This window comes from Lutjanus erythropterus, chromosome 24, assembly GCF_056507025.1.
Source record: "Lutjanus erythropterus isolate fLutEry1 chromosome 24, fLutEry1.hap2, whole genome shotgun sequence".
In the NCBI taxonomy this organism is placed as follows: Eukaryota; Metazoa; Chordata; class Actinopteri; order Lutjaniformes; family Lutjanidae; genus Lutjanus; species Lutjanus erythropterus.
This window is the reverse complement of record NC_139340.1, coordinates 719,978-841,824: the sequence shown is the minus strand read 5'-3', so window position 1 is coordinate 841,824 and position 121,847 is coordinate 719,978. Positions and strand designations below refer to the sequence as shown.

Here is a 121,847-nt window from a genome sequence, read left to right as displayed (position 1 = left end):
TACATAGACACCAGGCCTTTTCTCTATATTTCAGGATTATCCGGCGAAAGTGAAAACCAGAGCCAGTGCAAGCCGCATGCCCCAGCAAGGCAATAGGACTGCCACAAACCAGGTGAAACAACACAATAGCAGCAGGCATAAAGACATTTTTTTCTTTATTTATGTATTTATTTTTTTCTTAATTCTGTGAGCCATATGGCTCCAACATTCAAATTATCTGGACTAATTTCATCTTTTCTGACTCTCTTTTCCCCGATAACCCCTCCGGGGCCGGGGGTGGCCTACCAAGTTACGCGGCAGACACCCGCCGTGTGACCCAGCCCGGAGTAGCCCACCAAATGACGGCTTTGTTGTCGGGGAGGCGGCGGCGGCGGCGGCGGCGGCGGCGGCGGCGGCGGCCCAGCAGAATGGCCGACCACATCATCACTATGGACTTTTGCGACGGCCTACCCTGGCCAGAGCCCGCCTGGACCGGCTCATACGGTGGCCACCATATGTTATATGTAACACTTCAAGCTGTTTTGTTGACAATAAAGCTTTGACAATGGCCAGAATACCAGATTTTGGAGAGGTACTACCAGAAGTATGAATGAATGGCCTGAAGTAATAGTAAAACATGAGATATAATTCTTTGTCCGCACATGTAACAGGCAGTCTTTGGTCTCGGAAACTGTTGTATTATTTGTTAGGGGGAAAAGTGGTTTGGCTTAGGGCCAAATCAAATCAAAGATTAATATTTTTTATATTTTTTATTTAACTATAACGTTGTACCAGAGCACTATCTTTGTGGTTTCGACCAAATGTTTGTTTGCTTGTCCATTTACCATGCTGCACAAACGTACTATATTTGTTATAATAGCTGTCATTGTGCATTTTAGGTAACATTAGCAATATTTCAATCGAGGAACAACTGAGGAAACCCGGGCCCTCATACAGTGGCGGGCGGCAAACGAGGCCCTTTTCACCGGCTGACGAAACTCGGCCAAGTCAGGATGGGAGTGAGTATTGCTTTTGGGTGCTCGTATCATTGCTGGGCAAGTATTAGAGCCAGATTATTGCAGTCTTCATCCATAATGGTTAGTATTTTATTGAAGTAGCGTGTCACCTCACTTATTCCTGTATTTGTTTTTCCCAGGGACTTTGTTGCCACTTTGGGCATGGCCATAACGGCCAAGCAGGCGAAGAAGAAGTGGAACAATTTAAAGGACAAATATGAGGTAATATGCCTGTTTCTCTGCTTGGTATTATCCTGAGAGCCTTTCTTAGCATACTTTTAAATTAATTACATAGCTTTTGTTTGCAAGGCCAATCAGTTTTACAGTGTAATATTTAATAACCTATTTTCAGGAGCTAAGAGACCCCACAACAGTCAAAGGGGTAGAGGCCGGGAGTGTGACCGCTGCCACCTGGCAGTGGTACAGTGAGATGGATGCTGCACTCCAGGGGCAGCACTCAATCAGTCCGCCCCTGGTAGTTGCAGCAAATCTCACTGCCACTACAGGTGGTGTTGTGAGCACCTCAGCCTCTACCTCTTCTGCAGGAGAGGGCAGGGCCAGGCAGAGCAGGAAGAGGCCAAGGGAGAGTGAGCTGCTGGACTTTTTAAAAGAACGGGCAGAGAAGGAAGAACAGAGGGAGAGAGAGGCACTGGCCAGAGAGGAGGAGAGAGAGAGGGCAGCAACATCCAGAGCAGAGCGCTATTTGTCTCTGTTTGAAAAACTTGTAGACAAATTTTAAATAGTTACTGTTTTAAAATGTTTGTTAATGTTGTTATTAAATTTTGTTATGTTTAATATTGAATCCAGGGAATTCATTTTTGAAAGCAGTGGTGTATTGTGTATATTACAACAAAACATACATATTTTTTTTACAGTGATATACACTTATTAATAGTGCAGTGCAGTTGAATTTAACGTAGCCAAAACCAGAAAAAGAACATTGCAACAAATGAATATACAACATATTTACAATTATTTACAGTCATGCAGCTGAATTTAAATTAGCCAGAAAAAGAACATTCAACACATTCAACATATATACACACACATCAATCTCATCTTTTATATATCTAATCTATACAGTATATATAATAGCATCTAAATTATGTTTTAAACCCAGCTGGTGGTTACAAGTCCTGGTGGTACATCGGGGATCTGCGGAGGACAAGTGCATCATGCACCGATCCTAGTTGGCCAACAAAAACATCCAGAAATTTGCCTTTGGCATCACAAATGCCGTGCAGGATGACAGAGGGGAAAAGCTTTCTGTTTATGTAGCTTCTCTTCTGTGGCTCTGCAGGAGGAAGAATCCTCACATGGCACCCATCAATGGCACCAGCAGCATACTGAAAAGTATCATGGCCAGCAAGGTGAGCAAAGCCAGCCCCCACCTCCTCCATCTGCTCTGCTGTGGGGAAATGGACCACCCTATGGAGGATGGTCATCATGTCCTCGATGACTTTGTGCACAATCCTGCACAAAGTGGCGAGTGGCATGGCAAAGATGTCTGCCGTTACCCTGTAGGAGGTTCCACAGGCAAGCCAGTAGAGCGTGACGAGCACCTCAACTTCATGGCTCCATCCATGTGCTTTTCCCCTGGGCAGTATCTGGAGCAGCATGGTGATGCCGTCCCTGGATAGCCTGAAGGCCGGTTTCAGCTCTGCTCCAGAGAAGAATGTGGCCAGGATAGGCACATTATAATTCATTTGTGCATACCTCTGCAAGGGACTTTGGTCCTGTTAAAAAAGAATTGTTTATTAATAAACAAAATTAATTGTTGTTGTATTTGTGTTTTTAGTATTTAATATTTATTCAATATTTATTTTATATGTATTAAACTTTGTTCTAAATATGAATTGTCTTTTTAAATTTGAAGTGTCTGATATGAACTGTTAAGAATTACAATTACGTTTCCCTCTAACATATGACCTGTTTGTTCAGGTGCTTGAGAACGTTTCTAGTTCTTTCATAACTTGATAGGCTGTGTAAAGTTCTGAGACAAGAAGTTACTGTAGCCTACATGATTACTGTATCACAGACATCAAAATACATCTTTAAAAAAAAAAGTTTGGGAAACAGTGGGCTAAACCATTTCAATATTAGTAACTTTGTGTTACAGCTCTACAGTGTCAGTCTCAGTAATGTTATAGCCAGGGGTGGAAGTAATTAGTTACAAATAGTGAAAGTTTAGTATATATACATATGTATACATACATACATATAGTATAGTTTCAACGTTGGCACATTTGCAATGTCCATTATTTATAAATCAATTGTTGTGGCACTAACTGCACTTCATCTAGCTTTGTTTTGTCTGCTGGAAACATTTGCTGAATAAGGAAATAAAAACTTGAAATGAGAGGAAAAAAAAGATCCAGTCAAAATGAGGGAAAAAACACTTGTTTTGTATCAAATCAATTATTAATGATTAATTGATTGTTAGTGTTTTAACTATTGGTAAAGCAAAATACAGAAAATTTAGAGCCTCTGGAGAGGTGATGGTGACATCATCAGTTAAGTTACTAATAGTCTGAGTAGTTTTTTTTTTTTTTTTGACAAATACTTTGTACTTTTACTTAAGTATTTTTCTAACACCAGTACTTTTACTTGTAATTGAGTAATATTTTTGCAATGTAATAGTAATAATTGTTTTTTTTTAATGTAATCTGTTTTTGAAAGGTATTTGTCCAGCCAGTATAACCCAGTACATTTCAACATCACCACAAACCACAGTTGATAAAATATTAATCAACATCTCTAAATAAAATGTTTAATGTAAGAGTACCAAGTAAACTGTCAAGTTCTATGTAAATTGGTAGACAGCCTGACAAAAAAGCTCAATGAATAGACAAATGTACTGTGCCAGAGAGACATGCCAATAAAGCACGCCTCCTCTCCATCCTCCTCTGCATCGTAGCTCGTCTCATACGGATCCGCCTCCTCAGTTCAGAAGCCTCCTCTTCAGCTGCTCGGTACAACGACCCGATGGTGATAGCTGTCAGAATCTGATCCATATTATATCATTTTTCACCGTCTTAAATCTCAATTTAGCGCCACTACTGCAATCACGACCCTCCACAAACGGTTTTCCCGCCACTGGCTCTTTATATATAGGCCACAAGTCAGTGAAAATAAATATTAATATTTTATTATATAACGAAAACCAAAAGATACGGGGTTGTTTCATATCATATTTCGCTTTATTTCAAATATGTAGCTCAGCGTAAGTTCAATCAGGAAGACCTTCTATTACGCTGCCTTCATTCACAACTTTCCTTTACTCCGTCTCTCTCCTCCTATTCCCTCTAATCAGCTGTTTGTGGGCGTTCACCTTCGTCTTTTCTATCCAATCAGATTTTGCCACGGTCGCAATAGCCAGTCAATTTGCTGCTGCCAAACTTTAAATGGTCTCTGTCTTTGCTCCATCAGTTGTCATTAAGTCAATCGCGCGACCCTCCTCCACCCCTCTCTCCTCCAGTCATTGGACCCAGGTAGCCACAGATGTTCACCTCGATCCTCCTCCTCCTCTCTCCTCCAGTCTTCAGGTCCAGGCAGCAGGAGTCTGGAGCCACTTCACCTCATCAGTCTCTGCTTTGCACCTCTTCACCACCACCACCAGTGTCTAGACCCCGGGGGGTTCTCTTCACTACAGCTTCATCACCCCCATTTATATATACATATTGTGTCACCTCAATGGGGTCTAACCGCCAAAGTCTGTTCATGTTTCATTTATCATGCACGTGCCAATAAACCATTTCTCTTTTACTCTTAGTCTCTCCTGATTGAAATACATTAATGGTGAAAATAACCGGAAGTGGCTAAGCCAAGCCGAGCTGAGATGATGACGTCATCAAGTATGCTGCTGTCCCAATTGCAGAATGACTGTCCTGCGTCCTCCCATCCTCGAGAGACTGTACTCCCAGGTCAAACTTGCTAAGTCCGAATTGCCAAGTCCATAAGTCCGAACTTGGCGTAATTGGTATTGAGAAACAACCACTGTCTCGGGCACACTTTTGGGCTGTGACACTTAGTCAAATTTTCTATCTCCCATTGACTTATAAGGGGAAATGTTTGGGCTCATAACTTGGGAACCGTGCCTCATAGAGACTAGGGAGTGGGTGGTGGACATAATAATTACTGGTGGGACCAAGACCAGCGTTGAACACGCGTTGAACACGCTGGTCTTGGTCCCATGTCTCTACGACTTACCGTTCTGGAGATACGTTAAAAATAAAATTTTGGACGCAAGTAACACAGATTTCCCGATATCGCACAAGATCGAGGGTGACACCGTTGGAAAGCCCATCATTGATATAGTGGGGGTAGAGCCTGGTTCCAGGCCTCTAGCACCTTCCTAATCAGAGTTCCAAAATTTGCCCAATCTCCTGACCCTAATCCAGCCACCTGAAATTGAGCTCCTGACTGCTCAGAAGCAGGAAGAGAAGCATTTTTCAACCATCATATCTCAGGAACAATAAGTCGTAGAGACTCAAGGATGGTATCGTTGGATTTGGAAGGGCCACAAATTAGGGGGCAGGTCGCATAAGATCGAGGTTGACACCGTCGGAAAGCCCATCATCGATATAGTGAGGGTAGAGCCTGGTTCCAGGCCTCTTACACCTTCCTATCCAGAATTCCAAAATTTGCCCATCCCCCGACACTTACCCAGGTATGTCCAATTGGTTCATCTCTCTGGAACCATAAGTCATAGAGACTCAAGGGTGGTATCGTTGGATTTGGAAGGGCCACAAATGGAGGGGGGTGGGGGTAGGTCAAGGTCTCATACCTCTATCTGGCTTCCTTCAGGAGTCAGAGGTGGTATCAGTGTTACAAAATGCACTCGCAGAAGCATGCCCAATCGACAATCCAAATACCCTGAAACGTGATCCTAACCCCTTACTGTGGGACACTTTTGGGGTCTGAGATAAGGTCCCATGCCTCTAGCTGGCTTCCTTCAGAAGTTGACTGAAAAAATGTCACACAGAACCATTTCCAGTTGGTGGAGAAGTTTAATTTAATTGTTGTTTTTATATGTGATGCATTTTTAGCCATACAATGAGATAGAGACTTGAAACCACCCGTGGCTTAAACCTGCCATCCTACTCATGTAGGATGTCAATTTTGGTCCTGCTGGCCCCACTGGAAGGACTGCAAAAGACTGATATATTAACTATATTAATTTATCACATTAACATTTAGAAGCCCTTGCTTAGCTGAAATCTTTTTGGGCCCTATGTGGAGAGCCCGGAGAAGCCAGTCTTCGTTGTTGGGGAGGCGGCTGCCCGGCAGAATGGCCGGGACTTTTGCGACGGCCTCCCTTGGCCAGAGCCCACCTGGACCGGCTCCTACGGGGCCCACCAGAGACTCCCCTGGTCCTGGCAAGCTGTACTGCCAGCTGGCAAAGACCAGTCCAATTGAAGTCCTAGTGAGCAAGGAGCCTCCACTGAGGTCCGACGTGGACCTCGGTCCCACCACCGCCGCTCTGCCCCAGGGAACATACGGCTAAAGTTCCCTGGGGCGACCCCACCCACCTACCTCCGCTCCCGGGCCCACAGCTCACCAGGGCCGGAGCAGTACGGGCTACGCCACCCATAGCTGCGGGGTGGGGTCCCATCAGGATACAGAGACCTCACCCCGGGCCAAACGCTGACAGGGGCCGGGCAACACCTGCCCACCATGCCTGGCCCCTACTGTGCCCTCCAGGGCCTTCCCTGGAACTACCTCCCCGGGCGCACAGCTCACCTGGCCCGGTCAACGTCAGCCAGATCCCCGGCCACCACCAGGGACTCCCCTGGACCTCCAGTGGGACTGCACAGGGACTCCAGTAGGACTCCCCTGTCCCTTCCACACGAGACCAGCGGCATTTTGCACGGGCAACCTCCAACCACCGGGCACAACACTCATCTTGTACGGGCAACGCCGGCCTCTCATGTCGGCTACTGGTGTGCTCCGCATGGCCTACCAAGTTACGCGGCAGACACCCACCGTATGAATGCCCCCAAGAGACCTCCATCGTGAGGCTAACGCCCAGGGATGCCTATTTATATTTCTAAAAATAAATTGCTTCCTTTTGGATGGACAGTTTGGATTATTTGTTGTGGGGTTGTAGTGGATGCTTATTCATAGTCAGTGCCTTAATTACCCGGACCTGCATCCCCGGAGCCGAGTCTACTGCCGGGTACCAACAGGAGACCGGCACACCGAGCCGCGGGCCTTCATGACCCAGCCCGGAGAAGCCCACCAAACGACGGCTACGTTGTCAGGGAGGTGGCGGCGATGGTGGCAGCCCGGCAGAATGGCTGACCATATAATCACTATGGACATGTGCAACGGCCTCACCTGGCCAGAGTCTGCCTGGTGACCACCAGAGACTCCCCTGGCCCTGCACACCGGGGACCAGAGTCCAATGTGTGCGGTCCCCACGGTGCCCACCAGAGACTCAACTGGCCGAGAACGGCGGGGGGCATCTCTCACCCACGGGCAAAGCCAGCCCGTGGCTACGGGGGCAGTGGCGGCGATGGTCTCCATCAGGAGACCCACACCCTCTCCCAATGCTGACGGGGGCCGGACAGCACCAACGACAACACCTATGTTGCACACCAGGGACTCGAGTCCCCGCCCAAATCCCCACACCCCCCCGACCCCCGGGCCTACGCCCAGGAGCCCACACGTTCAGCATGGACGGTCGATGCCGGCCGTACCCGGCAGGACTAGACCGAGGTCCCCAGTATACCTCGGTCCCAACACCAGCACCACCGCACCGCTCTGCCCCCAGGGAACGTATTGCCAAAAGTCCCCGGGGCATCCCCCACACCTCCCTCCACTCCCGGGGCCCAAAAGTCACAGGGCCCAGCCAACGCCAGCCAGGCAAGGCACCGCCTCCTGGGACGGCGGGACCAGACTCCTCCTCCTCCCTCACTTCCCTGAGTTCGGCAACATCTTGCCATCCCTGCTTTCACCCCCTTAGTCCTGTCTCCTAACCACTTTCTGGAAGACACTTGATGCATGTGACACTTGACACAAATCACCACTCTCCCATTCACTTGTATGGGAATATTATTTTGGCCCCAACTCCGGAACCGGACATCCTAGACACTTGTGGATGGTGCCGTTGGAGTCGGGGTACACACAAATGGGGGGTGAGTCCAGGTCCCATCGCTCTATCTGGCTCGGTCGTGGTTATTACCCCCTATCCCTGTCTCTGTCAGAACCTGCTATAACAGGCAGATTATAGCAACTTCTGACAGGGGCCCCTAACTCCAGAATGCAGGGTCCCAGAGGGCCGGGGGGGGGGCTCTGCGGATTCGGAGCGGGCCAAAATGGGGGGGCCCGGCCTGCTTTCGAGTCTCTAGCGCCTTCCTTTCAAAACTTATTCCCCGATAACCCCTCCCGTGGCGCTTCTCATCCCTCTGGCCCTGGCCCTGCCTCTATCTGCCTGTCTTCAGGAGTGGCAGGTGGTACGAGATTTGAAAACCTGGCCTCCAGTAGCATGTTCAGTCCACTCCAAATGGTCTGAATCGTAACGTGTATTTTTGATACCCACAATGCTTTGCGCTAAAAAAGTGGACGTGTTGGTTTACATTTCTTCAAATAACTTTTGTTCCGTACGTGCTAGAGACTTGGAACCAGCCCATTATCGAGGACGGGCTTTCCAACGGTGCCAGGCCCGACGCCGTGCGACGTCGGGAAATGCGCGAAAATTGCGATTTATTTATTTTATAAATTTTATTTTTTCGTCGTCGAATTAGTGTACACGCCACCCACTGGCGAGTCTCTAGAATGCACGGTTCCCGAATTATAGGGCAAAATATAAGTAAATGTGTGATATCAAAGTATGAAAATCTGACTAAGTCTCATTGGCCTGGGGTAGGTCATGGTCCCAGGTCTCTAACACTTATGGATCAAAAGTTATTTTGATAAATATAAATGGATACGCCCACTTCTCAGCTGCACTGCATTGTGGGACTCAAAAAACATTGGATCTTCATAAAAAAAAGTACATTTTTGGATTCCTGGGGACCATCCGGACACGGTAATGTACATATCTCAAATTTTTTTCTGGCACCCTGACCCAAAAACAGGTTCCCACAAAGCAGATCGCCGCATATTAAAAGCTCACTTTATACGGGCAGCGCCGGCCAAGGCGGCTATTGATGTGTCATTTGAGTCTGATCATATTATGGCACAGATGTGGTGAGAAAGCTGCTGGTTGTTGACCCAGGACATGCTGGAGGGAATCCAGTAGGACTCCTCTGGTCAAGACAAGAGACAAGCAGCATCTTGCACGGGCAACCTCAAACCACGAGGCCCTTTTATATCCAGGCACAACACTCATTTTGTATGGGTTAAGCTGCCCGGAGTCCAATGTGTGCAGTCCCCACGGTGCCCACCAGAGACTCAACTGGCCGGGGCCAGCCCGTGGCTACGGCGGCAGTGGTGGCGATGGTCTCTATCAGGAGACCCACACCCTCTCCCAATGCTGACGGGGGCCAGAGGGCACCTACGACAACACCTATGGTGCCCACCAGGGACTTGAATCCCCGCCCAAATCCTCACACCCCCCCGACCCCCGGGCCTATGCCCAGGAGCCCACACGTTCAGCATGGACGGTCGATGCCGGCCGTAACTTAAACTCGAGCCTCTCATCAAAGCTGGAGGAGGGATGCTGTGCAACGTCCAGCAGCCAGGGGCGATCCTAAAAAATATTCCCTAGACCTAACTAGCCAGTGCCTCAGAGGAGCCAGTATCTCGTTGGACTTAGGAGTTATGGGCGGTAAAATGTCCAAAAAACTCCCATTGATTTACATGGCTTCCAGAATTGTATCTATGTAACCCACGTGCATAGATACATTTCTTGAACCTGCTCTTCACTCCCGTGTCTCTACGACCTTCTGTTCCCGAGATACAACCAAAAAAAAAAAAAAATCACAAGTTACGCCCACTTCCTGACGTCATACGGTGATGCTAGAGGTACCGTTGGAAAGCCCGTCCCGGATAATGGGGGGGGTAGGAGTTGGTTTCAAGTCTCTAACACTTATGGATCAAAAGTTATTTTGATAAATGTAAATTGATAAGCCCACTTCTCAGCCGCAATGCATTGTGGGACTCAAAAAACATGGTTTTCCCTTAATAACTCAGCTCAGGAACGTCGGATCTTCGTAAAAAAGTACATTTTTGGATTCCTGGGGACCGTCCGGACACGGTAATGTACATATCTAATTTTTTTTTTCTGGCACCCTGACCCAAAAACAGGTTCCCGCAAAGCACATCGCCGCATATTAAAAGCTCACTTTATACGGGCAGTGCTGGCCCTTCGTGGTGGTCACGTTCTCCATCTGGAGAAGGACACCCACGCATGGTGCTGATGGTGGCCGCAGCACCTACGGTGGCCACCAGGGACGTGCCGGACCCTGCCCACGAGGGCACAGAGTCTGACATGTTCCTATAGTACCCACCACCGACAGCCAAAGCAACTCTGCCAGTGCTGTCGGTGCCAACATCTACGGTCCCAACCAGAGACTCTTCTCTCTGGCCAAGGACCCGAATAGATGGGGGGGTAGGTCTTGGTCCCATCAGGAGACCGACACCCACGCAAGGTGCTGATGGTGGCCGCAATACCTACGGTGGCCACCAGGGATGCCCCTGCCCCCGCATGCGGGGGCACAGAGGCCGACATGTTCGTACAGTACCCACCACTGACTCCACCAACTGTTTCAGCCAAAACAGCTTGCAAAATGCTCTCGGTGCCAACATCAACGGTGCCAACCAGTCCAGATCCACAAGTCATGGACATCTCTCTGAATTCCCACTCCTGCACTGTAAAAAAGGATTTGATCAATAAGTCATAGTCACTTCTTCCTGTAATTTACTTCTACTTAACATAATGATTTATGCAATTTCAACTGAATTTCTTAATTTATCAAGTTTCAAACTCAGGTTTGTAAGTCAGTTCAATTATATAAAAATTGCATGGTGTCAACATAACTTAACAGCGTGAGTTGCACTTGTAGCCGGGAAATTCCCATGACTTCTTAACGTCGCATTACGTGGTAGAGTTACATTAATGCACGATGCAAATAGTCCTGGACAGTTGGTCTTAAAGCGCCGTCATTTGATACAAGACTAATAACAAGGATATAGGATTTTGTTAAACTGAAACAAGTGATGCACCCAGCTGCTATTGGCCATTAACAGAAGAACACCATCCGAGCATAACTACGACAGTGAAAAGTCAATCGGCGGATGGATACGGTTTGAAAGTGACTTGACGATGGACATGACTTAACCGCGCTTCGACAGTTACGGTTGAGCGCAGACATGATATACAGACGAAGTAAGGTAAGTGATTGAAATTGTTAACGTTAACTGTTCATTTCATTTTCATTAACTCTCACAGAAGCACATTCATGGCGTCTTGTTTAAGTTTTGTATGGTACCGGTGTTGTTTGTTGCGGAGTTGGAAGCTTTGAGAGAGGGCGTGTGTTTGTGTCGATGTGTCAGTAATTAGCCATGGCCCTGCTAACATGTGTCTGTGAGTGTGTGTGTGGGGTTTAATTTGCCAGCATTTAGCTGCTCCCCTGCTATGTTGCTGCTGGGTTGAATGGAGAGGATTTGAGGATATTCTACCTTATAAAGTGAACTGCGTGTATTTTTTCCCCTTTCAGGCAACGCTATCCATGCAGATGTTGGTTTGTGTTCGGCTCGGACTAAACATGCCGAGATGAAAGACAGCAGGATTAAGTGAGTAGCGCCATCTTGGCTGCTTTATTAACGTTGCTCACCTTAACCTTAAACTAATGTTAATATGGTGTTTCTCACTGTGACAAATGCAATTTTACAGTAAAAATTGTAGAGCTATCGGTTTAGTGGTGTTTGTAGCGGAATTAAGGTAGTGTTGGTGCTCCTTGCAAGACATTGCAGTGACGGTTAAATTAAAAAAAAAAAAAAAAAGCGATTTCAGCCGCTAATGTTCGCTAACCACAGTGTGCTGCTAGAAGGAAGGAACTATGGTGGGCGCCTCGTTTTATATATGTTGGTAACTTTCTCTTGTCATGAGCGAATTTTAAGTTATTTCTGTTGTTGTTTGAGATGTAGTATACATCACTATCAAGTGGTGTTAAAGCTAGCTGGCGGCTAATTTAGTTCATTCCACTTAATGCCGTTGACTATTTAATGGCATCCTGTTGGCGCTTTAGACCCCTACTCTGTGCTCCAGTTCAATTCAGTATGCTTTACTGGCATAAATGTAAATGACATGATACTGTTGTAAAATAATTAGTAAATAAATAGATAAATAAACCAAAAAAATAATGAATAAATTACGTTTATACAATACAGAAAGCGTTTTTTTCTTTGTATTTGTGAAAGGCTATGGAAGTGTGTGACGTTGTGGGTGTGTGAGTATGTTGGTGCTGTTGGGTGTGGGTATTAACACCTGGACAGTGGAGGGGCTGGATGGTTCAATAATGTTAATGGAAAATTTTCTCTTAAGAGTTACTGATGATTTTCTAAATTTAATCATAGTGAAAAGTCAGCTAGGGCAGTGTAAACAAACATGGTTGCTCAGATCATTAATCAAATTGAAGTTCATTGTTGTATGATTACTGTTGCCATTGTGTAAAGTGTATCCTCTTTATCATGTTTTCAATTCATATGACAGATTAAAAGTTTGCTATAGCATGTTATGTGACTATGTTCTGTCTTCCAGGTGCAGACATTTCATTCGTTGAAGTTTGGTGGATGAAGTGGAGTTGTAAGTTTTGCAGTTTTGCCTCTTACAATGAGAAAACAATTGTGAATCATTACAAAGACAGTCATGGACGTGGAAGACGGGGTTTCAGCTGTATTTACCCAAACTGTCTAACAGTTTTCCAATCCCATGTGGAATTTGCACAACATCTAAAGGAGCACAAAAAAGGATCCAATCCAGTTGCTAAAATTCGCTGTGAACTTTGTGCTTTTTCAGCACCAACCAACATCAAACAATACTTTCTTCATTTAAAGAGACATTTAAGAAATAGAGAGACTGTGAATTGCCCATTTGCTGGGTGCTCTTTTAAGTCTAGGGTATTCTCAACTTTTACTGCCCACAAAAGTCGGTATCATCATGTATCTAAATTTCAGGATTTTAGACCTGACCTTGTTATTAACTGTCACAGTCACGCCTCTGTAAACGATGAACAGGATGATTTGAATGATTCAGTGTCACAAGATTTATTGTTGCCTGAACCTGAATTTCAGCCTTTACAGAAATCTGTTCAGAGGCGAATTGGATCACTTTTACTTCGGCTTCAAGCAGTCCTTCATGTGTCACAGTCAGCTATTCAAGAAATTGTAGACGATTTATTTGATATTGGTGTATGTGCTGGACAAACAACTAGACAGGTAATTGAAAGTATTTTGAAGGGGCATAATTGCACATCTGAGGAATTGACATCATCATTGACTGAAGCAATACAGAATGCAAACGCACTTAATTTTCTTTCAAGAGAAGGACCTCTAGGCACAGAGCATAAAAGGCAGTTACTTTACAGACAAAATTTTACTGTCATTGAACCTGTTGAATATGTTTTGAGCACACAAGAAAGGACTCATACTGTTGTTTATGTCCCTATTCTAAAATTACTATCTGAAGTTCTGAAAAGAGAGGAGGTTCTGCAAGTATTAGGGGTAAGCAAACCAGTTGAACAGTCTGGCCACTACGGGTCATTTCGGGATGGTGACTATTTTAAAGAAAATCAAATTCTCTCTGGTAAAGATGTTAGTTTATCCATAACCTTGTACATCGATGATTTCGAAATTTGTAATCCTTTAGGCACATCGCGAAAAAAACACAAAGTCTGTGGTGTGTATTGGATCCTTGCCAATTTGCCAGCAAGATACAAGTCATCACTGTCATCAATCTACCTAGCTTTATTGTGCAAGACTGAACATATCAAGATTTACGGGTATAATAGGGTTTTGGAGCCACTGATTAAAGATATTCAATATCTAGAAACAATTGGTGTGTTTGTAGAAAAACTAGCTTGTAATGTAAAAGGCACCGTCTTGCATGTGGCTGCTGACAACTTGGCTGCACACTCATTAGGTGGATTCCAAGAGTCCTTTAATGTGGAGAAGTTTTGTAGGTTTTGTATGGTCAGTCGTGAAGACATACAGACTTGTGATGTGAGAAGTGGAAACTTTGTTTTACGGACACCAGAATTGTATGATAAAGCCGTAAATTTGTTGAAGCAGAGTGAGCTTTTGTCTGTTGATGGTGTGAAACAAGAATGTCCTCTTAACAGATTGAAAGGTTTTCATGCATGTAAAGGCTTGCCACCTGACTTCTTACATGATGTGCTGGAAGGCATTGTACCCGTAGAACTCAGTCTGTGCCTTGACTATTTCATTTCTAAGAAATATTTTACGTTAGAAGAGCTTAATAGTGCAATACAAGGCTTTCCTTTTAAGTTCTCTGACAAGACAAACCGCCCTAAGAAAGTTCCATCAACTTTTCAACGGAATAAGACTCTAGGCGGTAATGGACATGAAAATTGGAGTCCTGTGCGTTTCTTTCCTCTAATTATCGGCCATCGTGTTCCAGAAGGTGACCAAACGTGGGAATTGGTCCTTGAGCTCAAAGACTTGGTTGAGTTATTGTCGACCCCACATTTCACTTCAGACTCCCTTTGTTATTTACAATCAAAAATATCAGACCACAGACAGTTGCTGCTGACAGTTTTCCCACAAAACAAGTTGCGTCCCAAACATCACTTTATTGAACATGATCCATACCTCATTCAAAAGTTTGGACCCCTGATTGAATGTTGGACAATCCGGTTTGAGGCAAAACATTCTTTCTTTAAAAAGGTTGTACGGGATGCCAACAATTTTAAAAACATTCTGCTAACCCTGGCCTCACGACATCAGCTCACGTTGGCACATTATTTTGACATGCCAAGCATTTTCAAGCCTGAGATTGAGACTGCAAAGGTGTCTGATGTGTGCCTTGAAGTCTTGGATAGTGGTGTCAGACAAGCCATCTTGAACAGATTCAGTGATGTTGACACAGTTGGACTGACCCCTCACACCTTCCTAAATGGAACTAAGTATTCAAAGGGAATGATTCTTTCTGCTGGGAGTACGAGTGGACTACCAGACTTTGGAAGAATTTTGGAAATATGCATTGTGCATACTAGTCATGTTTGCTTCATCATTGAACCTTTTATGACATACTATGTGGAGCATCTGCGGAGTTACCATCTTGTGAAGAAAAGCCCTACTGAATGTTTGTTGGTGAAACTAGAGGATCTCAATGACTATGTGCCACTTGTGTCATACCTCATCCAGGGGCGCCTCTTGCTTACTCCCAGGACGTTCTTGCTGAAATAAACCTGCTGTAAGTAATTGTACACTCAAATTAGGGCTGAGCAACTTTGAAAAGTAATATGTAATTGCAACTAGAAAACTGCATTTCCTGCTGAAAATGCAGTGTACAACAGCTTTGTCATGGATTCTGCTTGTGAGTGATGTAAAGGTGCATGAATCCAATTTGACTGTTCAGACATTAGGACCACATATGAAAGTAACTTTCAGAATTGAAATGATCAGATTTCATGCCATTTCTGCTGTACACGCTGTTATTGAAAAACCTGAGTCAAAATCTGATTTGGGCCACTCTCTGGGTTACGAAAGGTTTGGGTGAATCCTATTTTGTGATTTAAGTGTTTAGGGACAGATGTATGAGGGAGAAGGCTATAAATAGTTTTATATACTGAATATTTATACTTACAAGTGCATTTTTTGCTCTCTTTCAGGTAAAAGTGTTATACAATGCTGCTGCGTGTCATCATATCGGAAAAAGAAATCAGACGGCTTTCAATTGAAAACGTCCCCGCAAGTGTTGAGGAGCTGAATCAGGTGTTACGAACAAACCTTGGCCTGAGAGGTGAATTCATTTTACAGTTTGAGGATCCTGATTTTAATAATCAGTTGTGCAACCTGACTGACATCAAAGACCTTCCTGTGGAGCGAGCAACATTGAAAGTGTTGTTCACTGCTGATGAAGTCGTCTCAGATTCTACATTGGACACATGCAGCCTCTCGTCTCCCAGTAGTGGTGATTCTTTCGACTGGCCTAACCCCTTCCCAATCCCACAGTTCTCACATGATGTGGAGCTTCAGCTGAAAGATGCAAATTATAGGTATGCTAAGGATGGATCTGTGATGGTGATTCCCAAAGGTTTAAAGACTGATATTCTTGACACACTTGCAGACAGTATGTCAAAGATTAGTGCTTATCCTGAGAGGCAGCACTATGAGAGTGTCGCCAAAGCGCTGGTGGAGAAGCATCCCAGTCTGAAGGAGCCAGGGTCTGACAAGGGATGGTACTCATGGTTTCACAGTCTGAAATTTAAGCTCGGAAACTATCGGCAGAAGTTAGGTGCCCTGAAGTGGTAATCAACAAAAGAAAAGGAGGAGAAGTGAAGGGAAAACGTGTAAAAAAGTCAAAAAAGGGTGAGGTCAACTACTGCCCGGATCCACCTGAAGGACAGAGTCCCGAAAGCGCGGAGGAAAAGCGCAAGATGATGGAGATGGAAATGCTGAAAAAAGACCCTGATCAACAACTCATAGAAGATCTGATGACCTCTACATTTTCCCAGCGCAGAAGAGAGATCATTGGAGATGAGCCACTCATCACAGAAGTCATTTCCAGATGGCCAGCTCTGTTCCATGAGAGACAGGTAATAAGTCCTACTATTGTACATCAATTCTACAAAAGGATAGAAAGCATGTTGTGTGTCAGATATTCTATACATTTTCATTGAAAAACATTCAAATGATTATGGTGTGATTTACAAAGATGTTTTCTTAAATATCTTAGTATATAACAGGACAAGACAACTCTAGCACAGTATTTGAATTAAACTGTATTTCAAAACACATATTTCTCCTAGAACAAATACTGTGCCCTCTGCATTTTAAAAATTACAGTTGTCCATGTTGTGATTTCAATTAAATTTCGATTAATTGTGCAGCCCTAGTTTGACTAGTATTTTCTATCTGTCTGTGTCTCCTTAGATAAGGGCGGAACTCAAACGGATCGTTATCACAGACCTTCTGGAATCTTTTCTTGACGGACTTGATGGCCTAGTCCCAAGACTGCTGGAGATGTACAAAGCAACAGCCAGATCTGGAAAGAAGCAGGCACTCAAAGACATTTTGGACTGTCTGGAGAAAGATGTAAGTGGAGGAGCTGATGACCATAAAATTAGGGACCATTTGTTATGCAAATTTATATAGCATATTTCTTTGTCTTGTAGGATACTAATGAGAGGAGGAGGACTGCTGCAGTGCTTGGTCTACCACACTACATATCCGGGGAAGATCCGTCAGATGTCATCAGGATGTGCGATGTAAGACCATAACGACTTCTTCAGTTCACAACTGTGCATGTGTATTCTGTACATTTTAACGTAAATATTGTCAGATATGCTGTAAATATGATATACTAAGGAATCTGTTTTTATCTTTTTTTTTTTTTCTTTTTTTTTTTTTATTTCTACTTTTAAAGGCCCATAATGAGCACCTGGATGAAGCCATGAAGGGGATGCAAGTTGGCCTACTGATAGGCTATGAAAGTGCTCAACAGGATGCCTTTCCAAGCGAGATCTTCAATGTGGCAGTTGTAGTTGAGGAGACCATTGTGCTACACAACCTGAAAGATGTGACATGCAGCTTTGCCATGCTTATGGGAATCATCTACTGTCTGAATCTTGAGTATCCACAAGCCATGAAGTACTCCTTTGAGTTTTTTCAGAAAGTGGTGATGAAAATCAAACCAGAACAAGCCTCTGTGCGAGTACATGGATTAAGAAAGAAACTCTTGAGGTACAGACTGTAAAACTAACACCTGTGTTCCTGGTTTTCTACTTTCTTCTGTGGAAAGAGTTTAGAACTTGGCTCAAATATTTTGTTCATACACAACCTTATGCATTGTACTGTATTGTACTTGTGTAGATATCTGTCTTAGAATTTTAAAGCAGTTCGTTTGGAAGTTGTTAAAGGAAAATCACTGATACTGCCCTTTTATGTTGTTGGGCAGATTAAAATGTTAAAGACTGTTCTCTACTTAGCCAAATGATTTTCTATAACAGGTTTTATGAATATTAAATGCACCTATGCAAACCTGTTTGTGACGCTGTTCAGCACAGCCTTGTGATGTTAGAAGTGGACACTGTTTTAAAGGGATACGCCAAGCAGAGCCAGTGTTTGAGCTAACCTAACTAGTGGTGGGCGAGCTCTGCCCGTCTCTTCCTTGTTACTGCACTTAGAATCGAAAGAATGGTGTCTGTCTGCTTGTCTTGAACTCGGGAGTGAGACGAATAACAAAGAAAAAACATGTTGGCGTATCCCTTTAATGTTCTTACCTCAGACAGTCTCAGGATTTAAAGCACTGATATTCACCCACTTTATTTTGTTGGACTGATTATGAGAGCTGATGGTCTTTGCTGTTGTCTGCTTAGGCAGATTATTTTCTGTAACATGTTTTATGAAGTTAAATGCACTACTGCAATGCAACCTTTGGCACAGTCTCAGGATTTAAAGCAGCAACTTTTGTTTTAGAGATTACAAGAGCTGATGAAGTCGACTTTTCTATGCTCAGGGCATATGTTTCTCAATATACTGTTTAAAATTTCTTGTTGGATGTCCATGAGTCTGACTTTGACGCATCCATTTACTTCTGAAGGTCTTGAAGATGTTTCAATGTATGCTGGCTTTTGTTGTATCCATTGAGACAGTCATTCAAATAAATGTTTTATATTTGAACAGATGAGTTGATTATGTGAAGTTGAAGGAAACTGGTAAACTTGCTGTTATTAGTTTAGATAAGGGATGCCTATTAAAAACAAGTCTTTTTAATGTGAAAACTTAAGTTCAGTTGCTGCCTTAAAAACATAAGTGAACATAACTTGAAATGTCAATTGGTATTAATATGGTCAAAATAATCTGAACTTACTATTCTAAGTATAAATAGTGTAGAACTGTATGTTTCTTTAACAAGATAAAGCAAGTTTTCTTGAATGGAAAATGTAACAGTAAGTTGCTTAAACTCAGAGTATCAAGTTTAAATAACAAATGACAATTGCTTAAACAACTTCTGTAACTTAACTTCGTGAGTTAAAACAAAGGGTACCTTGATATTGAGTTAACTCATGGTTTTAAGGCAGCAATTGAACTTAAGTTTTTAAGTTAAACCAAATTAATTCTTTTTACAGTGTGTGAATTAGCAGGCATAAAGAAAATTTTTTACAGGTCGTGGTCCCATCAGGAGACCGACACCCACGCAAGGTGCTGAAAATGACCGCAACTCCTACGGGAGGCCACCAGGGACGCCCCTGCCCCTGCTTGCGGGGACACAGAGGCCAACATGTCCCTATAGTACCCACCACCGACTCCACCGACTAAGTGAGCCAAAACAGCTCGCCAAATGCTCACGGTGCCAACACCTACGGTCCCAACCAGCGACTCTTCTCTCTGGCCAAGGACCCCAACAAATGGCTTCGGATGGTGGGACGAGCTTTCTCCTCATCAGCAAGTTCTTGAGAAGCACTTGAAAATTCTCAATTACGTCATTGAGCAGCTCTCCCGCCATCCTTGCTTGAGTGTGTCTGAACAACAATGAAAAGGTAAGGCTGCTTGCTGTCACTGCTGCACACAAAACACTGACAAAATAAACTGCTGCTCACACTATGCACTGGCAGTTGTATTGACTGGACAACACAAGAAAATGAGACACTACACTACTACAGGGGCTTTTTACAGAGTTGTACTTTTTCTGACTGATGCAAACCACTAACTGAATGTATAAATGGAAAGTCACTCTATTTATACACTTGGAATTAACAAAATAAGATTTTATTTATGTAGTAATAGCATGTGCACTTTTTTCTTGCATTAAACTATTAACACTATGAAATAAAACAACAATATTATGTATTTATGTAGGACTAGTGTGTGCTCAGTGACATTTTGGCTTTGACCTATATGGTAACACGTTTCGGTTAATGAATCAGGAACCGTATGTCGCAGAGACTCAGTTCTGGCACCGTTGGAATCGGGAGGGCCACCTCTAGCCATCTGGACATGACAGGTAAGTTTCCCAAGGTAAGTAACTTTTTTTCAGCTAGGTGGCGCTATCGAGACCGAGTCCGGAACGGTTGGAGGTAGGGACATTTTTTCTGGGGGCATTTGGGGACGGGCCACACCTGTCTGTAAAGGATACGACACAATTTGATGACTCGTGTCTCTATCTCACAATGTTTGGCAATAACTTTTGAATGGTAAGTGCTACAGACTCAGGGGTGGTACTGTTGGACTCGGGGTATGCACAAAGGAGGGGGTAGGTCATGGTCTTATGTCTCTATCCCATTGGACTTTGGAGTTATGGGCGGTTCAATGTCCAAAAAACTACCTGTGGAACCATGTCCAATCAACTCAGAATGGCCTGAAACGTGCTCCTAACCACTTTCTGGAAGACACTTTTTGCCTGTGACACTCAAATTTTCCCTCTCCCATTCACTTGTATGGGAATTTTTATTTTTGCCATAACTCAAGAACCGTACATCCTAGAGATTTGTGGGCACTGCCGTTGGACTCGGGGTACACACAAACGGGGGGGTCGGTCAAGGTCGCATGTCTCTATCTCGCTCGGTTGAGGATCGGGCTTTTTGATCAAAAGCCCGATCGTGGTCATTACCCCCATCCCCAAACCTAACCACAACTCCTAATGCCTAACGAACTCTTTCTTTTTTTTTTCTTTCTTTTTTTCTTTAATTTGGCACACCTTCCTTAGTTTTTTATATACAGTTTTAGTTTACAAATAACAATTTTGTTTGTTTTTTACATTTTATTTCTTGTACAGGCAACGCCGGCCCCTCATGTCAGCTACCGGTGTGCTCCGCATGGCCTACCAAGTTACGTGGCAGACACCCGCCATGTGACCCAGCCCGGAGAAGCCAGTCTTCGTTGTTGGGGAGGCGGCGGCCCGGCAGAACGGCCGGGACTTTTGCGACGGCCTCCCCTGGCCAGAGCCCACCTGGACCGGCTCCTACAGTGCCCACCAGAGACTCCCCTGGTCCTGCACACAGGTGCGCCGCTTCTCCACAAGCTGTACTGCCAGCTGGCAAAGACCAGTCCAATTGAAGTCCTAGTGAGCAAGGAGCCTCCACTGAGGTCCCACGTGGACCTCGGTCCCGCCACCGCCGCTCTGCCCCAGGGAACATACAGCTAAAGTTCCCTGGGGCGGCCCCACTCACCTACCTCCGCTCCCGGGCCCACAGCTCACCGGGGCCGGAGCAGTACGGGCTACGCCACCCATAGCTACGGGGTGGGGTCCCATCAGGACACAGAGACCTCACCGCGGGCCAAACGCTGACAGGGGCCGGGCAACACCTGCCCACCATGCCTGGCCCCTACTGTGCTCTCCAGGGCCTTCCCTGGAACTACCTCCCCGGGCGCACAGCTCACCTGGCCCGGTCAACGTCAGCCAGATCCCCGGCCACCACCAGGGACTCCCCTGGACCTCCAGTGGGACTGCACAGGGACTCCAGTAGGACTCCCCTGGCCCTTCCACACGAGACCAGCAGCATTTTGCACGGGCAACCTCCAACCACCGGGCACAACACTCATCTTGTACGGGCAACGCCGGCCTCTCATGTCGGCTACCGGTGTGCTCCGCATGGCCTACCAAGTTACGCGGCAGACACCCACCGTATGAATGCCCCCAATAGACCTCCATCGTGAGGCTAATGCCCGGGATGCCTATTTATATTTCTAAAAATAAATTGCTTCCTTTTGGATGGACAGTTTGGATTATTTGTTGTGGGGTTGTAGTGGATGCTTATTCATAGTCAGTGCCTTAATTACCCGGACCTGCATCCCCGGAGCCGAGTCTACTGCCGGGTACCAACAGGAGACCGGCACACCGAGCCGCGGGCCTTCATGACCCAGCCCGGAGAAGCCCACCAAACGACAGCTACGTTGTCAGGGAGGTGGCGGCGGTGGTGGCAGCCCGGCAGAGTGGCTGACCATATAATCACTATGGACATTTGCAACGGCCTCCCCTGGCCAGAGTCTGCCTGGTGACCACCAGAGACTCCCCTGGGCCTGCACACCTGGGACCAGAGTCCAATGTGTGCGGTCCCCACGGTGCCCACCAGAGACTCAACTGGCTGAGAACGGCGGGGGGCATCTCTCACCCACGGGCAAAGCCAGCCCGTGGCTACGGCGGCAGTGGCGGCGATGGTCTCCATCAGGAGACCCACACCCTCTCCCAATGCTGACGGGGGCCTGACGGCACCAATGACAACACCTGCCCACCAGGGACTCGAGTCCCCGCCCAAATATATTTTGGCCATAACTCTGGAACCGGACATCCTAGACACTTGTGGATGGTGCCGTTGGAGTCGGGGTACACACAAACGGGGGGTTAGGGCAAGGTTCCATGTCTGTATCTCACTTCCCTGAGTTCGGCAACAAGTTGCCGTCCCCCTTTAATCCTCTGTTCTTTTCTATTGCAGACCCTGTGGGCCGTATCTCGGGAAGCGGACGTGCTAGAGACTCGACAACGGTACCGTTGGATTCGGAAGAACCACAAATAGGTGAGTAGAGCGGGGTTCCATCTTGATGCTGCCTTCCTATCAAATGTTATACCGGCTTGTCTGCTTGGCAACTTGGCCGTCCTGTTTCTGTTCTCCTCTTTTCTACGCCTGTCCTTGTGCTTTTGCCTAAACACAACCTCACCGACCCATAGAAAGCCCGTAGACTCCATTGTCAGAACCTGCTATAACATGCAGAGTATAGCAACTTCTGACAGGGCCCGTAACTCCAGACTACTGAGTAATTTTCTTTTGTACATTTTGTCCAAGCTGCCTGAGAAAACTTTACTGTTTCTTTCCAGAAGTTTCTTTTCTGAAATTGTGCACTTTTCTATGTTTAATCCTCACTCTGACTGTCAGAACCTACTATAACACGCAGACTATAGCAACTTCTGACAGAAGTTAAATTGCAGACCCTGTGGGCCGTATCTCGGGAAGCGGACGTGCTAGAGAATCGGCAAAGGTACCCTTGGATTCGGAAGGTCCACAAATAGGTGAGTAGAGCGGGGTTCCATCTTGATCTGATGGAGACCAAGTAGTGTCGAAACGTAGTCATGACTAACCCGAGTTGAGCAGCACACCCTTTTGGTTTATCCTTTCCGTTGGAAACCGTCCTTAGTTGTTTGTTGAAAAGCTTGTTGTCTTATTCCTCATGTTTCCCCTCCCAATAAATCTGACGCTTTCCTACCATCATGTTATTTTATGCACAGTACTGCAAAAACAGAAAAACTACAATTACAAGGCAAGAATAGCCACAGAACAGGAATGGGATTGAGGCCGGGGGACGGATGGGGCATGGTCTGGATGGAGAGTACACCACCATTCCCTTGCAGGGGCGGTCTCATACCTATAACCCTTCACTTTGCATTTGGTGCTTGAGGTGAAAACAGCTCTGTCCGGGCAAGCCCTCCTTTTTCTTGACTGGCCTGATGAGAGATGGTGGAGGATTACTAGGGGAGTCCTGGGGGGGTACATCTCCACAGCCCATCAAATGGCGGCTTCGTTGTCGGGGAGGCGGTGACGGTGGCGGCCCGGCAGCACGGCCGACCATATCGTCACTGGTTGTCGGGGGGCAGCGGTGGCCAGAGGTGGCTCTAATCGCCATGGCTATAAGTGCGCCCACAAGCTCCAAGGCACATGCAGAGCAAGAGCACAGCACCACCACAACCACCGCCGGTCGGCCCCGGGGAATGGCTGGACAAACATCCCTGGGGCCCCCGGGTGATCCTCCAGGGACTCCCCTGGACCTGCACCCACAGCCCAACAGTCACCCGGGCTGGGAAAAGGTGAGACTACATCACGACACTAACACCCAGCAGGGCCCCCCCCCCCCCCCCCTTTATCCTCCCTACCTACTACTACTCCCCCCCTCCTATTGTTTATTTTATTTATTTATTTTGCTTGCTTGTTTGTCTGTTTGGTTTTTTTTAGTTTGTTTTTTGTTTTTTCCTTCCATGAACCCAAAAGCACTTATATTTATTATTATTCTTTATTCTAGTATCTTTATTGATGCCTTGATGTCTCCATCAGGAGACCGACACCCATGCCCAACCTTGACGGGGGGTCCCCTGGGTGACACCTGCCACAATACCTACGGTGTGGGACTTGCATCCTGAACTCCATCCCCGGGCTGGGAAAAGGTGAGACTACATCGCGACACTAACACCCAGCAGGGCTCTCCCCCTCCTCTTTATCCTCCGTACCTCCTCCTATTCCCCTCTATCCCTGTTCCCTGCAGGGATAGTCCTGGTACTACCCAATTTTCTCTCACCCTGCCGTTCTTTTTTTCCCCTTCCCCTTTTCCTATTACCCCCTTTTTTTCTTACCCCCCCCGATATTATTTGGGTTCATTACATAGACACCAGGCCTTTTCTCTATATTTCAGGATTGTCCGGCGAAAGTGAAAACCAGAGCCAGTGCAAGCCGCGTGCCCCAGCAAGGCAATAGGACTGCCACAAACCAGGTGAAACAACACAATAGCAGCAGGCATAAAGACATTTTTTTCTTTATTTATGTATTTATTTTTTTCTTAATTCTGTGAGCCATATGGCTCCAACATTCAAATTATCTGGACTAATTTCATCTTTTCTGACTCTCTTTTCCCCGATAACCCCTCCGGGGCCGGGGGTGGCCTACCAAGTTATGCGGCAGACACCCGCCGTGTGACCCAGCCCTGAGAAGCCCACCAAATGACGGCTTTGTTGTCGGGGAGGCGGCGGCGGCGGCGGCAGCCCAGCAGAACGGCCGACCACATCATCACTATGGACTTTTGCGACGGCCTACCCTGGCCAGAGCCTGCCTGGACCGGCTCATACGGTGGCCACCATATGTTATATGTAACACTTCAAGCTGTTTTGTTGACAATAAAGCTTTGACAATGGCCAGAATACCAGATTTTGGAGAGGTACTACCAGAAGTATGAATGAATGGCCTGAAGTAATAGTAAAACATGAGATATAATTCTTTGTCCGCACATGTAACAGGCAGTCTTTGGTCTCGGAAACTGTTGTATTATTTGTTAGGGGGAAAAGTGGTTTGGCTTAGGGCCAAATCAAATCAAAGATTAATATTTTTTATATTTTTTATTTAACTATAACGTTGTACCAGAGCACTATCTTTGTGGTTTCGACCAAATGTTTGTTTGCTTGTCCATTTACCATGCTGCACAAACGTACTATATTTGTTATAATAGCTGTCATTTTGCATTTTAAGTAACATAAGCAATATTTCAATCGAGGAACAACTGAGGAAACCCGGGCCCTCATACAGTGGCGGGCGGCAAACGAGGCCCTTTTCACCGGCTGACGAAACTCGGCCAAGTCAGGATGGGAGTGAGTATTGCTTTTGGGTGCTCGTATCATTGCTGGGCAGTGAGTTGGCTGAACAAGTATGCTGTGATTCTTCTGAAAACTCGTTCCCCAGGCAAGACTCAGCTGTCCCAGTTGGCTCTCCTTCCGCGCCTGTTCGAGGCCGTAAACGGACCAGGAAATCCGTTCGTCCTCAGCCGAAGAGAAGGAAGGCCGCTACTGCATCTGGTTCTCCCGCTCCCTCCTCTTCCTCCATCCCAGGCGCCGTGGATAGCTCCCTGGTCTCTACCCTGCAGTCTATCTCCGACTCTATTCACGCCATTGACGCACGCCTCCAAGCGCTGGAGATCGCCTCTGCCCCGGCTTTGCACAGGCCTCCATGCTTCAGTCACCCCTCGCTACGGGAACCTCTCAGCATTCCCTGACTTCAGCCCTTCCAGCCCCTCCTTTAGGTAGGCCGTACGTACCTCAAGCAGCTAATATATCTCAGCGTATGAGATCAAAAATTCTTCAGGGCAAAGACGTTAATTTAGTCAGCCTTATATTGCCATCCCCTGAGTGCGATAAAGCCATCGCTACGGGAGAAAACATCACTGCCATGTTTAAGTCTGCTGATCCCCGGCTAAACAAAGATTTATCCATCGGGCAATTTTTAGCGGCCTTTGGCATTTATCGTGATGTTATTTGTGCAGTCTACCCAGAGAGGAGGCAGGAACTCGATGCGTATTTGGCCTTAATTGGCGACCTCCATCTCAAGTATGGGAAGAACATTTTCTATTCCTATCACAAAGCCTTTGCTAGTAAAGCTGCGCTTTATATCACTCAGTTCAATCTACGCCTAGACTGGTCCGTTTTAGACTCTGAAATTCTGGTTATGATTGCTGGAGGCTCTCCAGTTATCTCCTGCAATTCCTGCGAACTTTCTGGTCACGCCGCCTCCCTGTGCCCCGCTGCGCCGTTTCGAACCTCCCATGTGCCTCCTGCGCATCCAACCCGCGGTCCGTCTGTCCTATGCGCTTCCCTGCTCAACGGAACCCTCCCCGACCAGACAATCAACGTGGTTCAAAGACATTCTAAGCACCCATCCATCTACTCCAATAAATGTTCACGCGTTAGCAGCAGAACTGTTTTCTCACCCTGATTCTGTGTTTGTGAATCACCTTCTCAGAGGCCTTTCCCAAGGGTTTCGGACCGGAGTCCTCTCTCCTCCCTCAGTTACTTATGTGGCAAAGAATCTCCAGTCAGAAGTTAAAGAAGTTTCTCAGTTGTTAGATAAAGAGGTTAACAAAGGCTACGTTATTGGCCCTTTTCAGTGCTCCCCTTTTACGATATTTCGCACAAGCCCTATTGGCGTAGCCACGAGGAAATACTCAGGGAAGAAAAGATTAATTTTTGGACTCAGTCGACATGAAGGCATCCCTCCCTCCAGAGAAATTGCAGCGCATTCGCGATATTGCAAAATCCTTCTGCGCTGCCGGAAACATCACTAAACAGCAGTTACTCTCCCTCCTCGGCCACCTCAACTTTGCCATGCGCGTCATTCCTCAGGGGTGCTCTTTCATTTCTCGGCTCCTGGACACGGCGTCCTCCGTGCCAAACCTGCACGATTTAATTGAGTTAGATGAAGGTTGCCGCTCAGACTTGCATTTTTGGTCTTTCCTGCTCGATCACTGGAATGGCGTTACTTTTTTCTATGACGAGCTCGTGCATTCATCTGACTCTCTGATGTTTTTCACAGATGCGGCTCCATCAGTAGGTTTTGGGGGGGTTTTTCAAGGAAAGTGGTTTGCAAGCCGCTGGCCTCCCTCCTTCGCCAGCCACGGTGCTTCCTCTGCGCTGTATGAGATTTATCCCATAGCTGTGGCATGCCAAGTTTGGGGCGCGCACTGGAAGCGCAAACGCATCTCAGTGCTGTGCGACAATCAAGCAGTTGTCAGCATTATAAACAAAGGGCGCTCCTCTTCTAAAGAGATCATGCCTTTCATGAGAAGTATTACGTGGTCTTCCATCACTTACAACTTTATTATCACTGCCCGTCACGTGCCCGGTCATTCTAATGTCATTGCTGACGCTCTCTCCCGTTTCAATTTCCAGATTTTCCAACGACTTTGCCCAGATGCCAGCCAAGTGCCATTTCAAGTGCCCCCACTCAAATATCTAGCTCTTTTCTAAACAATCCCCCCATGTGTAAATATTTGGAGTCTGCTAGGGTTTATATGAGGAAGGGTTTAGCTGCTTCCACCCTCAAAACATATGATTTGGCCTGGAGCACCTTTGCCATGTTTTGTGTGTCTGTCTCCACTCCTCTTAAACCTGTTTCCATTAATACTGTCTGTGCCTTTATTTGTTATTGCTTTAACGTTCGCCATTTCAAACCTCAGTACATTCGTGGGTTAATTGCCGGCATTCAGTTCAATATTCGTTGCTATGATCCTTCCTTTCCCAGTCTGTTTTCCAACTCAGCGATTAAAATGTTGTTAAAAGGCATTTCCAAAGTTTCTCCTAGCATTCCCGATCACAGACGTCCTATCACACTCTCTAATTTGCATAAGATGTTGTTAGCTCTCAGAGAAGCAAGGGCTTCTAAATGTTAATGTGATAAATTAATATAGTTAATATATCAGTCTTTTGCAGTCCTTCCAGTGGGGCCAGCAGGACCAAAATTGACATCCTACATGAGTAGGATGGCAGGTTTAAGCCACGGGTGGTTTCAAGTCTCTATCTCATTGTATGGCTAAAAATGCATCACATATAAAAACAACAATTAAATTGTTGCATATGTATTTATATATATACACACACACACACACACACACACATATATAAAACTAAAGTTTTCTAGTTTAGCACAAAAGTCACATTCTAACAGTTGATAATGCTATTGATAATGTGCAAAAAATGAAAATAGCATAATCTAACTACATTTTTGTGCCTGGACTTTTCAGTACTTGAAAATATTTTTGAGGCTTTTCAATGGCTTGTGGAGGAGAAGAAGCAGAAGTGACAGCTCAGGAGAGTGTACCAAAAATTGAGACGGATGTATGTAAAACTTGTATAGTCTTGCTTAGTCTAAACATATAATTTTCTTCATGTTGTACATATTTGCATATGCAACCGAAAGTAATGTGCTAATGATATTCTAGGTGACTTCACACAGAGAGTGTAATGAAGTTCCCTGTTTTCTGCAAAATGTGGAGCATCGATGTTCAACTCGGAGTAGACCTGGTTTGTGGGTAAGGGTTCTACAATAATAACAATTTAATGTTATTGCCAGCAAACATGCTGACAGGTTGGAGGGTTTTCCTTTTTAGTAACCAAGGGCCTGATTTACTAACATCCCAAATACAGAGTGCGAAATTGTGTTTTCATGTTTGTTTGGTGTACATTTTGCATTTTTGATTCATTTGCATCATCTCAAAATGTTGACACAAGTGGAAAAAATGCCTTCTCTATGCATTCTTTCACATTGCCTATGCCTCCTCCTTGCCACAGTGACAGCAGACAGTTGTGCACAAATGAACACCTTCCTTTCAAACATATTATTTTGCGGACGCAATCACACTGCAGTTGCTATGCTAAGTTAATGTATCTGCATTTTCTCCTCCCTGTATTTTGCACACTTGGATAAAAATACCCCATATTGCATATTTATTAAGGCAAAGGTGCTAAATCAAGAGTGTTCACTATTTTGCACATTGCAAAGACACACTCCTCCATGTTCAACCTAAATGTAAATATGTTTGCGTGTTTATTGCAGGTGATATCAAGTTCACACATGATTTTGCACTCACAAAGCATTAGTAAACCAGGCACCAAAATTATAGTTTGTAAAAAGGGTTCAATCATTTTCTACGTGACTTTACAGAGAGACTGTCCCAGTTCACAGCAAAATACGGAGAATCAACGCTTAATGTGTAGGAGACCTGATTCATGTGTAAGTGTTCTACAATATCAGCAACTTAATGTTGTTATTACCAGCAAACATGACTGATTGGTGTTCTCTCTTTTTTTTTTAGTGCGGCTGTGGATGGTGCAACATGGATGTGTGTGTTGGCATTGCTTTAACGACCACATCCTTCCTGATGGCTGCCCTGGGTTAACATAGTAAAAAAATCAATAAACTTGCTTTTAGACCCCATTCTTTGTGTTTGATTTTTAACAATGCAATGCAACTGCATCACAACTCAGTCACTGCAGTTGCTCATATATTCTTTTTTAAATAGCCACCCAAGAAATTCCAAGTTCCAAGAATGTGATCCTGTACCAACTCATAAATCCAAGTTCAAACAACATGAACAACTTTGTATTTAGACTCCAAGTTCAGAGAATGTTATCTTATTCCAATTCATGAGCTCAAGGTCCAAGAATATGATTTTGTACCAATTAATGAATACAAGTTCCAAGAACATGAACAAAGTAGTAGTTAGGATTCCAAGTTCTAAGAATATGTTCAAAATTAAATAATGAAATTAATTTGCACAAATTGTGTTAACTGTTTGTAAAATGCGTTTTTCTAGGTGACTTCAGTGTAATGGCTGCCCTTATCTGCTATGTTTTGTTTCAGCTGGCTTAACATGTTAAAAGTTCAATAAATTTGCTCATAGTCTCATTTCTCCATTTGATTTTTAAAAGTTCAAATCAACTGCATCACAACTCAGTAACTACATGTTCATAACCGTTATTTTAATGGCCACCCATTTGGCAAGTAACCACGTTTCTGACCTTTCATATTAGCACCATTCCAACAGGGAAATATGGAAAATATATCTTCATTAACTTCTGTCACAACTTTATGACTGTATTCCAAAAGAACAATCCATAAAGCTACAAACAAATCCCAAAATACAATATTTTGACCTCATTCAGGATTGGTTGCCAGTGATCCAATCACTGATGAGCTTCCACTAGGTTTGGGCATTTCTGACAGAGAGCTTTTGGAGAACACAGAACGGTAAGTGCCAATTACAAAAATTGAATACAAATGACTTATCCTTCCAATAGTTGTACGGCAGTCAGAAATTATAATTACAGGGGAAAAAAATATGTACCTAATCCTTCCAATTCTTGTATTTTAGCTATTAATTCTTCCAGGTTTAGCATTTAAAGTAATGTTTTCTCAATATGGAATTTAAATGAAAAGAAATAGTCTTTCAAAAGTTTAATATAGACTGCTAATACTTTGCAGTTAACCATTGAAAGTAATAGGTTCCAAAGATTTAATTTTGTTCACTATTATTGTCATGTGTTGATTTAATCGAACTTTCCAAATTTTATATAAAAATCACTGATGATTCCAAATTTGTTATTCAATTTAACATATTCCAAATTTTGAATATAAAGCAGTATATTTTCCAGGTATGCATCTTTAAGAGAAATTTTCCAAATGGATAATTAAATTCCTAATGTTTCTATTTGTTATTTCACGATAATCCAAAAGTAGCATATAAATGACCAAAGTTTTCAGGTTTTGGACACATTCACATTCAAACAAATGATGACGATATTAATAGAAAGAAGATAACATCCTCACAATAGTCTTTTGTGTTTGGCCCTTTCAGTATTTGAAGTTGTCTTTGAGATTTTCTGATGGAGTGCCCAGGACATAAAGAAGCAAAGGCTCAGGAGAATGTATGTAAAGATGATGTTGTGTTTAAGTGTGTTTCAATTAATTTCTTACTTTTTTCTCTTTTTTGTTGTTGTTGTTGTTGCTTAGTGGTATCACTTGACTTAAATTTATTATTTTTCATATTTTCAAATGTAGCATCGTTAAGTGCAAGTGTCATTTCTAAAATATCAAAATGTTTTTCTAGGTCTGTTCAGAGAAATCATCAGCTGCTTTTACCAGTTTTCCGGAGACCAAAGACAATCAAAGCTCAGCGGTGAGAGAACCTGATATGATGCAACCCCCTCACACACAGCGAGACAAACAGTACTTTTACAATATTACAAATATGGTCATGTTCATGTTGCATTGTTTTCATTAGTTTCCAAGAAATTTAAGTCATATTTAAGAAGTGGTGTTTTTTTATTCAAAGGTTTCTGGCAGGGAGGCTCCCACTGTTGGTTTGAATGGTATGACAAAGAAAAACATGGGTATATTATTTTCAAAGATTTGTCAGTCATAGGTTACATGTAAAAAAAAAAAAAGTGTGAACTTTTACAAGTTGTTTTGATGTTGTCAATTATGTGACCCTTTCTTTTACCTGATTCAGATCCAGAGAAAAAATATGCTACAAAACAAAAACAAGGTGGAAAGGATCCAAAATGTAAGAACTACCAACAATTGTATTTTTTGTTGAGTTGTACAGTATTTTATAATCATGTCATCAATTTTTGGAGTTGTTACTGCTCAGTGTAATGTACCTTATCACAATATGATATTTCCCCTTTATCAGGCAGAAAACTTGGGGTTCTGTAGCCACACCCATGCGTTATGTTACAAAAAGCTCATGTAAGTGTTACAACAGCTAACTTTTTTCATTTTACCATAAATTGATTAACAATTAGCATTATACTGATAATTTCCTTTCATTTTAGTGCTCCAGAAAGCCAAGGAACTTCCTCCTGTGTTTCATCATTGGATTTGCAGTGTTATCCATTGTTCTGTTCTGGTTCTGGAAGTACCTGCTGTCAAAAATGTTGAAGGAGAAATGAGAGGGTTTTTTTCACATTGCAATCATGATGTGAAATCATAGTTGAAAATTATTTTTCAATTGTGTTAGTTGTTCAAAAGTGTCTGTACTTGTCAGTAATTTGTTTATTGAAATTGACATTAAAGTTGCTGAAAAAGCACCCATGGTCAGTGTTTATTTAAAATTCCTTTATTACCTTTTCCCCCCAATAAATACCAAGGTAAAATATTATGTAGTTGCAATCTCTAAGTAATTGTAAAGATATGTTTTCAGTTTTGCAAAGTAATACAATAAGTAAATGTCAAGAGTATGAAGTAGTTCATAGTAAAGACTGAAAGTTCAATTTTTGATAATTGTTTCAATTGTATGAATTAGATCATTTGTAATTATTAATCAAGGTTAAAAGAATATGAACAAACTTTGTACGTGAGATTCCAAGTTCCGAGATTTCAATGTACTTGCAATTAATGAATTCCAGTTCCAAGTATGTGAACAAGATTGTAGTTCAGTCCAAGTTAAAATATATGATTTATTTCCCAATTATCAATCCAAGTTCCAAGAAAATGAAGAACTTCATATGACAGATTCCAGAATATGATCTATTTTGTAGTAATTAACCCAAGTTCCAAGAATGTGAACAGTGTTGTAAGTAAGATTCCAAGTCACAAGAATGTGATCCGGTACCAATTCATCAATCTAATTCCCAAGAGCATTTACAGTTTTGTATTTGAGATTCCAAGTTCCAAGAATGTGATCCTTTCCCAACTCATCAATTCCAGTTTCAATGGTATGAACATGTTTCTATGTGAAATTTCAAGTTCCAAGTATGTCATCCTGTAGCATTTAATCAATTCCATTTTAAGCAGCATTGTTTATGTATTTAGTTTATACGTAATGTTCCATTAATGTCTTCTTGTAGTAATTCATCAATTCCAGTTTCATCAGTATTAAAGTGTATTTGGCTGAGACTATAAATTCCAATAATGTTATTCTGTATGAGTTCATGAAACCAAGTCACAAAGACACTCAAGGTTTCTTCTTAGCTGTAGTACAATTTTTAATTATATAATGTAATCGTAGTTTATTTGAAAGACCTTATAGTTATCAAGGCCATCATTTTTCTTTTAGTAAAAGTATTTGGAGGCAATCAAAAGTGATTTCTTGAACATATGGTCTTCGTTGTCTAAGTAGGTTAATTTACTTTGTTTTGTTTTTTACATTTTTATGTGACATTTTTCATCACGCTTTAGCAGTGAAAGTGTCAGAAAGTGTTCAGCAAAATTCTTATGCAGATTGTCAGTCATCAAGGTCATGACATTTATACTGATGACTGTTGTATTGAGTTTTAGTTAATAGAAATACTAAAAATGTCATAGTTTTAATACAAGAAGTATTTTTTAGTCCTGCAAGGAAGCTGTTAAGAAAATTCTTTCAATAAATTTGAAATGTATTTGTGAAGTATAGCAAATTCCCTTATGTATTTTAACATTTCACACAAAGTCATGGTAATTTATATGAAAAATTTCCAAGAATATGAAACAACTGTTAGTTCCCAGGCAAAGTTTAAGAAATGTTATGTTTCACCATTTAATCAATAACAGTCACATATAAGTAAGCAAATGACAGATAGTAATTTCAATCTGTAAGATATCATTAGGTACAGTTTTATTAATTATAATTCTAAGAATCTTGAGAGCATTTAGGTAAGAATCAAAGTAGTTATACAACAGAAAGATAATAACATCAATTAAAGTCAATATTTCAAAAAGATGTAGTGAAATTACATGTGAGACCATGTAAATGTACTTTCAAGCTGTGCAAAGTAGTGTACAGTCTTTGAAAATCTAACAAAGTTACATATTCCAAATATGAAAAGAAAAATGTAGTTCTTATTACAAAATTTCTATGCAAATTATCCTGCATGATTGACAGTTCCAAAAATAATATCCCAGACAGAAAGTCAATCTCAGCAAACGCCCCCTATCTACAGAAGTGGTACTGCAATTTTCACAAGAAAATATACCAAATTCAAGTATTTTTAAATCAAATACAGTTAGTAGTATAAATGTACTGTAATGTGTTTGTGTAAGTACTAAAGGTATATTTTTATTTATGATACACCTGTAATGTTTATATGATTTGTAAATGTGTTTAAAAAAAATTGTTAAAAGTAAGAAATTGCATTCCCAAAAAACAAATCAAAATTCCAAAATAAAGATACGAACCACTAAAACTCCCTAATTAGGGGATAGGGGGTAATGACCAAAGCCCGATCCTCAACCGAGCGAGATAGAGACATGGGACCTTGACTGACCGCCCCGTTTGTGTGTACTCCGAGTCCAACGGCAGCGCCCACAAGTCTCTAGGATGTACGGTTCCTGAGTTATGGCAAAAATAAAATTTGAGTGTCACAGGCAAAAAGTGTCTTCCAGAAAGTGGTTAGGAGCACGTTTCAGGCCATTCTGAGTTGATTGGACATGGTTCCACAGGTAGTTTTTTGGACATTGAACCGCCCATAACTCCTAAGTCCAATGAGATAGAGACATAAGACCATGACCTACCCCCTTCTTTGTGCATACCCCGAGTCCAACAGTACCACCCCTGAGTCTGTAGCACTTACCATTCAAAAGTTATTGCCAAACATTGTGAGATAGAGACACGAGTCGTCAAATTGTGTCGTATCCTTTACAGACAGGTGTGACCCGTCCCCAAATGCCCCCAGAAAAAATCTCAAGTCCCTACCTCCAACCGTTCCGGACTCGGTCTCGATAGCGCCACCTAGCGGAAAAAAAGTTACTTACCTTGGGAAACTTACCTGTCATGTCCAGATGGCTAGAGGTGGCCCTCCCGATTCTAACGGTGCCAGAACTGAGTCTCTACGACATACGGTTCCTGATTCATTAACCGAAACGTGTTACCATATAGGTCAAAGCCAAAATGTCACTGAGCACACACTATTCCTACATACATACATAATATTGTTGTTTTATTTCATAGTGTTAATAGTTTAATGCAAGAAAAAAGTGCACATGCTATTACTACATAAATAAAATCTTATTTTGTTAATTCCAAGTGTATAAATAGAGTGACTTTCCATTTATACATTCAGTTAGTGGTTTGCATCAGTCAGAAAAAGTACAACTCTGTAAAAAGCCCCTGTAGTAGTGTAGTGTCTCATTTTCTTGTGTTGTCCAGTCAATACAACTGCCAGTGCATAGTGTGAGCAGCAGTTTATTTTGTCAGTGTTTTGTGTGCAGCAGTGACAGCAAGCAGCCTTACCTTTTCATTGTTGTTCAGACACACTCAAGCAAGGATGGCGGGAGAGCTGCTCAATGACATAATTGAGAATGTCCAAGTGCTTCTCAAGAACTTGCCTGATGAGGAGAAAGCTCGTCCCACCATCCGAAGCCATTTGTTGGGGTCCTTGGCCAGAGAGAAGAGTCGCTGGTTGGGACCGTAGGTGTTGGCACCGTGAGCATTTGGCGAGCTGTTTTGGCTCACTTAGTCGGTGGAGTCGGTGGTGGGTACTATAGGGACATGTCGGCCTCTGTGCCCCCGCAAGCAGGGGCAGGGGCAGGGGCGTCCCTGGTGGCCTCCCGTAGGAGGCCCCTTCAGCACCTTGCGTGGGTGTCGGTCTCCTGATGGGACCAAGACCTACCCCCCCATCTATTCGGGTCCTTGGCCGGAGAGAAGAGTCTCTGGTTGGGACCGTAGATGTTGGCACCGACAGCACTGGCAGAGTTGCTTTGGCTGTCGGTGGTGGGTACTATAGGAACATGTCAGACTCTGTGCCCTCGTGGGCAGGGTCCGGCGCGTCCCTGGTGGCCACCGTAGGTGCTGCAGCCACCATCAGCACCATGCGTGGGTGTCCGTCTCCTGATGGAGAACGTGACCACCACGAAGGGCCGGCGCTGCCCGTATAAAGTGAGCTTTTAATAATCGACGATGTGCTTTGCGGGAAACTGTTTTTGGGTCAGGGTGCCAGAAAAAAAAAATTTAGATATGTACATTACCGTGTCCGGACGGTCCCCAGGAATCCAAAAATGTATTTTTTTTTTTATGAAGATCCGACGTTCCTGAGCTGAGTTATTAAGGGAAAACCATGTTTTTTGAGTCCCACAATGCATTGCGGCTGAGAAGTGGGTTTATCAATTTACATTTATCAAAATAACTTTTGAGCCATAAGTGTTAGAGACTTGGAACCAACTCCTACCCCCCCCATTATCAGGGACGGGCTTTCCAACGGTACCTCTAGCATCACCGTATGACGTCAGGAAGTGGGCGTAACTTATGATTTTTTTTTTTTTTTTTGCTGTATCTTCATCATCTGTGACAAACATCAGAGAGTCAGATGAATGCACGAGCTCGTCATAGAAAAAAGTAACGCCATTCCAGTGATCGAGCAGGAAAGACCAAAAATGCAAGTCTGAGCGGCAACCTTCATCTAACTCAATTAAATCGTGCAGGTTTGGCACGGAGGACGCCGTGTCCAGGAGCCGAGAAATGAAAGAGCACCCCTGAGGAATGACGCGCATGGCAAAGTTGAGGTGGCCGAGGAGGGAGAGTAACTGCTGTTTAGTGATGTTTCCGGCAGCGCAGAAGGATTTTGCAATATCGCGAATGCGCTGTAATTTCTCTGGAGGGAGGGACGCCTTCATGTCGACTGAGTCCAGTATGATGCCGAGAAACTCTAGGCGTGTGGCTGGACCAAGGGTTTTCTCAGCAGACAAGGGAATGCCGAGGCTTTGAAAACAGTTTTTTAATTTGGACAAGGAAGAACCTGAGTCATCATGGGGGGGATCTATCGGAAGAAAATCGTCCAGTAAATGAAGGATGGAGGGGACTCTGACCCTGTTTAACAAAATCCAGCAAAGCGCCTCTGACACTTGGTTAAATATGCTTGGGCTGCTTCTGCAGCCGAAGGGGAGACACATGGCAAAATAATATTTGGAATCCCACTTGATGCCAAAGAGATTCCACTGGGATGGATGAATGGGGACTATTTTAAACATGTCAGTAATATCTGCTTTAGAAAGCCAAGCACCTTGCCCCGACAGCTTAATTAATTTGATGGCATTATCGACTGTGGCGTAGTGAAGAGAGAATGGCTCAGATGGGATCAGGCTGTTGACGCTAGCGACGGGGCTGGAGCGAGGTGCGGACAGATCAAAAATTAATCTTTTCTTCCCTGAGTATTTCCTCGTGGCTACGCCAATAGGGCTTGTGCGAAATATCGTAAAAGGGGAGGACTGAAAAGGGCCAATAACGTAGCCTTTGTTAACCTCTTTATCTAACAACTGAGAAACTACCCCTGGTTCTTTAACTGCTGACTGGAGATTCTTTGCCACATAAGTAACTGAGGGAGGAGAGAGGACTCCGGTCCGAAACCCTTGGGAAAGGCCTCTGAGAAGGTGATTCACAAACACAGAATCAGGGTGAGAAAACAGTTCTGCTGCTAACGCGTGAACATTTATTGGAGTAGATGGATGGGTGCTTAGAATGTCTTTGAACCACGTTGATTGTCTGGTCGGGGAGGGTTCCGTTGAGCAGGGAAGCGCATAGGACAGACGGACCGCGGGTTGGATGCGCAGGAGGCACATGGGAGGTTCGAAACGGCGCAGCGGGGCACAGGGAGGCGGCGTGACCAGAAAGTCTGCAGGAATTGCAGGAGATAACTGGAGAGCCTCCAGCAATCATAACCAGAATTTCAGAGTCTAAAACGGACCAGTCTAGGCGTAGATTGAACTGAGTGATATAAAGTGCAGCTTTACTAGCAAAGGCTTTGTGATAGGAGTAGAAAATGTTCTTCCCATACTTGAGATGGAGGTCGCCAATTAAGGCCAAATACGCATCGAGTTCCTGCCTCCTCTCTGGGTAGACTGCACAAATAACATCACGATAAATGCCAAAGGCCGCTAAAAATTGCCCGATGGATAAATCTTTGTTTAGCCGGGGATCAGCAGACTTAAACATGGCAGTGACGTTTTCTCCCGTAGCGATGGCTTTATCACACTCAGGGGATGGCAATATAAGGCTGACAATATTAACGTCTTTGCTCTGAAGAATTTTTGATCTCATACGCTGAGATATATTAGCTGCTTGAGGTACGTACAGCCTACCTAAAGGAGGGGCTGGAAGGGCTGAAGCCAGGGAATGCTGAGAGGTTCCCGTAGCGAGGGGTGACTGAAGCATGGAGGCCTGTGCGAAGCCGGGGCAGAGGCGATCTCCAGCGCTTGGAGGCGTGCGTCAATGGCATGAATAGAGTCGGAGATAGACTGCAGGGTGGAGACCAGGGAGCTATCCACGGCGCCTGGGATGGAGGAAGAGGAGGGACCGGGAGAACCAGATGCAGTAGCGGCCTTCCTTCTCTTCGGCTGAGGACGAACACATTTCCTGGTCCGTTTACGGCCTCGAACAGGCGCGGAAGGAGAGCCAACTGGGACAGCTGAGTCTTGCCTGGGGAACGAGTTTTCAGAAGACTCACAGCATACTTGTTCAGCCAACTCACGAAGTTGGGCGACGGGAAGGCCCGGTGCAGGAGAAATGCCATGATCGCGAAGCTGGGACAAGAGGAGCGCAGTCTCGTCTGGAGGAAAACTACCTCGAGACAGGCGAACGCTCCTGCGCCGGCCATCAGAAGAAAATGAGGGAAATACGCCGGAGCTAGGCCCCTCGAGGGGATCATGGTCGTGGTCTGACATCGGTTTTAAGAGCAACAAACAGCAGCAAACGGTGAGTAAGACATAAACCATACGCGCGATTGACTGAATGACAACTGATGGAGCAAAGACAGAGGCGATTTAAAGATTTGGCAGCAGCAAATTGACTGGCTATCGCGACCGTGGCAAAATCTGATTGGATAGAAAAGACGAAGGTGAACGCCCACAAACAGCTGATTAGAGGGAATAGGAGGAGAGAGACGGAGTAAAGGAAAGTTGTGAATGAAGGCAGCGTAATAGAAGGTCTTCCTGATTGAACTTACGCTGAGCTACATATTTGAAATAAAACGAAATATGATATGAAACAACCCTGTATCTTTTGGTTTTCGTTATATAATAAAATATTAATATTTATTTTCACTGACTTGTGACCTATATATAAAGAGCCAGTGGCGGGAAAACCGTTTGTGGAGGGTCGTGATTGCAGTAGTGGCGCTAAATTGAGATTTAAGACGGTGAAAAATGATATAATATGGATCAGATTCTGACAGCTATCACCATCGGGTCGTTGTACCGAGCAGCTGAAGAGGAGGCTTCTGAACTGAGGAGGCGGATCCGTATGAGACGAGCTACGATGCAGAGGAGGATGGAGAGGAGGCGTGCTTTATTGGCATGTCTCTCTGGCACAGTACATTTGTCTATTCATTGAGCTTTTTTGTCAGGCTGTCTACCAATTTACATAGAACTTGACAGTTTACTTGGTACTCTTACATTAAACATTTTATTTAGAGATGTTGATTAATATTTTATCAACTGTGGTTTGTGGTGATGTTGAAATGTACTGGGTTATACTGGCTGGACAAATACCTTTCAAAAACAGATTACATTAAAAAAAAACAATTATTACTATTACATTGCAAAAATATTACTCAATTACAAGTAAAAGTACTGGTGTTAGAAAAATACTTAAGTAAAAGTACAAAGTATTTGTCAAAAAAAAAAAAAAACTACTCAGACTATTAGTAACTTAGTACTTGATGATGTCACCATCACCTCTCCAGAGGCTCTAAATTTTCTGTATTTTGCTTTACCAATAGTTAAAACACTAACAATCAATTAATCATTAATAATTGATTTGATACAAAACAAGTGTTTTTTCCCTCATTTTGACTGGATCTTTTTTTTCCTCTCATTTCAAGTTTTTATTTCCTTATTCAGCAAATGTTTCCAGCAGACAAAACAAAGCTAGATGAAGTGCAGTTAGTGCCACAACAATTGATTTATAAATAATGGACATTGCAAATGTGCCAACGTTGAAACTATACTATATGTATGTATGTATACATATGTATATATACTAAACTTTCACTATTTGTAATTAATTACTTCCACCCCTGGCTATAACATTACTGAGACTGACACTGTAGAGCTGTAACACAAAGTTACTAATGTTGAAATGGTTTAGCCCACTGTTTCCCAAACTTTTTTTTTTTTAAAGATGTATTTTGATGTCTGTGATACAGTAATCATGTAGGCTACAGTAACTTCTTGTCTCAGAACTTTACACAGTCTATCAAGTTATGAAAGAACTAGAAACGTTCTCAAGCACCTGAACAAACAGGTCATATGTTAGAGGGAAACGTAATTGTAATTCTTAACAGTTCATATCAGACACTTCAAATTTAGAAAGACAATTCATATTTAGAACAAAGTTTAATACATATAAAATAAATATTGAATAAATATTAAATACTAAAAACACAAATACAACAACAATTAATTTTGTTTATTAATAAACAATTCTTTTTTAACAGGACCAAAGTCCCTTGCAGAGGTATGCACAAATGAATTATAATGCCTATCCTGGCCACATTCTTCTCTGGAGCAGAGCTGAAACCGGCCTTCAGGCTATCCAGGGACGGCATCACCATGCTGCTCCAGATACTGCCCCGGGGAAAAGCACATGGATGGAGCCATGAAGTTGAGGTGCTCGTCATGCTCTACTGGCTTGCCTGTGGAACCTCCTACAGGGTAACGGCAGACATCTTTGCCATGCCACTCGCCACTGTGTGCAGGATTGTGCACAAAGTCATCGAGGACATGATGACCATCCTCCATAGGGTGGTCCATTTCCCCACAGCAGAGCAGATGGAGGAGGTGGGAGCTGGCTTTGCTCACCTTGCTGGCCATGATACTTTTCAGTATGCTGCTGGTGCCATTGATGGGTGCCATGTGAGGATTCTTCCTCCTGCAGAGCCACAGAAGAGAAGCTACATAAACAGAAAGCTTTTCCCCTCTGTCATCCTGCACGGCATTTGTGATGCCAAAGGCAAATTTCTGGATGTTTTTGTTGGCCAACCAGGATCGGTGCATGATGCACTTGTCCTCCGCAGATCCCCGATGTACCACCAGGCCCTGTATCCACCAGCTGGGTACTTCTTGTTGGGAGATGGAGGATACCCATGCCTGCGTCCTGTTGCGATACTGACACCATATCGCCAGCCTGTAGCAAGTAAGAACACACTCATTCTCATTACACACACACACACACACACACACACACATGCACACATATTGTGTTGTTACATACAACAATACATTTTCTACCTGAATTCTAATTAACAGGCCAAGTTGAAGCCCGATACAACAGGCACCATGCACGGGCACGGAACATTATTGAGCGCACCTTTGGGATCCTGAAAACACGGTGGCGCTCAATATTCTTGAGGGCCCTCGAGATCCAGCCTCGATTTGCCCCAAAAGTAGTAGGTGCCTGCTGCATCCTGCACAACATCTGTGTGGCAGCAGGGGACATCCTGGAGGAGGAAGAGGAAGAAGAAGAAGAAGGCCTGGGCCCAGACGATGAGGATGACCCAGGCAACACTGAGGTGGATGAGGGGGACCTGTCAGGGAACGGTGTCCGAACAAGGCTGGCTGCCCAGTTCTCTGCTCCTTAGGAGCTGCCTGCATGTCTGGGTGAACATGACTACATCTAGAAAGTAACCCTCTCCAGATGTAGTCATGTTCACTGGAGTTAAAAATATTTAAAACATAATTTAGATGCTATTATATATACTGTATAGATTAGATATATAAGAGATGAGATTGATGTGTGTGTATATATGTTGAATGTGTTGAATGTTCTTTTTCTGGCTAATTTAAATTCAGCTGCATGACTGTAAATAATTGTAAATATGTTGTATATTCATTTGTTGCAATGTTCTTTTTCTGGTTTTGGCTACGTTAAATTCAACTGCACTGCACTATTAATAACTGTATATCACTGTAAAAAAAAATATGTATGTTTTGTTGTAATATACACAATACACCACTGCTTTCAAAAATGAATTCCCTGGATTCAATATTAAACATAACAAAATTTAATAACAACATTAACAAACATTTTAAAACAACAGTAACTATTTAAAATTTGTCTACAAGTTTTTCAAACAGAGACAAATAGCGCTCTGCTCTGGCTGTTGCTGCCCTCTCTCTCTCCTCCTCTCTGGCCAGTGCCTCTCTCTCCCTCTGTTCTTTCTTCTCTGCCCGTTCTTTTAAAAAGTCCAGCAGCTCACTCTCCCTTGGCCTCTTCCTGCTCTGCCTGGCCCTGCCCTCTCCTGCAGAAGAGGTAGAAGCTGAGGTGCTCACCACACCACCTGTAGTGGCAGTGAGATTTGCTGCAACTACCAGGGGCGGACTGATTGAGTGCTGCCCCTGGAGTGCAGCATCCATCTCACTGTACCACTGCCAGGTGGCAGCGGTCACACTCCCGGCCTCTACCCCTTTGACTGTTGTGGGGTCTCTTAGCTCCTGAAAATAGGTTATTAAATATTACACTGTAAAACTGATTGGCCTTGCAAACAAAAGCTATGTAATTAATTTAAAAGTATTCTAAGAAAGGCTCTCAGGATAATACCAAGCAGAGAAACAGGCATATTACCTCATATTTGTCCTTTAAATTGTTCCACTTCTTCTTCGCCTGCTTGGCCGTTATGGCCATGCCCAAAGTGGCAACAAAGTCCCTGGGAAAAACAAATACAGGAATAAGTGAGGTGACACGCTACTTCAATAAAATACTAACCATTATGGATGAAGACTGCAATAATCTGGCTCTAATACTTGCCCAGCAATGATACCAGCACCCAAAAGCAATACTCACTCCCATCCTGACTTGGCCGAGTTTCGTCAGCCGGTGAACAGGGCCTCGTTTGCCGCCCGCCACTGTATGAGGGCCCGGGTTTCCTCAGTTGTTCCTCGATTGAAATATTGCTTATGTTACTTAAAATGCAAAATGACAGCTATTATAACAAATATAGTACGTTTGTGCAGCATGGTAAATGGACAAGCAAACAAACATTTGGTCGAAACCACAAAGATAGTGCTCTGGTACAACGTTATAGTTAAATAAAAAATATAAAAAATATTAATCTTTGATTTGATTTGGCCCTAAGCCAAACCACTTTTCCCCCTAACAAATAATACAACAGTTTCCGAGACCAAAGACTGCCTGTTACATGTGCGGACAAAGAATTATATCTCATGTTTTACTATTACTTCAGGCCATTCATTCATACTTCTGGTAGTACCTCTCCAAAATCTGGTATTCTGGCCATTGTCAAAGCTTTATTGTCAACAAAACAGCTTGAAGTGTTACATATAACATATGGTGGCCACCGTATGAGCCGGTCCAGGCGGGCTCTGGCCAGGGTAGGCCGTCGCAAAAGTCCATAGTGATGATGTGGTCGGCCGTTCTGCTGGGCCGCCGCCGCCGCCGCCGCCGCCGCCGCCGCCTCCCCGACAACAAAGCCGTCATTTGGTGGGCTTCTCCGGGCTGGGTCACACGGCGGGTGTCTGCCGCGTAACTTGGTAGGCCACCCCCGGCCCCGGAGGGGTTATCGGGGAAAAGAGAGTCAGAAAAGATGAAATTAGTCCAGATAATTTGAATGTTGGAGCCATATGGCTCACAGAATTAAGAAAAAAATAAATACATAAATAAAGAAAAAAATGTCTTTATGCCTGCTGCTATTGTGTTGTTTCACCTGGTTTGTGGCAGTCCTATTGCCTTGCTGGGGCACGCGGCTTGCACTGGCTCTGGTTTTCACTTACGCCGGACAATCCTGAAATAAAGAGAAAAGGCCTGGTGTCTATGTAATGAACCCAAATAATATGGGGGGGGTAAAAAAAAAAAGGGGGTAATAGGAAAAGGGGAAGGGGAAAAAAAGAACGGCAGGGTGAGAGAAAATTGGGTAGTACCAGGACTATCCCTGCAGGGAACAGGGATAGAGGGGAATAGGAGGAGGTACAGAGGATAAAGAGGAGGGGGAGAGCCCTGCTGGATGTTAGTGTCGCGATGTAGTCTCACCTTTTCCCAGCCCGGGGATGGAGTTCAGGATGCAAGTCCCACACCGTAGGTATTGTGGCAGGTGTCACCCAGGGGACCCCCCGTCAAGGTTGGGCATGGGTGTCGGTCTCCTGATGGAGACATCAAGGCATCAATAAAGATACTAGAATAAAGAATAATAATAAATATAAGTGCTTTTGGGTTCATGGAAGGAAAAAACAAAAAACAAACTCTAAAAAAAACCAAACAGACAAACAAGCAAGCAAAATAAATAAAATAAACAATAGGAGGGGGGGGGTAGGAGTAGGTAGGGAGGATAAAGAGGGGGGGGGGGCCCTGCTGGGTGTTAGTGTCGTGATGTAGTCTCACCTTTTCCCAGCCCGGGTGACTGTTGGGCTGTGGGTGCAGGTCCAGGGGAGTCCCTGGAGGATCACCCGGGGGCCCCGGGGATGTTTGTCCAGCCATTCCCCGGGGCCGACCGGCGGTGGTTGGGGTGGTGCTGTGCTCCTGCTCTGCATGTGCCTTGGAGCTTGTGGGCGCACTTATAGCCATGGCGATTAGAGCTACTTCTGGCCACCGCTGCCCCCCGACAACCAGTGACGATATGGTCGGCCGTGCTGCCGGGCCGCCACCGTCACCGCCTCCCCGACAACGAAGCCGCCATTTGATGGGCTGTGGAGATGTGCTCAGTGTATTCAATTAACCCCCCCCCCCCCCCCCCCCCCAAAACGGCCAATAAGCCCACACTCAGAACTCACTCTGCTGTTAGTGGCTGGTCGAGAGTCAAGCATGAAATGAGATCTCTCTCAATAATCCCTCCTTATTGTTATTCATTTTTTTGACTTAACAAAAAAAACTGTTGGGACTTTGTGGAAAAAAAAAACGTTAATGCAAAAGAAACTTTCAAGGCAAAGTCACAAATGCAGCACCATGATGTCAACAACAGAATAAAACGGGTTAGGATAGGGGGTGATAACCACGATCGGGCTTCAGGTTAGTGTTAAGGGGTTAGGGGTTAGGAGAAGGAAAAATATCACGATGCCTTCCCCCGGACCAGTCCGACGACTAGCCCAGTTTGGAATAGGAAGGCAAAGGCAAGGCACTGGCCAATGCTTGTCACTACATGTGCAATCTAGTGCTCTGATAAAAAACTCCCGACAAAGTCCAAATTACAAAACCCCCTCCAAATCCACTAAGAACTAACCAACACGTCCGCAAGAACTCACCCAAACCTTACACAGAATCCGTGTCCCCCGTGTCCGTCCCTAGAATCGGGACACGGGGGGCCGCATACTCACCCCTTACCCGGTTCAACAGACCAGTTGTTAATACCGCTAGGTTACTCTGGCCTGCCCAAGTAAGGCTGCAGCAGGAGGTAGAATCATTCCAGAAAAAAACTAACAAAGCCTGGGGGACTACCAGGACCAGCCCCGAACAACCGTTGCCTTCCCAGCTCCCCGGGAACTATTAATCAAAATGGAGCCAGAAAAGGGAGGGAAAAAAAAAAACCTTTCTTGGAATGCCCAAGGCCAGCAGTAATAAACTGCCTCCTTAGATACTCCAAGAAGAATCCATTATTCAACCTACCAAATTCCCAGAGGAAAGCTCGGACCAGCCCTGCTAAAGCGTTCCCTTCCCAGCTTCCCGGGATCTATACAAAAGAGGGAAACTATGTTTGGAAGGGTCAAGGCCAGCCATCCAAACTGCCTCCTTAACCCCTCCAAGAAACCTTTTTTTCCCCCCATTTCCTGTGCCCCATACACCGCACGGCCTCAGGAAATGCTACCTCCCTTGGAACTCCCCTACTTACCAAGAAGGACTTAAAGCGATAGGATTAACCCTGTTAATGGGCACCAGCTAGTCCTCGTGACATGAAGCTTCCCCTAACTCCCCACATCCATGGAAACGGAAATTAGAAAATTATAAAATTACTCCAATTCCCTACCATCAACCCCCCCAGGACTGCCCTAGTAATCCTCCACCATCTCTCATCAGGCCAGTCAAGAAAAAGGAGGGTTAGGGGTTAGGGTTAGGAAATTGGGCCTGAGCCCCTCCTGTTTTTTTTCTTTTTTTTCTTTTTTTCTTTTTTTATTCTTTTTCAGTTTTGTATTTTTTATAGTGTATTTTTTGTTCTGTTAATTTTTTTTGTGTGTTTTGTCTTCTTTTGTAAAGATAAATAAAAACCCAAACAACTAAGGGCGCTTCCAAAAGGAAGGAAAAAGCCAAAAACAACTTCAAAAAATGACGGACTTGTCCTTTAAAATAAAAAAAAAAAACTTACTTAAATTTCTCCAAAAATACCACAAACTAAAGAAGGGTGTGGTAAAAACGACGTTTCAATACAATCCAATCTTCTTCAGGTCAAAAAGCACACCAACAAACTCACAAGGGCTTGCCCGGACAGAGCTGTGTTCACCTCAAGCACCAAATGCAAAGTGAAGGGTTATAGGTATGAGACCGCCCCTGCAAGGGAATGGTGGTGTACTCTCCATCCAGACCATGCCCCATCCGTCCCCCGGCCTCAATCCCATTCCTGTTCTGTGGCTATTCTTGCCTTGTAATTGTAGTTTTTCTGTTTTTGCAGTACTGTGCCTAAAATAACATGATGGTAGGAAAGCGTCAGATTTATTGGGAGGGGAAACATGAGGAATAAGACAACAAGCTTTTCAACAAACAACTAAGGACGGTTTCCAACGGAAAGGATAAACCAAAAGGGTGTGCTGCTCAACTCGGGTTAGTCATGACTACGTTTCGACACTACTTGGTCTCCATCAGATCAAGATGGAACCCCGCTCTACTCACCTATTTGTGGACCTTCCGAATCCAAGGGTACCTTTGCCGATTCTCTAGCACGTCCGCTTCCCGAGATACGGCCCACAGGGTCTGCAATTTAACTTCTGTCAGAAGTTGCTATAGTCTGCGTGTTATAGTAGGTTCTGACAGTCAGAGTGAGGATTAAACATAGAAAAGTGCACAATTTCAGAAAAGAAACTTCCGGAAAGAAACAGCAAAGTTTTCTCAGGCAGCTTGGACAAAATGTACAGAAGAAAATTACTCAGTAGTCTGGAGTTACGGGCCCTGTCAGAAGTTGCTATACTCTGCATGTTATAGCAGGTTCTGACAATGGAGTCTACGGGCTTTCTATGGGTCGGTGAGGTTGTGTTTAGGCAAAAGCACAAGGACAGGCGTAGAAAAGAGGAGAACAGGAACAGGACGGCCAAGTTGCCAAGCAGACAAGCCGGTATAACATTTGATAGGAAGGCAGCATCAAGATGGAACCCCGCTCTACTCACCTATTTGTGGTTCTTCCGAATCCAACGGTACCGTTGTCGAGAGGATTAAAGGGGGACGGCAACTTGTTGCCGAACTCAGGGAAGTGAGATACAGACATGGAACCTTGCCTTAACCCCCTGTTTGTGTGTACCCCGACTCCAACGGCACCATCCACAAGTGTCTAGGATGTCCGGTTCCAGAGTTATGGCCAAAATAATATTCCCATACAAGTGAATGGGAGAGTGGTGATTTGTGTCAAGTGTCACAGGCATCAAGTGTCTTCCAGAAAGTGGTTAGGAGACAAGACTAAGGGGGTGAAAGCAGGGATGGCAAGATGTTGCCGACCTCGGAGGAGGAGGAGTCTGGTCCCACCGTCCCAGGGGAGGAGGAGGCTGGTCCTACCATCCCAGGGGAGGAGGAGGCTGGTCCTGCCATCTCAGAAGAGGAGGAGGAGATTGGTCCCGCCGTCCCAGGGGAGGAGGAGGCTGGTCCCGCCGTCCCAGGGGTAGGAGGAGTCTGGTCCCGCCGTCCCAGGAGGCGGTGCCTTGCCTGGCTGGCGTTGGCCGGGCCCTGTGACTTTTGGGCCCCGGGAGTGGAGGGAGGTGTGTGGGGATGCCCCGGGGACTTTTGGCAATACGTTCCCTGGGGGCAGAGCAGTGCGGTGGTGGTGGTGTTGGGACCGAGGTACACTGGGGACCTTGGTCTAGTCCTGCCGGGTACGGCCGGCATCGACCGTCCATGCTGAACGTGTGGGCTCCTGGGCGTAGGCCCGGGGGTCGGGGGGGTGTGGGGATTTGGGCGGGGACTCGAGTCCCTGGTGGGCACCTGGTGGGCAGGTGTTGTCGTTGGTGCCGTCCGGCCCCTGTCAGCATTGGGAGAGGGTGTGGGTCTCCTGATGAAGACCATCGCCGCCACTGCCGCCGTAGCCACGGGCTGGCTTTGCCCGTGGGTGAGAGATGCCCCCCGCCGTTCTCAGCCAGTTGAGTCTCTGGTGGGCACCGTGGGGACCGCACACATTGGACTCTGGTCCCAGGTGTGCAGGGCCAGGGGAGTCTCTGCTGGTCACCAGGCAGACTCTTCAGGGGAGGCCGTTGCAAATGTCCATAGTGATTATATGGTCAGCCACTCTGCCGGGCTGCCACCACCGCCGCCACCTCCCTGACAACGTAGCCGTCGTTTGGTGGGCTTCTCCGGGCTGGGTCATGAAGGCCCGCGGCTCGGTGTGCCGGTCTCCTGTTGGTACCCGGCAGTAGACTCGGCTCCGGGGATGCAGGTCCGGGTAATTAAGGCACTGACTATGAATAAGCATCCACTACAACCCCACAACAAATAATCCAAACTGTCCATCCAAAAGGAAGCAATTTATTTTTAGAAATATAAATAGGCATCCCGGGCATTAGCCTCACGATGGAGGTCTATTGGGGGCATTCATATGGTGGGTGTCTGCCGCGTAACTTGGTAGGCCATGCGGAGCACACCGGTAGCCGAAATGAGAGGCCGGCGTTGCCCGTACAAGATGAGTGTTGTGCCCGGTGGTTGGAGGTTGCCCGTGCAAAATGCTGCTGGTCTCGTGTGGAAGGGCCAGGGGAGTCCTACTAGAGTCCCTGTGCAGTCCCACTGGAGGTCCAGGGGAGTCCCTGGTGGTGGCCGGGGATCTGGCTGACGTTGACCGGGCCAGGTGAGCTGTGCGCCCGGGGAGGTAGTTCCAGGGAAGGCCCTGGAGAGCACAGTAGGGGCCAGGCATGGTGGGCAGGTGTTGCCCGGCCCCTGTCAGCGTTTGGCCCGCGGTGAGGTCTCTGTGTCCTGATGGGACCCCACCCCGCAGCTATGGGTGGCGTAGCCCATACTGCTCCGGCCCCGGTGAGCTGTGGGCCCGGGAGCGGAGGTAGGTGGGTGGGGCCGCCCCAGGGAACTTTAGCTGTATGTTCCCTGGGGCAGAGCGGCGGTGGCGGGACCGAGGTCCACGTGGGACCTCAGTGGAGGCTCCTTGCTCACTAGGACTTCAATTGGACTGGTCTTTGCCAGCTGGCAGTACAGCTTGTGGAGAAGTGGCGCACCTGTGTGCAGGACCAGGGGAGTCTCTGGTGGGCACCGTAGGAGCCGGTCCAGGTGGGCTCTGGCCAGGGGAGGCCGTCGCAAAAGTCCCGGCCGTTCTGCCGGGCCGCCGCCTCCCCAACAACGAAGACTGGCTTCTCCGGGCTGGGTCACATGGCGGGTGTCTGCCACGTAACTTGGTAGGCCATGCGGAGCACACCAGTAGCCGACATGAGGGGCCGGCGTTGCCTGTACAAGAAATAAAATGTAAAAAACAAACAAAATTGTTATTTGTAAACTAAAACTGTATATAAAAAACTAAGGAAGGTGTGCCAAATTAAAGAAAAAAAGAAAGAAAAAAAAAAGAAAGAGTTCGTTAGGCATTAGGGGTTGTGGTTAGGTTTGGGGATAGGGGGTAATGACCACGATCGGGCTTTTGATCAAAAAGCCCGATCCTCAACCAAGCGAGATAGAGACATGCGACCTTGACCGACCCCCCCGTTTGTGTGTACCCCGAGTCCAACGGCAGCGCCCACAAGTCTCTAGGATGTACGGTTCCTGAGTTATGGCAAAAATAAAAATTCACAGGCAAAAAGTGTCTTCCAGAAAGTGGTTAGGAGCACGTTTCAGGCCATTCTGAGTTGATTGGACATGGTTCCACAGGTAGTTTTTTGGACATTGAACCGCCCATAACTCCTAAGTCCAATGAGATAGAGACATAAGACCATGACCTACCCCCTCCTTTGTGCATACCCCGAGTCCAACAGTACCACCCCTGAGTCTGTAGCACTTACCATTCAAAAGTTATTGCCAAACATTGTGAGATAGAGACACGAGTCGTCAAATTGTGTCATATCCTTTACAGACAGGTGTGGCCCGTCCCCAAATGCCCCCAGAAAATAACATATAATAACATATAATATAATATACAATATATCATATACAATAATATTTAAAAAAAAATCATAATAAACACAGCACAGCTGATTGACTGATGTAATTTTCAGGATCTTACTGACAGTTATATTGAGAATATAGACTTTGTGTTTATGATACATTTTATTTAATATGTGTAAGCCAGATAATCATTTTGAGTATATATGTATGTTTATTAAAATATTTCCCACAGTGGAAAGGTGCATGAAAGACTTGAAATACACCTTGAAAGTGTTTGAACAGTGCTTTGACTCTGGAAAAAGTGTAAGAACCCTGCGAGTGTGTAAACTGAAATTTCTATATCTGGATAATTCCATAGTACCACTGTCAGAGGAACAACAGCCCCAGAAATTTCACACAAAATAACCCTAGCAAAAAACAAAAAAACAACTGGCCTAAAACTTTAGCTTTAGCAGAAAACAAACAAAAAAAGGTGGCCTACAACCCTGAATGAGCTTCTGTTCACTGTGAAATTCAATGAAAAAGGTACCAGAAAAATTCCACGAAAAGTCCCGTCACTGAGCAATTAACAGCAGCAAGTCCAGGCATGCTCGTTAACTCAGTAGCCAATCAGAATAGACTTGTTAACTACTTCATGGGGTAGCAGAGGCCAGGTGGAGGACACAACAGCAGTTTTCAACTGGAGGTCTGGAGCAGTGGAAGAGGCAATGGAGGAAGATTTTTTTTTTTATCAGGGAGAAAATCCCATCCTTTCCAGAATGTATTTCTATAGACGATATAACATACGGTGTACTGATGAAGAACAAAGATGATGAACTGTGTTGCAATGTAATCTTCTGTCTTTGTAATTGTTTTATTCATAATAACAAAACTTTAAAATCATCTCCCAAATTTATTGTTTTTCTAAATGAATTCAAGCTGTATCTGAAATCCCTTAAAACACGGAAAGGAACACAAGCACAAAAATTATATAATTATTTAAAAGGATTCTCTCTCTAAATTAGGTAACCACTGAAACCTTCTTCTCTTCCTTTGCATATTTATTTTATTATTTATTTCCCTTCTCTCATTTTTGTCATTCCATGTTACTGAGTTCCTTATACTTCATTGACAATTATCTATAATTTTCCTATGTTTTATCATTATTTACTTAATTAATTATTATTATTTATTTATTTTGTTTGTTTTGGTTAATTATACATGTGTGTATGTATGTGTATGTATATATACACACACATATGTGTGTATCTGTGTATCTGGACAATACAGTCCTTACACTGTATTACCACCAATGAGTTGCAGTGCTGGCCTCCTTTTTTACACTCAACATAAATTACAATTAACCATGCTAATGTGAAGGTGATTGTTATTTTTCAGTTCTAGCATGAATGATATGTGTGAGAACCCCCCCACCACACACACACACACACACACACACACACATTGTATTCATGTTGTTTAATAACGTCTTAATATTAATTGTAAATGGATGAAACATTATCGCTTAGTAATTATTTTAGGCTTCTAAGTGCTAACATCTCCGTATAACTACTGTATAAAGTCATGAAAAAAGTCAGAGTCAATTAACTATTAAATTATGCATGGAGCGGCGAATGGCGAATAATATACACGAAAGAAGACCAACTTCCGGTTGTGACTTCCGGTATGGACTAGAGCTATGGCGGTGCCCTTATCCGCCATCTTCCCTGCAGACGGGTACTGTTGCCCAGAGATGCAAAAGCGGGTGTGTGCACGCACCCACGCAATTGTTAGCGCATTTAAAGACCTATTAAGAGTTAATTTATGCATTTAAATAACCCTCAGTCTCCTTGCATACGGTCTCACTTTTTAATCGTGTTTGTTTTGTTTTTTCCCTCATCATTTTCTTGTTTCCATGCTTCACATGCTGAAACCTTTTAACAGAGGTGGGTAGAGTAGCCAAAAATTGTACTCAAGCAAGAGTATTCTTACTTTAGAATAGTATGACTCAAGTAAAATTACAAAGTACTCATCCAAAAAATTACTTGAATAAGAGTAAGTTAGTATTTGGTGAAAAAATACTAAGTACTGAGTAACTGCTGAGTAACTTCTGATTTATTATTTTAATAATCAGGGCATGAATGTAATCAAATAGACAAAAATATAAAATAGCAATGAGCAAATTCAGATATTGTCAAATGGTATCCATTTAAGTAAAACAGTAATAATATAAATATAAAATCACATATATAAATATAGAATTCATATAAATAGCGTATAGCCGCACGTTCCCAGTCTAAGTACAGTGCACCTCCAGGGTTCTCCAAGTTACATTTAAGACACTGTTCAGTCACACAGAGACAGATCAAAGGCTGAACTTGGCATTTCATCCTCACATGCAGCCCCAGCAAAGGTTGAGTTGTACGCAACCTGCACAGTTTATATTATGTTAATAATAATAATGTTGATTCATGTTAAAATGACGTTCTTTCTTTCATTTTTTCTGTTTTCTCCAAACATGTTTGTTCACATGTACAGGTGGTGTCGGTGAGCAGCGAGGAGCCACAGAGAGCAGAGACACAGCAGAAGGCTGCTCCTGTCCCCAAGCCTCACAGAGATGTCACAAATGGACACAAGTGTCCCATTTGCGGCCGAATATATGCCGATATTGTCCAGCACCTACGAGTGACCGAACAGGTCATCAATAAGACCAAGCTCAGTCTTTTGAGCAGATTTTCTCATCGACAGTAGGCTTTCTGAATCACTCGTGGAATTAAATTATTGATCCTCTGTCCAAAGAGGAAAAATATGTTTTCTTTTTCGTGACACAGTCAAATCTGACTGCATTTCACCAGATACATAATAATGATAATTAGAAGGTGTGGGAAGTTTTTTTTTTAATTTATTATTATTATTGTAGTCCTAATATCAGAGAGGGTGCTTTGACCAGACCAGACTTCCCTTATTTGGGGAAAACACACATATGTGTTGACCTTTCTACAGATATGTGAATTATACCATGAACAAAGTTAAGGCAAAGATGGGACATGGACTGAGTATTTCTCTTACACTTTCTTTAACTCATGTTGCACACCAAAATAGAGTTAACAATCGGCTCTTTCTAACAATATTGTCAACACATTTCAATGTTTTTCAGCCCTCTCCTTAAAGGAAAAAAAGTGAAGAGAAGAAAAGAAGGAAATTACATTCAGCACAAAAAAAACAAAAAAAACAAACAACACTCCAGGGGTCTACTGTAGGAACCGCTTGTGATATCCAATCCGGATCATTACACATTTCAATGTTTTTCAGCCTTTACCTTCAAGTATATGTGGCGCCGGCCTGTCCGCCCTTCAAAAAAAAAAAAACAAGAGACAGGGCCCATGGCAATATCGATGCCAAATCTGCTAAAAAATGACAAAACATGAGATAAAACACACACTGTGGCCTGCTCCCTTCATTCATTGTGCTTGTAATGTGAAAGGTTTCATGAAATTGACTGGAATTGAGACCAAAACTAAGAAAACCCTGTATTCATTATATAAGCAAAAATTATTACAAGTTCAAGTATCTGAGTATTAATCTAGCTATTTTAATTCAAGACCTGTTCTCCAGTGAGATAATATTCGTTCTGCCATTCTTGGAGACCAGTGTACATTGCCATGTACGGTTTGAAAACTTGCTTCTGATCATTTTGTAAGGTGTGGGAAGTTTTTTATTATTGTGTTTATATCAGTTTTTGTCTGCAGCTGGTAAATATTTTGAGAAGTTGATCAGCGGTATAACTATCAAAGCTTTTGGAAAGTTTTCTGTGGCCACTTTGAAGATTGTCTCCATTTGCCATTTGACCTGTTCTCTGTGTCTGCTGTTTTTCTCATTGATTCCAAATGAAAGTATGACTTTGTGGTCTGTTTTGTCTGTGTTTTTCAAAATGTGCAGGGCATGGCAAAATTTTGCTCCTGGATAGGACTCTACCTGTACTCTACATTCCATTTTGGCAACCATGATGACCCTCAGCCCCATGATGTCAACGGCTCCCTGGAGGGCTGGAGGAGTGCTGTGGACTCTTCTACCCGGGCGTACATCAAGGAGCACTATCCCAGTGGAGTCTGTACCATTTATGGGAAAACTATCGACAGACATCTTCTTGTGCATTGAGTGCTATCAGTTTCAACCAAACGTTCACCATGGCAACGTTCAGCTGGTGAGCCACAAAGAGGTCCAGGAGTCCATGTCAATTTCTAATTATGCTTCAACTGCTAAGGAGTTTAAGATCATGGAGGCTGCAGAGAACGACTATCAGACGGCCATCAACGAGAATTACCAGGCCATGTTGGACACTAACTTCAAAGCCTTATGCCGCCAGCTTCCTGTGACACGCACCAAGATCAACTGGAACAAGATCCTGAGCTACAAAATTTGCAAGGAGATGCAGAATGCTTAAAAACAATGGAGAACATAACACACAAGTCCCCCCCACCCACCCCGCCCCCTCCCAAACAACGTCGCATGACTGGATAGTTTTATCGTCTTTGTACAAAAATTAGAGAAAGGGGGACAAAGAAAGGTTTGGTCTCACAATAAGATGTCACATTACACATTGGATGTCTACTTTTAGCAATGTTATTTTCTTTTCATACAGACACTGTTAACTCTCCTGTTGTGTAAGATGTGAGTGCATCAACTCAGACAGCCTTTATCTTCATCGTTTTTTTTTTGTAATTTTTTTTTTAGGTTAACAGAAATATTTACTACAACCTTCAGAGGCATCTCAATCTGTGGGTTAGGCAAGCAGGTGGGGAAGGTTAGCAAAAGGGAAAGGATCAGGGCAGGGCTAGAGTAGGTTGTCAAGGAAAGAGAAGCACCTTCCAGATTATGTTCACGGACCACAGCAAGACGTTTTACTGTGGCGGGGACAGGGTGGAAGTGGAAGTAAACGAGGAGATGCGTGTGTCTGCAGTGAGGCTGCTGGATCTAGGCTGCACCAAGGTGGAGTACGTTGAAGGCAAGATATATAGCTGATTTCTTTATTTTTTTGTTAATGGCTTTTGTCTAAGCTGTTTGAGGTTATCATGTTAATTACACTTCATTAGGTGGTAGAGCCGGTGGTCGTCAGGAGAAGTAATGTTACCTTGCCTGGAGAAGGAATGTTGTCCAGTTAGCTCTTTTAGCATTTATGCTAGCATTACAACTAACATCAGCTGAAAAAGTCTTTTCTTTTATAGCTTTATGTTAATGTTTGTTAAAGTAGAGTAAGTTAAAGCAATGCCTGGGTTGCTGTTAAGTCTGAACATATTACAGGACGGGTCAATACCCACATGAAAAAGAGGACTGCCTCGGATATTTATGATGAATATTACATATTGGTATGTTATCCTTTTTATTGTTTTAATTCTGTGCAGTTTCCAAATGTTGCTTTTTATATTAATATATTTTGTTGTTGTTGTTATGTGTGTGTGTGTGTGTGTGTGTGTGTGTGTGCCCTCTGTAGCTCGAAAAATTGCAGGCCCTTGGAGTAAGGGCTGTTTTGTTTATCTCCAAGCCTGGGAGGAAAACTGATTCTTGGGTTTCAGCGGTTTTGGCACCCCGTTGCCAGCTCTCAGAAACCTCAACCACATGTCTGGAGAGGATGAAGAGCCTTTATGACATTGTTATTCAAGGTAAGAATGTCTTATTTATTAAAAGAGGGACCAAGCTTGAACTCTGATGTGGATTTAGGAAGTGATTTTTTTTTTTTTTTTTTTACAAACACATGCAGATAGGCTACCTTTCTCTCTCACTCGGTGCATTTGAATTGAACTGAAGACAACACCCTAAATCAGCAAGACCAACCAAGGCTAACCTGGAGATGTCTTGCCACCGAGCAAATTATCCTAACAAAGAGGGAATTCAGGAACAGTGAATAAAGGTTTCTGCTCCATTTTTTAACGAGAACCTTCCATAGCATCAGATTATCTTTGGCTGTAAAGTCTGGTGGGTTTTTGTACTGAAATAAATGACAAATTTTGGCCCCGTAGACTTGAAGTTGGTTACAGTTGAGCTGTGCCTCTAGTACAGTGGAACTAGATGGATTAAGGTGAAAATGTGCAAATGTGTTGCTTTAGGAACTGGATTTTACTTGAAATAATTCACCTCTATTGTGTTTCTTCTTCCTTTAAAGTGTACCTGGCCAGTAATGCACACAGGGCAGTACATTCATCTTCAGTCCCACCTATGTCCAGTTTGTTCAAGACAGATTGCACTTTGCTGTCGAACTTGTTGTCCTTTGTGTCAACAGAGACCTGTTCAACATCTGCAGAGACGCGATGGAACTTAACTTCACAGGCCTGGTCACTTTCAACACACTCAACAGTAGAAATGGTGCCTAACCTGGTCCTTGGGCAGAGCCACACATCCTCCTGGGAGAAATTCACAGCCTGGACTGGAATGACATGACTGTTGCTGTCTACAAGTGTTGGGATGACAGCTACACCTGAGGGGAGAGAAGCGTCTGAGGACTGTGGAGTGTTACGACCCCAAAGAAGACTGCTGGACCTTCACCACTCCCATGCAGACACCGAGGGCTCGATTCCAGATGGCGGTGCTTATGGGTCAGCTGTACGTGATTGGAGGATCAAATGGGCATTCTGACGAGCTGGTAAATAAAAATAACTCATAGAGATAAAATTCACAAACACTCAAAATTATTAAACAACAGATTTCAGATTCACAATTTGGAAATAATAATTAAGTGCATTTTTGACTCTGTTACATATGGTAGGAACCACTACTGATATCCAATCTGGATCATTACACATTTCAATGTTTTTCAGCCTTTTCCGCCGGGCAGCATGGAAGAGATGACCCTAACCTGGGAGATGAGTTGACCCTGGGATAGATACCCCTCTGGCAGGGAAAGGCCCACCGCCGCTGACATACACCTGTCAACACCAACCCCTGGACCTCTACATGCCTCCTTGAAGGTGCAGTACCAGCAGGGGGTGATAATTTATTCAGTGCCTACTGACCTGCGGGAAATAGACAGATTATTCCCAGCCCCCTCTCTGCTAGGTAAGATTAAGATATATAGTTGATTTCTTTATTTTTTAATTTGTTAATGGCTTTTGTCTAAGATGTTTGAGGTTATCATGTTAATTACACTTCATTAGGTGGTAGAGCCAGTGGTCGTCAGGAGAACTAATGTTACCTTGCCTGGAGAAGGAATGTTGTCCAGTTAGCTCTTTTAGCATTTATGCTAGCATTACAGCTAACATCTCCCTGCTTCTTGCCACTGCTGCCACCTGCCCTCATTTCCAATGCAGCAGCAACCATGACAGGCATCGCTGCTGCTTCTCTCTTTTCCAATTCTTGCAGGTTCAGGGACTGCGGACTTCATTTCAACTCTCTGGCTGAGCTCATCGTGCACATCGAGGATAACCACATTGACACAGACCCCCGTCTAATGGAGAAACCATTTAAATTAACCCAGGAAGATCAGAGATCAGGAAAATGTGACAGCCAAAACATGGTTTCCTCTCCTAAATTCTCTCTCTTAAACTCTCTGCAGTTCTTTGAAATATTACCCCCTACTCTATTCCTCCCCAACCCTGTCCCAGAGCCTGAGTGGCTGTGGAGAGATCAATGACAACGGAGACATTTTCAAATAATCTTGCCACAGGCAAGACCTTCCCCATCCCACCAACACCCTCTTTTCTGTAACCCTTACCCTAAAACCTTATAACAATGACCCTCTGTCCCTCCCCAACCCTGTCCCAAAGCGTGAGTAGCTGTGGAGAGGCCAAAGAGAGGCTTGGGCTGGGGGTAGAGAGGCATGGGGGTCCTGGGGGTGGGGTGGGTGTTTCCCGGCAGGAGGGAGGTTTAGGCCGGGGATAGAGGTCCGGTGTGGGAGTTGGCTGCTGTCTCTGATCTGCAGTTATTGTTTGCCCCGGCCTGAGAGGGCAACCCAGTATCACAGACAAGTGTGTAATACACCCGCTGGTCCATAGGGGATTCCGTGTCAGGGTCACGGTTTACTTCACTTAGGCGTGTAAAGGACACACCTCCTTGAAGGTGCGGTACCAGCAGGGGGCGATAATTTATTCGATGCCTACAGACCCGCGGGAAATATACCGATTATTCCCAGCCCAGAGAAGCACCTTCCAGATTATGTTCACGGACCACAGCAAGACGTTTTACTGTGGCGGGGACAGGGTGGAAGTGGAGGTAAACGAGGAGATGCGTGTGTCTGCAGTGAGGCTGCTGGATCTAGGCTGCACCAAGGTGGAGTACGTTGAAGGCAAGATATATAGCTGATTTCTTTATTTTTTGTTAATGGCTTTTGTCTAAGATGTTTGAGGTTATCATGTTAATTACACTTCATTAGGTGGTAGAGCCGGTGGTCGTCAGGAGAAGTAATGTTACCTTGCCTGGAGAAGGAATGTTGTCCAGTTAGCTCTTTTAGCATTTATGCTAGCATTACAACTAACATCAGCTGAAAAAGTCTTTTCTTTTATAGCTTTATGTTAATGTTTGTTAAAGTAGAGTAAGTTAAAGCAATGCCTGGGTTGCTGTTAAGTCTGAACATATTACAAGACGGGTCAATACCCACATGAAATAGAGGACTGCCTCGGATATTTATGATGAATATTACATATTGGTATGATATCCTTTTTATTGTTTTAATTCTGTGCAGTTTCCAAATGTTGCTTTTTATATTAATATATTTTGTTGTTGTTGTTATGTGTGTGTGTGTGTGTGTGTGTGTGTGTGTGTGTGGGTGTGTGTGCCCTCTGTAGCTCGAAAAATTGCAGGCCTATTGTCAACACATTTCAATGTTTTTCAGCCCTCTCCTTAAAGGAAAAAAAGTGAAGAGAAGAAAAGAAGGAAATTACATTCAGCACAAGAAAAAAAAAAAAAAACAACACTCCAGGGGTCTACTGTAGGAACCGCTTGTGATATCCAATCCGGATCATTACACATTTCGATGTTTTTCAGCCTTTACCTTCAAGTATATGTGGCGCCGGCCTGTCCGCCCTTCAAAAAAAAAAACAAGAGACAGGGCCCATGGCAATATCGATGCCAAATCTGCTTAAAAATGACAAAACATGAGATAAAACACACACTGTGGCCTGCTCCCTTCATTCATTGTGCTTGTAATGTGAAAAGTTTCATGAAATTGACTGAAATTGAGACCAAAACTAAGAAAACCCTGTATTCATTATATAAGCAAAAATTATTACAAGTTCAAGTATCTGAGTATTAATCTAGCTATTTTAATTCAAGACCTCTTCTCCAGTGAGATAATATTCGTTCTGCCATTCTTGGAGACCAGTGTACATTGCCATGTACGGTTTGAAAACTTGCTTCTGATAATTTTGTAAGGTGTGGGAAGTTTTTTATTATTGTGTTTATATCAGTTTTTGTCTGCAGCTGGTAAATATTTTGAGAAGTTGATCAGCGGTATAACTATCAAAGCTTTTGGAAAGTTTTCTGTGGCCACTTTGAAGATTGTCTCCATTTGCCATTTGACCTGTTCTCTATGTCTGCTGTTTTTCTCATTGATTCCAAATGAAAGTATGACTTTGTGGTCTGTTTTGTCTGTGTTTTTCGAAATGTGCAGGGCATGGCAAAATTTTGCTCCTGGATAGGACTCTACCTGTACTCTACATTCCATTTTGGGAACCATGATGACCCTCAGCCCCATGATGTCAACGGCTCCCTGGAGGGCTGGAGGAGTGCTGTGGACTCTTCTACCCGGGCGTACATCAAGGAGCACTATCCCAGTGGAGTCTGTACCATTTATGGGAAAACTATCGACAGACATCTTCTTGTGCATTGAGTGCTATCAGTTTCAACCAAACGTTCACGATGGCAACGTTCAGCTGGTGAGCCACAAAGAGGTCCAGGAGTCCATGTCAATTTCTAATGATGCTTCAACTGCTAAGGAGTTTAAGATCATGGAGGCTGCAGAGAACGACTATCAGACGGCCATCAACGAGAATTACCAGGCCATGTTGGACACTAACTTCAAAGCCTTATGCCGCCAGCTTCCTGTGACACGCACCAAGTTCAACTGGAACAAGATCCTGAGCTACAAAATTTGCAAGGAGATGCAGAATGCTTAAAAACAATGGAGTATTTGTAGTAATCTTGCAGTATTGGTGATTACTAGAGTGTGGGAATTACAGTGAAATTTGAGTTGAATGTATAATGTATAATGTATATACATGTACACAGCTAAGATCCTGCGCAGAAACCTCAACCTCCCAGGCCTCTGGTAGAGGACCTGAGCTTGAAGGAGACACAGTACGGACGGTATTATCAATATAAAGTCGATGATGCTAGCAAGATAGTGATAGTTTCTATTCACGGTCATCGTAGAGGCCTGGGACTGGGACAACAATGAGGACAAACTTGCTACATCAGCCTATGCTCCATAAAGACCACATCCAGCTGTTGATCAGGGGAACCACTGGATGTGGTTTTCCAGATTATACATTATAAAAATTATTATACACCAGAAAAGAGATGCTGTTCACTATAATAACGAGGAAACCTTGGGGAGTTGGAAGAGAAAGCCTTTTGGGTGCCTTATAATAATTAATGATAAATGTATTATGTCATATATTTATATATTGTATATTTATATCTTTAATGTTATAAACTGTAAATAAATTCATTCATCATCATTTTCTCAGACAGCATTACGTGGCCTATGAAACCCACAGACAGCTAGGTATTAAACATATACTTGGTAGTAACTGTTGTCAGTCAGTGTCATTAGAGTGTAAAGAGTCACTCATGCATCTGATGTATTGGACTTTAATGTGTAAGATGTGAGTGCATCAATTCAGACAGCCTTTATCTTTATCTATTTTTTTTTTTTAAGTTAACAGAAATATTTACTACAACCTTCAGAGGCATCTCAATCTGTGGGTTAGGCAAGCAGGTGGGGAAGGTTAGCAAAAGGGAAAGGATCAGGGCAGGGCTAGAGTAGGTTGTCAAGGAAAGAGAAGCACCTTCCAGATTATCTTCACGGACCACAGCAAGACGTTTTACTATGGCGGGGACAGGGTGGAAGTGGAGGTAAACGAGGAGATGCGTGTGTCTGCAGTGAGGCTGCTGGATCTAGGCTGCACCAAGGTGGAGTACGCTGAAGGCAAGATATATAGCTGATTTCTTTATTTTTTGTTAATGGCTTTTGTCTAAGATGTTTGAGGTTATCATGTTAATTACACTTCATTAGGTGGTAGAGCCGGTGGTCGTCAGGAGAAGTAATGTTACCTTGCCTGGAGAAGGAATGTTGTCCAGTTAGCTCTTTTAGCATTTATGCTAGCATTACAGCTAACATCTCCCTGCTTCTTGCCACTGCTGCCACCTGCCCTCATTTCCAATGCAGCAGCAACCATGACAGGCATCGCTGCTGCTTCTCTCTTTTCCAATTCTTGCAGGTTCAGGGACTGCGGACTTCATTTCAACTCTCTGGCTGAGCTCATCGTGCACATCGAGGATAACCACATTGGCACAGACCCCCGTCTAATGGAGAAACCATTTAAATTAACCCAGGAAGATCAGAGATCAGGAAAATGTGACAGCCAAAACATGGTTTCCTCTCCTAAATTCTCTCTCTTAAACTCTCTGCAGTTCTTTGAAATATAACCCCCTACTCTGTCCCTCCCCAACCCTGTCCCAGAGCCTGAGTGGCTGTGGAGAGATCAATGACAACGGAGACATTTTCAAATAGTCTTGCCACAGGCAAGACCTTCCCCATCCCACCAACACCCTCTTTTCTGTAACCCTTACCCTAAAACCTTATAACAATGACCCTCTGTCCCTCCCCAACCCTGTGCCAGAGCCTGAGTGGCTGTGGACAGATCAATGACAACGGGGACATTTTCAAATAGTCTTGCCACAGGCAAGACCTTCCCCATCCCACCAACACCCTCTTTTCTGTAACCCTTACCCTAAAACCTTATAACAATGACCCTCTGTCCCTCCCCAACCCTGTCCCAAAGCGTGAGTAGCTGTGGAGAGGCCAAAGAGAGGCTTGGGCTGGGGGTAGAGAGGCATGGGGGTCCTGGGGAGGCCTGGTGGGTGTTTCCCGGCAGGAGGGAGGTTTAGGCCGGGGATAGAGGTCCGGTGTGGGAGTTGGCTGCTGTCTCTGATCTGCAGTTATTGTTTGCCCCGGCCTGAGAGGGCAACCCAGTATCACAGACAAGTGTGTAATACACCCGCTGGTCCATAGGGGATTCCGTGTCAGGGTCACGGTTTACTTCACTTAGGCGTGTAAAGGACACACCTCCTTGAAGGTGCGGTACCAGCAGGGGGCGATAATTTATTCGATGCCTACAGACCCGCGGGAAATATACCGATTATTCCCAGCCCAGAGAAGCACCTTCCAGATTATGTTCACGGACCACAGCAAGACGTTTTACTGTGGCGGGGACAGGGTGGAAGTGGAAGTAAACGAGGAGATGCGTGTGTCTGCAGTGAGGCTGCTGGATCTAGGCTGTACCAAGGTGGAGTACGTTGAAGGCAAGATATATAGCTGATTTCTTTATTTTTCGTTAATGGCTTTTGTCTAAGATGTTTGAGGTTATCATGTTAATTACACTTCATTAGGTGGTAGAGCCGGTGGTCGTCAGGAGAAGTAATGTTACCTTGCCTGGAGAAGGAATGTTGTCCAGTTAGCTCTTTTAGCATTTATGCTAGCATTACAACTAACGTCAGCTGAAAAAGTCTTTTCTTTTATAGCTTTATGTTAATGTTTGTTAAAGTAGAGTAAGTTAAAGCAATGCCTGGGTTGCTGTTAAGTCTGAACATATTACAGGACGGGTCAATACCCACATGAAAAAGAGGACTGCCTCGGATATTTATGATGAATATTACATATTGGTATGTTATCCTTTTTATTGTTTTAATTCTGTGTAGTTTCCAAATGTTGCTTTTTATATTAATATATTTTGTTGTTGTTGTTATGTGTGTGTGTGTGTGTGTGGGTGTGTGCCCTCTGTAGCTCGAAAAATTGCAGGCCCTTGGAGTAAGGGCTGTTTTGTTTATCTCCAAGCCTGGGAGGAAACCTGATTCTTGGGTTTCAGCGGTTTTGGCACCCCGTTGCCAGCTCTCAGAAACCTCAACCACATGTCTGGAGAGGATGAAGAGCCTTTATGACATTGTTATTCAAGGTAAGAATGTCTTATTTATTAAAAGAGGGACCAAGCTTGAACTCTGATGTGGATTTAGGAAGTGATTTTTTTTACAAACACATGCAGATAGGCTACCTTTCTCTCTCACTCAGTGCATTTGAATTGAACTGAAGACAACACCCTAAATCAGCAAGACCAACCAAGGCTAACCTGGAGATATCTTGCCACCGAGCAAATTATCCTAACAAAGAGGGAATTCAGGAACAGTGAATAAAGGTTTCCGCTCCATTTTTTAACGAGAACCTTCCATAGCATCAGATTATCTTTGGCTGTAAAGTCTGGTGGGTTTTTGTACTGAAATAAATGACAAATTTTGGCCCCGTAGACTTGAAGTTGGTTACAGTTGAGCTGTGCCTCTAGTACAGTGGAACTAGATGGATTAAGGTGAAAATGTGACCTCCACTGCTTGATACTGGTTTTCACCCCCTTACTTCTCGCATAAGATAAGAGAAGTCATGATAAGAGAGACACTTTATGCAGTGCTCACCCTGCATTGGAAACTTGTTTCTGTTGCTTCTATCCAAGATCTCGCGCTGTTGGTCATGACCCAACATTTATGACCATAGGGTTAGGTTAGGGTTAGAGTTGACTGGGTTGTAAACCGCCTGTTAAACCGAGAGCTTCATCACAACGAGGTGTCTCTTTCATCAAGTGTGGGTGTCCAAAAGGATTTAATACTTTATTGAGCACTGCATAAAGTGTTTCTCTTATCACGACGTAGAAGTAAGGGGGTTGAAGAAGAGGGAGACAGATGAGAAAATGGTGTAGAACAGAGAGCGGAGCACGTGTGATAGCTGGAACAGACCTTGCCGTGTTTATTGTGTATTTTCATACATACTGGACTGTGTAACAGAAGACAGCTTGTGGGTAGTTTTCTGGCATTTATTGACCCCCGCAGAAGGCATAAAACACTTTTTAAGTCTTCTGGACTCTCCCATCTGCACTGCTGCCCCTTAGTTTCTCTGTTATAAAGTATAGTATGGTCAGTGTGTGGTTGATCAACTACTTTCTTTGCAATTCGCTTTAGGAACTGGATTATACTTGAAATAATTCGCCTCTATTGTGTTTCTTCTTCCTTTAAAGTGTACCTGGCCAGTAATGCACACAGGGCAGTACATTCATCTTCAGTCCCACCTATGTCCAGTTTGTTCAAGACAGATTGCACTTTGCTGTCGAACTGGTTGTCCTTTGTGTCAACAGAGACCTGTTCAACATCTGCAGAGACACGATGGAACTTAACTTCACAGGCCTGGTCACTTTCAACACACTCAACAGTAGAAATGGTGCCTAACCTGGTCCTTGGGCAGAGCCACACATCCTCCTGGGAGAAATTCACAGCCTGGACTGGAATGACATGACTGTTGCTGTCTACAAGTGTTGGGATGACAGCTACACCTGAGGGGAGAGAAGCGTCTGAGGACTGTGGAGTGTTACGACCCCAAAGAAGACTGCTGGACCTTCACCACTCCCATGCAGACACCAAGGGCTCGATTCCAGATGGCGGTGCTTATGGGTCAGCTGTACGTGATTGGAGGATCAAATGGGCATTCTGACGAGCTGGTAAATAAAAATAACTCATAGAGATAAAATTCACAAACACTCAAAATTATTAAACAACAGATTTCAGATTCACAATTTGGAAATAATAATTAAGTGCATTTTTGACTCTGTTACATATGGTAGGAACCACTACTGATATCCAATTTGGATCATTACACATTTCAATGTTTTTCAGCCTTTTCCGCCGGGCAGCATGGGAGAGATGACCCTAACCTGGGAGATGAGTTGACCCTGGGAGAGATACCCCTCTGGCAGGGAAAGGCCCACCGCCGCTGACATACACCTGTCAACACCAACCCCTGGACCTCTACATGCCTCCTTGAAGGTGCAGTACCAGCAGGGGGTGATAATTTATTCAGTGCCTACCGACCTGCGGGAAATAGACAGATTATTCCCAGCCCCCTCTCTGCTAGGTAAGATTAAGATATATAGTTGATTTCTTTATTTTTTAATTTGTTAATGGCTTTTGTCTAAGATGTTTGAGGTTATCATGTTAATTACACTTCATTAGGTGGTAGAGCCGGTGGTCGTCAGGAGAAGTAATGTTACCTTGCCTGGAGAAGGAATGTTGTCCAGTTAGCTCTTTTAGCATTTATGCTAGCATTACAACTAACATCAGCTGAAAAAGTCTTTTCTTTTATAGCTTTATGTTAATGTTTGTTAAAGTAGAGTAAGTTAAAGCAATGCCTGGGTTGCTGTTAAGTCTGAACATATTACAGGACGGGTCAATACCCACATGAAAAAGAGGACTGCCTCGGATATTTATGATGAATATTACATATTGGTATGTTATCCTTTTTATTGTTTTAATTCTGTGCAGTTTCCAAATGTTGCTTTTTATATTAATATATTTTGTTGTTGTTGTTATGTGTGTGTGTGTGTGTGTGTGTGTGGGTGTGTGTGCCCTCTGTAGCTCGAAAAATTGCAGGCCTATTGTCAACACATTTCAATGTTTTTCAGCCCTCTCCTTAAAGGAAAAAAAGTGAGGAGAAGAAAAGAAGGAAATTACATTCAGCACAAGAAAAAAAAAAAAAAAACAACACTCCAGGGGTCTACTGTAGGAACCGCTTGTGATATCCAATCCGGATCATTACACATTTCAATGTTTTTCAGCCTTTACCTTCAAGTATATGTGGCGCCGGCCTGTCCGCCCTTCAAAAAAAAAAAACAAGAGACAGGGCCCATGGCAATATCGATGCCAAATCTGCTAAAAAATGACAAAACATGAGATAAAACACACACTGTGGCCTGCTCCCTTCATTCATTGTGCTTGTAATGTGAAAAGTTTCATGAAATTGACTGAAATTGAGACCAAAACTAAGAAAACCCTGTATTCATTATATAAGCAAAAATTATTACAAGTTCAAGTATCTGAGTATTAATCTAGCTATTTTAATTCAAGACCTCTTCTCCAGTGAGATAATATTCGTTCTGCCATTCTTGGAGACCAGTGTACATTGCCATGTACGGTTTGAAAACTTGCTTCTGATAATTTTGTAAGGTGTGGGAAGTTTTTTATTATTGTGTTTATATCAGTTTTTGTCTGCAGCTGGTAAATATTTTGAGAAGTTGATCAGCGGTATAACTATCAAAGCTTTTGGAAAGTTTTCTGTGGCCACTTTGAAGATTGTCTCCATTTGCCATTTGACCTGTTCTCTATGTCTGCTGTTTTTCTCATTGATTCCAAATGAAAGTATGACTTTGCGGACTTGGTCTGTTTTGTCTGTGTTTTTCAAAATGTGCAGGGCATGGCAAAATTTTGCTCCTGGATAGGACTCTACCTGTACTCTACATTCCATTTTGGCAACCATGATGACCCTCAGCCCCATGATGTCAACGGCTCCCTGGAGGGCTGGAGGAGTGCTGTGGACTCTTCTACCCGGGCGTACATCAAGGAGCACTATCCCAGTGGAGTCTGTACCATTTATGGGAAAACTATCGACAGACATCTTCTTGTGCATTGAGTGCTATCAGTTTCAACCAAACGTTCACCATGGCAACGTTCAGCTGGTGAGCCACAAAGAGGTCCAGGAGTCCATGTCAATTTCTAATTATGCTTCAACTGCTAAGGAGTTTAAGATCATGGAGGCTGCAGAGAACGACTATCAGACGGCCATCAACGAGAATTACCAGGCCATGTTGGACACTAACTTCAAAGCCTTATGCCGCCAGCTTCCTGTGACACGCACCAAGATCAACTGGAACAAGATCCTGAGCTACAAAATTTGCAAGGAGATGCAGAATGCTTAAAAACAATGGAGAACATAACACACAAGTCCCCCCCACCCACCCCGCCCCCTCCCAAACAACGTCGCATGACTGGATAGTTTTATCGTCTTTGTACAAAAATTAGAGAAAGGGGGACAAAGAAAGGTTTGGTCTCACAATAAGATGTCACATTACACATTGGATGTCTACTTTTAGCAATGTTATTTTCTTTTCATACAGACACTGTTAACTCTCCTGTTGTGTAAGATGTGAGTGCATCAACTCAGACAGCCTTTATCTTCATCGTTTTTTTTTTGTAATTTTTTTTTTAGGTTAACAGAAATATTTACTACAACCTTCAGAGGCATCTCAATCTGTGGGTTAGGCAAGCAGGTGGGGAAGGTTAGCAAAAGGGAAAGGATCAGGGCAGGGCTAGAGTAGGTTGTCAAGGAAAGAGAAGCACCTTCCAGATTATGTTCACGGACCACAGCAAGACGTTTTACTGTGGCGGGGACAGGGTGGAAGTGGAAGTAAACGAGGAGATGCGTGTGTCTGCAGTGAGGCTGCTGGATCTAGGCTGCACCAAGGTGGAGTACGTTGAAGGCAAGATATATAGCTGATTTCTTTATTTTTTTGTTAATGGCTTTTGTCTAAGCTGTTTGAGGTTATCATGTTAATTACACTTCATTAGGTGGTAGAGCCGGTGGTCGTCAGGAGAAGTAATGTTACCTTGCCTGGAGAAGGAATGTTGTCCAGTTAGCTCTTTTAGCATTTATGCTAGCATTACAACTAACATCAGCTGAAAAAGTCTTTTCTTTTATAGCTTTATGTTAATGTTTGTTAAAGTAGAGTAAGTTAAAGCAATGCCTGGGTTGCTGTTAAGTCTGAACATATTACAGGACGGGTCAATACCCACATGAAAAAGAGGACTGCCTCGGATATTTATGATGAATATTACATATTGGTATGTTATCCTTTTTATTGTTTTAATTCTGTGCAGTTTCCAAATGTTGCTTTTTATATTAATATATTTTGTTGTTGTTGTTATGTGTGTGTGTGTGTGTGTGTGTGTGTGTGTGTGTGCCCTCTGTAGCTCGAAAAATTGCAGGCCCTTGGAGTAAGGGCTGTTTTGTTTATCTCCAAGCCTGGGAGGAAAACTGATTCTTGGGTTTCAGCGGTTTTGGCACCCCGTTGCCAGCTCTCAGAAACCTCAACCACATGTCTGGAGAGGATGAAGAGCCTTTATGACATTGTTATTCAAGGTAAGAATGTCTTATTTATTAAAAGAGGGACCAAGCTTGAACTCTGATGTGGATTTAGGAAGTGATTTTTTTTTTTTTTTTTTTACAAGCACATGCAGATAGGCTACCTTTCTCTCTCACTCGGTGCATTTGAATTGAACTGAAGACAACACCCTAAATCAGCAAGACCAACCAAGGCTAACCTGGAGATATCTTGCCACCGAGCAAATTATCCTAACAAAGAGGGAATTCAGGAACAGTGAATAAAGGTTTCTGCTCCATTTTTTAACGAGAACCTTCCATAGCATCAGATTATCTTTGGCTGTAAAGTCTGGTGGGTTTTTGTACTGAAATAAATGACAAATTTTGGCCCCGTAGACTTGAAGTTGGTTACAGTTGAGCTGTGCCTCTAGTACAGTGGAACTAGATGGATTAAGGTGAAAATGTGCAAATGTGTTGCTTTAGGAACTGGATTTTACTTGAAATAATTCACCTCTATTGTGTTTCTTCTTCCTTTAAAGTGTACCTGGCCAGTAATGCACACAGGGCAGTACATTCATCTTCAGTCCCACCTATGTCCAGTTTGTTCAAGACAGATTGCACTTTGCTGTCGAACTGGTTGTCCTTTGTGTCAACAGAGACCTGTTCAACATCTGCAGAGACGCGATGGAACTTAACTTCACAGGCCTGGTCACTTTCAACACACTCAACAGTAGAAATGGTGCCTAACCTGGTCCTTGGGCATAGCCACACATCCTCCTGGGAGAAATTCACAGCCTGGACTGGAAGGACATGACTGTTGCTGTCTACAAGTGTTGGGATGACAGCTACACCTGAGGGGAGAGAAGCGTCTGAGGACTGTGGAGTGTTACGACCCCAAAGAAGACTGCTGGACCTTCACCACTCCCATGCAGACACCAAGGGCTCGATTCCAGATGGCGGTGCTTATGGGTCAGCTGTACGTGATTGGAGGATCAAATGGGCATTCTGACGAGCTGGTAAATAAAAATAACTCATAGAGATAAAATTCACAAACACTCAAAATTATTAAACAACAGATTTCAGATTCACAATTTGGAAATAATAATTAAGTGCATTTTTGACTCTGTTACATATGGTAGGAACCACTACTGATATCCAATCTGGATCGTTACACATTTCAATGTTTTTCAGCCTTTTCCGCCGGGCAGCATGGGAGAGATGACCCTAACCTGGGAGATGAGTTGACCCTGGGAGAGATACCCCTCTGGCAGGGAAAGGCCCACCGCCGCTGACATACACCTGTCAACACCAACCCCTGGACCTCTACATGCCTCCTTGAAGGTGCAGTACCAGCAGGGGGTGATAATTTATTCAGTGCCTACCGACCTGCGGGAAATAGACAGATTATTCCCAGCCCCCTCTCTGCTAGGTAAGATTAAGATATATAGTTGATTTCTTTTTTAATTTGTTAATGGCTTTTGTCTAAGATGTTTGAGGTTATCATGTTAATTACACTTCATTAGGTGGTAGAGCCAGTGGTCGTCAGGAGAAGTAATGTTACCTTGCCTGGAGAAGGAATGTTGTCCAGTTAGCTCTTTTAGCATTTATGCTAGCATTACAGCTAACATCTCCCTGCTTCTTGCCACTGCTGCCACCTGCCCTCATTTCCAATGCAGCAGCAACCATGACAGGCATCGCTGCTGCTTCTCTCTTTTCCAATTCTTGCAGGTTCAGGGACTGCGGACTTCATTTCAACTCTCTGGCTGAGCTCATCGTGCACATCGAGGATAACCACATTGACACAGACCCCCGTCTAATGGAGAAACCATTTAAATTAACCCAGGAAGATCAGAGATCAGGAAAATGTGACAGCCAAAACATGGTTTCCTCTCCTAAATTCTCTCTCTTAAACTCTCTGCAGTTCTTTGAAATATTACCCCCTACTCTATTCCTCCCCAACCCTGTCCCAGAGCCTGAGTGGCTGTGGAGAGATCAATGACAACGGAGACATTTTCAAATAGTCTTGCCACAGGCAAGACTTTCCCCATCCCACCAACACCCTCTTTTCTGTAACCCTTACCCTAAAACAGGGGTCGGGAACCTATGGCTTGCGAGCCAGATGTGGCTCTTTTGATGACTGCATCTGGCTCTCAGATAGATCTTAGCTAACATTTCTTAACGCAATAAGTAATGAATAATTCCGCTGATATTCAAGTAAAACATTACAGTGTTAAAAATAATCTTTAAAAAAAACATTCTCATGCATTTTAATCCATACATTAATTTTTTACCGCACCTGTCCAGGGTTGCGGTGGAACCAATCACATCTGTCCTTCGGGGTACGGGAGGGTCCGACACCTCTGTTTTTATTGGATTATATGCGGTAGCCTACCCCAGTCATTGTGAGGTAAAGAAGTAAACTTCCCGCCGTTTAATCAGCAAGTCAGCTAGCTGATTTATGCAGAGCAAACCCTTTTGATGAAGAAGATGGCGAAAAGAAAAAAGGATGAGGAGTACCGTACATTTCAGCACGAATGGACAGAGGAATTCGCCTTTGTGGAGAGAGCAGGGACCGCGGTGTGTCTAATATGCAATGATAAAATTTCATCGATGAAACGGTCAAATATAAAGCGACACTTCGACACACGCCATGCCACATTTGCATCGAAATATCCATCGGGGGACAGCAGGAAGAAGGCCTGCCAAGAGCTACTAAACAGAGTGCAAGCCAGTCAGCAGCAACTCCGTGTATGGACCCAACAAGGTGACGGGAATTCGGCTAGCTTTGCTGGTTCTTTAGCAATAGTGAGGAACGGAAAGCCATTCACAGACGGCGAGTTTGCCAAAACATTCATGCTTGATGTGGCTAATGAACTTTTTGATGACTTTGCGAATAAAGATAAGATAATCAAACGAATAAAAGACATGCCTTTGTCAGCAAGAACTGTTCACAATCGTACCATCATGATGGCAAATCAAGTGGAGGAAAAACAAGTGAAGGACATAAATGCAGCGACTTACTTTTCCCTCGCTTTGGATGAGTCAACAGACGTAAGCCATTTATCCCAGTTCAGTGTGATTGCAAGGTATGCTGCCGGTGACACACTGCGTGAGGAAAGTCTTGCTGTTTTGCCAATGAAAGCCTCAACAAGAGGAGAGGATTTATTCAAGTCTTTCATGGAGTTCGCAAAAGAAAAAAATCTACAGATGGATAAACTTATTTCGGTGTGTACCGATGGAGCGCCGTGTATGGTGGGGAAAAACAGAGGATTTGTAGCGCTTCTTCGTGAAAATGAAAACAGACCCATCCTAAGTTTTCATTGCATTTTACATCAGGAGGCGCTTTGTGCTCAACTGTGTGACAAGCAGCTTGGTGAGGTGATGTCGCTGGTCATTCGGGTTGTTAACTTCATTGTTGCCCGAGCTTTAAATGATCGCCAGTTTAAAACACTGCTGGATGAAGTTGGGAGTAATTATCCCGGCCTGCTCTTGCACAGCAATGTGCGTTGGTTGTCAAGAGGGAAGGTGCTTAGCCGTTTTGCGGCTTGCCTGAGCGAAATCCGGACTTTTCTTGAGATGAAAGACATCGAGCATCCTGAGCTAGCTAATACTGAGTGGCTCCTGAAGTTTTACTATCTCGTGGACATGAATGAACATCTGAACCAGCTCAATGTGAAAATGCAAGGCATTGGAAATACAGTCTTATCCCTTCAACAAGCAGTGTTTGCATTTGAAAACAAGCTGGAGCTCTTTATCGTGGACATTGAAACAGGTCGTTTACTGCACTTTGAAAAACTGAGAGAATTTAAAGCTGCGTGCACAGCAAGTGACACCACTCAACATTTTGATCTCCAGCAGCTAGCTGGCTTCACATCTGATCTCCTGCAGTCATTCAAAGCACGCTTCGGAGAATTTCGTGAGCACACTTGTCTTTTTAAGTTCATCACTCATCCACACGAGTGTGCAGTGGACAAAGTCGACCTGAGTTACATCCCTGGTGTCTCTATCAGAGATTTTGAGGTAGAAGTTGCTGACCTGAAGGCCTCAGACATGTGGGTGAATAAGTTCAAATCACTGAATGAAGATTTGGAAAGACTTGCACGACAGCAAGCAGAGCTGGCAAGCAAACACAAGTGGACAGAACTGAAAAAACTTCAACCCGCAGACCAGCTGATTGTCCAAACTTGGAACGCGCTTCCTGTCACATACCACACACTGCAGCGTGTGAGTATTGCCGTACTGACCATGTTTGGCTCTACGTATGCATGTGAGCAGTGATTCTCACATCTAAAAAACATCAAGAGCAACCTACGATCACGTTTAACAGATGAAAGCCTCAACGCCTGCATGAAGCTTAACCTCACCACGTATCAACCAGACTACAAAGCCATCAGCAAAACCATGCAGCAGCAGAAGTCGCATTAATGGTAAGAAGTATTTTATGTATTGGATAGCTTCAGTATAACAACGTTATTAAAAAAGAATAATTTCAGAGACCTTTTTATACTCTAAAATTGTTGGTCTTGTTTAAAAATTCACACATTTAGTTGTATTCAGAGTTAAAAAATATTGTATGGCTCTCACGGAAGTACATTTTAAAATATGTGACTTTTTTGGCTCTCTCAGCTAAAAAGGTTCCCGACCCCTGCCCTAAAACCTTGTAACAATGACCCTCTGTCCCTCCCCAACCCTGTCCCAAAGCGTGAGTAGCTGTGGAGAGGCCAAAGAGAGGCTTGGGCTGGGGGTAGAGAGGCATGGGGGTCCTGGGGAGGCCTGGTGGGTGTTTCCCGGCAGGAGGGAGGTTTAGGCCGGGGATAGAGGTCCGGTGTGGGAGTTGGCTGCTGTCTCTGATCTGCAGTTATTGTTTGCCCCGGCCTGAGAGGGCAACCCAGTATCACAGACAAGTGTGTAATACACCCGCTGGTCCATAGGGGATTCCGTGTCAGGGTCACGGTTTACTTCACTTAGGCGTGTAAAGGACACACCTCCTTGAAGGTGCGGTACCAGCAGGGGGGGATAATTTATTCGATGCCTACAGACCCGCGGGAAATATACCGATTATTCCCAGCCCAGAGAAGCACCTTCCAGATTATGTTCACAGACCACAGCAAGACGTTTTACTGTGGCGGGGACAGGGTGGAAGTGGAAGTAAACGAGGAGATGCGTGTGTCTGCAGTGAGGCTGCTGGATCTAGGCTGCACCAAGGTGGAGTACGTTGAAGGCAAGATATATAGCTGATTTCTTTATTTTTTGTTAATGGCTTTTGTCTAAGATGTTTGAGGTTATCATGTTAATTACACTTCATTAGGTGGTAGAGCCGGTGGTCGTCAGGAGAAGTAATGTTACCTTGCCTGGAGAAGGAATGTTGTCCAGTTAGCTCTTTTAGCATTTATGCTAGCATTACAACTAACATCAGCTGAAAAAGTCTTTTCTTTTATAGCTTTATGTTAATGTTTGTTAAAGTAGAGTAAGTTAAAGCAATGCCTGGGTTGCTGTTAAGTCTGAACATATTACAGGACGGGTCAATACCCACATGAAAAAGAGGACTGCCTCGGATATTTATGAATATTACATATTGGTATGTTATCCTTTTTATTGTTTTAATTCTGTGCAGTTTCCAAATGTTGCTTTTTATATTAATATATTTTGTTGTTGTTGTTATGTGTGTGTGTGTGTGTGTGTGGGTGTGTGTGCCCTCTGTAGCTCGAAAAATTGCAGGCCTATTGTCAACACATTTCAATGTTTTTCAGCCCTCTCCTTAAAGGAAAAAAAGTGAGGAGAAGAAAAGAAGGAAATTACATTCAGCACAAAAAAAAAAAAAAAAAAAACACTCCAGGGGTCTACTGTAGGAACCGCTTGTGATATCCAATCCGGATCATTACACATTTCAATGTTTTTCAGCCTTTACCTTCAAGTATATGTGGCGCCGGCCTGTCCGCCCTTCAAAAAAAAAAACAAGAGACAGGGCCCATGGCAATATTGATGCCAAATCTGCTAAAATATGACAAAACATGAGATAAAACACACACTGTGGCCTGCTCCCTTCATTCATTGTGCTTGTAATGTGAAAAGTTTCATGAAATTGACTGGAATTGAGACCAAAACTAAGAAAACCCTGTATTCATTATATAAGCAAAAATTATTACAAGTTCAAGTATCTGAGTATTAATCTAGCTATTTTAATTCAAGACCTGTTCTCCAGTGAGATAATATTCGTTCTGCCATTCTTGGAGACCAGTGTACATTGCCATGTACGGTTTGAAAACTTGCTTCTGATAATTTTGTAAGGTGTGGGAAGTTTTTTATTATTGTGTTTATATCAGTTTTTGTCTGCAGCTGGTAAATATTTTGAGAAGTTGATCAGCGGTATAACTATCAAAGCTTTTGGAAAGTTTTCTGTGGCCACTTTGAAGATTGTCTCCATTTGCCATTTGACCTGTTCTCTATGTCTGCTGTTTTTCTCATTGATTCCAAATGAAAGTATGACTTTGCGGTCTGTTTTGTCTGTGTTTTTCAAAATGTGCAGGGCATGGCAAAATTTTGCTCCTGCATAGGAGTCTACCTGTACTCTCGTCATTCCATTTTGGCAACTGTGATGACCCCCGGCCCCATGACATTGACGGCTCCCTGGAGGGCTGGAGGAGTGCTGTGGACTCTGCTGTCAGGGCCTACATCAAGGAGCACTATCCTAATGGAGTCTGCACCAGTTATGGGAAAACTATCGACGGACATCGGACGTGCATCGAGTGCCATCAGTTTCAACCAAAAAACTTCTGGAATGGACGCTGGAGGTCAGAATGGAAATTTACCATCTCCCCCTCCACCACTCAAGTGGCAGGAATCATGAAAATCCAGGTTCATTGCTATGAAGATGGCAACGTTCAGCTGGTGAGCCACAAAGAGGTCCAGGAGTCCATGTCAATTTCTAATGAGGCTTCAACGGCTAAGGAGTTTAAGATCATGGAGGCTGCAGAGAACGACTATCAGACGGCCATCAACGAGAATTACCAGCCCATGTCGGACACTACCTTCAAAGCCTTACGCCGCCAGCTTCCTGTGACACGCACCAAGATCAATTGGAACAAGATCCTGAGCTACAACATTGGCAAGGAGATGCAGAATGCTTAAAAACAATGAAGTATTTGTAGTAATCTTGCAGTATTGGTGATTACTAGAGTGTGGGAATTACAGTGAAATTTGAGTTGAATGTATAATGTATAATGTATATACATGTACACAGCTAAGATCCTGCGCAGAACCCTCAACCTCCCAGGCCTCTGGTAGAGGACCTGAGCTTGAAGGAGGCACAGTACGGGCGGTATTATCAATATAAAGTCGATGATGCTAGCAAGATAGTGATAGTTTCTATTCACGGTCATCGTAGAGGCCTGGGACTGGGACAACAATGAGGACAAGCTTGCTACATCAGCCTATGCTCCATAAAGACCACATCCAGCTGTTGATCAGGGGAACCACTGGATGTGGTTTTCCAGATTATACATTATAAAAATTATTATACACCAGAAAAGAGATGCTGTTCACTATAATAACGAGGAAACCTTGGGGAGTTGGAAGAGAAAGCCTTTTGGGTGCCTTATAATAATTAATGATAAATGTATTATGTCATATATTTATATATTGTATATTTATATCTTTAATGTTATAAACTGTAAATAAATTCATTCATCATCATTTTCTCAGACAGCATTACGTGGCCTATGAAACCCACAGACAGCTAGGTATTAAACATATACTTGGTAGTAACTGTTGTCAGTCAGTGTCATTAGAGTGTAAAGAGTCACTCATGCATCTGATGTATTGGACTTTAATGTGTAAGATGTGAGTGCATCAATTCAGACAGCCTTTATCTTTATCTATTTTTTTTTTTAAGTTAACAGAAATATTTACTACAACCTTCAGAGGCATCTCAATCTGTGGGTAAGGCAAGCAGGTGGGTAAGGTTAGCAAAAGGGAAAGGATCAGGGCAGGGCTAGAGTAGGTTGTCAAGGAAAGAGAAGCACCTTCCAGATTATCTTCACGGACCACAGCAAGACGTTTTACTGTGGCGGGGACAGGGTGGAAGTGGAAGTAAACGAGGAGATGCGTGTGTCTGCAGTGAGGCTGCTGGATCTAGGCTGCACCAAGGTGGAGTACGTTGAAGGCAAGATATATAGCTGATTTCTTTATTTTTTAATTTGTTAATGGCTTTTGTCTAAGATGTTTGAGGTTATCATGTTAATTACACTTCATTAGGTGGTAGAGCCGGTGGTCGTCAGGAGAAGTAATGTTACCTTGCCTGGAGAAGGAATGTTGTCCAGTTAGCTCTTTTAGCATTTATGCTAGCATTACAACTAACGTCAGCTGAAAAAGTATTTTCTTTTATAGCTTTATGTTAATGTTTGTTAAAGTAGAGTAAGTTAAAGCAATGCCTGGGTTGCTGTTAAGTCTGAACATATTACAGGACGGGTCAATACCCACATGAAAAAGAGGACTGCCTCGGATATTTATGATGAATATTACATATTGGTATGTTATCCTTTTTATTGTTTTAATTCTGTGCAGTTTCCAAATGTTGCTTTTTATATTAATATATTTTGTTGTTGTTGTTATGTGTGTGTGTGTGTGTGTGTGTGTGTGGGTGTGTGTGTGTGTGTGTGTGTGTGTGTGCCCACTGTAGCTCGAAAAATTGCAGGCCCTTGGAGTAAGGGCTGTTTTGTTTATCTCCAAGCCTGGGAGGAAACCTGATTCTTGGGTTTCAGCGGTTTTGGCACCCCGTTGCCAGCTCTCAGAAACCTCAACCACATGTCTGGAGAGGGTGAAGAGCCTTTATGACATTGTTATTCAAGGTAAGAATGTCTTATTTATTAAAAGAGGGACCAAGCTTGAACTCTGATGTGGATTTAGGAAGTGATTTTTTTTACAAACACATGTAGATAGGCTACCTTTCTCTCTCACTCAGTGCATTTGAATTGAACTGAAGACAACACCCTAAATCAGCAAGACCAACCAAGGCTAACCTGGAGATGTCTTGCCACCGAGCAAATTATCCTAACAAAGAGGGAATTCAGGAACAGTGAATAAAGGTTTCCGCTCCATTTTTTAACGAGAACCTTCCATAGCATCAGATTATCTTTGGCTGTAAAGTCTGGTGGGTTTTTGTACTGAAATAAATGACAAATTTTGGCCCCGTAGACTTGAAGTTGGTTACAGTTGAGCTGTGCCTCTAGTACAGTGGAACTAGATGGATTAAGGTGAAAATGTGACCTCCACTGCTTGATACTGGTTTTCACCCCCTTACTTCTCGCATAAGATAAGAGAAGTCATGATAAGAGAAACACTTTATGCAGTGCTCACCCTGCATTGGAAACTTGTTTCTGTTGCTTCTATCCAAGATCTCGTGCTGTTGGTCATGACCCAACATTTATGACCATAGGGTTAGGTTAGGGTTAGAGTTGACTGGGTTGTAAACCGCCTGTTAAACCGAGAGCTTCATCACAACAAGGTGTCTTTTTCATCAAGTGTGGGTGTCCAAAAGGATTTAATACTTTATTGAGCACTGCATAAAGTGTTTCTCTTATCACGACGTAGAAGTAAGGGGGTTGAAGAAGAGGGAGACAGATGAGAAAATGGTGTAGAACAGAGAGCGGAGCACGTGTGATAGCTGGAATAGACCTTGCCGTGTTTATTGTGTATTTTCATACATACTGGACTGTGTAACAGAAGACAGCTTGTGGGTAGTTTTCTGGCATTTATTGACCCCTGCAGAAGACATAAAACACTTTTTAAGTCTTCTGGACTCTCCCATCTGCACTGCTGCCCCTTAGTTTCTCTGTTATAAAGTATAGTATGGTCAGTGTGTGGTTGATCAACTACTTTCTTTGCAATTCGCTTTAGGAACTGGATTTTACTTGAAATAATTCGCCTCTATTGTGTTTCTTCTTCCTTTAAAGTGTACCTGGCCAGTAATGCACACAGGGCAGTACATTCATCTTCAGTCCCACCTATGTCCAGTTTGTTCAAGACAGATTGCACTTTGCTGTCGAACTGGTTGTCCTTTGTGTCAACAGAGACCTGTTCAACATCTGCAGAGACACGATGGAACTTAACTTCACAGGCCTGGTCACTTTCAACACACTCAATAGTAGAAATGGTGCCTAACCTGGTCCTTGGGCATAGCCACACATCCTCCTGGGAGAAATTCACAGCCTGGACTGGAATGACATGACTGTTGCTGTCTACAAGTGTTGGGATGATAGCTACACCTGAGGGGAGAGAAGCGTCTGAGGACTGTGGAGTGTTACGACCCCAAAGAAGACTGCTGGACCTTCACCACTCCCATGCAGACACCAAGGGCTCGATTCCAGATGGCGGTGCTTATGGGTCAGCTGTACGTGATTGGAGGATCAAATGGGCATTCTGACGAGCTGGTAAATAAAAATAACTCATAGAGATAAAATTCACAAACACTCAAAATTATTAAACAACAGATTTCAGATTCACAATTTGGAAATAATAATTAAGTGCATTTTTGACTCTGTTACATATGGTAGGAACCACTACTGATATCCAATCTGGATCATTACACATTTCAATGTTTTTCAGCCTTTTCCGCCGGGCAGCATGGGAGAGATGACCCTAACCTGGGAGATGAGTTGACCCTGGGAGAGATACCCCTCTGGCAGGGAAAGGCCCACCGCCGCTGACATACACCTGTCAACACCAACCCCTGGACCTCTACATGCCTCCTTGAAGGTGCAGTACCAGCAGGGGGTGATAATTTATTCAGTGCCTACCGACCTGCGGGAAATAGACAGATTATTCCCAGCCCCCTCTCTGCTAGGTAAGATTAAGATATATAGTTGATTTCTTTATTTTTTAATTTGTTAATGGCTTTTGTCTACACTGTAATCCCAAACAGTTATACCAACTCATAACTAATAAGGTCGTGACAGTCAAATGTCGTTATGAAGTTGACTAAACTATAAAGTGTTGAGCTCTATTAAGATTTATGCCACTTTAATTGAATAGGGCTCAATATTTTATAGCTAAATTGTGTGGAACACTCAAAAAGTTTAGGAACCATACAGTAGCGTCATGACGTTAACGACGTTACGACGTTATAGTGGGCGGGTCTTATCTCTCCCTCAGGAAAGCTGAGTCAGCCATCTTGAATTTGCCTTGATGCGGAGTTGCGAATCTGAAGTTTATGCCAGCCGCTGTGGATGTGGAACACATTTTAATTTCTTTTTATTTGTTTGCAATGCGTACTTTTATTCCACCGCTTCAAACCACCACCACCTCAGTTTTTTTTCACTAGGCTTCTTGCCCTCGTTTTCTTAAGCGCCGTCTTATCATCATTCCGGATTTGGTAAGTAACGTTAACGGTTTTGTTTTGAATTGATTTCGACAAATAGTCTAAATTTGGAATGCATTTGTACAATGTGTACAGTGAATATTTGTTTTAAATAGTTTACAGATCCAAGTAATGGTAACTTTAGAAGTTGTAGAATGTGACAAATTTACGTTACTTCTTCTTACAACGGTGTAACGTGGGTTGTAACGTTGCGGGTTGGTAATGTGGCAGGTTTCCTAGATGAACTACATTTCCCATAATGCATGTTTGCCCGGGACATCGACGGTTAGATCCACGAGTAAAATCTCTCTGGCGGAGGCCGAAAGCATAACATTATCCCTGCTTCCGGTTTCTGCCGGTTGTTGTTTTCGCTGGGCGCCGGTTATCCACGTGCGTACTGTGAGTATACTTAGTTCGCGTTACATAGTCAATATTTTACGTTGTCGACTCGAGTAACCAACATAGCCAACGTGTTGTGTGTATGTGTGTCCTAGCGTGAAACAAACAATGCTAAACAGCATAATGTGCGTGTGTTATCATGATGCTAACCAGGCCTGCGTTTGTATTTCTTCGTAGGCTCAAGCTGTGGTTGTGAGATCATCTCAAGATCCTTTTAACGGTTCAGGTAGGATGTATTATGAAATAGTGTTATTAATATTTGGTTTTACTTTATGTTTCCAGTCGTTCTTTTGCAAATGACTGTTTCTTTAAATGTTTTTATCTCAACTGTGGGGTCCACAGAAAAAATAGTTTGATCACTTGAACCCTTTATTAATACCGCGTTAAAAACAAACCATCAACAACAGAAATAGCAGATCTATAAGCACACGACTTTGATGTTTTGCTTGTTAATAACTAACTTGCTCATCTTTTAACATTTTCATTTTACTAAAATTAGTGTACAGTGCATATTTTGATAGATTTAACTGTTTTGTCTGTATCACAGTTTTATTGTATTTATCATTGTAATGTATGTGATGTATTATTTTAGAAATGTTTTTGAACATTAATAAATCATTTTTCTGCTCATGTTGTGTACAGATATCGGACTACAAAGAGTGCTACAGAGAGTCAGCGTTTCACCATCAGACAGGTGCCAATAGGTGAGTTATGTAAATTGTGTACTAATTTGAATTAAAAAAAATATATAATTTTTCACCCTGAATTATTCACAATGTTCAGATTTTTTGCAGCAGAAGAACAGACTTAATCAAATTACTGATGTGTTATCAACTGGTTGGCACAATCATTTTCCCCTTCATTCAAAATTTTAAGACATTTTAACTTGTACAAATTCAATTTTTGAATAGCCAGAATTGCAAAACAGGGCTGAAATGGTTTAGACTTTAATTGAAAATATTTGAATTGCAGGGCTAAGTTGGTCCAATGGAGTGGAAGTGCAAGTTGTGTTCTGCAACTTCAAATACTCGGGGACAATTATTTTGGCACTATACTGTACTGCATAGCCAATATTCAAGAGTGTCCCCCCTGCCATGTCTCTATGACAGTTGCATTTGTACTTTCCCATCATTCGAAGCAATGAAAGCTCATCTGTCAAGGTCTCACAATGATTCATGTAGAGTAGCTGCAACTGAAGGAGCATGTGTTTTTTTTACATGTACTTTGTGTAACTTCAAGCAGCCCTTTTCTGAGGAAATTCTGTTTGGTCATTTGAGAAGTCATTTACGAAGTCATGAGATGGTAACATGCCCATTCAATAACTGTAATTACAGAACAAATAGCTACTCAGCGTTTAATGCACACAAAAGTAGAAAACATGGTGGTGATTCTGACTTTGATGAATGTGTTGTATTGGCAGACAATGATAGTGCCCCAGGTGTAGTTGCAGCAGAAAGTCTTGGGGAACCTGCTGAATGTCACAGTGCAGGGTCTGCAGACACATTTGATCTCAATGAGGGAAACAGTCAGTGTGCCACAGACATTTTAAGAGCCCAGTTGAAACATAACTTGGCATCATTATTCCTAAAGATGCGATCTATTCTTCATGTATCTGACATGGCATCTCAGGAAATAGTGGAACATTTGACTCAGATATTTTCCTTGTCCGAACCAATACTCAAACATGACATTAGAGAGGTCTTACAGAGTCATGACATCACTGTCAGTGAAACACTTCTAAATGAGGTTGTCAGTACTGTTATGGACAGTAATGTTATTGTCAGTGCCACAGCTAAGGGGGAGCAGTTATCCTCTATCAAGAGAAGAAAAACCATTGAAAATAATTACCCTGTGGTAAAGCCTGTACAGTATCTGCTAGAGCCTGGACATGCAGCAGTGCATGTTCCCATTCTTGAGATGATACAAAAAATCTTCAATCACACAGATATTCTGGACAAAATGAAAGAAACAAAAGTGGCACAAAACAGTCATTATGCAAGCCACCAAGATGGCTTGTACTTCAAATAGAACACATTCTTGTCTTCAGATGAGTTACAGATAACACTCATTTTGTACATTGATGATTTGGAAATAGCCAATCCACTTGGCACATCACGAAAAATACACAAAATCTGTTCAGTATACTGGATGCTTGCTGATCTACCCAGTAAATACCGATCAGCCTTGCATGTGATTCAGCTTGCAGCTTTATGTAAAGTGGCTGACATACAGACATTTGGCTATGAAAAAGCACTTGCTCCTTTGTTTAGAGACCTCCATACCCTTGAACAAGATGGGGTATTCATCGAGTCTATTGGTAAGGTAGTTCAGGGAACAGTCATGTGTGTGCTGTCTGACAATATTGCAGCCCATGATTTGGCAGGCTTTTCAAAGTCTTTTAGAGCAGAATATTTTTGCAGATTTTGCACAGCAACTCAAGCCAAACTTCAGACTCATGAAGTTGCAAGTGGCGAGTTCAGTCTTAGGACAAAAGACAGCCATAACAGTGATGGGCATGCTGTAATGCATGGGGATAGTCAGAGTCACAATGGTGTTCAGGCAGATTGTGTCCTGAGCCAGCATCTAGAGCATTTTCATACTGTCACTGGCTTTCCACCTGATGTACTCCATGATCTTTTTGAGGGCATTGTACCCGTAGAGCTCGCCCTGTGTATCGGAGAGATGATCCGTCGCAAATACTTTACCCTTGAAGATTTGAACGAGAGAATTGTGTCATTTCCATACCAGCACACTGACAAGATTGACAAACCTCATAAAATACCACAGACCTTCGCTGTAAAGAAAAGCATTGGTGGTAATGGCCATGAAAATGCCACATTGCTTAGACTGCTCCCTTTGATTATTGGGAATGCAGTTCCTGAAGAGGATGGCGCGTGGACTGTGCTAATGGACTTAAAAGAGGTAGTAGAGTTATCTCTGTGCTCAGAATTCACAGAGGAGTCCATCCAGTATTTACAGTCCAAGATACAGGATCATAGAGAGATGCTGAAAGAAGTCTTCCCAGATTTCAAACTCCGTCCTAAACATCAATACATTGAACATTATCCTGACCTTGTGCGCCGTTTTGGGCCCCTTGTTCAATTGTGGACAATGAGGTTTGAGGGTAAACACCGTTTTTTCAAGAGAGTTGTACAAGACACACAGAACTTTAAGAATGTGTTAAAAACACTTGCAGAGAAGCATCAGTACATGGTAGCATACCATCTCAGTGCCTCAGGATTCTTCAAACCTCACCAGCAGACATCAAATGTCTCCTCTGTACTGGTATCAGTGCTTCCAAATGTTGCCAAGACATACATTGAACAAATAACAGCAAGCAATGTTGTTTACAGCACATCAAAAGTCTGCATTGATGGAACTGATTATGCTGTAGGAATGTTTTTGTCTGTGGGGCAAGAGGGAGGACTGCCTAATTACTGTAGAATTGAACAGGTTCTCCTGGTTAACAGTAGGGTTGTCTTTCTTTGCCAAGAGCACACATCACACTACATTGAACACCTGAGATCCTACGAACTTTTCCCAAAGAATTTGGCTGTTCACACCCCATCAGAGCTAAATGACAAAACACCTCTCTGCGCTTACAACATAAATGGAAGATTGCTCTTGACACCCAAATGTTTCATATTGTTACACTGAAGATTTGTTGAAGCACGTAAACAGCTGACTGCAACTTTCTCTCAGAGCTGTGCGGACCAGTGGGTCCATGAATAAACTGCCCCACTCCAGCAGCTGGCCCTCCATACGTCCCATTGTTCATGTGGTGTCCCAGTGTTTGTGTGGACCAGTGGGTCTATGGTCATGTATATGTTGTGTGTGTCACCCTCACTCTCCATGAGAAGTAACATATTTTTGTCTTTTAAGAACCAAAAGATGGCTGCTGCCCAGGAGCATATGCTGCGTGTATATGTTGCACGAGACACTGCCCTGAAACTTACTCTACTTCAGCGACCAAAGTCAGTGGAGGAGCTGAAAGAAATAATGCAAGACAGGTTCAAGCCGAGACTGGATGGGGACTTTAGCCTGCATTATGAGGATCCAGACTTTGATGGTGATCTTTGTCTTCTTGTGGACATCCAGGAGTTACCAGAAAAGGGCACATTGAGAGTCGTCAGACCTGAAGGTGACACCTCATCCACTGCATCTTCTGACACAGACATACTTCCACATGTTCCTGCATCACAGCGCCAGAAGAGTTGGCCTGATCACTTTGTTGTTCCTGGTTTTGGTTATGAAATGGAACATATACTAGAAGAAGGAAATCGTGTTTATGAACAATCAGGAAAATTGCTGAAGTTAAAGAGGTCGCAGAAGGGTGAAATCCTTAGAAAAATGGCAGAAACTATCTGCAGTTTTAAACCATACCCACATGAAAAGGAATTGGCAAGGGCTGCTCAAGCTTTAATTACAGCACATCCATGTCTCAGAATGACGGCTGGTGAAGACGGGGAGTTGGGATGGAAGTCATTAGTCATAGGCAAGCTCATGAACACGACCTATGCCCTTCGTCGGCAAGAAATTGTTGGAGCTCTTGTAGCTCCACGGGTGAGAGATGTCGTGGACAGATGGCCAGCCCTACTTATGGAGTCACAGGTAAAAAAAAATAAAACAAGATGCTGTTCTTTTGATGGCATGGCATGGCATGTAGTCATCAATATACATGCTCTCCCCTACCTTCCTGTTGGGTTGATAACACCAGTTGATTTATACATGTGTAACCACTGATAGGGAAAGAACTATACATGTCCATAAATGGTCATGTATATAGAATTTAGTGATGTGAATCGAATTCACTTAACTATTTTACTGTTTGATTATTTAAATTATTTTACTGTTTACTGTCCCTGTTGAGAGCAATTAATCATCATGACTCTTTAGCATGCCCACTTTGAACATGTCTCTTTTGACTTTTTCCAATATTTAAATGACTGTTGACAATGACAATTATCTTTCTATTTTGACCTTGGTTCTGACCCATCCCTAATCGAATTTCCCTTGGTTCTGCTACCTGCCAACTGAAAACTTATTAAAATGAATTCATAATTCTGTTCCTAATTCATTTTTGTACATTTCTGTGTAATTCTGTCCATATACAGGTGCTACAGGAGTTCCACCGAATCAACAACGTTAACCTGCGCAATCAATTCTACAAGGAGCTGGATAGACACACACCTAAACTCATCACCTTGTTCAGAGAGAAGGCCACCAAGACTGGCAAGATAGCGGAGGAGCTAGGCAAGCTCATGAGGATTTATGACCTTCAGGTGAATTTTTAACTTTGCATCATTCAGAAACAGATTAATAACAGGTTATTTACAGACAACTGTAAGAAGCCGTAGTATAAAATTACTGTAATGGATATTTTTTGTCCATCTAGGAACAACGTGATGTACATATGAGACGGGCCCTTGTCCTTCGTGCGCTTCCTGTGTACCTGCGTGAAGATGCCTCCAAGTTCTTCAGGACCTGTAATGTAAGTGTACTGGCCTCACTATCAATCCCTTTGCCTAGCTATTCAGTCAGCTTAAACATATGGCATCACTCAAATAACTCTAGGAGAACCAGGACCTGTTTATGAAGTTTACTTGAGTTGTTATTCTGCAAACTGTAACAAAATGTAAATATTATATAAATGAAAAGGTAAGTATAAAGCATTCCACTAAACAAAAAGTATGTTAACAGGTAGGTGTGAAACTAATATATGGCCAAACTAATATATATATATATATATATAGCATATGTAAAGAAAAAAGTTTACATGTAGCTTAGTTGCAGTCTTAGTGCAAAGTGCTAAATGACCGTAATATCACTTCTAGACATCATTAGCATGATTTGTATCCTTGAGGGGCTGAACTCATTCTTGTATTATTTGTGTTTTGTAGTCAGCAGATGGTCCAGACCTCACAGACACTCCGGTGGCTCTCCTGACAGTCGTCTCGGATGACACTACTGACGCGGCCCTCTTCAGCCCTGAGAGCATCTGTATTGTCGTGGAGGATGAAATACTTGTGAGTGGTCCCACAAATCTAGCTGACTCATTTCTCCTGCTCTTTGGGTACATCTATGCACTAGACCTACAGTACCCAAAGAATCTCGAGCTTACATTCACATTTATCCAAAAAGTTGTCATGTGTCTTGAGGACAACAAACCACTGAAAGGGCGTCTACTGACGCTGAAGAATGATTTGTTCAATGAGCGAATCACTCAGAATGGGCTGTTTGTTGAGCTGAGTATTGAGGAAGTCTTTTGTTTATTTTTCCCATCTTTACAAATGTAATCATTTTCCTCTTCTACCTCAGTTTTAAGATGTGACACTGTTTCCATTTTACCTCAGATTTCTACTCAGTACAAAGCCTAAATAACGATACTGAATGTAGCACTGTTTGCCTCTTCTACCTCAGATTTAATACATTGATTGTTAATACATAAATATCACAACATTTGCATATTGCCCAGCCCAAGTTTATGCACTGAATAACTTGTGGAAAATTGTGTTCAATGATGTTCAATTCATGCACTATACATGTTTAATGTTCTGTTGTCTAATGCCTACCTTGATGTTGCCAGTTGATGTACGGCCCAAAGCCAGTGCTTTATTTGAATGTTTTATTATAAAATAGTGAGTTGCAGCCTTCAAGGTACAGTAAGTGCCAAAATGTTTTTAAACAGTGTTAAATGGCTCCACATTCTAGTAGTTGTCATTGCTGTTGAGGATGGATTGTTTTTTATCCTGAATGCTTTGTGAGGTTTTTATCATAATGTTTACTGAATAATTTGAGATGGAGACCCAAAATACTGAATCTACTGTCTGTAGCAATGATCACTATCAGAATATGGAACTATTAACACTTACTGTACTTTAAAACACATCTTGTTTTGCTGGAGTCATTTCCTTTTCCTTTTGTTTTAATTTATGACAAGCACTTTGTTTTGACTGAGCTCTTTTGACTCGTCCCTTTTAAAAAGCACATTGTGTTGAATAAAAAAAAGTTGTTAAATTGTCACTGTGGTGTTGCCTTCATGTTTTCTAAAATTATTAGCTGATTATAATTGTGTAGTGGGCCAGCATCAGTATTTCAGTTTAGAATTAATTTTGAGTGCATTTACCCCAGATTATGAGTTGAAGAATATTGAAAATTTTGAGTCTATTTCCCACATTGTATGAGTTGAAAAGTATTAAAAAATTTGAGTGAATTACTCTCTAATTATAGGTTGTGGGATATCAATATTTATAAGATAACATTGAGATAATTTAAGGCAACTGCAAATGTAATTTTTATTTTATGTAAACTTAAAACATTTAAGAACATCACTAAAATATTTTTGTGTAATCTGTTACAAAATAATTTTTGAGTTCTGTGAACTTATTCAGGTTTACAGTGTAAGATGTTTGAGGTTATCATGTTAATTACACTTCATTAGGTGGTAGAGCCGGTGGTCGTCAGGAGAAGTAATGTTACCTTGCCTGGAGAAGGAATGTTGTCCAGTTAGCTCTTTTAGCATTTATGCTAGCATTACAACTAACATCAGCTGAAAAAGTCTTTTCTTTTATAGCTTTATGTTAATGTTTGTTAAAGTAGAGTAAGTTAAAGCAATGCCTGGGTTGCTGTTAAGTCTGAACATATTACAGGACGGGTCAATACCCACATGAAAAAGAGGACTGCCTCGGATATTTATGAATATTACATATTGGTATGTTATCCTTTTTATTGTTTTAATTCTGTGCAGTTTCCAAATGTTGCTTTTTATATTAATATATTTTGTTGTTGTTGTTATGTGTGTGTGTGTGTGTGTGTGGGTGTGTGTGCCCTCTGTAGCTCGAAAAATTGCAGGCCTATTGTCAACACATTTCAATGTTTTTCAGCCCTCTCCTTAAAGGAAAAAAAGTGAAGAGAAGAAAAGAAGGAAATTACATTCAGCACAAAAAAAAAAAAAAAAACAACACTCCAGGGGTCTACTGTAGGAACCGCTTGTGATATCCAATCCGGATCATTACACATTTCAATGTTTTTCAGCCTTTACCTTCAAGTATATGTGGCGCCGGCCTGTCCGCCCTTCAAAAAAAAAAACAAGAGACAGGGCCCATGGCAATATCGATGCCAAATCTGCTAAAAAATGACAAAACATGAGATAAAACACACACTGTGGCCTGCTCCCTTCATTCATTGTGCTTGTAATGTGAAAAGTTTCATGAAATTGACTGAAATTGAGACCAAAACTAAGAAAACCCTGTATTCATTATATAAGCAAAAATTATTACAAGTTCAAGTATCTGAGTATTAATCTAGCTATTTTAATTCAAGACCTGTTCTCCAGTGAGATAATATTCGTTCTGCCATTCTTGGAGACCAGTGTACATTGCCATGTACGGTTTGAAAACTTGCTTCTGATAATTTTGTAAGGTGTGGGAAGTTTTTTTATTATTGTGTTTATATCAGTTTTTGTCTGCAGCTGGTAAATATTTTGAGAAGTTGATCAGCGGTATAACTATCAAAGCTTTTGGAAAGTTTTCTGTGGCCACTTTGAAGATTGTCTCCATTTGCCATTTGACCTGTTCTCTATGTCTGCTGTTTTTCTCATTGATTCCAAATGAAAGTATGACTTTGCGGTCTGTTTTGTCTGTGTTTTTCAAAATGTGCAGGGCATGGCAAAATTTTGCTCCTGCATAGGAGTCTACCTGTACTCTCGTCATTCCATTTTGGCAACTGTGATGACCCCCGGCCCCATGACATTGACGGCTCCCTGGAGGGCTGGAGGAGTGCTGTGGACTCTGCTGTCAGGGCCTACATCAAGGAGCACTATCCTAATGGAGTCTGCACCAGTTATGGGAAAACTATCGACGGACATCGGACGTGCATCGAGTGCCATCAGTTTCAACCAAAAAACTTCTGGAATGGACGCTGGAGGTCAGAATGGAAATTTACCATCTCCCCCTCCACCACTCAAGTGGCAGGAATCATGAAAATCCAGGTTCATTGCTATGAAGATGGCAACGTTCAGCTGGTGAGCCACAAAGAGGTCCAGGAGTCCATGTCAATTTCTAATGAGGCTTCAACGGCTAAGGAGTTTAAGATCATGGAGGCTGCAGAGAACGACTATCAGACGGCCATCAACGAGAATTACCAGCCCATGTCGGACACTACCTTCAAAGCCTTACGCCGCCAGCTTCCTGTGACACGCACCAAGATCAATTGGAACAAGATCCTGAGCTACAACATTGGCAAGGAGATGCAGAATGCTTAAAAACAATGAAGTATTTGTAGTAATCTTGCAGTATTGGTGATTACTAGAGTGTGGGAATTACAGTGAAATTTGAGTTGAATGTATAATGTATAATGTATATACATGTACACAGCTAAGATCCTGCGCAGAACCCTCAACCTCCCAGGCCTCTGGTAGAGGACCTGAGCTTGAAGGAGGCACAGTACGGGCGGTATTATCAATATAAAGTCGATGATGCTAGCAAGATAGTGATAGTTTCTATTCACGGTCATCGTAGAGGCCTGGGACTGGGACAACAATGAGGACAAGCTTGCTACATCAGCCTATGCTCCATAAAGACCACATCCAGCTGTTGATCAGGGGAACCACTGGATGTGGTTTTCCAGATTATACATTATAAAAATTATTATACACCAGAAAAGAGATGCTGTTCACTATAATAACGAGGAAACCTTGGGGAGTTGGAAGAGAAAGCCTTTTGGGTGCCTTATAATAATTAATGATAAATGTATTATGTCATATATTTATATATTGTATATTTATATCTTTAATGTTATAAACTGTAAATAAATTCATTCATCATCATTTTCTCAGACAGCATTACGTGGCCTATGAAACCCACAGACAGCTAGGTATTAAACATATACTTGGTAGTAACTGTTGTCAGTCAGTGTCATTAGAGTGTAAAGAGTCACTCATGCATCTGATGTATTGGACTTTAATGTGTAAGATGTGAGTGCATCAATTCAGACAGCCTTTATCTTTATCTATTTTTTTTTTTAAGTTAACAGAAATATTTACTACAACCTTCAGAGGCATCTCAATCTGTGGGTAAGGCAAGCAGGTGGGTAAGGTTAGCAAAAGGGAAAGGATCAGGGCAGGGCTAGAGTAGGTTGTCAAGGAAAGAGAAGCACCTTCCAGATTATCTTCACGGACCACAGCAAGACGTTTTACTGTGGCGGGGACAGGGTGGAAGTGGAAGTAAACGAGGAGATGCGTGTGTCTGCAGTGAGGCTGCTAGATCTAGGCTGCACCAAGGTGGAGTACGTTGAAGGCAAGATATATAGCTGATTTCTTTATTTTTTGTTAATGGCTTTTGTCTAAGATGTTTGAGGTTATCATGTTAATTACACTTCATTAGGTGGTAGAGCCGGTGGTCGTCAGGAGAAGTAATGTTACCTTGCCTGGAGAAGGAATGTTGTCCAGTTAGCTCTTTTAGCATTTATGCTAGCATTACAACTAACGTCAGCTGAAAAAGTATTTTCTTTTATAGCTTTATGTTAATGTTTGTTAAAGTAGAGTAAGTTAAAGCAATGCCTGGGTTGCTGTTAAGTCTGAACATATTACAGGACGGGTCAATACCCACATGAAAAAGAGGACTGCCTCGGATATTTATGATGAATATTACATATTGGTATGTTATCCTTTTTATTGTTTTAATTCTGTGCAGTTTCCAAATGTTGCTTTTTATATTAATATATTTTGTTGTTGTTGTTATGTGTGTGTGTGTGTGTGTGTGTGTGTGGGTGTGTGTGTGTGTGTGTGTGTGTGTGTGCCCACTGTAGCTCGAAAAATTGCAGGCCCTTGGAGTAAGGGCTGTTTTGTTTATCTCCAAGCCTGGGAGGAAACCTGATTCTTGGGTTTCAGCGGTTTTGGCACCCCGTTGCCAGCTCTCAGAAACCTCAACCACATGTCTGGAGAGGGTGAAGAGCCTTTATGACATTGTTATTCAAGGTAAGAATGTCTTATTTATTAAAAGAGGGACCAAGCTTGAACTCTGATGTGGATTTAGGAAGTGATTTTTTTTACAAACACATGCAGATAGGCTACCTTTCTCTCTCACTCGGTGCATTTGAATTGAACTGAAGACAACACCCTAAATCAGCAAGACCAACCAAGGCTAACCTGGAGATGTCTTGCCACCGAGCAAATTATCCTAACAAAGAGGGAATTCAGGAACAGTGAATAAAGGTTTCCGCTCCATTTTTTAACGAGAACCTTCCATAGCATCAGATTATCTTTGGCTGTAAAGTCTGGTGGGTTTTTGTACTGAAATAAATGACAAATTTTGGCCCCGTAGACCTGAAGTTGGTTACAGTTGAGCTGTGCCTCTAGTACAGTGGAACTAGATGGATTAAGGTGAAAATGTGACCTCCACTGCTTGATACTGGTTTTCACCCCCTTACTTCTCGCATAAGATAAGAGAAGTCATGATAAGAGAAACACTTTATGCAGTGCTCACCCTGCATTGGAAACTTGTTTCTGTTGCTTCTATCCAAGATCTCGTGCTGTTGGTCATGACCCAACATTTATGACCATAGGGTTAGGTTAGGGTTAGAGTTGACTGGGTTGTAAACCGCCTGTTAAACCGAGAGCTTCATCACAACAAGGTGTCTTTTTCATCAAGTGTGGGTGTCCAAAAGGATTTAATACTTTATTGAGCACTGCATAAAGTGTTTCTCTTATCACGACGTAGAAGTAAGGGGGTTGAAGAAGAGGGAGACAGATGAGAAAATGGTGTAGAACAGAGAGCGGAGCACGTGTGATAGCTGGAATAGACCTTGCCGTGTTTATTGTGTATTTTCATACATACTGGACTGTGTAACAGAAGACAGCTTGTGGGTAGTTTTCTGGCATTTATTGACCCCTGCAGAAGACATAAAACACTTTTTAAGTCTTCTGGACTCTCCCATCTGCACTGCTGCCCCTTAGTTTCTCTGTTATAAAGTATAGTATGGTCAGTGTGTGGTTGATCAACTACTTTCTTTGCAATTCGCTTTAGGAACTGGATTTTACTTGAAATAATTCGCCTCTATTGTGTTTCTTCTTCCTTTAAAGTGTACCTGGCCAGTAATGCACACAGGGCAGTACATTCATCTTCAGTCCCACCTATGTCCAGTTTGTTCAAGACAGATTGCACTTTGCTGTCGAACTGGTTGTCCTTTGTGTCAACAGAGACCTGTTCAACATCTGCAGAGACACGATGGAACTTAACTTCACAGGCCTGGTCACTTTCAACACACTCAATAGTAGAAATGGTGCCTAACCTGGTCCTTGGGCATAGCCACACATCCTCCTGGGAGAAATTCACAGCCTGGACTGGAATGACATGACTGTTGCTGTCTACAAGTGTTGGGATGACAGCTACACCTGAGGGGAGAGAAGCGTCTGAGGACTGTGGAGTGTTACGACCCCAAAGAAGACTGCTGGACCTTCACCACTCCCATGCAGACACCAAGGGCTCGATTCCAGATGGCGGTGCTTATGGGTCAGCTGTACGTGATTGGAGGATCAAATGGGCATTCTGACGAGCTGGTAAATAAAAATAACTCATAGAGATAAAATTCACAAACACTCAAAATTATTAAACAACAGATTTCAGATTCACAATTTGGAAATAATAATTAAGTGCATTTTTGACTCTGTTACATATGGTAGGAACCACTACTGATATCCAATCTGGATCATTACACATTTCAATGTTTTTCAGCCTTTTCCGCCGGGCAGCATGGGAGAGATGACCCTAACCTGGGAGATGAGTTGACCCTGGGAGAGATACCCCTCTGGCAGGGAAAGGCCCACCGCCGCTGACATACACCTGTCAACACCAACCCCTGGACCTCTACATGCCTCCTTGAAGGTGCAGTACCAGCAGGGGGTGATAATTTATTCAGTGCCTACCGACCTGCGGGAAATAGACAGATTATTCCCAGCCCCCTCTCTGCTAGGTAAGATTAAGATATATAGTTGATTTCTTTATTTTTTAATTTGTTAATGGCTTTTGTCTACACTGTAATCCCAAACAGTTATACCAACTCATAACTAATAAGGTTGTGACAGTCAAATGTCGTTATGAAGTTGACTAAACTATAAAGTGTTGAGCTCTATTAAGATTTATGCCACTTTAATTGAATAGGGCTCAATATTTTATAGCTAAATTGTGTGGAACACTCAAAAAGTTTAGGAACCATACAGTAGCGTCATGACGTTAACGACGTTACGACGTTATAGTGGGCGGGTCTTATCTCTCCCTCAGGAAAGCTGAGTCAGCCATCTTGAATTTGCCTTGATGCGGAGTTGCGAATCTGAAGTTTATGCCAGCCGCTGTGGGTGTGGAACACATTTTAATTTCTTTTTATTTGTTTGCAATGCGTACTTTTATTCCACCGCTTCAAACCACCACCACCTCAGTTTTTTTTCACTAGGCTTCTTGCCCTCGTTTTCTTAAGCGCCGTCTTATCATCATTCCGGATTTGGTAAGTAACGTTAACGGTTTTGTTTTGAATTGATTTCGACAAATAGTCTAAATTTGGAATGCATTTGTACAATGTGTACAGTGAATATTTGTTTTAAATAGTTTACAGATCCAAGTAATGGTAACTTTAGAAGTTGTAGAATGTGACAAATTTACGTTACTTCTTCTTACAACGGTGTAACGTGGGTTGTAACGTTGCGGGTTGGTAATGTGGCAGGTTTCCTAGATGAACTACATTTCCCATAATGCATGTTTGCCCGGGACATCGACGGTTAGATCCACGAGTAAAATCTCTCTGGCGGAGGCCGAAAGCATAACATTATCCCTGCTTCCGGTTTCTGCCGGTTGTTGTTTTCGCTGGGCGCCGGTTATCCACGTGCGTACTGTGAGTATACTTAGTTCGCGTTACATAGTCAATATTTTACGTTGTCGACTCGAGTAACCAACATAGCCAACGTGTTGTGTGTATGTGTGTCCTAGCGTGAAACAAACAATGCTAAACAGCATAATGTGCGTGTGTTATCATGATGCTAACCAGGCCTGCGTTTGTATTTCTTCGTAGGCTCAAGCTGTGGTTGTGAGATCATCTCAAGATCCTTTTAACGGTTCAGGTAGGATGTATTATGAAATAGTGTTATTAATATTTGGTTTTACTTTATGTTTCCAGTCGTTCTTTTGCAAATGACTGTTTCTTTAAATGTTTTTATCTCAACTGTGGGGTCCACAGAAAAAATAGTTTGATCACTTGAACCCTTTATTAATACCGCGTTAAAAACAAACCATCAACAACAGAAATAGCAGATCTATAAGCACACGACTTTGATGTTTTGCTTGTTAATAACTAACTTGCTCATCTTTTAACATTTTCATTTTACTAAAATTAGTGTACAGTGCATATTTTGATAGATTTAACTGTTTTGTCTGTATCACAGTTTTATTGTATTTATCATTGTAATGTATGTGATGTATTATTTTAGAAATGTTTTTGAACATTAATAAATCATTTTTCTGCTCATGTTGTGTACAGATATCGGACTACAAAGAGTGCTACAGAGAGTCAGCGTTTCACCATCAGACAGGTGCCAATAGGTGAGTTATGTAAATTGTGTACTAATTTGAATTAAAAAAAATATATAATTTTTCACCCTGAATTATTCACAATGTTCAGATTTTTTGCAGCAGAAGAACAGACTTAATCAAATTACTGATGTGTTATCAACTGGTTGGCACAATCATTTTCCCCTTCATTCAAAATTTTAAGACATTTTAACTTGTACAAATTCAATTTTTGAATAGCCAGAATTGCAAAACAGGGCTGAAATGGTTTAGACTTTAATTGAAAATATTTGAATTGCAGGGCTAAGTTGGTCCAATGGAGTGGAAGTGCAAGTTGTGTTCTGCAACTTCAAATACTCGGGGACAATTATTTTGGCACTATACTGTACTGCATAGCCAATATTCAAGAGTGTCCCCCCTGCCATGTCTCTATGACAGTTGCATTTGTACTTTCCCATCATTCGAAGCAATGAAAGCTCATCTGTCAAGGTCTCACAATGATTCATGTAGAGTAGCTGCAACTGAAGGAGCATGTGTTTTTTTTACATGTACTTTGTGTAACTTCAAGCAGCCCTTTTCTGAGGAAATTCTGTTTGGTCATTTGAGAAGTCATTTACGAAGTCATGAGATGGTAACATGCCCATTCAATAACTGTAATTACAGAACAAATAGCTACTCAGCGTTTAATGCACACAAAAGTAGAAAACATGGTGGTGATTCTGACTTTGATGAATGTGTTGTATTGGCAGACAATGATAGTGCCCCAGGTGTAGTTGCAGCAGAAAGTCTTGGGGAACCTGCTGAATGTCACAGTGCAGGGTCTGCAGACACATTTGATCTCAATGAGGGAAACAGTCAGTGTGCCACAGACATTTTAAGAGCCCAGTTGAAACATAACTTGGCATCATTATTCCTAAAGATGCGATCTATTCTTCATGTATCTGACATGGCATCTCAGGAAATAGTGGAACATTTGACTCAGATATTTTCCTTGTCCGAACCAATACTCAAACATGACATTAGAGAGGTCTTACAGAGTCATGACATCACTGTCAGTGAAACACTTCTAAATGAGGTTGTCAGTACTGTTATGGACAGTAATGTTATTGTCAGTGCCACAGCTAAGGGGGAGCAGTTATCCTCTATCAAGAGAAGAAAAACCATTGAAAATAATTACCCTGTGGTAAAGCCTGTACAGTATCTGCTAGAGCCTGGACATGCAGCAGTGCATGTTCCCATTCTTGAGATGATACAAAAAATCTTCAATCACACAGATATTCTGGACAAAATGAAAGAAACAAAAGTGGCACAAAACAGTCATTATGCAAGCCACCAAGATGGCTTGTACTTCAAATAGAACACATTCTTGTCTTCAGATGAGTTACAGATAACACTCATTTTGTACATTGATGATTTGGAAATAGCCAATCCACTTGGCACATCACGAAAAATACACAAAATCTGTTCAGTATACTGGATGCTTGCTGATCTACCCAGTAAATACCGATCAGCCTTGCATGTGATTCAGCTTGCAGCTTTATGTAAAGTGGCTGACATACAGACATTTGGCTATGAAAAAGCACTTGCTCCTTTGTTTAGAGACCTCCATACCCTTGAACAAGATGGGGTATTCATCGAGTCTATTGGTAAGGTAGTTCAGGGAACAGTCATGTGTGTGCTGTCTGACAATATTGCAGCCCATGATTTGGCAGGCTTTTCAAAGTCTTTTAGAGCAGAATATTTTTGCAGATTTTGCACAGCAACTCAAGCCAAACTTCAGACTCATGAAGTTGCAAGTGGCGAGTTCAGTCTTAGGACAAAAGACAGCCATAACAGTGATGGGCATGCTGTAATGCATGGGGATAGTCAGAGTCACAATGGTGTTCAGGCAGATTGTGTCCTGAGCCAGCATCTAGAGCATTTTCATACTGTCACTGGCTTTCCACCTGATGTACTCCATGATCTTTTTGAGGGCATTGTACCCGTAGAGCTCGCCCTGTGTATCGGAGAGATGATCCGTCGCAAATACTTTACCCTTGAAGATTTGAACGAGAGAATTGTGTCATTTCCATACCAGCACACTGACAAGATTGACAAACCTCATAAAATACCACAGACCTTCGCTGTAAAGAAAAGCATTGGTGGTAATGGCCATGAAAATGCCACATTGCTTAGACTGCTCCCTTTGATTATTGGGAATGCAGTTCCTGAAGAGGATGGCGCGTGGACTGTGCTAATGGACTTAAAAGAGGTAGTAGAGTTATCTCTGTGCTCAGAATTCACAGAGGAGTCCATCCAGTATTTACAGTCCAAGATACAGGATCATAGAGAGATGCTGAAAGAAGTCTTCCCAGATTTCAAACTCCGTCCTAAACATCAATACATTGAACATTATCCTGACCTTGTGCGCCGTTTTGGGCCCCTTGTTCAATTGTGGACAATGAGGTTTGAGGGTAAACACCGTTTTTTCAAGAGAGTTGTACAAGACACACAGAACTTTAAGAATGTGTTAAAAACACTTGCAGAGAAGCATCAGTACATGGTAGCATACCATCTCAGTGCCTCAGGATTCTTCAAACCTCACCAGCAGACATCAAATGTCTCCTCTGTACTGGTATCAGTGCTTCCAAATGTTGCCAAGACATACATTGAACAAATAACAGCAAGCAATGTTGTTTACAGCACATCAAAAGTCTGCATTGATGGAACTGATTATGCTGTAGGAATGTTTTTGTCTGTGGGGCAAGAGGGAGGACTGCCTAATTACTGTAGAATTGAACAGGTTCTCCTGGTTAACAGTAGGGTTGTCTTTCTTTGCCAAGAGCACACATCACACTACATTGAACACCTGAGATCCTACGAACTTTTCCCAAAGAATTTGGCTGTTCACACCCCATCAGAGCTAAATGACAAAACACCTCTCTGCGCTTACAACATAAATGGAAGATTGCTCTTGACACCCAAATGTTTCATATTGTTACACTGAAGATTTGTTGAAGCACGTAAACAGCTGACTGCAACTTTCTCTCAGAGCTGTGCGGACCAGTGGGTCCATGAATAAACTGCCCCACTCCAGCAGCTGGCCCTCCATACGTCCCATTGTTCATGTGGTGTCCCAGTGTTTGTGTGGACCAGTGGGTCTATGGTCATGTATATGTTGTGTGTGTCACCCTCACTCTCCATGAGAAGTAACATATTTTTGTCTTTTAAGAACCAAAAGATGGCTGCTGCCCAGAAGCATATGCTGCGTGTATATGTTGCACGAGACACTGCCCTGAAACTTACTCTACTTCAGCGACCAAAGTCAGTGGAGGAGCTGAAAGAAATAATGCAAGACAGGTTCAAGCCGAGACTGGATGGGGACTTTAGCCTGCATTATGAGGATCCAGACTTTGATGGTGATCTTTGTCTTCTTGTGGACATCCAGGAGTTACCAGAAAAGGGCACATTGAGAGTCGTCAGACCTGAAGGTGACACCTCATCCACTGCATCTTCTGACACAGACATACTTCCACATGTTCCTGCATCACAGCGCCAGAAGAGTTGGCCTGATCACTTTGTTGTTCCTGGTTTTGGTTATGAAATGGAACATATACTAGAAGAAGGAAATCGTGTTTATGAACAATCAGGAAAATTGCTGAAGTTAAAGAGGTCGCAGAAGGGTGAAATCCTTAGAAAAATGGCAGAAACTATCTGCAGTTTTAAACCATACCCACATGAAAAGGAATTGGCAAGGGCTGCTCAAGCTTTAATTACAGCACATCCATGTCTCAGAATGACGGCTGGTGAAGACGGGGAGTTGGGATGGAAGTCATTAGTCATAGGCAAGCTCATGAACACGACCTATGCCCTTCGTCGGCAAGAAATTGTTGGAGCTCTTGTAGCTCCACGGGTGAGAGATGTCGTGGACAGATGGCCAGCCCTACTTATGGAGTCACAGGTAAAAAAAAATAAAACAAGATGCTGTTCTTTTGATGGCATGGCATGGCATGTAGTCATCAATATACATGCTCTCCCCTACCTTCCTGTTGGGTTGATAACACCAGTTGATTTATACATGTGTAACCACTGATAGGGAAAGAACTATACATGTCCATAAATGGTCATGTATATAGAATTTAGTGATGTGAATCGAATTCACTTAACTATTTTACTGTTTGATTATTTAAATTATTTTACTGTTTACTGTCCCTGTTGAGAGCAATTAATCATCATGACTCTTTAGCATGCCCACTTTGAACATGTCTCTTTTGATTTTTTCCAATATTTAAATGACTGTTGACAATGACAATTATCTTTCTATTTTGACCTTGGTTCTGACCCATCCCTAATCGAATTTCCCTTGGTTCTGCTACCTGCCAACTGAAAACTTATTAAAATGAATTCATAATTCTGTTCCTAATTCATTTTTGTACATTTCTGTGTAATTCTGTCCATATACAGGTGCTACAGGAGTTCCACCGAATCAACAACGTTAACCTGCGCAATCAATTCTACAAGGAGCTGGATAGACACACACCTAAACTCATCACCTTGTTCAGAGAGAAGGCCACCAAGACTGGCAAGATAGCGGAGGAGCTAGGCAAGCTCATGAGGATTTATGACCTTCAGGTGAATTTTTAACTTTGCATCATTCAGAAACAGATTAATAACAGGTTATTTACAGACAACTGTAAGAAGCCATAGTATAAAATTACTGTAATGGATATTTTTTGTCCATCTAGGAACAACGTGATGTACATATGAGACGGGCCCTTGTCCTTCGTGCGCTTCCTGTGTACCTGCGTGAAGATGCCTCCAAGTTCTTCAGGACCTGTAATGTAAGTGTACTGGCCTCACTATCAATCCCTTTGCCTAGCTATTCAGTCAGCTTAAACATATGGCATCACTCAAATAACTCTAGGAGAACCAGGACCTGTTTATGAAGTTTACTTGAGTTGTTATTCTGCAAACTGTAACAAAATGTAAATATTATATAAATGAAAAGGTAAGTATAAAGCATTCCACTAAACAAAAAGTATGTTAACAGGTAGGTGTGAAACTAATATATGGCCAAACTAATATATATATATATATATATATATAGCATATGTAAAGAAAAAAGTTTACATGTAGCTTAGTTGCAGTCTTAGTGCAAAGTGCTAAATGACCGTAATATCACTTCTAGACGACATTAGCATGATTTGTATCCTTGAGGGGCTGAACTCATTCTTGTATTATTTGTGTTTTGTAGTCAGCAGATGGTCCAGACCTCACAGACACTCCGGTGGCTCTCCTGACAGTCGTCTCGGATGACACTACTGACGCGGCCCTCTTCAGCCCTGAGAGCATCTGTATTGTCGTGGAGGATGAAATACTTGTGAGTGGTCCCACAAATCTAGCTGACTCATTTCTCCTGCTCTTTGGGTACATCTATGCACTAGACCTACAGTACCCAAAGAATCTCGAGCTTACATTCACATTTATCCAAAAAGTTGTCATGTGTCTTGAGGACAACAAACCACTGAAAGGGCGTCTACTGACGCTGAAGAATGATTTGTTCAATGAGCGAATCACTCAGAATGGGCTGTTTGTTGAGCTGAGTATTGAGGAAGTCTTTTGTTTATTTTTCCCATCTTTACAAATGTAATCATTTTCCTCTTCTACCTCAGTTTTAAGATGTGACACTGTTTCCATTTTACCTCAGATTTCTACTCAGTACAAAGCCTAAATAACGATACTGAATGTAGCACTGTTTGCCTCTTCTACCTCAGATTTAATACATTGATTGTTAATACATAAATATCACAACATTTGCATATTGCCCAGCCCAAGTTTATGCACTGAATAACTTGTGGAAAATTGTGTTCAATTCATGCACTATACATGTTTAATGTTCTGTTGTCTAATGCCTACCTTGATGTTGCCAGTTGATGTACGGCCCAAAGCCAGTGCTTTATTTGAATGTTTTATTATAAAATAGTGAGTTGCAGCCTTCAAGGTACAGTAAGTGCCAAAATGTTTTTAAACAGTGTTAAATGGCTCCACATTCTAGTAGTTGTCATTGCTGTTGAGGATGGATTGTTTTTTATCCTGAATGCTTTGTGAGGTTTTTATCATAATGTTTACTGAATAATTTGAGATGGAGACCCAAAATACTGAATCTACTGTCTGTAGCAATGATCACTATCAGAATATGGAACTATTAACACTTACTGTACTTTAAAACACATCTTGTTTTGCTGGAGTCATTTCCTTTTCCTTTTGTTTTAATTTATGACAAGCACTTTGTTTTGACTGAGCTCTTTTGACTCGTCCCTTTTAAAAAGCACATTGTGTTGAATAAAAAAAAGTTGTTAAATTGTCACTGTGGTGTTGCCTTCATGTTTTCTAAAATTATTAGCTGATTATAATTGTGTAGTGGGCCAGCATCAGTATTTCAGTTTAGAATTAATTTTGAGTGCATTTACCCCAGATTATGAGTTGAAGAATATTGAAAATTTTGAGTCTATTTCCCACATTGTATGAGTTGAAAAGTATTAAAAAAATTTGAGTGAATTACTCTCTAATTATAGGTTGTGGGATATCAATATTTATAAGATAACATTGAGATAATTTAAGGCAACTGCAAATGTAATTTTTATTTTATGTAAACTTAAAACATTTAAAAACATCACTAAAATATTTTTGTGTAATCTGTTACAAAATAATTTTTGAGTTCTGTGAACTTATTCAGGTTTACAGTGTAAGATGTTTGAGGTTATCATGTTAATTACACTTCATTAGGTGGTAGAGCCAGTGGTCGTCAGGAGAAGTAATGTTACCTTGCCTGGAGAAGGAATGTTGTCCAGTTAGCTCTTTTAGCATTTATGCTAGCATTACAACTAACATCAGCTGAAAAAGTCTTTTCTTTTATAGCTTTATGTTAATGTTTGTTAAAGTAGAGTAAGTTAAAGCAATGCCTGGGTTGCTGTTAAGTCTGAACATATTACAGGACGGGTCAATACCCACATGAAAAAGAGGACTGCCTCGGATATTTATGAATATTACATATTGGTATGTTATCCTTTTTATTGTTTTAATTCTGTGCAGTTTCCAAATGTTGCTTTTTATATTAATATATTTTGTTGTTGTTGTTATGTGTGTGTGTGTGTGTGTGTGGGTGTGTGTGCCCTCTGTAGCTCGAAAAATTGCAGGCCTATTGTCAACACATTTCAATGTTTTTCAGCCCTCTCCTTAAAGGAAAAAAAGTGAAGAGAAGAAAAGAAGGAAATTACATTCAGCACAAAAAAAAAAAAAAAAACAACACTCCAGGGGTCTACTGTAGGAACCGCTTGTGATATCCAATCCGGATCATTACACATTTCAATGTTTTTCAGCCTTTACCTTCAAGTATATGTGGCGCCGGCCTGTCCGCCCTTCAAAAAAAAAAACAAGAGACAGGGCCCATGGCAATATCGATGCCAAATCTGCTAAAAAATGACAAAACATGAGATAAAACACACACTGTGGCCTGCTCCCTTCATTCATTGTGCTTGTAATGTGAAAAGTTTCATGAAATTGACTGAAATTGAGACCAAAACTAAGAAAACCCTGTATTCATTATATAAGCAAAAATTATTACAAGTTCAAGTATCTGAGTATTAATCTAGCTATTTTAATTCAAGACCTGTTCTCCAGTGAGATAATATTCGTTCTGCCATTCTTGGAGACCAGTGTACATTGCCATGTACGGTTTGAAAACTTGCTTCTGATAATTTTGTAAGGTGTGGGAAGTTTTTTTATTATTGTGTTTATATCAGTTTTTGTCTGCAGCTGGTAAATATTTTGAGAAGTTGATCAGCGGTATAACTATCAAAGCTTTTGGAAAGTTTTCTGTGGCCACTTTGAAGATTGTCTCCATTTGCCATTTGACCTGTTCTCTATGTCTGTGTTTTTCAAAATGTGCAGGGCATGGCAAAATTTTGCTCCTGAATAGGACTCTACCTGTACTCTACATTCCATTTTGGCAACTGTGATGACCCTCAGCCCCATGATGTCAACGGCTCCCTGGAGGGCTGGAGGAGTGCTGTGGACTCTTCTACCCGGGCGTACATCAAGGAGCACTATCCCAGTGGAGTCTGTACCATTTATGGGAAAACTATCGACAGACATCTTCTTGTGCATTGAGTGCTATCAGTTTCAACCAAACGTTCACGATGGCAACGTTCAGCTGGTGAGCCACAAAGAGGTCCAGGAGTCCATGTCAATTTCTAATGAGGCTTCAACGGCTAAGGAGTTTAAGATCATGGAGGCTGCAGAGAACGACTATCAGACAGCCATCAACGAGAATTACCAGCCCATGTCGGACACTACCTTCAAAGCCTTACGCCGCCAGCTTCCTGTGACACGCACCAAGATCAATTGGAACAAGATCCTGAGCTACAACATTGGCAAGGAGATGCAGAATGCTTAAAAACAATGAAGTATTTGTAGTAATCTTGCAGTATTGGTGATTACTAGAGTGTGGGAATTACAGTGAAATTTGAGTTGAATGTATAATGTATAATGTATATACATGTACACAGCTAAGATCCTGCGCAGAACCCTCAACCTCCCAGGCCTCTGGTAGAGGACCTGAGCTTGAAGGAGGCACAGTACGGGCGGTATTATCAATATAAAGTCGATGATGCTAGCAAGATAGTGATAGTTTCTATTCACGGTCATCGTAGAGGCCTGGGACTGGGACAACAATGAGGACAAGCTTGCTACATCAGCCTATGCTCCATAAAGACCACATCCAGCTGTTGATCAGGGGAACCACTGGATGTGGTTTTCCAGATTATACATTATAAAAATTATTATACACCAGAAAAGAGATGCTGTTCACTATAATAACGAGGAAACCTTGGGGAGTTGGAAGAGAAAGCCTTTTGGGTGCCTTATAATAATTAATGATAAATGTATTATGTCATATATTTATATATTGTATATTTATATCTTTAATGTTATAAACTGTAAATAAATTCATTCATCATCATTTTCTCAGACAGCATTACGTGGCCTATGAAACCCACAGACAGCTAGGTATTAAACATATACTTGGTAGTAACTGTTGTCAGTCAGTGTCATTAGAGTGTAAAGAGTCACTCATGCATCTGATGTATTGGACTTTAATGTGTAAGATGTGAGTGCATCAATTCAGACAGCCTTTATCTTTATCTATTTTTTTTTTTAAGTTAACAGAAATATTTACTACAACCTTCAGAGGCATCTCAATCTGTGGGTTAGGCAAGCAGGTGGGGAAGGTTAGCAAAAGGGAAAGGATCAGGGCAGGGCTAGAGTAGGTTGTCAAGGAAAGAGAAGCACCTTCCAGATTATGTTCACGGACCACAGCAAGACATTTTACTGTGGCGGGGACAGGGTGGAAGTGGAAGTAAACGAGGAGATGCGTGTGTCTGCAGTGAGGCTGCTGGATCTAGGCTGCACCAAGGTGGAGTACGTTGAAGGCAAGATATATAGCTGATTTCTTTATTTTTTTGTTAATGGCTTTTGTCTAAGATGTTTGAGGTTATCATGTTAATTACACTTCATTAGGTGGTAGAGCCGGTGGTCGTCAGGAGAAGTAATGTTACCTTGCCTGGAGAAGGAATGTTGTCCAGTTAGCTCTTTTAGCATTTATGCTAGCATTACAACTAACGTCAGCTGAAAAAGTCTTTTCTTTTATAGCTTTATGTTAATGTTTGTTAAAGTAGAGTAAGTTAAAGCAATGCCTGGGTTGCTGTTAAGTCTGAACATATTACAGGACGGGTCAATACCCACATGAAAAAGAGGACTGCCTCGGATATTTATGATGAATATTACATATTGGTATGTTATCCTTTTTATTGTTTTAATTCTGTGCAGTTTCCAAATGTTGCTTTTTATATTAATATATTTTGTTGTTGTTGTTATGTGTGTGTGTGTGTGTGTGTGTGTGTGTGTGTGTGCCCTCTGTAGCTCGACCTTGGAGTAAGGGCTGTTTTGTTTATCTCCAAGCCTGGGAGGAAACCTGATTCTTGGGTTTCAGCGGTTTTGGCACCCCGTTGCCAGCTCTCAGAAACCTCAACCACATGTCTGGAGAGGATGAAGAGCCTTTATGACATTGTTATTCAAGGTAAGAATGTCTTATTTATTAAAAGAGGGACCAAGCTTGAACTGTGATGTGGATTTAGGAAGTGATTTTTTTTTTTTTTTTACAAACACATGCAGATAGGCTACCTTTCTCTCTCACTCGGTGCATTTGAATTGAACTGAAGACAACACCCTAAATCAGCAAGACCAACCAAGGCTAACCTGGAGATATCTTGCCACCGAGCAAATTATCCTAACAAAGAGGGAATTCAGGAACAGTGAATAAAGGTTTCCGCTCCATTTTTTAACGAGAACCTTCCATAGCATCAGATTATCTTTGGCTGTAAAGTCTGGTGGGTTTTTGTACTGAAATAAATGACAAATTTTGGCCCCGTAGACTTGAAGTTGGTTACAGTTGAGCTGTGCCTCTAGTACAGTGGAACTAGATGGATTAAGGTGAAAATGTGACCTCCACTGCTTGATACTGGTTTTCACCCCCTTACTTCTCGCATAAGATAAGAGAAGTCATGATAAGAGAAACACTTTATGCAGTGCTCACCCTGCATTGGAAACTTGTTTCTGTTGCTTCTATCCAAGATCTCGCGCTGTTGGTCATGACCCAACATTTATGACCATAGGGTTAGGTTAGGGTTAGAGTTGACTGGGTTGTAAACCGCCTGTTAAACCGAGAGCTTCATCACAACGAGGTGTCTCTTTCATCAAGTGTGGGTGTCCAAAAGGATTTAATACTTTATTGAGCACTGCATAAAGTGTTTCTCTTATCACGACGTAGAAGTAAGGGGGTTGAAGAAGAGGGAGACAGATGAGAAAATGGTGTAGAACAGAGAGCGGAGCACGTGTGATAGCTGGAACAGACCTTGCCGTGTTTATTGTGTATTTTCATACATACTGGACTGTGTAACAGAAGACAGCTTGTGGGTAGTTTTCTGGCATTTATTGACCCCCGCAGAAGGCATAAAACACTTTTTAAGTCTTCTGGACTCTCCCATCTGCACTGCTGCCCCTTAGTTTCTCTGTTATAAAGTATAGTATGGTCAGTGTGTGGTTGATCAACTACTTTCTTTGCAATTCGCTTTAGGAACTGGATTTTACTTGAAATAATTCGCCTCTATTGTGTTTCTTCTTCCTTTAAAGTGTACCTGGCCAGTAATGCACACAGGGCAGTACATTCATCTTCAGTCCCACCTATGTCCAGTTTGTTCAAGACAGATTGCACTTTGCTGTCGAACTGGTTGTCCTTTGTGTCAACAGAGACCTGTTCAACATCTGCAGAGACACGATGGAACTTAACTTCACAGGCCTGGTCACTTTCAACACACTCAACAGTAGAAATGGTGCCTAACCTGGTCCTTGGGCAGAGCCACACATCCTCCTGGGAGAAATTCACAGCCTGGACTGGAATGACATGACTGTTGCTGTCTACAAGTGTTGGGATGACAGCTACACCTGAGGGGAGAGAAGCGTCTGAGGACTGTGGAGTGTTACGACCCCAAAGAAGACTGCTGGACCTTCACCACTCCCATGCAGACACCAAGGGCTCGATTCCAGATGGCGGTGCTTATGGGTCAGCTGTACGTGATTGGAGGATCAAATGGGCATTCTGACGAGCTGGTAAATAAAAATAACTCATAGAGATAAAATTCACAAACACTCAAAATTATTAAACAACAGATTTCAGATTCACAATTTGGAAATAATAATTAAGTGCATTTTTGACTCTGTTACATATGGTAGGAACCACTACTGATATCCAATCTGGATCATTACACATTTCAATGTTTTACAGCCTTTTCCGCCGGGCAGCATGGGAGAGATGACCCTAACCTGGGAGATGAGTTGACCCTGGGAGAGATACCCCTCTGGCAGGGAAAGGCCCACCGCCGCTGACATACACCTGTCAACACCAACCCCTGGACCTCTACATGCCTCCTTGAAGGTGCAGTACCAGCAGGGGGTGATAATTTATTCAGTGCCTACCGACCTGCGGGAAATAGACAGATTATTCCCAGCCCCCTCTCTGCTAGGTAAGATTAAGATATATAGTTGATTTCTTTATTTTTTAATTTGTTAATGGCTTTTGTCTAAGATGTTTGAGGTTATCATGTTAATTACACTTCATTAGGTGGTAGAGCCGGTGGTCGTCAGGAGAAGTAATGTTACCTTGCCTGGAGAAGGAATGTTGTCCAGTTAGCTCTTTTAGCATTTATGCTAGCATTACAACTAACATCAGCTGAAAAAGTCTTTTCTTTTATAGCTTTATGTTAATGTTTGTTAAAGTAGAGTAAGTTAAAGCAATGCCTGGGTTGCTGTTAAGTCTGAACATATTACAGGACGGGTCAATACCCACATGAAAAAGAGGACTGCCTCGGATATTTATGATGAATATTACATATTGGTATGTTATCCTTTTTATTGTTTTAATTCTGTGCAGTTTCCAAATGTTGCTTTTTATATTAATATATTTTGTTGTTGTTGTTATGTGTGTGTGTGTGTGTGTGTGTGTGGGTGTGTGTGCCCTCTGTAGCTCGAAAAATTGCAGGCCTATTGTCAACACATTTCAATGTTTTTCAGCCCTCTCCTTAAAGGAAAAAAAGTGAGGAGAAGAAAAGAAGGAAATTACATTCAGCACAAGAAAAAAAAAAAAAAAACAACACTCCAGGGGTCTACTGTAGGAACCGCTTGTGATATCCAATCCGGATCATTACACATTTCAATGTTTTTCAGCCTTTACCTTCAAGTATATGTGGCGCCGGCCTGTCCGCCCTTCAAAAAAAAAAAACAAGAGACAGGGCCCATGGCAATATCGATGCCAAATCTGCTAAAAAATGACAAAACATGAGATAAAACACACACTGTGGCCTGCTCCCTTCATTCATTGTGCTTGTAATGTGAAAAGTTTCATGAAATTGACTGAAATTGAGACCAAAACTAAGAAAACCCTGTATTCATTATATAAGCAAAAATTATTACAAGTTCAAGTATCTGAGTATTAATCTAGCTATTTTAATTCAAGACCTGTTCTCCAGTGAGATAATATTCGTTCTGCCATTCTTGGAGACCAGTGTACATTGCCATGTACGGTTTGAAAACTTGCTTCTGATAATTTTGTAAGGTGTGGGAAGTTTTTTATTATTGTGTTTATATCAGTTTTTGTCTGCAGCTGGTAAATATTTTGAGAAGTTGATCAGCGGTATAACTATCAAAGCTTTTGGAAAGTTTTCTGTGGCCACTTTGAAGATTGTCTCCATTTGCCATTTGACCTGTTCTCTATGTCTGCTGTTTTTCTCATTGATTCCAAATGAAAGTATGACTTTGCGGACTTGGTCTGTTTTGTCTGTGTTTTTCAAAATGTGCAGGGCATGGCAAAATTTTGCTCCTGGATAGGACTCTACCTGTACTCTACATTCCATTTTGGCAACCATGATGACCCTCAGCCCCATGATGTCAACGGCTCCCTGGAGGGCTGGAGGAGTGCTGTGGACTCTTCTACCCGGGCGTACATCAAGGAGCACTATCCCAGTGGAGTCTGTACCATTTATGGGAAAACTATCGACAGACATCTTCTTGTGCATTGAGTGCTATCAGTTTCAACCAAACGTTCACCATGGCAACGTTCAGCTGGTGAGCCACAAAGAGGTCCAGGAGTCCATGTCAATTTCTAATTATGCTTCAACTGCTAAGGAGTTTAAGATCATGGAGGCTGCAGAGAACGACTATCAGACGGCCATCAACGAGAATTACCAGGCCATGTTGGACACTAACTTCAAAGCCTTATGCCGCCAGCTTCCTGTGACACGCACCAAGATCAACTGGAACAAGATCCTGAGCTACAAAATTTGCAAGGAGATGCAGAATGCTTAAAAACAATGGAGAACATAACACACAAGTCCCCCCCACCCACCCCGCCCCCTCCCAAACAACGTCGCATGACTGGATAGTTTTATCGTCTTTGTACAAAAATTAGAGAAAGGGGGACAAAGAAAGGTTTGGTCTCACAATAAGATGTCACATTACACATTGGATGTCTACTTTTAGCAATGTTATTTTCTTTTCATACAGACACTGTTAACTCTCCTGTTGTGTAAGATGTGAGTGCATCAACTCAGACAGCCTTTATCTTCATCGTTTTTTTTTTGTAATTTTTTTTTTAGGTTAACAGAAATATTTACTACAACCTTCAGAGGCATCTCAATCTGTGGGTTAGGCAAGCAGGTGGGGAAGGTTAGCAAAAGGGAAAGGATCAGGGCAGGGCTAGAGTAGGTTGTCAAGGAAAGAGAAGCACCTTCCAGATTATGTTCACGGACCACAGCAAGACGTTTTACTGTGGCGGGGACAGGGTGGAAGTGGAAGTAAACGAGGAGATGCGTGTGTCTGCAGTGAGGCTGCTGGATCTAGGCTGCACCAAGGTGGAGTACGTTGAAGGCAAGATATATAGCTGATTTCTTTATTTTTTTGTTAATGGCTTTTGTCTAAGCTGTTTGAGGTTATCATGTTAATTACACTTCATTAGGTGGTAGAGCCGGTGGTCGTCAGGAGAAGTAATGTTACCTTGCCTGGAGAAGGAATGTTGTCCAGTTAGCTCTTTTAGCATTTATGCTAGCATTACAACTAACATCAGCTGAAAAAGTCTTTTCTTTTATAGCTTTATGTTAATGTTTGTTAAAGTAGAGTAAGTTAAAGCAATGCCTGGGTTGCTGTTAAGTCTGAACATATTACAGGACGGGTCAATACCCACATGAAAAAGAGGACTGCCTCGGATATTTATAATGAATATTACATATTGGTATGTTATCCTTTTTATTGTTTTAATTCTGTGCAGTTTCCAAATGTTGCTTTTTATATTAATATATTTTGTTGTTGTTGTTATGTGTGTGTGTGTGTGTGTGTGTGTGTGTGTGTGTGCCCTCTGTAGCTCGAAAAATTGCAGGCCCTTGGAGTAAGGGCTGTTTTGTTTATCTCCAAGCCTGGGAGGAAAACTGATTCTTGGGTTTCAGCGGTTTTGGCACCCCGTTGCCAGCTCTCAGAAACCTCAACCACATGTCTGGAGAGGATGAAGAGCCTTTATGACATTGTTATTCAAGGTAAGAATGTCTTATTTATTAAAAGAGGGACCAAGCTTGAACTCTGATGTGGATTTAGGAAGTGATTTTTTTTTTTTTTTTTTTACAAGCACATGCAGATAGGCTACCTTTCTCTCTCACTCGGTGCATTTGAATTGAACTGAAGACAACACCCTAAATCAGCAAGACCAACCAAGGCTAACCTGGAGATATCTTGCCACCGAGCAAATTATCCTAACAAAGAGGGAATTCAGGAACAGTGAATAAAGGTTTCTGCTCCATTTTTTAACGAGAACCTTCCATAGCATCAGATTATCTTTGGCTGTAAAGTCTGGTGGGTTTTTGTACTGAAATAAATGACAAATTTTGGCCCCGTAGACTTGAAGTTGGTTACAGTTGAGCTGTGCCTCTAGTACAGTGGAACTAGATGGATTAAGGTGAAAATGTGACCTCCACTGCTTGATACTGGTTTTCACCCCCTTACTTCTCGCATAAGATAAGAGAAGTCATGATAAGAGAAACACTTTATGCAGTGCTCACCCTGCATTGGAAACTTGTTTCTGTTGCTTCTATCCAAGATCTCGCGCTGTTGGTCATGACCCAACATTTATGACCATAGGGTTAGGTTAGGGTTAGAGTTGACTGGGTTGTAAACCGCCTGTTAAACCGAGAGCTTCATCACAACGAGGTGTCTCTTTCATCAAGTGTGGGTGTCCAAAAGGATTTAATACTTTATTGAGCACTGCATAAAGTGTTTCTCTTATCACGACGTAGAAGTAAGGGGGTTGAAGAAGAGGGAGACAGATGAGAAAATGGTGTAGAACAGAGAGCGGAGCACGTGTGATAGCTGGAACAGACCTTGCCGTGTTTATTGTGTATTTTCATACATACTGGACTGTGTAACAGAAGACAGCTTGTGGGTAGTTTTCTGGCATTTATTGACCCCCGCAGAAGGCATAAAACACTTTTTAAGTCTTCTGGACTCTCCCATCTGCACTGCTGCCCCTTAGTTTCTCTGTTATAAAGTATAGTATGGTCAGTGTGTGGTTGATCAACTACTTTCTTTGCAATTCGCTTTAGGAACTGGATTTTACTTGAAATAATTCGCCTCTATTGTGTTTCTTCTTCCTTTAAAGTGTACCTGGCCAGTAATGCACACAGGGCAGTACATTCATCTTCAGTCCCACCTATGTCCAGTTTGTTCAAGACAGATTGCACTTTGCTGTCGAACTGGTTGTCCTTTGTGTCAACAGAGACCTGTTCAACATCTGCAGAGACACGATGGAACTTAACTTCACAGGCCTGGTCACTTTCAACACACTCAACAGTAGAAATGGTGCCTAACCTGGTCCTTGGGCAGAGCCACACATCCTCCTGGGAGAAATTCACAGCCTGGACTGGAATGACATGACTGTTGCTGTCTACAAGTGTTGGGATGACAGCTACACCTGAGGGGAGAGAAGCGTCTGAGGACTGTGGAGTGTTACGACCCCAAAGAAGACTGCTGGACCTTCACCACTCCCATGCAGACACCAAGGGCTCGATTCCAGATGGCGGTGCTTATGGGTCAGCTGTACGTGATTGGAGGATCAAATGGGCATTCTGACGAGCTGGTAAATAAAAATAACTCATAGAGATAAAATTCACAAACACTCAAAATTATTAAACAACAGATTTCAGATTCACAATTTGGAAATAATAATTAAGTGCATTTTTGACTCTGTTACATATGGTAGGAACCACTACTGATATCCAATCTGGATCGTTACACATTTCAATGTTTTTCAGCCTTTTCCGCCGGGCAGCATGGGAGAGATGACCCTAACCTGGGAGATGAGTTGACCCTGGGAGAGATACCCCTCTGGCAGGGAAAGGCCCACCGCCGCTGACATACACCTGTCAACACCAACCCCTGGACCTCTACATGCCTCCTTGAAGGTGCAGTACCAGCAGGGGGTGATAATTTATTCAGTGCCTACCGACCTGCGGGAAATAGACAGATTATTCCCAGCCCCCTCTCTGCTAGGTAAGATTAAGATATATAGTTGATTTCTTTTTTAATTTGTTAATGGCTTTTGTCTAAGATGTTTGAGGTTATCATGTTAATTACACTTCATTAGGTGGTAGAGCCAGTGGTCGTCAGGAGAAGTAATGTTACCTTGCCTGGAGAAGGAATGTTGTCCAGTTAGCTCTTTTAGCATTTATGCTAGCATTACAGCTAACATCTCCCTGCTTCTTGCCACTGCTGCCACCTGCCCTCATTTCCAATGCAGCAGCAACCATGACAGGCATCGCTGCTGCTTCTCTCTTTTCCAATTCTTGCAGGTTCAGGGACTGCGGACTTCATTTCAACTCTCTGGCTGAGCTCATCGTGCACATCGAGGATAACCACATTGACACAGACCCCCGTCTAATGGAGAAACCATTTAAATTAACCCAGGAAGATCAGAGATCAGGAAAATGTGACAGCCAAAACATGGTTTCCTCTCCTAAATTCTCTCTCTTAAACTCTCTGCAGTTCTTTGAAATATTACCCCCTACTCTATTCCTCCCCAACCCTGTCCCAGAGCCTGAGTGGCTGTGGAGAGATCAATGACAACGGAGACATTTTCAAATAGTCTTGCCACAGGCAAGACTTTCCCCATCCCACCAACACCCTCTTTTCTGTAACCCTTACCCTAAAACAGGGGTCGGGAACCTATGGCTTGCGAGCCAGATGTGGCTCTTTTGATGACTGCATCTGGCTCTCAGATAGATCTTAGCTAACATTTCTTAACGCAATAAGTAATGAATAATTCCGCTGATATTCAAGTAAAACATTACAGTGTTAAAAATAATCTTTAAAAAAAACATTCTCATGCATTTTAATCCATACATTAATTTTTTACCGCACCTGTCCAGGGTTGCGGTGGAACCAATCACATCTGTCCTTCGGGGTACGGGAGGGTCCGACACCTCTGTTTTTATTGGATTATATGCGGTAGCCTACCCCAGTCATTGTGAGGTAAAGAAGTAAACTTCCCGCCGTTTAATCAGCAAGTCAGCTAGCTGATTTATGCAGAGCAAACCCTTTTGATGAAGAAGATGGCGAAAAGAAAAAAGGATGAGGAGTACCGTACATTTCAGCACGAATGGACAGAGGAATTCGCCTTTGTGGAGAGAGCAGGGACCGCGGTGTGTCTAATATGCAATGATAAAATTTCATCGATGAAACGGTCAAATATAAAGCGACACTTCGACACACGCCATGCCACATTTGCATCGAAATATCCATCGGGGGACAGCAGGAAGAAGGCCTGCCAAGAGCTACTAAACAGAGTGCAAGCCAGTCAGCAGCAACTCCGTGTATGGACCCAACAAGGTGACGGGAATTCGGCTAGCTTTGCTGGTTCTTTAGCAATAGTGAGGAACGGAAAGCCATTCACAGACGGCGAGTTTGCCAAAACATTCATGCTTGATGTGGCTAATGAACTTTTTGATGACTTTGCGAATAAAGATAAGATAATCAAACGAATAAAAGACATGCCTTTGTCAGCAAGAACTGTTCACAATCGTACCATCATGATGGCAAATCAAGTGGAGGAAAAACAAGTGAAGGACATAAATGCAGCGACTTACTTTTCCCTCGCTTTGGATGAGTCAACAGACGTAAGCCATTTATCCCAGTTCAGTGTGATTGCAAGGTATGCTGCCGGTGACACACTGCGTGAGGAAAGTCTTGCTGTTTTGCCAATGAAAGCCTCAACAAGAGGAGAGGATTTATTCAAGTCTTTCATGGAGTTCGCAAAAGAAAAAAATCTACAGATGGATAAACTTATTTCGGTGTGTACCGATGGAGCGCCGTGTATGGTGGGGAAAAACAGAGGATTTGTAGCGCTTCTTCGTGAAAATGAAAACAGACCCATCCTAAGTTTTCATTGCATTTTACATCAGGAGGCGCTTTGTGCTCAACTGTGTGACAAGCAGCTTGGTGAGGTGATGTCGCTGGTCATTCGGGTTGTTAACTTCATTGTTGCCCGAGCTTTAAATGATCGCCAGTTTAAAACACTGCTGGATGAAGTTGGGAGTAATTATCCCGGCCTGCTCTTGCACAGCAATGTGCGTTGGTTGTCAAGAGGGAAGGTGCTTAGCCGTTTTGCGGATTGCCTGAGCGAAATCCGGACTTTTCTTGAGATGAAAGACATCGAGCATCCTGAGCTAGCTAATACTGAGTGGCTCCTGAAGTTTTACTATCTCGTGGACATGAATGAACATCTGAACCAGCTCAATGTGAAAATGCAAGGCATTGGAAATACAGTCTTATCCCTTCAACAAGCAGTGTTTGCATTTGAAAACAAGCTGGAGCTCTTTATCGTGGACATTGAAACAGGTCGTTTACTGCACTTTGAAAAACTGAGAGAATTTAAAGCTGCGTGCACAGCAAGTGACACCACTCAACATTTTGATCTCCAGCAGCTAGCTGGCTTCACATCTGATCTCCTGCAGTCATTCAAAGCACGCTTCGGAGAATTTCGTGAGCACACTTGTCTTTTTAAGTTCATCACTCATCCACACGAGTGTGCAGTGGACAAAGTCGACCTGCGTTACATCCCTGGTGTCTCTATCAGAGATTTTGAGGTAGAAGTTGCTGACCTGAAGGCCTCAGACATGTGGGTGAATAAGTTCAAATCACTGAATGAAGATTTGGAAAGACTTGCACGACAGCAAGCAGAGCTGGCAAGCAAACACAAGTGGACAGAACTGAAAAAACTTCAACCCGCAGACCAGCTGATTGTCCAAACTTGGAACGCGCTTCCTGTCACATACCACACACTGCAGCGTGTGAGTATTGCCGTACTGACCATGTTTGGCTCTACGTATGCATGTGAGCAGTGATTCTCACATCTAAAAAACATCAAGAGCAACCTACGATCACGTTTAACAGATGAAAGCCTCAACGCCTGCATGAAGCTTAACCTCACCACGTATCAACCAGACTACAAAGCCATCAGCAAAACCATGCAGCAGCAGAAGTCGCATTAATGGTAAGAAGTATTTTATGTATTGGATAGCTTCAGTATAACAACGTTATTAAAAAAGAATAATTTCAGAGACCTTTTTATACTCTAAAATTGTTGGTCTTGTTTAAAAATTCACACATTTAGTTGTATTCAGAGTTAAAAAATATTGTATGGCTCTCACGGAAGTACATTTTAAAATATGTGACTTTTTTGGCTCTCTCAGCTAAAAAGGTTCCCGACCCCTGCCCTAAAACCTTGTAACAATGACCCTCTGTCCCTCCCCAACCCTGTCCCAAAGCGTGAGTAGCTGTGGAGAGGCCAAAGAGAGGCTTGGGCTGGGGGTAGAGAGGCATGGGGGTCCTGGGGAGGCCTGGTGGGTGTTTCCCGGCAGGAGGGAGGTTTAGGCCGGGGATAGAGGTCCGGTGTGGGAGTTGGCTGCTGTCTCTGATCTGCAGTTATTGTTTGCCCCGGCCTGAGAGGGCAACCCAGTATCACAGACAAGTGTGTAATACACCCGCTGGTCCATAGGGGATTCCGTGTCAGGGTCACGGTTTACTTCACTTAGGCGTGTAAAGGACACACCTCCTTGAAGGTGCGGTACCAGCAGGGGGGGATAATTTATTCGATGCCTACAGACCCGCGAGAAATATACCGATTATTCCCAGCCCAGAGAAGCACCTTCCAGATTATGTTCACGGACCACAGCAAGACGTTTTACTGTGGCGGGGACAGGGTGGAAGTGGAAGTAAACGAGGAGATGCGTGTGTCTGCAGTGAGGCTGCTGGATCTAGGCTGCACCAAGGTGGAGTACGTTGAAGGCAAGATATATAGCTGATTTCTTTATTTTTTGTTAATGGCTTTTGTCTAAGATGTTTGAGGTTATCATGTTAATTACACTTCATTAGGTGGTAGAGCCGGTGGTCGTCAGGAGAAGTAATGTTACCTTGCCTGGAGAAGGAATGTTGTCCAGTTAGCTCTTTTAGCATTTATGCTAGCATTACAACTAACATCAGCTGAAAAAGTCTTTTCTTTTATAGCTTTATGTTAATGTTTGTTAAAGTAGAGTAAGTTAAAGCAATGCCTGGGTTGCTGTTAAGTCTGAACATATTACAGGACGGGTCAATACCCACATGAAAAAGAGGACTGCCTCGGATATTTATGATGAATATTACATATTGGTATGTTATCCTTTTTATTGTTTTAATTCTGTGCAGTTTCCAAATGTTGCTTTTTATATTAATATATTTTGTTGTTGTTGTTATGTGTGTGTGTGTGTGTGTGTGTGTGTGCGCCCTCTGTAGCTCGAAAAATTGCTGGCCCTTGGAGTAAGGGCTGTTTTGTTTATCTCCAAGCCTGGGAGGAAACCTGATTCTTGGGTTTCAGCGGTTTTGGCACCCCGTTGCCAGCTCTCAGAAACCTCAACCACATGTCTGGAGAGGATGAAGAGCCTTTATGACATTGTTATTCAAGGTAAGAATGTCTTATTTATTAAAAGAGGGACCAAGCTTGAACTCTGATGTGGATTTAGGAAGTGATTTTTTTTTTTTTTTTTTTACAAGCACATGCAGATAGGCTACCTTTCTCTCTCACTCGGTGCATTTGAATTGAACTGAAGACAACACCCTAAATCAGCAAGACCAACCAAGGCTAACCTGGAGATATCTTGCCACCGAGCAAATTATCCTAACAAAGAGGGAATTCAGGAACAGTGAATAAAGGTTTCTGCTCCATTTTTTAACGAGAACCTTCCATAGCATCAGATTATCTTTGGCTGTAAAGTCTGGTGGGTTTTTGTACTGAAATAAATGACAAATTTTGGCCCCGTAGACTTGAAGTTGGTTACAGTTGAGCTGTGCCTCTAGTACAGTGGAACTAGATGGATTAAGGTGAAAATGTGCAAATGTGTTGCTTTAGGAACTGGATTTTACTTGAAATAATTCACCTCTATTGTGTTTCTTCTTCCTTTAAAGTGTACCTGGCCAGTAATGCACACAGGGCAGTACATTCATCTTCAGTCCCACCTATGTCCAGTTTGTTCAAGACAGATTGCACTTTGCTGTCGAACTGGTTGTCCTTTGTGTCAACAGAGACCTGTTCAACATCTGCAGAGACGCGATGGAACTTAACTTCACAGGCCTGGTCACTTTCAACACACTCAACAGTAGAAATGGTGCCTAACCTGGTCCTTGGGCATAGCCGCACATCCTCCTGGGAGAAATTCACAGCCTGGACTGGAAGGACATGACTGTTGCTGTCTACAAGTGTTGGGATGACAGCTACACCTGAGGGGAGAGAAGCGTCTGAGGACTGTGGAGTGTTACGACCCCAAAGAAGACTGCTGGACCTTCACCACTCCCATGCAGACACCAAGGGCTCGATTCCAGATGGCGGTGCTTATGGGTCAGCTGTACGTGATTGGAGGATCAAATGGGCATTCTGACGAGCTGGTAAATAAAAATAACTCATAGAGATAAAATTCACAAACACTCAAAATTATTAAACAACAGATTTCAGATTCACAATTTGGAAATAATAATTAAGTGCATTTTTGACTCTGTTACATATGGTAGGAACCACTACTGATATCCAATCTGGATCATTACACATTTCAATGTTTTTCAGCCTTTTCCGCCGGGCAGCATGGGAGAGATGACCCTAACCTGGGAGATGAGTTGACCCTGGGAGAGATACCCCTCTGGCAGGGAAAGGCCCACCGCCGCTGACATACACCTGTCAACACCAACCCCTGGACCTCTACATGCCTCCTTGAAGGTGCAGTACCAGCAGGGGGTGATAATTTATTCAGTGCCTACCGACCTGCGGGAAATAGACAGATTATTCCCAGCCCCCTCTCTGCTAGGTAAGATTAAGATATATAGTTGATTTCTTTTTTAATTTGTTAATGGCTTTTGTCTAAGATGTTTGAGGTTATCATGTTAATTACACTTCATTAGGTGGTAGAGCCAGTGGTCGTCAGGAGAAGTAATGTTACCTTGCCTGGAGAAGGAATGTTGTCCAGTTAGCTCTTTTAGCATTTATGCTAGCATTACAGCTAACATCTCCCTGCTTCTTGCCACTGCTGCCACCTGCCCTCATTTCCAATGCAGCAGCAACCATGACAGGCATCGCTGCTGCTTCTCTCTTTTCCAATTCTTGCAGGTTCAGGGACTGCGGACTTCATTTCAACTCTCTGGCTGAGCTCATCGTGCACATCGAGGATAACCACATTGACACAGACCCCCGTCTAATGGAGAAACCATTTAAATTAACCCAGGAAGATCAGAGATCAGGAAAATGTGACAGCCAAAACATGGTTTCCTCTCCTAAATTCTCTCTCTTAAACTCTCTGCAGTTCTTTGAAATATTACCCCCTACTCTATTCCTCCCCAACCCTGTCCCAGAGCCTGAGTGGCTGTGGAGAGATCAATGACAACGGAGACATTTTCAAATAGTCTTGCCACAGGCAAGACTTTCCCCATCCCACCAACACCCTCTTTTCTGTAACCCTTACCCTAAAACAGGGGTCGGGAACCTATGGCTTGCGAGCCAGATGTGGCTCTTTTGATGACTGCATCTGGCTCTCAGATAGATCTTAGCTAACATTTCTTAACGCAATAAGTAATGAATAATTCCGCTGATATTCAAGTAAAACATTACAGTGTTAAAAATAATCTTTAAAAAAAACATTCTCATGCATTTTAATCCATACATTAATTTTTCACCGCACCTGTCCAGGGTTGCGGTGGAACCAATCACATCTGTCCTTCGGGGTACGGGAGGGTCCGACACCTCTGTTTTTATTGGATTATATGCGGTAGCCTACCCCAGTCATTGTGAGGTAAAGAAGTAAACTTCCCGCCGTTTAATCAGCAAGTCAGCTAGCTGATTTATGCAGAGCAAACCCTTTTGATGAAGAAGATGGCGAAAAGAAAAAAGGATGAGGAGTACCGTACATTTCAGCACGAATGGACAGAGGAATTCGCCTTTGTGGAGAGAGCAGGGACCGCGGTGTGTCTAATATGCAATGATAAAATTTCATCGATGAAACGGTCAAATATAAAGCGACACTTCGACACACACCATGCCACATTTGCATCGAAATATCCATCGGGGGACAGCAGGAAGAAGGCCTGCCAAGAGCTACTAAACAGAGTGCAAGCCAGTCAGCAGCAACTCCGTGTATGGACCCAACAAGGTGACGGGAATTCGGCTAGCTTTGCTGGTTCTTTAGCAATAGTGAGGAACGGAAAGCCATTCACAGACGGCGAGTTTGCCAAAACATTCATGCTTGATGTGGCTAATGAACTTTTTGATGACTTTGCGAATAAAGATAAGATAATCAAACGAATAAAAGACATGCCTTTGTCAGCAAGAACTGTTCACGATCGTACCATCATGATGGCAAATCAAGTGGAGGAAAAACAAGTGAAGGACATAAATGCAGCGACTTACTTTTCCCTCGCTTTGGATGAGTCAACAGACGTAAGCCATTTATCCCAGTTCAGTGTGATTGCAAGGTATGCTGCCGGTGACACACTGCGTGAGGAAAGTCTTGCTGTTTTGCCAATGAAAGCCTCAACAAGAGGAGAGGATTTATTCAAGTCTTTCATGGAGTTCGCAAAAGAAAAAAATCTACAGATGGATAAACTTATTTCGGTGTGTACCGATGGAGCGCCGTGTATGGTGGGGAAAAACAGAGGATTTGTAGCGCTTCTTCGTGAAAATGAAAACAGACCCATCCTAAGTTTTCATTGCATTTTACATCAGGAGGCGCTTTGTGCTCAACTGTGTGACAAGCAGCTTGGTGAGGTGATGTCGCTGGTCATTCGGGTTGTTAACTTCATTGTTGCCCGAGCTTTAAATGATCGCCAGTTTAAAACACTGCTGGATGAAGTTGGGAGTAATTATCCCGGCCTGCTCTTGCACAGCAATGTGCGTTGGTTGTCAAGAGGGAAGGTGCTTAGCCGTTTTGCGGATTGCCTGAGCGAAATCCGGACTTTTCTTGAGATGAAAGACATCGAGCATCCTGAGCTAGCTAATACTGAGTGGCTCCTGAAGTTTTACTATCTCGTGGACATGAATGAACATCTGAACCAGCTCAATGTGAAAATGCAAGGCATTGGAAATACAGTCTTATCCCTTCAACAAGCAGTGTTTGCATTTGAAAACAAGCTGGAGCTCTTTATCGTGGACATTGAAACAGGTCGTTTACTGCACTTTGAAAAACTGAGAGAATTTAAAGCTGCGTGCACAGCAAGTGACACCACTCAACATTTTGATCTCCAGCAGCTAGCTGGCTTCACATCTGATCTCCTGCAGTCATTCAAAGCACGCTTCGGAGAATTTCGTGAGCACACTTGTCTTTTTAAGTTCATCACTCATCCACACGAGTGTGCAGTGGACAAAGTCGACCTGAGTTACATCCCTGGTGTCTCTATCAGAGATTTTGAGGTAGAAGTTGCTGACCTGAAGGCCTCAGACATGTGGGTGAATAAGTTCAAATCACTGAATGAAGATTTGGAAAGACTTGCACGACAGCAAGCAGAGCTGGCAAGCAAACACAAGTGGACAGAACTGAAAAAACTTCAACCCGCAGACCAGCTGATTGTCCAAACTTGGAACACGCTTCCTGTCACATACCACACACTGCAGCGTGTGAGTATTGCCGTACTGACCATGTTTGGCTCTACGTATGCATGTGAGCAGTGATTCTCACATCTAAAAAACATCAAGAGCAACCTACGATCACGTTTAACAGATGAAAGCCTCAACGCCTGCATGAAGCTTAACCTCACCACGTATCAACCAGACTACAAAGCCATCAGCAAAACCATGCAGCAGCAGAAGTCGCATTAATGGTAAGAAGTATTTTATGTATTGGATAGCTTCAGTATAACAACGTTATTAAAAAAGAATAATTTCAGAGACCTTTTTATACTCTAAAATTGTTGGTCTTGTTTAAAAATTCACACATTTAGTTGTATTCAGAGTTAAAAAATATTGTATGGCTCTCACGGAAGTACATTTTAAAATATGTGACTTTTTTGGCTCTCTCAGCTAAAAAGGTTCCCGACCCCTGCCCTAAAACCTTGTAACAATGACCCTCTGTCCCTCCCCAACCCTGTCCCAAAGCGTGAGTAGCTGTGGAGAGGCCAAAGAGAGGCTTGGGCTGGGGGTAGAGAGGCATGGGGGTCCTGGGGAGGCCTGGTGGGTGTTTCCCGGCAGGAGGGAGGTTTAGGCCGGGGATAGAGGTCCGGTGTGGGAGTTGGCTGCTGTCTCTGATCTGCAGTTATTGTTTGCCCCGGCCTGAGAGGGCAACCCAGTATCACAGACAAGTGTGTAATACACCCGCTGGTCCATAGGGGATTCCGTGTCAGGGTCACGGTTTACTTCACTTAGGCGTGTAAAGGACACACCTCCTTGAAGGTGCGGTACCAGCAGGGGGGGATAATTTATTCGATGCCTACAGACCCGCGGGAAATATACCGATTATTCCCAGCCCAGAGAAGCACCTTCCAGATTATGTTCACGGACCACAGCAAGACGTTTTACTGTGGCGGGGACAGGGTGGAAGTGGAAGTAAACGAGGAGATGCGTGTGTCTGCAGTGAGGCTGCTGGATCTAGGCTGCACCAAGGTGGAGTACGTTGAAGGCAAGATATATAGCTGATTTCTTTATTTTTTGTTAATGGCTTTTGTCTAAGATGTTTGAGGTTATCATGTTAATTACACTTCATTAGGTGGTAGAGCCGGTGGTCGTCAGGAGAAGTAATGTTACCTTGCCTGGAGAAGGAATGTTGTCCAGTTAGCTCTTTTAGCATTTATGCTAGCATTACAACTAACATCAGCTGAAAAAGTCTTTTCTTTTATAGCTTTATGTTAATGTTTGTTAAAGTAGAGTAAGTTAAAGCAATGCCTGGGTTGCTGTTAAGTCTGAACATATTACAGGACGGGTCAAT

At 42.8% G+C, this 121,847-nt stretch overlaps 1 protein-coding gene, 1 long non-coding RNA gene and 5 pseudogenes across 2 annotated transcripts; 6 read left to right on the top strand and 1 right to left on the bottom strand.

Moving 5' to 3' along the window:
- Positions 1–2,098: 2,098 nt before the first annotated feature.
- On the bottom strand, positions 2,099–4,009 carry LOC146304458 (uncharacterized; annotated as a pseudogene).
- Positions 4,010–16,256: 12,247 nt separating this feature from the next.
- On the top strand, positions 16,257–86,688 carry LOC146304456 (uncharacterized). Its single transcript, XM_084714153.1, has 5 exons — positions 16,257–16,348; positions 16,447–16,720; positions 85,300–85,467; positions 85,581–85,682; positions 86,086–86,688. Exons 1-5 carry the CDS (start codon positions 16,257–16,259, stop codon positions 86,479–86,481), a joined length of 1,032 nt encoding a protein of 343 aa, XP_084570279.1. The 3' UTR covers positions 86,482–86,688.
- On the top strand, positions 73,462–75,566 carry LOC146304457 (F-actin-capping protein subunit alpha-2 pseudogene; annotated as a pseudogene).
- A 1,879-nt stretch (positions 86,689–88,567) lies between the features above and the next one.
- On the top strand, positions 88,568–89,452 carry LOC146304455 (F-actin-capping protein subunit alpha-2 pseudogene; annotated as a pseudogene).
- Positions 89,453–98,877: 9,425 nt separating this feature from the next.
- LOC146304454 (uncharacterized) lies at positions 98,878–101,083 on the top strand. The gene is made up of 3 exons (XR_014769286.1): positions 98,878–99,348; positions 99,462–99,557; positions 99,971–101,083. It is a non-coding gene; the product is annotated as an uncharacterized LOC146304454 (long non-coding RNA).
- Positions 101,084–102,443: 1,360 nt separating this feature from the next.
- LOC146304453 (F-actin-capping protein subunit alpha-2 pseudogene) lies at positions 102,444–103,176 on the top strand (annotated as a pseudogene).
- An 18,172-nt stretch (positions 103,177–121,348) lies between these two features.
- LOC146304452 (F-actin-capping protein subunit alpha-2 pseudogene) overlaps positions 121,349–121,847 on the top strand; it is a 1,955-nt pseudogene continuing 1,456 nt past the window's right edge.

Coding starts and splice junctions, on each gene's coding strand:
- LOC146304456 (XM_084714153.1), top strand. CDS start 16,257: ATGTCAAAGATTAGTGCTTATCCTGAGAGGCAGCACTATGAGAGTGTC. Junction 16,721..85,299: donor CTCTGTTCCATGAGAGACAG/GTAATAAGTCCT, acceptor GTCCATATACAG/GTGCTACAGGAGTTCCACCG. Junction 85,468..85,580: donor TGAGGATTTATGACCTTCAG/GTGAATTTTTAA, acceptor TTGTCCATCTAG/GAACAACGTGATGTACATAT.